This window comes from Varanus komodoensis, unplaced genomic scaffold, assembly GCF_004798865.1.
Source record: "Varanus komodoensis strain SLA01 unplaced genomic scaffold, ASM479886v1 scaffold4, whole genome shotgun sequence".
In the NCBI taxonomy this organism is placed as follows: Eukaryota; Metazoa; Chordata; class Lepidosauria; order Squamata; family Varanidae; genus Varanus; species Varanus komodoensis.
This window is the reverse complement of record NW_025335941.1, coordinates 34,716,656-34,860,834: the sequence shown is the minus strand read 5'-3', so window position 1 is coordinate 34,860,834 and position 144,179 is coordinate 34,716,656.

The following is a 144,179-nucleotide window of genomic DNA, read 5'->3' as shown; positions in this document are numbered from 1 at the left end:
CCCCTAGGTGTGAAGTTCTGCACTCCTGTACTGCATATCCTGCCAGAAATTAAACATTAATATAATGGCTATATTATATAATATAATTCAGTTCACCCTATATTCAGGCCTGAATTTTACCAATATGAAACTGAATAGCATGTATGAAACATCTGTAAATTAAAACAGTAGGCACATTTCTGGGAAAACTGATTTTCACAGTAGCCTTTTTTTAAGGTATTCAGCTTGCAAGCACTTCATTCTGAGACATTTTGAGAGATCTGCATGCATTGTAAGCTGTGACTTGAATTAAATTGTTATTGCTTCCAGGTCTGACTCCTGAACTATTTCCCAAAAGTGGTTCAGGAGTTCATGCCCCCTCCCCAAGCAGATGGCAGCTGTAACCTACAGCCAAGCTCTGCTTACTCTGGGTCACACTTCTGTCCTGCTATGGCTATTTTAAAATTGGCAGTGTGAGCATTTTATGCATGCTTGCCCAAGATATTTATAGATTTCAAGATTTTTCCTTTTTTAATGAATCAATAGTAAAGGCAAAGGGCGGCCATATGGAAGCAAAAAGAGGAGAATGGAAAAAAGACACAGTGGGTCCTCATAATCTACAGAATTGTACTAATCACTGCTTATGGAAAGAAGGAAAAGTATAGTTGTTATTGTTGGAAGACACACATATCCTGCAATCATACTTCTTTCTTCAGCAGAACATTTGACTTTTTTTTAGGGAGAAGGGAGGTTTTAAAAATCACGCACCAATCCTGAAGGGGCCACTCTAACTGGCAAACTTTCTGATCGTCTGTTGCTGTTAGACCACTGTCACACCAGCCTAATGAAGTTGTAATCCCACACCATTCTCAGCAGCAAAATGAGGAAAAATCAGGAGGGATAGGAACAGCATTGACAGTGCCAGCATGGATTGAGGAACTGTCAGTTTATGTCCCTTCTTGACTTTCTCTGTATTCTTGAGGAGAGCAGCTGTAGTTCTTGCAAGTAGATATGCCTAGTGAGTGGCAGAGAGTATTGTGTCAACCGTGCCCAACCTGGAGGAAGTGTCATCCGTCTGCTCCATACCAGGGTATAAAATCACCACCACTTGCAGATCAGGTGAGGACGGTGTCCTTTTCATTTCACTGCCATGTTTATAAAGTGATGGAAAAAAGTTCAGAGCATTCAAATGAAAACACACTAAATCAAAAACAACCTTTCAAAGCCATGATAGCCATGCCAGTCTTCAAATGTTAGCCTCCTTTGAAGCATTCCTTTGCTGGCACAGGGACATTTGCCTAGCTTTCTCTGGCTTGTGCAGACTGCACACGCTTGGGAAGAGGGAAAGCTTGGATGTGAGAAAAGGGTGTCTATCCTTCTTTGGAAAGGGATACACAACACCAGCCCTTTTTCCTCTTCAAAGACTGCAACAGCATAAACAGATACTTATTCATTGAAGTACATGCACTTCGCTGGAGCCAGAATGTGCCATTCAAAGAAGGTGGGGAAGAGCCTTGAGATTAAAGCTTCACCTGCCCCTTTCTCTTTGTCAGAGTGCATCCTCAAACAATGCTAAGAAAAACTGTTGTCTTCCCTTCTCTTTCTAGAATGTGCCTTATGTGGTTAAAATATCCTCCTGGGTTCGAAGGTGGCAGGGGCCTGGGGAGAGAGCTCAAGCGTGCACAGGTAAGAGGGAAGAGACCTTTTTAACATGGTCTCTTCTAACATGATAGAAGAAGAAGCCTATCCATGTCTGCCTTTGCTGTGGGCACAGAGCATGGTGAAACTCTAACAAAGAGAAAGCATGTTATTGAATATGAGGTGGAAACGTATCTTATATTGTCGAGTTTATATTGCACAAGAGCAATGTCTCAACAGTCCTAGGGAAGCAGTACTAAGGAAGGGTTGAGAAGCAAAATCAGTACCATTGTGTTTGAGCTGTAATCAGACACTGTTAATTAGTTGTTTTGTCTCCTTAACTATTTCCTAGCTTCTATCCTCCTTTATTACTTACTTTGGCCTGGGTAGCCACCAGCATCTATGTCCCCTCATTTCATCAGCTCATGCATAGAACAATTAATTTTTGAAAGGTTCACCAAAACACAACACTAATTCAAAGATGTTATCATCAGGGGTGATCTAAATCCCTTTTGTAAGTTATTCAGTTATCTATAATAAGGCTGTCAAGAGATTTCTTGCCTGAGATTGTTCCTGCTAAAAAGAAGTTCATCTTATGTGAAGAGGCAGGTGCTTGCTCATCACAGCCACCTGCAAACATTATCTTATCTTATCTGCTAGCCTCTAGGCCTTCCAGGTCAGAGGTGATCCTTACCAATTTCATTTGAAATGCAGCAAGTGTTTTCCCACTGGGATTGCCTTTGGAGGTTTATTTATTCATTATTTTTATACCCCATTTATTTATTTATTTATTTGAGAACTGAAGGTGGCTTACATTATTCTCCTCCTTTCAGTCTTATCCTCTCAAAAACAACCCTGTGAGATAGGTTGGACTAAGAGTCTGTGGCTGTCCCGATGTCACCGACTGAGCTCCATGGCAGAATGATCACCCAGAGCCCCCGGATCCCCAGTTCCATACTCTTAATTACTACACCATCTGCCTCTCACTAGTCCACCTCATATTGGCCAAGGGCCAATTCAGAGCCTTCTGAATTGGTCTTGCTACTGTTTAGGGCTTTAAGGTGGAAGGCTGCAACAAGAGATTGATCAAGTGATCACTCATTGTGGGAACCCCTGGATATCCCAAAATGTCTATGTGTCCTCTGTTTGGACTGAGTGGATATAAAAGAGGTGGTTTGTGTTTGCTTTCTTGTCACCCCTTAGGAAGCTAAGAGTATTGTGCAATCCCAAGCCCCCATTTCCCATGCTTCAGAATGGCACTAACCCAAATGACATCTTGCCTGACTACAATCCCACCTAGCTTCTTACACTAGCCCTGGGTTGGAGAAACACAGGCTTGGTGGCCAAATCTGGTCCTCTGGGGGTGGGGGACAATCTAGAGTGACTGTCTAGATTCCCCAGCAGTCATGCCCACTTGTCTGACCTTACCAACCATGATTCATTAATTAATTTATTATGTTTCTGTATTGCCCATTAGTCAAAAGGCTCTGGTGTTTCACCATAAGTACAGTTATAACTGTCCACACTACATAATACAATACAAAATCTTAAACCTCTATAACAAAATAAAAGTAAAATGTAGCAGCAGTGAAAATATTTAAAATTCAGTATCAGATCCAAAATGACAGAAGCTGGAAGACTAAAAGATCTGGGAAAATGCTGAATTTGGCAGCACTGAAAATTACACAATTTGCACACTAGGTAAGCATCTCGGGGGGGGGGAGTATACCATACCTAGGATTCCATACCAGAAAGGCCCTCTTTTTAGATGAAGTGACCCCAACATTTGGTGGTGTCCCAGCTTTTGTGTATGTTTTTTTCCCTATTCTGCAATGTTGAAATGTCTCTTCTAAGGCTTAAGTGGCACTAAGATCTATAGGGTGCAGTTTTATGGGTTCTTCGCTTGATGCCCATAAGCTCTCGAACTCAGAGGTTTATGAACATCCTATGCAGGATGGGAGGAATGATGTAGGCCATCTTGACCTCCTGTCCACCTAGCAAAAGCATGTTGGAGCGCAGGAAAGGAAGCTGGGGAGATTTCAGGATGCAGGCTTGCTTGTTTGTTGGCCCATCCATTATTCTCCACTCTTCCTCCCCACTGAAGCTTTCCCTTTTACCCCTCTCTGAGGTTGTGTTCCTGACCTTGGAGAGGCAGCCAATATGGTTATTTCCATACCAGCTGCAATGTGGGGAACGGTCAGAGGTTCAATCCCAGCTCCAAGGTAAAAACTTTGATCTTAGAGCTGTGGATCGGAAATATCCTGTGGTTCCTGAGATGCTGTTCAGGGTCCAGAGGATTCCTTGCTTAGGCTCACACTGTTGCTGTTGCAGTTGTTTTATCCCTAACCCTATGCCTTTGGATTTGTCTCCATGGCATTTAACTCCATTCATTGTTTTGGAATGTGAACTATCATCATGGCATTATGTGCTTTTGTAAATAATAGTCCTTTTTACATTAGGCTATCACACACAGAATGGGGAATCATATTCACAACAGTCCTACATGCTCAGTACAATCTGTGAAATGCACTGTAATGCACCATGCCTTGGTATATTAGAGAACTTCAAGAAATGCACGCTAGGTTTATCATACTGCTACTTTGATATGAATGTGTCCATATTGTTGATATCTTTCAATTAAGCTGATTAAGGTTGACAAAGCTTTGAAATTTGAACTCAGCAGGTAGAGCTAAACAATGTCTATTATTTTTCATTTATTTTTTCACTTAGAGAACAGGAAGGGAAAGTAAAGAGAATAAAAATAGTCTCACATTTGTTCACAAAATAAAGGATGATGACCACCATACCTACAGCTGAATAAAGAGATAAAGGGATATTGCATGAATGGAGGGAGGTTCGATTCGCTTCTTTCCTGGGACACTGAGGATGCCTGAGTTACCATAGTTCCTGGTTTCCTTAGTAACCCTTCTCTCAGTGGCTTAAAGCAACCCCCTGAAAATAGTATTCAGGCAATGAAACATTTCTGGAACACACAACTCTGAGAGTGCTTGTTGTTGGCCCTTCTTCAAAATCTCTGTGTGCACATTTGTAAGAAAGAGAAAGGGAGGCAAGATATGTGGAGCAAAGAAAGAAGATGCAAAATGCTGCTAGGAACAAACAAACTCTAGCGTTTTGTTTCCTCAGCAGTCATGTAGAAAATGATTTTATACCCTTTTCCTGAGGAACTACCTTTGAAGTTTTTATTTTCCTACAGCATACATAATAGGTGGTTGCTCAGCATATACAAAGGTGTATGCATATATGAATGTATGTTCAGAAACCAAACTAAGCCTACATCCTTTTTTTATTTCTAGTCACTGGTAAATAGCTTATTTTTGTACACACATTTTCTCATGCTTTTGTAAGAAAAGAAGAGTAGGATGGAAAAGTATTGTGAAAGTCCACTCTATGTGTTTGACCATACTTGCATTAAACTGCTAAAAACAGGGAGTCTAGAAACACAGACAATTAAATAAATATATAATGTCTAGACACACCTCCTTTCTCCTAAGAACTGAACTGTGTCTATGGTGAAAATGAAAAGCTCCGCAATAGCCAATTTCCTCTGAAAAGTTTATAGAGACTAGCTTTGAATACCACCTAGTTGGGTTAAAAAATTAACTTGACACCAGCCTGTATGAGTGCATATTGAAGTTTTAATATCTAGAATTTCCCATCAGCCCCCTTTAAATCCCTCAAGGGTGTCTTTCAGCTAAAGTCCTATTTCTGCTGCTCCCTGTAGCATCATTTTTATTCCTAAGTAAATGAAAATGTTCTACTCCTCAAAGAAACCCCAGTGTATGAAATCACCAATTTTGCACTGCAAGTGTTTCAATGCCATAACCATTATGTTTAAAATGATCCATGAGGAAAATAAGTAAAATTCTATTTTCTTCTACAAAAGCATTTAAAAAAAATGCCTAGGGCAAAAATGTTGCATTTTAATATTTTAGAAATGGGATTTTTGTGATGCTTTAACTTTCTGCTTTTCTAAAAGTATCAAGTTGCTCATAAATAAGCAGTGTGCTGCTTTCTGGTAGACAAAAGAAAACTTAGAAAAATAGTGCAGAACTAAGAAATTAAAAGTATTTTTCTAGTCATGACTCTATTGCACTCATTTCCTGTTGTGGTTTTTCTCTAGGCATTTTGTTGCCCATTGTACAAACAGAATGTTGTACTAAATAGGTCTTTGATTGGACCCAGTGTGGCTCTTCCTAAGATATGATATCAGTGAAGAAAAAGAATATCAGATCCTATTGCACACAGAAAGATTTTAATCCAAGTGCTCTGGGCATTCATCATATTCATTCTGCTAACATAAACTGCCTACAACTGTTGTTCCAGCATCTAGTCATTTCACTTGACTTTTTAAACCTGAATTTTGTTCCATTCTGCATGAATTCACTTTTACGCTAACATACTTGCACACTAGTTAACGCAAATTAATCCTGATATGGATTAGCACTAAAGCAACTTAGCAGAAATCCTTCCGGTGTGCCTGCAAATTCCCAGAATTCTCAGGACATCATTAGCTAATCCACTGAAATATCATTTTCATTTTTACAGAAAGTGGATCCATTACAGATGTTTACAACTTCCTAACTCTGTAGACCATGTGCTACCCTCCCTGCTCTTGGGAATTGCCCTTCTTTTATCTGGTAAAGTCATGGTCTTTGGGTATCCTATTTACTGTGTCAAAATAGCAAGTGAAGAGAGCAGCACGCCAGTCCTGTCCACCCTCCCTCACCGCTTTTGTCATTGTGTGCAAACAGAACAATTTGGGGCTCTCTGCCAGTTCCAAAGCAATGATGTAGGGAAAATGACTAGGGAAACATTTTTTTGCCTTGCTCATTCTAGGACCTGGAGTGATTCTATGAAGCTGATTGCTGGTCAATTCTGGGCAGACTAAAGGAAATACTTTTTAAAACAGTAAATAGCTAATGTATGGAATTTACTACTTCAAGATATAATTATGGCCACCAGTTTAGATAGCTTCCTTATTCATGTGTTGGGATAATTGTCATATCCCAGGCTCATTCTCTTTTATGTAATCAACATATAAATAATCCTATAATTTAGGTCTTCCAGGAAATGGTCAAAGTCAGGGTAATAAAAATATTCCTAATTTTACGCTTCCTGCCTTTTACAGTTTTCTTTCTATAATCAGAACATGCCTAGGTTAACAACATGTCCCAGATTTTCATAATAGTTTTTTTGATGTACTTTTATATCCCTAGAAAGAATCCCAAATAAAGGCACAAATGGAAGTTAGTTACAGGCTGCTTTGAAAGGGTTTGAGCTAAACCACCAGCAAAATAAAATAAAATAAAATAATCTATTTATATTAGTTTGAAGCTTGTAAGGCAGACTATAGTCATGCAGATTAAAGGTTAATTGACTAAGCATTGACATACAGATACTATCAAGATGCATTTCTGAAGGAACATTTAAGCTGAAATACTTGTACTGACGGAAACTTGAAATCTATTCATATGAGGACCCCATACTTCTGGGGGGGAACATTAAATAAAATAAAGATATTTAATATGTAGCATTTCCTTGCCTTAGGCATTTTTGTCTGGGGTTAAAAAATATGCTTCTACTGGCAACATGAGTTTTGCATTTGTTTGTTTGTTTTACAGAATGAAACGTAGAAAGGTGGATTGGACAGATTCAACAAGAAGAAAGCTACAAATCTCTACTAGTCCTAATGCTGCCAGCATCAGAACCAGCATGCCTAGCTACACCAGTTGCTGGAGATCATGGATGGAAAGGAGCCATTGCATTCATGCCTGGCTTGTGGATTTATTATGACCACTGTGTGAACGAACAGAATGCTGCCCTAGATGAACCTTGATATGATCTAGCACAGCTTTTCTTATGTTTGTAAACATGGGTCTCCTACACACAGTTTGTATTCTTACCAGTTGCCTAGGACTTCAGGTACAGGAAACTCCAAACTGGATGACAACAACTGTTGGCTAGGGGGCATTTCACCATCTCTCACGCACTACTTTCCTGATCAAAAGTTAGGGGAAATATTACTTTCCCCTACGTTCATTAAAAAGTCAAGTTCATGCACATTTAACTATGCCAGGTTTGCTAAATTCCTGTCCCATTTCCACCTCAAATTACTTGTGCTTCACTGGGGGATGGGCACAGGTTAAACCGTAAATACCCTTCTTCAACATTCATGCTTGTATGCCAGAATGTCTCATGGCTCCTTTGTTACTAAGATTAAAATGTCACTAGATCCCTTTTGGGTCTTCTCCATTACATGCAGTTTGGCCCTTGAATATAAGCCATATTTTGATTTGCTTTATCTTTTGATCACATAGACAAGTGTTGGGAAAATTTGGATAAATCCTGTCTGAAAAGCATTACTTCTGTGTGCTTTTTTGCATTGTGGGATCAAATCCTGTACTCCTTCTCAAAACCAAGCTAAGTCACTGGTTAAAATGGCATTGGAATTCAGTTTACCAGGAAGTATCTTCCTTGCCCAGAGGGCTTCATGTGCCCTGGTCATTCAGAATGTCTAGAGTTTAGATAAGATTATGAGTTCATGCATAGCTTCTCAGTAGCTTGAATTTACATGTCTAAGCAGACCTGGAGATGGGTTCAAGTTACTGAACTAAAGTGTCAATACATGGCAATTAGAAATATTATAATCTTATTGTCACTGTATGATTGACTGACATTCCTTTATCTGTTTTGTATGTGATGACCTCAGAATCTTATTGTAATCTCTGCATTCTGTCATCAATTGCCCTGTACCTGTGACATGACTGGGAGTGTATAAAAACTCTGTAGTTGTGTTGAAGCTTTGCAGCAGAGTTCACCTCTGCCTGCACGGTAATGCATTATCGTGACTACGGACCTGCGGGGAACCTGGGTGATGCAATAAAGCCAAGATGGTCTGGACCTTTCCCACGAAGCCGAGTTTTATTTCTTCTTCTCAAATTGAGGTTCTGGGATTCACAAGCAACCTCATTCTATACCTATTCTAAATGTTTCAGAGTAAGCATCAGTCATTCTATATTCTGAAGGAGGCCTTTGTAGAGCACACTGGCATTTCTCTCCCATCGGCTTCTATGGAGACTTCAAGCAGGCTTTACTGATGTTTTTACCAGTGTTATGGCCGCACTTGTGCTAGAAGACTAGCCCCAGCCTTGCATCCACTCAAATGTGTGTTCTTCTTCTCTCTGCCTCTCTGTTTTATAAATGCAATAAAACATGTCTCTATGCCCCACAGCAAAGACCATTCTTGTCTGTCTTTTAAAAGACTGGCATATGTGTTGGTTTTAATAGACTGGGCATGTTAATATGACAAGTTAACATGGCAACTCAGAATAAACTCTTATATGTTACAGTCCACAGAATAGAAAAATTGTCACCAGCTTTGCACTTTGTTTCCTGTCAGCAGGTTTATACTTGTTATTCAAGGATAAGAATCTATCTCTGTCCTATAAATTTGGTGTTGATATTCCATGTATGTGGCTGAAATTCTCTCGAAACCTGTCCAAATAAGCTAGTTTTCCAGTAGTATTTTTTACTTCTGATCTCCAAAGGAGCCAATTTGCCTATTCCAAATGTCATTCCTATACTAAATGTGGGCATTCTTTTATAGAATGGAGGGTGGGGGCACTTTGGCATTATTTTTTTCATGAAGAATTCACTATTGGCAGAGAAACTCAACTGCAGTTTAATGTATATTTACATCCAATTATTTGAAGGATTAGTGTACTTTTCTCTTAGCTGAACACTTTCCTATAGTAAGGTCCCCCAAGGGTACTTATTTAACAAACAATGCCACCTTAAACTATTAGTCAGTCCAGTAATTTAAATTCCCTTAAAAAAAAAAGACAAAATACTTTGCAATTATTCCTCTCTGCTACCTGCATCATTGTTTCTTCACATTTTGAAGGTGAGACTGTCTGTGACATCCTAATGGATATCAGCTTGAAGTGTCCATCCATTCGGACTCTCCATACTATTAGTTTTTCACCCAGATCTTCAAAACAGAGCAGGCCATCCATCCCTCCTTGGCTGAGCTAATGCCAAGGGAACATTTTGGAAATAAGATTCCAGAGCTGAACACTGATCACTTAATATTTATAGCCAATCTATCTTTCAGCAGCCATAATGCTTCCATCTGCAGGTATATTAAAACTGTCGGAGAGGTCATAAGGCTATTATACAGCCTTGTCCTTCATTGAGCTGTACCTTACAAGTACTACTGTAATTGAAAAGATTCAAGATTCCCAAAGGGGTGGGATAGAAGTGGGAAATGACTTATATTCCACCACAATGTAATTTTTTAAGTCCATGGGATGAAAGGAACTGTACCAGAATTCCAAACAAGACATTCTTAAAAAACAAAATGAAATGAAACAAAGCACAATGAAGTGAAGCAAAACAAGACAAGAGAAAACAAAATAAAACAAAAGCCTGATCTTGCATTACAAAAAGTATAATTATCTGGTAACTGAATGCACTTATTTCAAAGTAATGCACAACTTGTGTCAAACTGAAAATCTGATGACAGTCAGTTTGTGTCTGAGCAAACCACAGGCAGAGTTGCCACTAAGGCTAAAGCTCTAAACATTCTGAGACCAGCACACCAGAAGGACTGTCCCATCTCACATATGCCAGTGAGATAACTCTTGCTCAGGTCAACATCTCCATCCTTGTTCTACATTCCTCACCTTCAGAAGTGAAACAGGTATATAACAGTGGAGATCAAATATGTTTGTCTTTTGTAGGTGGTACTTGTGCGTTTTCTTGCTGATGCCATTACCCTGCCATCTTGGCTCAAGCATCTCGTTTTGTTGTGGAATAAGGCAGCAGGGAAAGCTGCCAGGAATGTGCTGGATTGTTGCTGCAGGATCAGAATAATTACTTGGGAGTCTTTATACATTATACCTTTCCTGTGTAACTACAGACATGGGAAATGCCTGCTTGCCAAGCCATAGCCCAGCAAGCAAACCTATGAGGATACCTTTAAATTGACTAGTCTGGACTGGAGGAAAGACAGACCAAACCTGACACATTTCCCATTATTACACAGATCTACGAATTCTGATACCACCTGGCAATCTTGGGCATACCAGCAGTTGCTTATCCTCTACTGAAAGACTGGCTGACAAGGGTGATGACAATAAACACAGCTACTAGCCACAGAAATTCTGTTTGTTTGTGTTTTCCTGAGAGAAACAAGAAACGTGGATGAATACATAAATTCCAAAGTAACAAAGTCTCCATCGATTGCACAGCTAATAATGTTATCAATGAGATGGCTTAAAAGTCCACCCTGTCTTCAGGCATGTTCTCTCTGATCATACTATGTCATCCTTTTAACGGCACTGAGGCACCAGTTTCAACTCAGTGCTAATGAAACTTTAAGAAGTTGAAATACTCGTACATGCTATGCTGTGCAACTGTATAGAATTTTCTCCTTTTTCTGGCAGGATAAGAATGCATTATGGGGCAATGTAAGTGCATAATGTATAGAGATAATTGTTTTGTGGATCCTGAAAATTGTGCAAAGATGGTGTCAGTACCAGTTGCTAGGAATCTAGAGGTCCAGGGCATAAAGACACCATGTAATTTGCTTGATCCATGTGCAAAGCATTTTTATACATTATACCTTTCATGTGGAATAGTCACAGTATGGAAGTTGTTCTCTCTACGGTGCAATCCTATCCATTTCAGACAAAGGGGGGAAAGTCCTACAACTCCCAGAATTTTCCAGGCAGGTGTGGGAATTTTTCTGTACACATTAGGACTGTACGATTAGGAACTTTGTCATGGCTAATGGTAGAGCTAGTGGAGCGGTCTGGCAAGATCAGGCCTCCCCTTCTAAAATATGATCATTCTGCTCTGAATCAGGGCTATGCAAGTGTCAGGAGGAAATGAGTACAAGTTCTGCCATAATATGGCTGCTAAAAGCCCAACACTGTAAAAACAGCTTTAGACTTAAGAGGGATTCCTGATTCACATCAGGAATCCATGTTGCAAGTCTTGCTCCTCATGCGCACCGTAGAAAAGCTAATGTTAGCCTGTCCTGCTCAGGTGCACTCTTAGATAAGCTCTTTGTTTGCCTGCCCTAAAAGTTTTTCCATTCCTGTCATGTGTCTTAATCCATTCAACCTGTTTATTTTATTCTCCTGTGCCTCCTGCAAGCTGCCTACCTGGTCCCGCATCTTCCCCCCAAACCTGTTATAAAGTTTATTCAAGCATCTTGTATAGACTCAATCTTTGTAGTCCCTTCGGGGGCTAGCTATGTGCTGCATATATTTCTTGTATGTCTGAATAAACTGTGAATGTTCTTTTGATTGTATGTCCCAACATATGTAACCTCTCTGGTTTTTTCTTGTTGTAGGTTTACATTCTTGTTACATGAAACTTTCCAAGTTTTGGGAGCAGACTATGCAGTTAGCTGAACGTATAGCTTTGTTCTTGCAGTACTACCATTTCCACTTGATATAGAGTAGCCAAGAAGATCAGCTGCATTTTCCATGTATCCCAGAATAGTGGTTCAGGGGATCACTGAGGGCGCTGTGCTTGAAAATACCTGATCTCCCATAGAGCATGGCAAGTGAACCAGCCACAAAGAAACTTGTCCATAATGAATATCTTACCTTTTTAATGTGTCACAAGGCTCTCTGTGATTCCTTGCTCTGTTGGTCAAAGTGCAGTTGAAGTTCGGGAGCAAGCATTGTTAAGGATTGTGTGAGGTTGCCACCTTTATTTCTGCTAGAGCACCTGTATTAGATCTATATTAGAATAGGGTTTGCCTTGCATAAAAGGTAATTCAATGCCTAACTCCCATACAGGATGACTAAGAATAGATGTTCATTTGCTTTGCTTTTTTATAAAAACTAAAGTAAGTTGGAAAATAAATGGAAATATTTATATTACTATACCTGATCAGGAACCATTTAGTCAACAAAATGGTGACAAATATTTAATCCATGCAGTATTCTGCCTGAAAGGCACCTTTCCCCAATGATAAATATTGTATGGATTTCAGGACTGAGAAGCTACGAAGGTCAAAAAAGAAATTTCACATGTTATAGCATTTTCAAGGGCTGAAAGTCACACAACAATTATTGCTGTTGTGCCCTTTAGATAGAAATAGGATTGATTCATGTTTTCCTGTGAGTTGATATGGATCAAGTGGAAAGATGGTTAAATTATCATGTATTGGGGAAAAGAAAGTTTTCCCTGTTTTTTATTTTTTAAAAAAAGGTGGGATTCTATTTCTCTTTGCATATTGCAAAATTTCCATAATCAAAAAGGAAATACTTGCTGAAAGAATAGATGTATAGATATGATATACAGGAATAACTACTTTGTCCAAAACTTTATCCAACTTTATCTATTCACAATGTTCTTTACAGCTCACTGTAAAAATATTCCAATTTAACTCAAAGCTTTTTGGTTGTTCACATTTTATTTCATTACATTCTGATGGCTCAATATGGAATCCAGTTACAGTATCAACAACATTACAACATGCATAAAAGATCAGGATAAAATGCAATTCAATCTTAATAAATTCAAAATGTTCTGATTTTATGTATCTCCCATTTGAATTTCGGATTTTTCAATCTCTTCTATCCCACTGAAGCCCACCCTACTTGATCCTCCCTTATTCTCTCCCTCACACGCACATGCACACACAAATGCACACATGCATGCACACACACACACACACAAAGGATATATTTATTATTCACTTATGTATTAGAAGATACAGAAGAAATTTTATTTTTGAGAAGAAAATAGGCTTTGTCCTCTAATTGTCATGACCGACCATGTAAAAAGACAGTTCAGGATGCAAGAGCCTTGCCTTAGCAAAATGGGTGCCTATCTTTGTAGCAGAAAGTACCAGACATTTCAAGAACAGTTAATCACGCTTAGGATTTACTTGGTCAGTGGAAGCTATCAGTTAACCAGCCTAAATTCATGTCATGTTGTGATTTGTTCAAAGGCTTTATTGGAGATCAATGATACTAGAAAATCCTGTGCTACAATCCAGGGCATGTTATAAACAAAAATCATGTACGCAGTATGAGTGTTTTGTCATTAATGAATCACTGGAACTTATATATCTTTGCGTCTTTGGTATATTGCAGGTGCTGAAGTGAGTGGCATTTTCCCCAAAGAGGCACCCAGATGATATGGTGTAAACAGGGCATGAGCAGATTAAAATAGCAGTGGCAGAGATGGTAGGATTTGGATGCTGAAATGCTCCAAGCCCAAGTGAAAAATTCCAGGAGATCTATTGCTCAGATATCCCAAAGGGGTTGACATGGCATTTGTCTAATGATAGAGATTAGAATGCTGGCTAGCAGTGGCATTAGAAAGTACCCCAACCTCAAAGCAGAGGAATTTCAAGAATCACACACAGTTATCATATAGCAACTGAGGAAAGAAAGAATATTGTGAGCAATGAGTTTCCTAAGATGATGATGATGAAATTATGTCATTCTATTTGGCAATGAGATCATACTTCCACACTTCCAAGTGCTGGGATAATTGAAGCTGGATAAATCACGAAGGCCACTAGAACTGAGTAGAACAACTCATGTCTGGTAAACATGTTGACATTAAAATGAATATTCACCAGGTAACTAGTAATAATGCACATACCAGATTCCTGTATGTGACAAAGAAGTTCAAGAAACAGGAATTTTAAGATACAATCTAACTAATTAACTCTGATCATTTGGCAGATTGTTTTTATGGTAGAGATTTCCAATGTTAGATAAGTGTAAGTAGAACAAGTATGCTTAATATCATCACACTGCGATGGGACAGACAATTAAAAGCAGGTTCTCAAAGCCCATTACTTTGTGATTAGCAAGTTCATCACTAGTTTAAGAGCAATTCTAAGTGCATTTAGTGATAAATTGGGTTCTTGTACTACTCTGGACTCGCACCCAGGCCACTATGTATAAGACTGCAGTTTTGCTCATCCAGAGATGAAGACTTGCCAAAGTATTGCAAACACCTAAGCAAACAACATCTGCTTTTCATACTACATAATTTTAAAGTATAGCTTCAAATAGCCATAGAATGGGATATAAAATCAACAGAAACCCTATCATTCTAATTATTGGCATTTATGTAATTTACATATGTTAAGTAAATTATTTTATTTCTTTTAAAAAATCTTCTTACTCAAATGTGCAACAAGATAACAGTGTTACGCTAATATAGAACATTTTTGATAATCATGAATATTCGGTATAAATGGGTTTTGGAATAATGATGTTCCAAGATGCTACATCATTGTTGAAAGAACTGAATATTTTTATTTTTTATTTATTACACTTATATGTCTCCCTCGGCTCTCTGGGAAGTTTACAAACATAACAACCATATGGAAATGTGTGTTTAGTTACAAACTAGACAACAGAATGGGAAGTAAGGTTGAATGTAAGTGCTAAGTGATGCGCTTTAGGTTAGCAGGAAAACCAAGTGCACATTCTTACTGAAGCATTTCAAAATGGCTGTAACCACCCAGGAATGATCAGAAAGCTGATTGGAAATATCAGCTCAAGGGCACAGTGATGCTTGGCATTACCAAGAACCCACTGGAAGGCCTTAGGATTATTCAGAATCCCAGTGCCAGGATCCAGTGATATTATCGTCTTCATAAAATACCTGTGCAATACCCAGTGCAATGTGTGTCAGTGTTGGCTGCCACTGTGCCTCTTCCAGAGACTTATGTGATTTGAAGGTGCATAGCACGGGACTATGCCTTTGATTATTAAGCTTCAGTATTAAGCAGTCCAGATCAGCCTACTTTTCATGTGCAAACTGCAAAAATAGTATCACTATTTTCCGATCTGGATAAGAGGCAACAACACAGGAAGCTGCCTAATCCCGAGTCACTGGACTACATGCTGTCAATGCTGACTAGCTGTGGCATCCTGGGTTCCAGGCAGGAGTATTTCCAGCCCTGCCTGAAGATGCCTGGAAGGAAGTGTGGGGCCATCTCTGTGCAAAGCAGGTGCTGTACCATGGAGCAATAGCCCTCCTTCAAAATGAAAGGTTGGAAATCTGACTTGATCCAAACACTGTTTTATCTGAAACATCCTCATTTTCATAGTCTATGTCATCCTGTAGTTGTACTATGGTTGCTATTCTCTGCCTTTTTATTTTCCCTCTCCTCACTTCTAGAACTTGGCAGGGAATACTGTAAGTCATATGTTTAGCCTTTTCTAGAAAACTAGCCTTCAAGTGCGTCACCATCTTCTCAAGAGCCAGTTCTGATGGTACATCACTCCATTAGAAGACGGAACTGAATGAAAGCCGTTTCAGAATAACAGTTTCTGTTTTGTTTCAAGGGCAGAGAAGATGGTTCTTGTGAAAGAACCATCCACTGTTACTGACGGGTGATCAAGGAAGAGGGGAAGCCTACCATGACCACAAAACTAGTTGGAACTAGGAATGGAGACCAGAAACAACTCAGTGCACACTTGATGATTGGGTAGCAATTTGTACTGCAGATGGCTGATGGTTGCAGTGATTAGTAGCTAAATATTTGCACGGTATGGGATGAAAAGCTCCCTGATTCTATCATCTACCATCACCTCTTCAATCACATCTCAACTGCCACTGTATTCTGCTGAAAGATGTGACTTCTAGATAAACATTTTCATCAAGATATTTAAAAGATAAATATAGAGTATAATGTTGGGGCAAGGCAGGCCCTACTATATTTAATCATAGATAATTGCTTCAAAGCAGCTACAACAGAATCCTGGGCTTCTACTAGTAAGGATACACAAACCTAGCAACTTATAGGTTATTTTAGGGTCTTATCATTTTTGCAAATGACCTATTGTCATTTTTCCAAACATAACGGATTCTATTTCTGCATCAGTTGCTCCCACACACTTTTAAAAGGCTCTATCCATTTCTACAAATGTATGAATTTTGTATCCATTATTGGTTTACATTTTTAAAAACATATTAATTTTGTTGCAGACAATCCTTCCTAAGAGAAAGTGCTCTTGTTTATAATAGATGCATTTAGTGTGCACATTTCTGTACAGTATGCATTTTCTATCAAAGTTCTCTCTCTCTCTCTCTCTCTCTCTCTCTCTCTCTCTCTCTCTCTCTCTCTCTCTGTGTGTGTGTGTGTGTGTGTGTGTGAGAGAGAGAGAGAGAGAGAGAGAGAGAGAGAGAGAGAGAGAGAGAGAGGGCTTTGATTTTGAACTTTTGAACTCTGGCCAGTATGGGTAGAAAAGTTGGCAAAACAATCCTATGTCTATACAGTAGGAAAACACAGAAAGCCTCAGAGCTATCTGGCCCTGCCCTTGGTAGTGTGTAGCAGGTGGACAAGCTCAGAAACCCATCCAGCAAAAAATTATTGCAAAGGGAAATGCTTTTGCAGTCTTCTGGCCAGTCCCAGCTCTTGCTACCGGGCATAGGATGAATGGAAGATACTAAATTCAGAGTTAGAAGGGCAATCATTTAGGCGTGTGTTCTTAACTACATTCTGATTCATGTATGGTAGTGCATTTTGGTGGGTTCACATATAATGTAAACAGAACAAAATTCTCTCCCATATTTCCCTTGCTGCTGTGAAAAAAAAAAAATCTGAAAAAAGCATCATGACTCATTATCTCTCTAGATCTATACTTGGTTGTTTATTTTATTAAAAAATGTTTGTTCCTTGCCCTGAATTGCACTGGTATATCTTTTCACAAAGTGTTTCCAACTGCAAGACCTTTGATATTTTAGCTGCTGATAATCTCTTTTGCTCCACTTTTCTAAAGGTCCTTTTCTGGCTTGTTAAATCTTGTACATCTGAATGCCTTTTAGAAAATGAAATATTTTTCATCCTTTATTGATGACTTAACTAACAGTGGAGAAATAAGCATAATGTTCTTACAAAGGCTTCTTGAGTGCTTGGTAAAAGTACTTCTTGTCCTTATTCAAGAAAGAAGAAGAAAAAAAGACCTTGCCTATTTTTCTAAAGAAATACTTTCAGTTACTTTGGCTCAACTCTCTGCCTAATTGTTATTCTTTTCTTGTTTTCTTCATTCTTAGTCATTTTAAATTTATTATAATTTCTTATTATACAAATTTATTCTGGTTGCATTACTTCCATCAATAATACTGTTCACTTCTTTGGTGACAATATTTCCTGCTAATTTAACCCACAGCAAACATGAGCCTGCCTGTCACAATAAATTGTCAGCAAGCTCACAGTATGGTGGAACTAACCACCAGTACAGCTTCCATTTTTCTTTGGCATTCATATGGAACAGAACACAATAGACTAATAGACCTAAATTATGACTGGTCACAGCCCAAAAGTGAAGGTTCCAATTTAATAAGCACTTGAGAGTAGGTCCCACTGGAACAAACAGGACTTACGTGTCTATAGAGCTTTCAGCTGTAGTCTTATATAAGGCATAAAGAGTTACAGTTTGCTCAAACACATGCAGAAGCCAAATCAAGTGATTAGATTTCATATTTGTGCAAGGTTGAAAACAGGACAAACTAAGCTTGAAGCTGATCATGAATAATGGAATTATGAATGATCATTCTTCTGCCTTCCTTCCTTCCAAGCACATATAGTCCTTGTGTTGCAGGAAAGTTGCAGTTAAATCTTCTACTTGCATCAACAGGGTAGGAGGATTTTAAAAAAGTCATCTTTGGATGGGTGTTGGAATTAGACTGAAGCCACAGTTTCATTTCACAGTATAATATGAAGTCACATGAAATTAGATGCCACTTCAATTTTCCAAACCTAAGGTCCCCAGAAACTGTGCTCACACAAATGCCAAGCAACCTTACATGACTACCATCATTTATGGATTATTCTGCCTTGATCTACCTGACAGACAATCAAGTGTTTTTTACATTATCCTGGTGCCCATCCTCCCTCTCATCCTCTCACTGTTGGCATGCACCCCCTCAGCCACTGCATCACTCACCTGCATCTTCTTTCTTGGTCCACACACAGGACCAAGTTGCTGTGCTTTCTAGACAACTCTGTGGTAGTTGTATGTCAGGACAATGGAAAATATAATCCAAGGTTCAGGCAACATAACAAGCTATCATAGTACAGATAAACAATAGAACAAACCTCTGTTTCTTATCACAGCTTCCAAAGAGCAAATTTACCAATGAAAAAATATTGTAGCTGGATTCAGACAACATGGCAGACTAACAATGCTACCCCACTCCCTAAGGTTAGTTATGTTGTGTGAAGCCAGCCTGTCAGGCAGACCATGGTAAAACAAAACAAAACAAAACACTGCAAATAATGGTAACTATGCAAGATCATTTGTTGTCTGAACCCCGCCACTATTTATTTATTTGCTGTCTGATCATTTGCTGTCTGAACCCAGCCTCTATCTATCTATTTGTATTGCATTTACACCATGCCCATTAGCCAGGATGTCTCTTTGGCCAGCTATGCCATGCTGCAAAATAATTATCATGCTTAAAATAATTGTCACAGTTAAATTGACGAATATCAATTTTATTCATGTTGGCTTCTCAAATTATGGCACTATGGAAAATAGTAAGTAAGATGCATCAACCATCCTACAGCATTTTTCAGTATGGGGAAATGTTCTATTTTCTCTGGACAATATTTGTATTAGAAGTTTGCTTAAATCATTTTGCAGTATGAGGAATTCCCTGTTTAAAATTTCACACATCAGTCATGAAGAGAATATTTAGGAACTTCTGTGACTGTTGGGGACCTAAACTACTACAACCTGCAGCAAGAGAAGCAGGTTGTGATTACTCTAGTAATCCTCAGCTGTATAATAAGTTTACAACTCATGCAAATTATTCAAGCCCAAAAGGACAGTCTTGTAACATTATGCAGGAGACGGAATTCCAGCACCACAGCTGGAGAGTATTCGAGGGCTAACCAGCACCTCCACAGTCAGCATGATCAGCTTTAACATTACTGTTCATTTATTTCAGTGGGAGAGTAGGATCAAAGCCAGGCAGTTGTGAAGACTACAAAAGGCAATACAACCAGTTGTGGCTTTCTGTAAGGAAAAAGTGCTTCTAATCTCACATGCAGAATCACATAGGGGTGAAATGCAGCAGGATCAGGCAGTCCATACAGCCTTCTATTTTAAAACTAAACAAAATCTTGGACATGGGAAATAAAAGCCACACATGCTTTATATTAGCAAGAGCCATTTGTACAAGTGAAAAAGTGTGCATATATACAGAAAAGCATGGTAACTTCAATTTGGGCAATATTCCAAATTTATAGGCTGACATAGAGAGGGATCTTCAAGTGGTAGCAGGCAGCTGGGGGACACTGACAAAAACAAATTCTATTCAAAATAAAATTGCCAACATCATACTGCTCTTATACAAATCTATGGCGTGGATCCCTGTTGACTGCTGTCCAGCACAGCTTTGAATGCTGTACCTAAAATGGAGTGTTATCAAGCTGAAAAATCACAGGAAACAATGAGCAAACTGTTCAAAGGACTGCACCAACAATGAAGAAAGGTTGATTTTTCCTTCTTTATTTCTTAAAGCTGACAGATATGATCTAACAATTACCTTGCATAGATAATAGCTTAACTTGCAGAAATAACTGCTATGCAGTGTCTCCAGTTGCCAACCCAGATATCAGTTTACCTTGCCTGGAAGACTAACATGGGTGATAGTATTGGCAATTCCAAGAGAATCAAAGAGGGTTACACATTCCTATTCCCAGTAATGAAGGCATTTTCCTGGAAAAAGGTGTGTGTGTGTTTGTGTGTGTGCACTGTGTTGCTTATTCTAGTTTTTGTTTAAGGATCTTTGAATCAAGAAGAACTGAAATCGATAGAGGGCTGTTTATTGAGACAGAAAGATGGGTGATTACTCCTGACATTTGAGATTTATTGTATCTGCTTGTGGAAGGACAAGTGTGTGGAGCCTGTCCGGGCCAGGGGCTAGTTAGTCTCATTTCTTGAAAGACCTACACTTAACTCTGCAGACTGGTACTTCACAGCTTCTGCAAAGCATGTGGCCTGAACGTAATTGTTAAAAAATATTTATTCAATTGTTTGTTTTTGGTGAAGCTACTACATTCTGCTTTGAAACTCCAGCAGCCAAACTACCCATGAAAAATTTTGTTAAATAATTTAGATGGTTGTGTTAGCCTGGGAAGGGCTCATTGTCGCTCTCTTTCTATTATATTTTTATCAGTCATAGGCATAATGTTGTCTTTTAATAAATCTTTTGTGAACTGATTTTTTGTTAACTTTCCAGATAAGTGAATAAAAGTCTGTTATTTTGTCTGTAAATAGCGAGGCTGGCTGTTCTCGCTACACAATAAGTGTGCAGTATCTGGTGTGCAAACATATGCTAATATATAACTCTGGGACACATTCATTCCAACCATAAATGGACAGAAAATGTAAAGCTGTAACTTTGGCTGAATTTACTTTGCTATATTCTGTAATTCTGTCTCTGAAATTGACTTGCTGAACAACTTTTGGAAATGGTTGTGGCAGTCCCACTCTGATGGTGTAGTGTTGGAGTCCACGGCTGGAATGTGGGAAGCCAGAGACAAGACAAGATGTATTAAAGCAGGTCAACAGAACTTCTGGAAAGACAAAGTCCAAACACAGGTATTAATGGAAAGGCCAAGGCATGGTAATGAAGTCAGGAACCAGAAAAATGCATGAGGGCAGGACAAATACATGGTCAGGAACAAGCCAAGGACTGAAAACCAGGAGGACAGACTGAGGTGCAGGTACTTTAGACAGGATAACATGGTGGGAGTCAAAGTACATCAGGATGCATGGCATGGCAAGATACACGAGACAGCAGGAATCAGATGCGGTCAGCATCAAGCAAAGAGCTAAACCACAGCTCAGAGGAAGTCCTTTGTTTCTGGGAGAACATGGAAGGCAGGCAACACAGCAAGATGCAAGGGACATGGCAAGATGCAGGATACGCAGCAGCAACCAGGAGTAGGAGCAGGAAATTTCAGGCAGGATGAAGGCACAACAACAAACAAGAGGCCCTGTACTGGCAACAAGGCAAGGCAGGAAGCACAGCACTGCAGCAAACAGGAAGATCCACACTGCTGGTGCCAGTTCTGGGAAAAAGTTCTTGCTCTTATATATGTAGCTCTTCTTCCAGGACTCAGCTGATACTCATCAATAAACTGAGAGCTCCAGCAATGCCTGGAACAAATCCTGCAAATATAGTGGTGGTTGTTCTGGTTCTGGCCACCAAAACAGTCCAGATCCTGATATGCAGAGGAGGCTATGGTGATGGACGGGCTAAGGTGCTTTGTCAGTAAGAAAGATGATAATGGAATGTGTTAAATCTAAGGTACTTCTGGTCACAACCTACCAGCAGAGCAGCTGAGAACAAGGTGCAAAGTGAGGTATGGGGCAGGCATACCTATACTGGTTTCAGCATCCTATGAACAAGGTGGCAAACTACAGCAGGAAAGGACCCTCCACTGACTCAAGTTCCCTTTACTTGGGCTCCAGGAAGAAAAGCAGAGTAAAATAAGGATGGCTTATCCCTCTTCCTGCCTTCTTTTTTCTTCTCTTTGTTTCCTACCTGCCCTTCTAAGGTAGAGATAACTTGAATCCCATGAGATTATTTCCAGAACTAAGGGTCACATCAGACCTGACCATTCATCAGCAGTATGACTCATCTGCCAAGCACCATTCTGTGAAATGCCCTGGACTGTTCTACACAATCCCTTACGCTATAGCTCACATATGGTATGAACCCTCTGAAAAGGTCTGCGTCATTAATTTATTTTTGTTCCTGGTTGCCTGATTTTTGATTAGACTACTAAGGAAAAAATGCTTCTCTATATTGTCCTCCCAACACTTTGCTAATAGCATTGCTGGAAATTTTGCTAACTGTAAATACTATTGCATTATTATAAGTTTAATCAATGTCTGGTGAAAGCATATGTCTCTCCGGACTAGAGCTGAAAGTGTATTATTTGACACAGAGTCAGTATCTTGATTTATATATCTATACAACATAAACTTTATTATTATTTATCTATACAACATAAACTGACATTTTGAAAATTTCTTTTGAGCAATGCTTTTTTAGAATTAGCCATTGGTATTTTGGTTTTTCATCAGTTTGAATGTCACCTGCCTTTCAGATAATGCTTTAAGGAAGGTCATACATTTTCAAACAGATTTATAGATTGTACAAATAACAACAGAATTTCTGGGGTCATAAATGCCATCTTACCACACTGGTAATATTTCACCCATGTAGTTGATTCTCAGTTTTCCTCGGTAATCTACAACATAGTTCAGGAAGATGTCCTTTAGGATATTAACAACACTTGAAATGAATGACTTACAGTGCAATCCTATCCATACTGAGGACTGCAGTAGAGCTTATTTTGGGGCCAGTGTGTATAGGATTGCAGATGTATATAGGAATCCAATGCAAAAGGGAAAGGTCTTGCAATTCCCAGAGCTCCTTAGTCAGCAATACTGGCTGGAGAATGTTGGGAATCATAGCACTTACTTTCATTCTAAAAATGTAAATAATTGTGCCATAATACATACTATACTTTGTTTCTTTTCATTGCTGACTAATGACTATGGACTATATTTCCTGAATACGTGGAGGATCTCAGATAGAAGAAAAACACTGCCAGATGTGTGCGTGTGTGTGTGTGTGTTGGAACATGTATTGCATTCTGTTGTTAGTCTCCCTCTTGCAGGTGTTCTTTGTGTACAAATTCATATTCACAGAGTTAACCTGGTTAATATATTGTATTCTTTTCTTTCTTTTTTAAAAGATGCTTTTGCTATAGTGGCTTGTAGTTATATCCCTCGGCAATAAAATGTCTGCGGGAATCTGTGGTTGCTATGTAAATATGCAGTTGCACTAAATAAATTTAATCTTTGGGGACAAGTAATTTCAGTTGGCAACATAATGCTTTGCTTGCTGGAATCTGAAGGCCTGGCTCCAATCTTACACATTATTACACTGCAGCTTCTCTGCTCCTGTAGAATTTCTCGTATTTCTTTCATTAGTATATATATAATCTCAGAGGTTCCTCATATTACAGCATCTGGCTGATACTTACGGGAAGGTGAACACTGGCCAGAAATCAAGATAGAAAAGAAGGAGAGGGCTAAATAAAAGTGGTGGATAAAATCCCAAGAGAGAGGAAAACGAACAAGGCAGAAGAAAGTACAAGGATTTGCAAAGATTCTATTGAATACTGAAATCTAGTGCTAAGAATGTAGTTCTTTGGAAAAAATGTGAAAAAATTAATAAGACTTTATGTTTACATGGATGTTTTAATCTCAATTCAGGAAGAGGTTCTTTAGCTTACAGGGAAAAATACCATCTTTTTTTTTTTAATCGAAAGCTGACTGATTCTTACCTTACTAAACTCTATAGAGCAATAGTAAATAACTTCAAAGCATATACTACAGACAGACTTACATTGCTTCCAACAATATCTCTTTTCTCTGGAATTGACATAATTTGCACAACCAGGCATAATAGATAATCTAGCTGACACATTGCCATATGATTGTGCTTTTCTGTTTTCCCATTTCTTTAAAGTGCTACTAAAACCATGACAAGTGATGAGAACTTTGCTGCCTGAAAACCACAATCTAAAACATGCTTTCTATAACCAGACTGGATTTGATTCTAAATTTCCATTACAAGACTGTTCATGGGCACATGCAACACAAAGACTTCACATGTCCTGATGCCTCTTGCACAGGCTCAGCAAGCACACTTTCCAGAAAGTCAGACTCACAGGTGCAGGAAAGCAAGCTGGAATCTGGGGAGCTGAGCTTAGGGAATCCAATGGATTGCCACTCCCAAAATGGATTCCTCATGCATTCCGACTCAGAAGTGCTAAAGGCTTCTAATTGGGGATGTGTGTGAATTCAATTTCAGGTAGTGTAGATCCCTTCTTCAAATATCAATACCATGAGTACTGTCTCCCATGGAGGAAAAGATCCATTCCTCGAATGTCAGAGCCTATAAAGTGCTAATCACTTTGTGTTTTAGTTGAAACAGACTGCCAGTGAATATAACGAGGACAGTCTTTTTCAATAAAGTCTGTCTCAAAACACTTACTGATTGTGGCAAATCTGTTGGAAACATTGGATCAAGAGGGTATCGATCTCCTTCCTTAAGATCTGTTAACACTGCTGAAGTACTATTGAATGCTAGGGTGTAAAGTTTCTGGAGGAATATAGACATGGCACTACTACTTACAGGTATGGTATAGTGAAGGAGAAGGAGACACCTTCCCATCTTTTCTTTTATATGGACAAACAAGCTTTGGCAGCAATTAACAACAGATGCCCGGAAAATGTCATCTGAAATAATTTCCCTGTCTGCCTCAACTCAATATTATTATATCAGGCATAAAAAGTTATTCAAATAATGATATAGCAATGTAAAATGCTTAGAAATCTAGTACTTGGAAAAAGATTAGTAGGGATTAAGCAATTTTTTAGAATTCACTGTGCTTTTATGCCACCCTGCTGAAAACACTAAAGATTCTGTGTTTGTTAAAGCCTGAAAGTGCATAATTAAAAGTAAGTGATGATGCTTTATGAGGGGTAGTAAAATACTTAAGAAGGATTGTAATTTAGTACAGTTAAATACAGGAGATTGCACGCATGCAGGTAACCCTTTTAAAGGTGTTAAGTCAATTGTTCAAGTTAAATCCATATTAATTAGATCTGGGAGTATGCTAAAATGAAGATGGTAGGATTACATTTTCTTTTCATTTTCTGAGCATGCATACTTGCATACTTAAATGTAATTTTTAAAAAGGCAGGCATCCAAAGTAACAAGGAATTAAAAACTCTGGAAATGATTGACTGCCTTTACTACAAATGAACAATAAAATGTCCAATATTTTAGAACTAGCACAGTTGTTTTCCTCCCATTCCTGCCTCACCTGAAAATTTTGCTTGGGATGTAGCTGTGAACTCAAAAAAATGCATACTTCAAGATTTGATAGGGAAACATTTGCTCATTTCACGTTGGTTATTAACCAGGCACCCATAACTAAACAGGAATCTGCCGTGGCCACTCCATAGCATTTTTGATGTTATTAACTAGTATTCATCACTTTTTTTTATGACCAGCCTGTGGTTATGTGTGTAGTGGGCTAAAGAAGAATGGGCGTAATATTCCGAGCTCTCATCTCTCTCGAGCTATAGTTTCCTCTTGTAGAAGATATAGTTCATCATGAGTGCAAATCATCACCGATGATGAACTATATCTTCATACAGTTGCATCACTGGCTTCAGTATAATGACCCATGTATATAAGACAACAGAGAGTATCCAGTGCTACCTAGCTTTTAGTGGGGCCTGAGTCTCCCAAGAGCAATAATCTTTTTAGGGTTCAGAAAACCATGAAAATACTAATGGACAAAAACTAGAGCTTTAATTAAGCATGAATAAATTAACAGAGCAGAAGTTGACTTGAGAATGCTGGAAGTTCACACCTTTGCATCACTACAGTGGTTAGGAACACCAACAAAATATGGCAATGGATGTTAACTTGCATGACGGCCTTAAGCACATAGCTCCTTTCTGGATCAGCCTGCACCTAGAGGGTGAGTCTCAGGAATTCATATAGAATATTGCTGTCTGTGTTACATGCTGTCAAGTTGAAAAGCTATACATTCCATGAATTTTGACCAAGGAAAAGGATGTGTGGGGGAGCGTTGGAGACTTTTCGGTAGTTGACCTTATGTATTATCAAGTCATCTTTAACTTATGGCAACAGCTATCCTCCAAAATTCCCTGCTCTTGACAGCAATGCTCAACTCTTATAAAGTCAAGGCTATGGCTTCATTTATAGAATTAATCCATCTCATAATTCATCTTCCTTTTCTTCTTCTGCCTTTGACTTTCCCTAGCATGACTATCTTCTCCAGGAAGACTTGCTTTCTCATGATGTGGCCAAAATATAATAGGTTCAGTTTAATCATGTTTGTTTGTTTCCACAGAAGGTTATGGATTGATTTCATTTAGGAGCTGCCAGTCCAGGTTATTCACAGAAGTATTCTTCCAGATCTGTGCATTATAATATTATGCTCATAGAAATAATCACTTCTAATTCTGAAGTTATTCTCAATGACATTGGTTGAAAGCCACCATAATAGTCTCATATGAAGTGGCCAGTCTTGAGACCACACCAAAGGATTAGCTGAAAATAAATGCTAGCCTCCCAGCCTGAGGAGTCTCAAACAGATAACCAGCACTGGGAAAGGAAATAAAGGAAGGGAGGATGGAAGGACAGAAGACAGTCCATCAGTCAGTCAGTCAGACAGTTAGTCAGTTGGACAGTCAGACAGTCAGACGGACTCATAGCTGAAAGACTCACACTCAACGTACTCAAGCCGAAGTATAGACATTTGAAGGAGCAATTGTGAACTACTAATTCCTCAAAATAACTGTTGTCTGCAGTTCCGCAGCAGTGTCCATTCCATAAGTGGCACTTGCTGCTTGCAGTTTGGTGATATAGCACTTCTAGGGTAAACTCAGAAATCAGAGGGCAGTCTCATTTCTGGAATGGGAAAGGTTTTCAGAGACCTGCTGGCCTGCTCGATTCCAGAAAGCAGCTTTCTGTGCTTGTTTTGGCTTACCCGCCAGAAATGGTAAATCATCATGCTGCAAGCAGTGGGCTCCGCTTGCTGAAGGAAATCAGCAGGGTGGCCATTTGTGAGCACAAGGATAATGCTCAAGATTCTACAATGATTTATAATTTGCACAGAATGCTATATTATTTATTAATACAGGATGCTGCCTTATACCTTGTCAGATGATTCTTTTATCCTGACCCTGTTAACTAGAGATGTCCATTGGACCTGGATTCATGACACAAAACATGTGCTTTACCCCTGACCTATAGAATTTTGTGCCTTTTATGTAAGTCAGTCATGATTGTTTTTACTTAGAAATAAGGTCCACTGATTTTTCAAAGAGATAGACTTCCAAATAGGCACTCACAGGGTTGCAACTTCAGCCAGTTCACCTGTAGAACTTTTTAAAAATGTGGTATTATTTTTTCAGTTATATAAAGCACACTTTACAATAGAATGGTAGAAATTACATAAAATTCTAATATTAGCAGAAATATACTATTCACAGCTTATTCCAATATATTTCAAACCTTGTTTCAACATCTGCAAGACACAATGACTATATATGTGTAACATCTGCATCTATTTTACCACGTTTCTAATAACCATAGCAACTGATTCGATCAATTAAATTTATATTTTGTGAATGAAATACTATCTATATATTATCTTGCATTATGCTTCCTTTACAGTGAAAACAGTGCAAATGTATGTGTGATTTGAAATACCCTTCCTCTTTCATAGTTCATTCAGCATTCTAGTTTTTAAATGTTCTAATGTGGGAATTTCCAATAAAACTACACATTGCATAATCTTCTAACAAAGCAGATAATATATGAAACTATGTGAGAAAACTCTGAATTACTCTCTCCTGCCTCCCACAACCCTACAATCCAAAAATATTAGTTTTCAAATTCAGAATTATAATGCTAACACTAAACAAGACTGAACATGATTTGTGTAAAATCACTACAAATTACACTAGACCTAGGAATGGTGTGAATCAGAACTGAGTTAGCTATTGGCTTCCCCACTTCCTGAATGTTTCGAAGAAGTTTCTTACTCAAGGGAGTAGTGGGACAGGGAAGGAACTTTAAAAAATATCTATATCATTTATTGATGAATTATATTTCTATATCACTCAATAGCTGAAACTTGCTGGATAGTTAGTTCCCAATAATTTAAAAACATGAAATACAGGATAAAATGCACTATAAAAATGTAAATTCTTAAAACAACAGTATAAAAAATAAGTAAAAACTGAAGCATAATCTAGCAGCACTACATATTATATTGCAAAGGATTTAAAGCAGCAGAGACAGAAAGACTTAAATTTCTGGGAAAATAATGTCTTCATCAGGTGCCAGAAATATCTGCTGCCAGGAAAGCCTCATTAGGAAATTCACTCCACAACCAGGGTATCAACAGCAGAAGAGGCCCTCTTCTCAGTAGCCTTCCATCTACAGAATTTCCTTGGTAGGGTTTCCTACAAAAGTACAACTGGGTCCAAGCCCAACTTGAGACCTTACCAGAGGTTTATCTGAAATAGTCTCAAACACATAATTGGCACTGGAAAAAGAAGCATAGCTGACTGCATATGACACAGTCAAGCAGAGGTCTAGACAGCAGAAGGAGCAAATATCATCACAAGCTCCTCAGAATTACAATTGTCTATCACATTTCCACTGTGGTATGCCCACTGCTTCCATTCCTTGCAGTCTGGAGACATAGCATTTCAGGGGTAACCCTGAAATCAGAGGGCACACCCATTTCTATGAGAGAAGAGAATGCACTGACAATGACTCCATCTAGAAAGCCGTCTTGCTGGTGGAGCAGTGAGATCTGTAGGAAGAAAAGTAACCTGATCCACTCATGCAAGAAGGAGCGGAAGAAAGCTTTTCCACAGTGTGTGTTTCTTTTTCCCATGGGAAGGAAACAAACATTTCTTGTTCATTAGATACCAAAATTTGTTCCCTGTTTCAAGTATACATCAGTATTGGACAGATCTGGGGCCTGCGTAGGAGCAATCTGTCCCAAAATGTCTAGAGAATGCCCCGGAATGCCCCGGAAACAGCTCTTTTTTGGACTCTCAGCACTGGAGTTAAGATTTTGAAGAAACATAATCCTTCTGCAGTCTCAAAGAGAAGGTCTTTTCTCTCCATCTTTGAAAAGGGGGATCCCAAATGCCTTCTTGACCTCTGGATGCCCTCCCATAGATCACAGAATGTCAGAAATGCAGATTTTGTGTGAAAATACATATAAAAGCAGGTATTTAAATTCATATTTAATGTGATTTTTGTTGTAGTTATTTAGCAGATGTACAGTAAAATGAGACAGAAACATATGGATACATGCATGAGGAAGCACATGGAGTGTATATATGATTCACTCATACTCAGTTGTGCTTCTTACTAGTGATGAAAGATATATGTAAAAATGGGAAAAATAACCTCATTAAAATATTGGTTTGAGGATTGAATTATAGGGATATGCCTTATCACAAGAAGTAAAATGATCAACAAGAGAATTTTTTTCCCAAGTGTAGTTTAATGATAAAGCTGATGTGGAAAGTCTTTTGTAGCATCAGGGAACATGGTCTTATGGGGTATTTCTGTCACCTTGGAGTGAAATATTCATTAGTGAGTTCTCTTGCAAGGAAATGTCATAGGCAGCCTACATTCTGTGTGTGTTTAGCCTTGAGCAGTAAGGATGGGATAATGCATGGTAATTAAGACTTTCTTTGTCATCAATTATATTTTTATAGGTTTTCAAAAGTCTCCCTCTCTCTCTCTCTCTCTCTCTCTCTCTCTCTCTCTCTCTGTGTGTGTGTGTGTGTGTGTGTGTGTGTGTGTCCTTTACCACTCAGCTCAATTGTCAATAACTAAATATTGTGTTTTCATTTCAGTCTTTACAAAAAGCATTGAACAGAATGAAGAAAGACTGGATAACTCCAATTTTTTTTTTTTTTTACTTGTCAAAGCCAATGCCTTTTCCCTTTCTGGTGAATTTGAAAATACCAAGAAGCAGTTTTGTGGATGATTCATCATAGGTTATATTTACTTTTCCCTAAGGGAAGGAAGCAAATTTGATTGATGCAATTATTGGGTCAATGTACAAACAAGGCTATAATGATCTTGCAAAGAAAAGGTGGATATGCATGATAGAATGCAACAAATGCCTTCGAAAAATGTTTCCTTTAAAATTCACACTGGACACAGGTATACATTTTAATTGTGTTATAATGGCTTCATTCTGCCAAAAGATCTAGGTTCCTATGTTTATAGCAGCATTCTCAACAACGAGTGCAATCCTATGCATAAACGTAAGTCCTGCAGTTGCCAGCATGTTGCAGTCATGGCTGGCTGGAGCACACTGTGAGTGGTAGGAACTTTTTCTGTCTAAACATACATAAGACTGCACCTTTAAAAGTTCCATCATTTCTGTAATACATAAGAAGGCATTGCAAATACTCTGAGAAGAGAGAGAACAAAACAAACACAACCCTTCAAATTTCTGTGGTGAAGATGATGAGAAGGTTGTTTTCCAGACCAAGGACTACAGACATCTTTCGAACTTCAGCTACTTTAGGTGCAGCAAATTGATTATCCTCTCAAGTATAACTAAGTCTCTAGGCAGCCTCTTCCCTTGTCTGAAATCCCTACTACAGTGCTGAGCCTAGCCTAAGAGTTCTATATAATCCTTTAAAAATAAATAAGTTATATTACCAACAGATGCCTGAACCAGGGCTTTGGGGAATTGCTTTTGGGTGCAGGGGAATGAGGATGTTACTCTTACTGGCTTCACCTTGTAGAAAGACAGGAGTAAGAAGTACCACATTCTCCCACTTCTCCTACTCCATGATTTGTTGTGAGTAGGCAGGATCCATTAATTCCTTTCCTTTAAATTAAATCTCTCAATCGTTGCTGCTGTATAACCATGTACAACTAATTGATCTAAAAATGCAAAAAGAAATGAACCTTCAAGAGCCATGTGCCTGCATGCCTCAACCTTTCAACTCCTCCTATTTGCCTACAATTACCATTGTTTTAGCACAATGAAAACTGTTCTATATTGATTAGCATGTGCCTTGACTGTGACACATGCACTTTGCATATATGTTATGACTCTGTGGCTTCATAAATGTAGAGAACTCTCATGTTGATCCAGATAGATTATAATTCATTTGGGAAGGATTTCTCTCTTTTGCCCCACTGCAATGTTGTGTTTGAGAATCTCACGTCTCCTGGAGGTTTGCATACGTTTTGGAATTTAAGAGATTTTGAAGATTTTGGATTATACTGGGAAAGTGCATTATCTAGGTTTTATACACTTCTTTTAAAAGTGACTAAAATTACTTTACAAAACAAATGCAAATAAATTGCCTGTAAAACAATTTTCACCTCCATTCTTTTTTGTTATATCTAAATATAAGAAAAAAAACCCCTTAACTCAACAATATATCTGTACTGCTTAAGGACTTTAAACCTGAATAAGATGTATAGAATAAATAGACACCCTTATTGGAGAAGTGCTGGTATATCAATGCTAACTTTAAGCACATTTATAAGCATGTTGTTGCATTCTTCACCAGTTCCAGCTTCCACTACAGCCATAAGGGCTGCACTTGCATAAAGCTCGTATGGATTTTATTCAAAATGGCCAGTGAAGTAAACTGTTTCCTAAAGCTGTATTTACAGATCAACACTAGCAGTCAGAACACCTGGGGAGGAAAACATGCTTTTATTGCTGCTCTCAGCTATTTCTACTTTGTGTGGCCGCTTTCCTCTAGAGAGGGATGAGTGAGAGATCTGAAAGACATATATCCTAATGAAAACTCCCCACATCCTCTGAACTCTATTTAGCCAGGCTGCTATGGGTCTTCAGGGTGTAGTAAGACCAGTATACTGTGTTTTTATTACGCTTTGCCGATCTATATCTATCTCTATTAGGAGTTTTTTTTGGGGGGGTGGGGAAGGGTGCATGATTTAATTTTGCTTAGCACTCTTCAAGCATTAAAGAGAAAGCGGGAGGTCTTGAAAGTATGTACTGAGCTGGGCCATGGATAGTGACCCTGTGTTCTTCCTTTTGAGGAGCATGGCCCCTCACCACCTCAGTTCAGACCTTGTCATATGGGACTGGAAAGGTCTGGAGAGAAATTATACTCATTTTACTTGAATATGGGTAGAACTCTCAAACACATTCACAGACCTTGCCTTATCAGGTTTCCCTGTAATCATACACTTATTTTATATTTAAGGAAACACTTTTGTACTTGACCTTCTTATTAATGTTTTATAAAAGAAAATATCCATGTAAATGGGGTGGCTTTAGATAAGTTAATATATAGTGAGCCACTGCAATTTGCTGCAAAAAACCACAATGTATCAATGTACAAAATAAAAACATACTTCAAAGAGTTCATCGAATCAGTCATGTAATAGTAGGTTGAAAAGGGCCATGAAGGCCATTGGGTCCAACACCCTGCTGTTGCACATCTCCAATTAATACCATCTCACTCAGATGGCTGTCCAGTTTCTTTAGAACTAGAACTGTTTTACAGAAATGTTGACATTAGCTTTGGATACTGTTCTGTGCTAGCCTACATGTGACTCTCACTTCACTAGTGAACATTGGTATGATTTGCACCAGTGATGTTGAATGGTAATAGTGATGATAGCCCTACTCTAAGTATGCATTCATTTATTATATTCATAGCAAGAGTTACATGAAGCAATAGGTAAGAATGTTAAAAGTCCAATTAGAATGCAAAATGTCACATGTACTCACAATGATTGTTTATTTTTGAGACCAGCCTTCATTAGTAATTCCAGGAAGGTTCATAACTACTTGAATATAAAGGAGTTGCAAGGCAGTATCAATGCTGCAGCTGGCAGAAAAGGAAAGGAACAATTATTTGCCCAACCAATTATATCCCAATAGCGCAGATTGTCTGATTGTTAAAAAATATCAGATTGAAGAACAAATAGGAAAAAAAAGTATATAATATTCAATTGAATGAGCAGGCCTTTTGTTTCCTGAGGTGAAAACTGAAAAAACAAAATGTATTCCATGCACGTGATAGATAATTTGCACAGTATATTTTGCTTTATGATGTGCCCACTAATTATTTCAATACATTGGGCAGGTTCCTACAACACAACAAGCAATGTTGCTGCTGCTGCTGCTGCTAACTTTTTTTTTTTTTGGTCTTCATGTTGTCTGAACCCTGTTGTGGTATTCCAGCATGACACATTGGTTTTGAGAAAACAAACAAACAAACAAACCAACAAAAACAGCACTCTGCTCTTCAGTTTCTCAGTACTACAGTTTCTTGTTGTGTTGCCCAAACCAGAGAACAAAACATACAGTCCCAAGTCTAGAACCAAAAAGCTACTTGGCCAGAATAGCCTGTGACTGATAGGAGGAGAGGATTTCTTAAAGGCAGGATACAACATGAACACAGGGTCGTAGCACAGTTTCTTCTTCATGAGGGCTTTTCTTTCTTTCTTTCTTTCTTTCTTTCTTTCTTTCTTTCTTTCTTTCTTGTGCTGCCACTGCAAGGGGCAACAACTTCAACTTCGTTGGCTGGCTAGCCATCATTTTGTTTCATGCTCAACCAGGTGTGAGGGTTGCAATCAGAGTTGTATCTAGCTGCAGGTAAAAGGAAGAACCAATGCTAGGTACCTAATCACTCAAGGCAGTTGAGCTTGTTCCCTCCCTCCCTCCCTCTCTCTCTCTGTGTGTGTGTGTGTGTGCGCGCGCACACATGCATGCTTTCTTTCTATTACACATTTCTCCTTTGCTCTGCAGCCTCCCAGGCCATCTGTGCTTCCTGATCTGAATAAGGCCCATGGGAGGAATTATCTAATGAAGTCCTCCTCTTGAGTTTAATTGAGGCTTGGGAAACCAGGAAACTACAGGCTGTGGGGAAATGATTCTGCAATGAAGAACATGACATTTGCTCATACTCTGCAGCCACCTCCTAAGTAACCCAAATAAGAAACTCAAACCAAACCCATGAGAATGTGTCCAGAATGTTTTCCACTGTTTAATTTCTTTTCAAAAGCAATTTCTTTGGACAAACTCTTTGGAACAATTTATCCAGTCATGATCTGACAAAGTATTCAACATATACCCATTAAGAATTCATTGAAAACACAGCCTTGCTTCTTTCAATTTGTTTCTCTGCTAGTCCCACATATATGCAATGACATAACTCTGTGTAAATTTGAATTTGAATTTATGCTACACGTGATTGTGTACAGCTTTCCTGCAGTTTTTCATACACTGATGTGGCTTTTGTGTAAGAAATTTGAAACATTGCTGATGATCAACTTCATTGTGGCTATTTCTTGTTTTATTTTACTTTCATTTTCTGTTGAATAGATAACAGACAGACACTTTCCCGCACACTCCTAAATATTATCCAGATTGACTTGCCCACATCAGGTTTGGTTTTAATGTGTGCCTGTGTTTTCATTTATGATTTCAAAGGAATGCACACTTTCATCTCCATTTATTTTACTTTAGAGACCTCAGACAGCTCCCTGACTATTGGCCTATGGCTGTAAACATTAGTGCTCCATACAAATAAAGTGTAGAACTAGAGTCATTCTTTGCTCCTCTTCTAAGCTCTGATATGTTCTAACTATTTGTTATTTCCTTTTCTATCTTTACCTCTATTAATGTAAGCACAGGGCCTTTGCTAAGCTGCTAAGGATTTGAACTTCAATGTAATGGTAAACAGGAAGAAAGGAATCATATAATAAGTCCATTTTTATATTATCATTTGGCACTCTAAAGCACATCAAGATACCAGGTTTAAATACTGTATTTCCAAAAGCATTTCTCAACACTACAGAAATTCCATTTTATCATCACTGCAACTTGGTTTTTTTAAAGTTCCAGCAAATATGACCATATTATGCCAGTGCTTTTTGACCTATACTGACTGACAGAGCATTTCTTGGCCCATTTCAAAGTGCTCCTATTAACTCACAAAGCTTTTAATGGCTGGGGGACAGGTTACCTGAAGGATCATTTCTTTTCCTACCAGCCTGGATCCGAAGATGATACTCAGAAGGCCTTCTTTGGGTGCTGTTGGGTGCAGAATGAAGTGAGACCAGTGCAGAAAGAGGTTTTTCACTGATGATTCCCTAGCTTTGCAACACCTCTTCCCAGAGAGGTTTTTCTAGTGCCTACCTCATGGTCTTTTTGGAAACAAGAGACTTTAAAATAAAATCACTGGCCTTTTGTTTTTTGATGTTTGCACTGCAGCTGCTTTTTCTCTTGTTCTCTGCTTTGGCTTTATTCCCTTTTAAACCTGTGGGTTTAACATTGTATTTTACTACACAACTGCACTGTAGGGGTTTAAATTTTGTTTTGTGAAATGCCTAATGAGTTTCAGTAGTTGGACAGTATAGAAAAATATTTTAAAAATTTGCCACAATTATTTATTTATTGTCCCTTCATTCACTCACATACACACACACACACACACACACAGAGCAATGGTTATTCACTTGGAATCCAAAGTCATACACAAAACATTTAAAATGACAAATCCAGTACCAAGCACAATTTAAAAGTGTGTGGTGGGGGAAGAAACCATCAACAAACCAATCCTTTTAAAAACATTATATGTTAATTATATATTTACATTCAAATCTCAAAAGGTACAATGAATTCGAGTAGATACATCACAGATTACACAAAAATTGCATTATGTTCACTAATACATTACATTTGTTAATTTAATTTATTAGTAGTTGAAAATGTGAATATCTTTTGAAATGATATTTGTAAAACACACAATAAATATTTTATAGGCAACAAATATTTCATTTATGGAATGAGAGGCCTGCTAAATATATACCGGTATGAGCACTACAGCATTTGAATGTTTGTGGAGAGGAGTGAAAGCTGAGCCTGTGAGGGGTACACTGCTGAGCAAGTACACTGTACTGGCATGTCCCCAACACATTGTTTAGGGAGAGATTCCCTACCATTCACCAAAATAACATAGTGAGGGAACAGGGCTTTCTTCTCAAGGAAGAAAACCTGCCCCATCTCTAGTCATCATGTTCAATTAATTTCACAACTTTTTACTTGGATGTTGTCTTACAGTGATGATGCACATGTGTTTTTCTGCCATTATTCAATTTTTTAAAGCATATTTCTACATGTCTTGGTTCATACTCCGGGGGTGCATGTATCTGGGGTTGGGAATCATTGCCATAGTGGAATAGCAGAAATACACAAAAAGACTGAACCCCATTTTCTCCAATGGAATTTAATATCTCCTTTCCCCATCCTGGAGTGGGGTGGAGTTGGGGATGGGAAATAACTGAAGGATAATGATATTGTCTAACACCCCATAAATAAATATGTGTAAAGAATCACAAACATTTAATAAATTCTGCAGGTTAAAAGCCCTTGGAATAATGTAGCTTTCAAAGTCCCTTTGTTTTAATAGGACAACTCTAAGTAGTCTGGTGCATTTTAACCCAAAAGTTGAAGACTTCTTTGTTATAGAGTGTGTGCTACATTTGAGCTCTTCTAACACACTGTTCTCTTATTTTCAGTCTTCATTAGAGCTGCAATATTCCTGAATGCTCTCTTCCACCTTTGAGGTAAATGTTTTACAGTGTACTTGTCACATGTACTAACTAAGGTGTCTGTATTAGATTTAAAACAAGCAAACACTTGCTGGTTCTTCAGAAAGCAATGTACAGCAATGTTGTAAGACAAAACTGTAACATAATCTTTTTGCTAGGCAAGGGAAACAAACATCATATACATATAAATAGAAACTGCCACATACATAAATCACAGTTAGATATAAGCGAAATATTTTTACAAACCTCTGTCATTTATAGCAGGCAAAAAGAAAATAGCATAGTTTAAATGGCTTCCGTTTAAATTTATAGTGAGATGAAAATCCAAGTTATCTACTTGTACAACCTGTTGTATGTATGAAAGCAACAGTTAATGAGTAGACTGAGACAATAAAACACATAAAATAGCATTAGAACCATAAAATGCATCCTGCCGCTGGAATGTTGGTACAATGCTACATACACAATCCACTGTTACCATTTGGGTAGTTTAAATGACTCTAAGAATCAGGGTACATTTAATATTGCTTATATTGGCTGGATGAAGACACAGGTTATTCACCAGGACAATACAAATTACATGTTCAAAACACATTATGTAAATACATATTGTGATGCTTCTTTTCCATGCAATCTACTTAGACTTGCATATAGACAATTTACACAGTACTATATCTAAATTTATTATTTGAAGTTTCAGAAAGGGAAGACATAGTGAAAAGAAGAAGAAGTAGAAGGAAGAAAAAGAGATGATGGGCTCTACTGTGTTTTTTGACCAGCAGATATACTTTTGCTACCCATGAATGTTGTAGCTTTGAAAGTATTGTTAATGTGCTTTACTGTTCTTTCTTCAGTTTTCATTATATATGTATGCAGGACTTAGACATACAATATACCTTTACCATAAAGATAAACTTGTTGGATTAATTCATCCAAGAACAAGGTTTATATATGCCCTTGTTCACACTTGGGGTCATTTTATGACCCCAGATAAAGGTAACTCAGGCAAGGCAAATGCTTCCTAGGAAAGGACTTTGGGTGACTAATGTTCCCCTGGGGGGTTGAACCAGCATATGAATGGATTTCAGGTTCCAGTCAGTACAGTGAATTAAGGACTTAAACTTTGTTATAGCAATGCTTGGTTTATAGTGACCTGTCAGCATAACAATAGCCTCCATACTTCAAATCAGCATAAAATAGTTTCCCTTTCTTGATCTTAATTCCTTTTTCTGCAAGTTTTAGCTTAGACTCTTGACTTTTCAAAGAGACCATGACAACCTCCTTTTGTGCCTTAAAATTGTGTCCTTTCAGAACCTCATGTGGTTCTTATGCAGAAATTATGTACCCCAGCTGTGCTTTGGTTTGTAGAAATAAAATTTCAAAAGCCAGAAGCCTGGCATTTGGAGACATTCTTTTAACCAAAATTAATCTGACAATATCCTAGAAGGACCAAACTGAAAGTCTACTTATTTCCCTCACAATGAAGGATGATTAAATGTGCACATGAAGATATGGAAGGGGAGAGTAACTATAATTTGAAATAGATAGGAATGCATAGGTAGATGAAAAGAAAAATGAACCCTAAAATTGAATACCCTTACACTTGAATACGCTTTTGACAATGCAGCAGGTAGGAATTTTGGTGAGTTGCCCAGGGAGAAGAAATTCATGGCAGGTGGCCAGCCACCAAGAATATCTCCTTATCTGCCCTTGCTGCTGAAACTTGATACGACTGTCAAAGAGTTCCTCTTGCACTTCTGTCTTAAGGATTTTTTGCAACTCACTTTCACATGCCCATGCTGCTTGTGTTGAAGCTCATTTTAGATACAACTGCTTGACACCTATATTGTTTATACTGAAATTGCAAAATATAAATGAAAGCCAAATATCTTGACAGACACTAATATTGGCATTTTTGCTTCACAAGGAGAAAAGAAAAATGTGTTAATTTTCCTGCATGCAAGGCCCTTTTGCATTATTCAACATGTTGCTGGCGGCAATGGTGAGGCAAGCTATACTGTTGCATTAATGTACCTTATGGATATATGAGACTGTACAATATAAAACATTATCATGATAATGTGCCAATGAGATCGCAGCTGCTCCAAAGAACACTGAAATAATGCACACTTAAACAGGATCTAACATCTAACTTTGCGATCCTATGGCCCCTGAGCGGCATCCTGGGGACCACAGAAATAAGTAATCTCCCCTTCAGTGCAAAGTTCTGCATTGCTCCCCTTCACAACATCAAAGAACACAGAGGCAGAAAGTGGGCAGGTCAGGGTGAGTGGCATTGGTGGATCAGGGTAGGCCTTCAATCTGTGGAATCCCATTTCCACATCATGCCCCCAAGAACCCTATGGTGCGATACATACAGAGATATGGAGGGTTTATACATCTCACTGTTCAGGAGATCTACAATACAAACTACAACATTTCATGCTGGTAGTACTTCTGCTTCCACTACTTTAAAGTCACATTAAAGAGGCTGTGGAGTTTGGTTTGGATGTTATTTGTTCAACTACAATGCAGGTTGAAAAAAGCAACAATGTTCTTGGTGTAGAGAGGGCACACAGAGGAAATTCTCCCACCTTCAATAAACAGAAACACAACTTTCAGTTTATAGCAAGAGGTTCTGTCCTCTCTTGCACAGTAACAGCTTGCTCCCAGTTACCAGGCACTGATACAAGCACTGTTAAACTTAAGAATATATGACTGCAATGTAGTGCATGTGTATGCAACTTATGGCTGCACAGAAAGCTGGAGCTAGCAAAGAATGGAGCAGGTTGGCTGCTGTTGGAAGCTGTTGCTGTTTTGCATGCACTGGCTACCTATGTGTTACCAAGCCAGGTTTAAGGTTTTAGTATCAGTGTGCAATGAACAGCAGGATACCTGAGGAAGCACATTCTCACTTTTCAACCTACCTGATCACTGAAAGATTTTCTCTTGGTGGTTCCCATGGATCCATTGCCCAAAATGATGTTCACCAGGAGAAGATCCTCAGTGTGGCAGGTCTATTTCTATGGAATTCTAAGCCTTGAGAGGTCAGGCGGGCACTAGCACTGTGATATTTTGGTGCCTATTAGAGACATTCTTGTTGACCAGCCATTGTTATTATTTGATTTGTTTTCAATATTTTGTTTTTATTATTTTACTTGGTTGAACTCTGTAATATTCACTGCTCTGAAATCTGCTTGCTGTGGAATGATATACAAATATTGTAAACAAACAAGCAAAATAAATACAAATAGAAATTACATAAATACAAATTCAACCTCCTTTCTCAAATATCACACACACCCCGCATTAATTGATGCACAGGCACTTATCCCATTCTTAAAGATATAAGGTGAAAAACATCTTTTATAACTCCCTCTCTCTGCCAGTCTTGAATCAAGCTGAACTGATGTTTGTAAACTATATGCATTCTCCAGGTTCTTAGATGTTCTGTCAAATTCAGGTTTCAAGAGATATCTCCCAATACAATATAATTTTAAAGTAACATTAATTTTGGAGCAGTGGCTATTTGAGAACTAGAAGGCAGAGGGAGACTAAGTGAATAATAGAATAGAATAATAGGATCAGAAGGGGCCAAGAAGGCCATTGGGTCCAACCCCCTGCTAGTTACAGCCTCCCACTCAGATAACTGTTTATTTTCTTCTTGAATGCATCTAGTGTGGAAGAGCAACAAACTCTCTTGGCAACCAGTTCCACTACCATATTGTTCTGACAGTGAGGAAATTATTTCTTGTGTTTAGCCTGCACCTGGTGTACTGCAGTTTAAGGTCATTGTTCTTTTCCTACAGTCTGGGATGAGTGACAATATGTCTTTTCCTTATTTCTTTGAATCCTTTCCAGATTATCAGCATCTTTTTAAAACCTGGATTCCCCTAAATGAACACTATATTCCAGACAAGGTCTGGTTAATGCAGAGTAGAGAGAAAAGAGTACTTGTCTTTTTGTGGAAGTGATGCCTCTATTTATCCATCCCAAAATAACATTTGACTTTTTTGTGGCTGCATCACATTGCTGGCTAATATTTAGCTTGCTGTCTGCAACAACTCCATGGTTCCTTTCATTCTAAGTACTGTTGAGCAAAATATTCCCCATCTTGTATCAATGCAGCTGATTTTTTTGTCTAGGTGGAGAACTTGGCATTTCTCCCTGTTGAATTTCATTCTGTTGTTTTCTGCCCAGTGTTCAAGCTAGTCTAGGTCCCCCTGGATCTTCTTTTTGTCTTCCAGGGTATTAGCTATTCCAGCTAGTTTAGTATCTTCTGCAAGTTTAATTATCATTCCCTGGATGTCCTCACCAAGATTACAGGTCTCAGGACTAGGCCCTGCGGCACCCCATTTGTAAGTTGTATCCAGAGAAGCTACCACTGATTATTACTCTCTGTGATTTATTTTGGATACAGCCAGTAGTAGTTCTGTCAAGTCCAAATTTTGCTAATTTATTAGGACGTTGTGGAGCACTTTGTCAAAGGCTTTGCTAAAGTCTAAGTAAATAGACTCTCTCCCGCTCCTGAGATCAGCAGCAGAAGCCCTTCTCTGGGAACCCTCTGTGAAAGACATTAGGAGACAGGGTACCTGGAGGAGGGCCTTCTCTGCAGTGGTGCCCCAACTATGGAATGCACTCCCCAGAGAGGTCCGCCTGGCATAATCACTGTATGTTTTTTGGTGCCAGGTCAAGACCTTTTTATTTAATCAATATTTTAATATGTATTAATGGTAATTGATTTTATTGTTTGTATTTTATTAATTACAGCCAGCATGGAATAGTCAATTTATCTATTTTAATCTGGTTTATGTTGTAAGCCGTCCAGAGACACAAGTAATGGATGGCATACAAATGCTATAAATAAATAAATAAATAAATAAATAAATAAATAAATAAATAAATAAATAAAGTTCACTGCATTTCCTCTGTACATTGGGTGGTAATCTGTGTTGGCTTGTATTTATCACTACATTTTCTTCAAAGTGCATACATACTGATTTTTTTTAAAATGATTTGCTCCAGTAATTTCTCAGGGATTGGTTATCTGCGCTTGCTTGCTTTATTTGTTTTTTTATTTATTTATTTTCTATACCCTCAGCAGCCAAAGCTGTATGGGCAGTTCACAACAACATTGAAAATACAATTAAATGGCTGGTAAGCTGTCATTTGTGGAGTATTCATTGGGCGAGGTGGTGACATTCAAGGGTGTAGAATACTAAGTTATGCTAAATGTTCTTAACTCTTTCTCTTGATTTCTCTTTTTATTCTTATACTTATGATGATTTGGAAAGTCTCTGAGCCCTGACAGAAGCAAGCATACACAAATGTATATATGGAAGGTAAATAAGTGCAGAAAGCAATTGATTTTTAACCTGTTGATATCATACAAAAAGAACACACAGGCAAGATTGCTGGCTATCTGAATTTTCATCTAGTGATAAAAAATATGGTATGCAGAATTTTGGAACCATGTAATAATTGCAGTCCTCTGTGTTCATCTAATTAAGAATGTTCTTTTGGCTATTTTTAACATCCTTTGCTAAAGGACATAGAAGACGTGTCCCAAAACAAAACCATTTCTGGGTTAAATTATAATGCATGTCGCTAAATACTTCTAAGAAATAAGCAAATATTATTTATTCTATATTTTTTAAATTTCTCTTTTTTACATGCCAGGACTTACTTAGATGTTACTGTCAAAATGGATCAGTTCTTTGGAAGCTGAATGTACCTTGCCAAAAATAATTAAAAAGGGATTAAACATCAATAGCCCATGAACATGGTGCTGGTAAAAATAATTTTAGATAAGAAATGGGCCAATGCTCAGATATGGTCAATTTTGGAACACCCTGCTCCATTTTAAAGAAAATCTTATTTACATTTTCCATATTTTTAAATTGAATGTGGGTGCTGGTCACTATCCAAGGTTTAATATAAAAGTCAATAATAGCAATCCCACTGAATTTTCTGGATTAACTGAATAATTAAGTTGTATTTGCAGAAAGATTCAGCTGACAATGTTATTTTTAAAGTAGACCTTGAAATCAATTAGGGAGTTATGGATGAACACTCACACAAATATATCCACAAAGAAAGAATATAAACCAGCATTCTCCAGCCTCAGAATCCCCAGGTGCTTAGTTTTTAGGATTCCCATTCAATTCCCATCCAATTGTCATGTTAGTTATGGCTAATGGATGTTGAAATATCCAAAATATCTGGCGCGCTCCAGGTGGGGGAAGACTAGCATAAACTACAGTAAAAGCAATTATTCAACAAAATAACATTGCAATTTAAATTGGTTTCCTTGCCACAAAGTCTCCATATATCAAGGTGTGTAAAGGATCAGGACACATAAAACCATTCTAGGAATTAGGTAGTTACTGTTGCATCATAAATATTGCAAATTCTTACTTTTTGATAGGAGTAAAAGAGTAACATTACCCTGTTATATTCACACAACATATATATACACTTTCTGAAAGCAAGGTTGGTTACCCTTTTCTTTATTTTTAAAGGTGCATTTACACTCAGGATGGCAGGGGGAAGGATGTGTTTTTATAATTGAATTATAATCTGTGTTTAAAAAGAAGTAGTTTGTTAGGGAAATGCTGTCAGCACTTAAAATGAATTGTATTGCTGATAACATAATAGTGGTTTTGAAATGTTCCTTTAGTCATTTCTCATACTATGTGAGTCTCTGAAGAATAATTTTTCCTGGAACCCTGAAAAATAAACTACTATGAATGGTTGCCTAATATCCCATGCAGAATCTCAACATTATATGTCTTTCCCGTTTCTGGTGATTATTTTGTTAGTATGATACAGCAAGATTCTGCACCACAGCAGCATAATCAATTTTGCATTCCTTTATTTCAGAATATTAATGTCCTCCATTGCTTTGACAATATTTTCTATATTGTCCTATACGTCGTCTGAACATAATCACTCATGAGAACACATGGGTTTGTTCAAAAGTAAAGAAGTTTGCATCTGATTCATCCCTCAGAATCCATTACAGAACCAAAACATGAATATTCCCTTGTCCCTTTCATACAAAGACATTGATTCTGGATCTTTGTATGTAAACTCTTCCTCCTGCAAGTGCTGCAATTGAGGTGTAGGGATTTTTTCTGCCTAAACATGCATAGGATTGTGCCCATAGAACCTGAGATCTCTTGCTTACTGAAACAGGAGCAGCAGTCAGAAGTGCAGAGGCTTTCACAAAGGACCATCTAGTATCATGGACTGCTTTTGTGGATTGTCTTTGCCACAAGTGATTTGTTGTGGTATGTGATATTCTGTTGTTATTAAATGACTGAGCTACAATGGAAGGTGGTGGTATCATTCAGTTCTTCAGGACTGACTACTAGAGGTGTGCAAAAATATCCACCATTCCAAAGTGTCTGGTGCTATGTGTAGCCCATCTTTAGGGGGATATTTTGAATTGGAGGAAACTCATCCAAAACTTTAATCAAAATTGATGTTGGAATGTGAAAAACTGGTGGGAGTTACCATGCAGGCCCCTGAGTTTCCCCAATGAGCCAGTGACAAGATAAAAACAGCCAAGGCTACCTGAACAGAACTGTAAGGAATTATGCCTTTTATGATTTAATAAATCATCTCTGGTATGTTACAATATAGCGGAAACCCATGCAGGAAAGAGGCAAGCATTTAAACAAGGCATGAAAGTTGCTAAGCATGATGGAAGAATGGTCCAGAGGAATCTAACTGACTGACAATATGAAAGAATTAGATGTGTGGAGTCACAAAAATGATGACTGTGTTGCAGGAGAGGTGACCTTAAGGATATACTATCAGTGGATTCCTGTCTTGATGGGATTGCTCCAGTATTCAGGAAAGGGAGAAAACACAGGTTTAGTAAATAGTTTGGAGAATGATGAGATTAGTCCTGGGAGAGCTGGAAGACACAAGTTTATCAGGACCAGCACAATCAATTCTAAGTTGAGTTAAAATATCTAACTAAGGGACACAATGAGATCATGAGGTTTCCAGAGTTTCACTGACTCATTCAAATCACAGCTCACTTATCAACTGCACCTGTGTCTGTGCAAAAGCCTTACAAGCTAGCCCTTACTAGAAGAGTGATAGAGACAGGTGCATGTTTATGGACTCTCTCCTCCTTCAGTATGTCTCCATACTGTCATGTTTCCATAGGCCCTTTGCCCTCTTAAGAATCAAGGAGTACAAATGTTTTTGATGTATGTTTTGCTGCCTCCCTATCCAACTTGTACATTTCAGCTGCTGTTTAAAAGGCTGGTGCTGTTTTATCTTCCCTGTAATAAAAGTATTCTTTGTATTCTAAGTGTGTCTTAGTATAGGAGATAAGAAAACATAGAAACACTTAGGCTGAGTGCATGTTAGACTCCATCAAAAGATCCTGTGCCTCTAAAGGGAGTGTTGGTCTGGAACATGCATCATACACAAGTACCAATTCCCACAAAGCCCAAGTGTAGTCTAGCAAAAGTGAAGCCAGGGCAGAAATTCTTTAAATCGCTTTAGGAACTCAGAGTGGAAGCAAAGAAGCAATTGTGAATGCTGGAATTACAAGTGAAGAAGGAAGCCAAGGTAGGAATAAGGAATCTCAAGGGCTGTGGCTGAAAAAAGCAACATTAAAGGAATTAAGACAAGGAGGAACAAAAGGGGATCAGCACATGCTAGTATTAATGACTAGAAGAATAACTAAACTGGGTTACCCGTAATAGCAGCAGGGTCTTAGTGATGTGGTGAACAGCTCATTGAAAATGCTGACCCAGTGCACAGCCGCTGTGAAAAAGGCAAATGCCATCTTAGACTTAATTAGGAAAGAAATTGAAAATAAAACACCCATGGTCATAGTCTCCTTTTACAAATCTTGTTTGTGACCAGCTTAGAATATTGTGCATTGTTTCTTGATCCGAAAAAGAACCATTGCTACTTGCAGAGCAAGTAGAGGAGGTTCAGAAGTTTTGTTTGTTTGTTTGTTTGACCACCTTTGCTGGAAGGCCTTTTTTTAAACTCTGCCCCCTCCCTATTCCTTTTTCCCGTGTGTTGTGTCCTCTCTGTGGTCCCCAGCTGACAAATACCCCTTCATTTTCTTCTACCTAGGAACTAACGGCACTGCCAGAAGAAGCTTTGATGAAAATACATCAGACTTTGAAGCTCTAGGAAGGAAAATCAAGAACACTGGGACACAATCTTCTCCCCAGTCCTACCAGTGCGTGGAAGAGGAACTTTTAGGGAAAGAAAAATCCTTCAAGTGAATGACTGGCTATGATGCTGGTGCTGTAAAGAGATTCCACAAGCTAAAGTTCCTGGAAAACAACTCTTGCCAAATGATGGACTGCACCTCACAAAGAACAGAAGGCATTTGTTTGGCCAGTACACTAAAACGTTAATCAGGAGGGCTTTAAACTACAACATAAAGGGGATGGAGTTGTGCAGCATGGCATACCATCACCTGACAAAGTCTTATATATCCTGACGGGGGGAAAACCTCAAGCGGAGCCCAACACCAGTCTTCCAAAAAATGTAGGAAGAAAAGCAGAGCACAATGAGAACGAACTTCAATGTCCCGACACCGATGCCCAGAGTTTGGGAAACAAACAACATGAACTTGAGCAAATAGTACACAAGGGCAATTAGGATCTTATAGGAATAGCTAAAACTTGGTGGGATGACTCACGTGACTAGAACTCTATTCTTGATAGATACAACCTGTTTAAGAAAAACAGAAAGGACAAAAAGGGAGTTGGAGTCACACTACAAGAAGAGAAAGCATCTGACTTAATTTAAAGGGAACAAAAATAAGAAAAATATAGTTGTTCATGCTTATTACCAACCATCCAGTCAAAAAGAGGGCAAGGATGTGACCTTCGAAAAGCATCTTGCCAGCATTTCCAAGAAGAACAATATAGTCATCATGGGGGACTTCAATTTCCCTAAAATATACTAGGAGACAATTTCTGCCAAACATGGCCCTCCAAAAGATTCCTGACATGCGTTGCCAAAAACTTCCTCCAGCAGAAGGTAGAGAAAAGAATGAGAGGAACAGCTATCCTTGATTTAATACAAACTAATAGGATGACTTGGTGGACAAAATAGCAGCCATGAGAATTCTGGGACAAAGTAACCATGTGATACTCAGATCCTCAGGTAGAAAGGAGTCAAAAGTTAACTGCAGCCAAACACATATACTGGACTTCCCAGAGTCATACAAGAGCTAGCAAAGGAACTCTCAGAACTACTGGCTATTATCTTTGAAAAACAGAAGTGCCAGATGACTGGAGAAGGGCTAATGTCCCTATCTTCAAGTGGGGGGCAGGGGGGAGATGAACCTGGACTACAGACCAATTAGTCTGACATCAATCCCTGGAAAAATTCTGGAGAAAATTATTTAAAAAATCAGTCTGCAAGCATCTTGAAGAAAATGCAGTAATTAATAGAAGCCAACATGGATTTATCAAAAATAAATCATGTCAGACTAATTTAATCTCATTTTTTGACTGGGTCACCTCCCAAATGGACAGAGGGAACACTGTGGACATAATCTACCTAGATTTTAGCTAAGCTTTCAACATAGTGCCACACAACATCCTGTTAAGCAAATTAGCAAAAACTGGACTAGATGGAAAATAGTACTCATCAATGGCACCTTCTCAAACTGGAGTGAGGTAACTAGTGGGGTGCAACAGGGTTCATTTCTGGGCCCAGTACTCTTCAACATATTTATTAATGATTTTGATGAGGCAGTTCAAAGTAGAATAATCAAATTTGCAGATGATACCAAACTGGATGGAATAGTGAAAACCCTAGAAGACAGAATGAAGATCCAGGGCAATCTTGATAAACTTAAGCTCTGGATTGAAATCAATGAAATGAGATTCGATAAGGACAAGTGCCAAGTCTTTCACCTAAGAAAAAGATGCATTGATAGAAGATGAAGAATATGTGGCTCAACAGAAGTGAAAAAGCAAAAGATCTCAGAGTAATTGTGGACAATAGGTTGAATATGAGCCAACATGTGATGCAGCTGCCAAGATGGCAAATGATATTTTGGGATACATTAACAGAAGTATTATTTTCAAATCACGAGAAATAGTAGTTCCCCTATACTCCTCACTAGTCAGACCCTATCTGGAATACTGTGTCCAGTTCTGAGCACCAAGATTTAAGAAAGATACAAAATAAAATTAGAAAGGGCAACAAAAGGGCAACAAAAATTATCCAGGGTTTGGAAATGCTGCCCTATGAGGAGAGACTGAGAGAACTGGGCATGTTCAGCCTTGAGAAGAGAAGACAGAGGGAAGACATGATATCCTTCTATAAGTACTTCAAAGGCCATCACAAAAAGAAAGGTCAAGATCTCTTCTTGCTAATGCCAGAGTGTAGGACATGGAATAAACAAGTCAAGTTGCGACAACCTAGGTTTAGACTAGATGTCAGGAAAAGTTCCCTGAGTGTCAGAGCAATACAACAGTGAAACCTCTCCTATGTTACAGAGCTCCAGAAAGTGGACAGCCATCTGAGTGGGGTGGAATAAATTGGTGATGTGCAACAGCATGAGTTTGAACCCGATGGCCTTCATGGCCCTTCCTAACTACTCTTCTATGAGTCTATGTATAAAAGCTTAAATGCAAGAATGAAATCATGGAATCATCATAATAGACGATTCCTATCTCGTATCAGGTGACATCAAGGACATTTGCAGCAACTAGCAACAGGTCCTCCATCCTGCATGATGGATAGGCACAGGGTACATTGGTAGAAGTGTGATATTATTATTATTATTATTTTATTATTATTATAACATTTCTATGCCGCCCCTTGCCGAAACCTCGGGGCGGCTTACAACATGATAAAATACATTGAAATACAATACTACAAAATAAATTACCATTAAATATAACAATACAAAAAATACATTGATTTACAAATACAAAATTAAAATTATCAGTATAAAATAAAAATATAGGAGGAGAAAGAGAAGGAAGAAGAAGTTGCCCAGGCCAGATCATATGTTTTAACAATTGAAATGATGTTTAAATAAAAAGGTCTTTACCTGGCGCCGAAAAACCAGTAACGACGGTGCCAGGCGGACCTCTTTGGGGAGTGAATTCCATAGGTTGGGCGCCACCGCAGAGAAAGCCCTCCTCCGGGTACTTACTCTCCTAATTTCTTTCATGGAGGGTTCCCGGAGAAGGGACTCTCCCGCAGATCTCAAAGGGCGGTCGGGCATATACGGACGTAAGCGCTCGTGCAGGTAGCCAGGACCCAAGCCGTTTAGGGCTTTGTAGGTCATAATCAACACCTTGAATTGGGCCCGGGCTTCAATGGGAAGCCAGTGAAGCTGATGGAGGACTGGAGTCATGTGAGCATAACGCCCCGTCCCCGTCAGCAACCTGGCAGCTCTATTTTGCACCAATTGAAGTGTTCGGACTGTCTTCAGGGGAAGCCCCACGTAAAGCGCGTTACAGAAGTCTAGGCGGGAAGTCACCAGCGCGTGTGTCACCGTCGCCAGGCAGTCGTATTCCAGGTAGGGGCGCAGCTGATTAATCAGCCGAAGCTGAAGGAAGGCGTTCCTCGCTACCGCTGTCACCTGAGCTTCCAAAGAAAGCTCCGGGTCGAGGAGTACACCTAATCTGCGGACCTTATCCCTAAGAGGGAGTGTTGCACCATTCAGGACCAAGTCAAATCCACCCTCTCCGAAACCCGATCCGCCAACCAACAGGACCTCCGTCTTGTCTGGGTTGAGTTTCAGTTTATTGTCCCTCATCCATTCCCTTACCTCGGCCAAGCACCGGTTCAGCACAGCCACTGCCTCACCTGGATTAGTGGAGAATGAGAGGTAAAGCTGGGTATCATCAGCGTATTGATGATTCCGCAGCCCACACCTCCTGATGACCTCTCCCAGCGGTTTCATATAGATGTTAAATAGCAGAGGGGATAGAATGGAGCCCTGTGGTACCCCATGGCATAGCTGCCATGATGTAGAGACATGGTCCCCCAGCACTACCTTCTGGAATCGACCGTCGAGATAGGAGCGGAACCACTGCAAAGCAGTGCCTCCAACCCCCAATCCCGCAAGTCTATCCAGAAGGATACCATGGTCGATGGTATCGAAAGCCGCCGAGAGGTCCAGAAGAACCAACAGGGATGTACTCCCCCTGTCCTTCTCCCTGCACAGGTCGTCGTACAGGGCGACCAAGGCAGATTCAGTACTGTACCCGGGTCTGAAGCCAGACTGAAAAGGATCCAGATAATCAGTTTCCTCCAAGAGTGCTTGGAGTTGTCCCGCCACCACTCGCTCCAGCACCTTGCCCAGAAACGGGATGTTGGCCACAGGTCTATAGTTAGTGGCCATCTCTGGATCCAGTGACGCTTTCTTCAGGACCGGTCGTATTACCGCCTCCTTTAAAGGGGCAGGCACTCGACCCTCCCTCAGAGAAGCGTTAACCACTTCCAAAATCCAGGTCCCAATCCCGTGCTTGGAGTTATTTATTAACCAAGACGGGCAAGGATCCAATAGGCAAGTGGTGGGACGTACTCTTCCAAGCACCTTGTCCACATCATTGGGCCGCAATAATTGAAATTCCTCCAGTAATTTTGGACCAGACGGTGGCATTGGCGACTCCTCAGAGACCTCTGATTCATTAGTGGAGTCCAGCTCGTGACGAATCTGAGCGATTTTCTCCCTGAAATGCCTGGCAAAGTCGTCACAGCGGGCCTTTGAGGGTGGCATCGCATCTTCCTTAGGACCCAGGCGAACCAGGCCTTGCACCACTCGAAAAAGCTCCGCTGGACGGCATTGTGAGGAGGCAATGGAAGCAGAAAAAAACTTCTTTTTCACCGCCTTCACCGCCACAGCATAGGCCCGATAGTGGGCTCTCAAGTGTGTTCGGTCAGATTCATCCCGTGATTTCCTCCACCTACGCTCTAGCCATCTCCCAATTCGCTTCATCGCCCGTAATTCAGGTGTATACCAAGGGGAAGAGCGGACTCTGCCCGGTGGGAGAGGACACTTAGGAGCGATTGTGTCCACAGCCCTGGTCATCTCTCCGTTCCACAGTTCGACCAGAGCCTCGACAGGAGCACCAGTCTTGTCAGCCGGAAATTCCCCCAGGGCCCCCAGGAATCCATCCGGATCCATCCGGCTCCGGGGGCGGGCCCATACAATCGGGTCCGCACTCTTATAGAGGGAGAGGCCGCTCTCGAGCACAAACCTCACCAGGAGGTGATCTGACCATGACAGGGGAGTTAAACATAAGTTCTTCACCCTCAGGTCATCCTCTACCTGCCCCGTCGTGAATACCAGGTCCAGAGTGTGTCCACGTTCATGGGTAGGGCCAGTGACGTGTTGAGACAGGCCCATGGCCGTCATAGAGGCCATGAAGTCCTGAGCCGCCCCGGTCAGTCCAGACTCGGCATGGAGATTGAAGTCCCCCAGGACCAACATCCTGGGGGTCCTCAACACCAGGTCCGAGACGGTCTCTGTCAGCTCAGATAGGGAGACTGCTGGGCAGAAAGGTGCACGGTACACCAATAGAATCCCCAATCTGTCTCGTTTGCCCAACACCAAGTAGAGGCACTCCAGCCCTGGTCTCAAAGGGACCGGAAGACCCGTGAGAGAGATGGAGGCTCTGTAAACCAACGTGACTCCCCCTCCCCTCCCTTCTGGGCGTGAACAGTGTTGAACCAGATACCCGGGCGGGCACAACTGGGAGAGGGCAACATCCCCTCCCTCTCCCACCCAGGTCTCCGTTATGCAAGCCAGGTCAGCCCCCTCATCCACAATCAAGTCATGGATGAGGGAAGATTTATTATTGATCGACCTGGCATTGAGCAGCAGCACTGTCAGACCCGAGGGGTGGTTGACAAGGCTACCTGGCGCCCTCTGGTTGGGGGCAGGATCAGAAGGAGGGACAGGTGTCAGCCATCTGTCCATCCTTCTTCTACGTGGACACGTTAAGCCCCTATTGTTGTAACGACCATTGCCCGTGACCACGCCAATAGCAGCCCCCGTGGGTTCCCCAGGATATATAAACGTCGACATGGCCAGGAATGACTCAAAGCACTAATTAAAGCAGGGTAAGATTATAAAGTAGGTCGGAGGAGGAGAAAAAGAACGATAAAAAGAAAAAAAAAAAGAAAAAAAGGGGATCCTTCCTCTTCCCTGAGAATCAGCAGTAGGCAAGCCTATTTCAACAAGAGTCCATGGCCAGCCCAACCCCCCTCTCGTCCCCCCGAACGGCACCCCAAACGGCGGTGACTCCTTTGGTCGCCGCCCTTCGGCCGCCGGCCCGAGGCCGCCGGCCCCGGCCGTTGCCGCGGCTTTGACTCCGCAGGGCGCCTCCGAGACCCGCTGCTTTTTCTGCTTCCACAGAGGAATGGGTCCCTGCACAACCCCACTTTTTCTGGTTCATCTTAGGTTTACCAGTCCTTCACTTATTCAGCAACTTCCACATAACCAAGCTCACTTTGTGACTGGTGACTAAACTTTCCTGTGACTCCCTCCATGTTAGAAAATGACTGCATCTTTCTCTCTACTCTCATTCGAATCCTGGGGTAATCTGTTGTTCATCACCATTCATAGGTGTTCTGAGAAAGCTTTTTCTTGATTTTAATGTGGGGAGTGCAGTGTAGTAGCCAAAAAGTGGATGTATGTTTGATGTAGATGTTTTTAGTCCTTCACTGTTGGCTACTACCTCTCTCCTCATGTCACTAGGCTAAATACCAGCTAAGCAATTAATTTTATCAATAAAATATGGCTTTGTACATCCCATAATGATTCTGCAGCTTTCATTAAATGCTGTATATACCAGTTTTCCATAGGTTGAGCTGTACCACACTGGGCTGACCTATTTACCTGCATAATAACATAAATCCAAGGTTCTGGTTAAGGTCTGTTCTACCTGAATGTTGTCAAGAATTGCTACCTTGCCATTAGCAGGAAGATGGAGTGAAATGCACAGAAACTGCACTGCCTGCGTTGCCACATGATTCTCTGACAGGTAAGTTAAGGCCAAAAGTCACTCACCATGGAAACAGTGCAGAGTTCTTTGCCGTGCCATGTGAACCCATCATTTGTGATGGCAGTAGATGGTCAGTATTTAATGGTCAGACTTGATAAAAATAGCATTTCTATAATGTATGGGGTCTTTAAGCTGCAAGTCCCACACTCATTATTTTGGGGCATCATTGTCAATTATTTCTGTGAATTTCTTGAATATAAAGTATATTGTAATTATGAGTCTGGAAGAGTAGGGTAGAATCTGTCTGATGCAGTAGCTCTTTAGATGTTGACAGGTCCTCTATAGTAAAAGAGGTTATTATAATATTTGTCCCTAATAATAGTCCTTTCATTATTAGTGTTCCTTTATGGGGCATTTATGTTGTGAGCTGCCCCGAGACTTTGTTGCGAAGGAGGTGGCATAGAAGTGTTTTAAATAAATAAATAAATAAAATTTCTACATCCTGTAGCTGCTTGTCCAATGGTGTTTGTAGGGAAAAAAAGTCTTAAATTGTTTGCGTCAGTGTTTCTAGAATGCAAGGGTCAGGCACCAGAATATTGTCATTGTGCAGAAAACATCTGAACTTAATCACATTCTTCAGGGAGGCCGCTTCTGCATCCCCCATACCACCATGTAAAGTTAAAGACAAGTTTTTTCCCTTCATTACTATTTATGGAAAACAATGCTGACCAAACTCAATATTCTTTGAAGAGGGCAAAAGTCTCCATTTCTGGGTCATCTCCAGATTAGGGTGGACCATTTTCCCTTTGGTTGCTTCTTCCTTGTTCGAAACCTTTAGATGATCTTATCTGCTGGCCCTTGCGGCACTTCCAAAAAGTCCCAGGTTGTTGTGTCTAAACTTCCTGCAATGGCTCCAGTACAGTGCCACTTTGGCTATTGTGAGAAATGTAAGTAGCCAATAGACCAAGCTACCCAGCACTGCTTGCAGTTCCACATGGAAACTTTTGAAATGCGGCAGTAGTGCAGGGCAAACATCAGCGGTGGATTATGCCAGGGTGTTAGAGTTCTGCCAGTTGTCCAAAGATGCCAGATATTCGCTCTGCTTACTGAAAACCCAATATACTACTGTGATGTTTAGTTCTGTAGAAGCCTTTTTCCTATTTCTGTTAAGGCAGGGAAACTATTCAATTAGTAATGAAAAAGAAAACGAAAATAACAGTCCAGAGTGGGAGGCCCTCCTAGAGCAGTATAACTAGCAGCAAGTCCAATTCTGCTTCATTGCTGATAAATTCACCTTGCTACCTCTCCTTGGTTATATTTATTTCTTATTCCAAATATTTCAGAAAAGTCTTGCCCCAGTCTTGTTTTCAGTAAGTGCCAAATATATATTTATTGTCAGATTAGCTATTTTATTTATTATTCGTAGGCTTATAAAATCCCACTCATTATCATTTTTATTGAAAATCTCTTAGTCCTGTCCCCCCACAACTCACTTTTCTGGAAGCATTCTGTATTTATTTGCCAATTTCTTGACATCTGACCTCATGACCCTTTATAAAAATGTGATTATGGTATGATTTATTTTCTTCTACTGAACTGGGGCTTCCAACCTAAACCAATTCGCCTTTGTTGTATGCTGGGATTTTATTTACCTGTTTGTCCACTGGCTCTATACTCAGAAGATTTTCCAGTTCTTCACGTTAAATCAAATAAACCTGAGGCAAGGTGTGTGCGTTGTGTGTATCCCACCTTCACCCTGATGGGACTGAAATTCAGTGAAAGATGTTATTGGAGTGATTCATCCAAAATTTCTCCACGGAGAAACTTCTTGGCATACTTTTAGTTTATTTTTCCAATTATTGCTACATTCACCATAATCCATGGCTGCATATGTGATAAAAGGTCACTCACCCCATCCTTTTTCTGCAACTTCTTGGTGGTGAGTTGATTGGGAAAGTAGACATTTATAAAGGAGTTATAAGATCAGTTTACCCTGGGCTAGAAATTACATGAATACAGCTGGTCCATACTTCAATTATTTTATGGCCAAGGCTACTTTGTGTCTGCTTGAAGTTGTGCCTGATTCAATTAGAAGTCAGTCTTGTTGGTGCTTTAACCATCACTATAGTGGGTTATTCATTTGTTATGTTTCATTCACAGCTTTTCCTCCAAGAAGCCCAAGACAACATATATGATTCACCCTTCTCGTCTATCCTCACAACAACCCTGTGGGGTAACGTAGGCTACAGGAGACTGATTGTTCCAATTTCATCTAAGATCTTACTGGTTATGTGTGGACTTGAAGCTAGTCTCTTTCGTGCAAATTCTAACTTTGAACAACAATGAAAATCTAGGCTACTCAGTATACTCAGTGATTACTAGAATGATATTCAGTCAGTATGATCTGACACAGTGACCATGATCAAACACTTTCAGTAATGTTAGGCAAACCTATGTGATAGATTGGGGTCAATGAAATAACTTGATTCCCAGTTTTGTATGCTTCTTGCTTTTTCCCTTGAGAAAAAGTTGTTGGTTTGCTATCAGTTAGAAAATCAATTAAATTTTCAATGATTGATAATTTCCAGTAGAGTGTATCAATTAGTCACTTATCTGAGAATGGCAGGATGCTGATAGCATTGCAAGCACAATATAATATTATGTTTAAAGTAAATTCTATCAAATATAAGGCCCTTTCGTATTAGAAAACATATCTGTTAAAGTGTTATCAAAACATTTCTGTCAATGTATATTTCTGTACATTCTTCTACCACTCTTAACACTTCATTCCACTCTTCTGCTCAGCACTGTACTGGTGTTATTTTATTCACAAGCGATTTTACAGTCTACTGATCTAAATTAGGGCCACCACAGATGGGGAAAAATGCATTACAGTGGTCCAACCATGCTTATCACGGCATGCATCAGTGTAGCAAGGTTCTGTCTGTACAGCTAGGGCCAAAGTTGGTAAATTAAGTGTAGCTGAAGGAAGGTGTTCTTGGGTACTAAGTCTATCTGAAACTTGAGTGATATTTTTGGTTCCAGGAGCATCCCCAAGCTGCAAATTCTGTCCTTTAGGGGAAGTGAAACTCCATCCAAAACAGGTTGAAGGCCCACCAACTTATCAGTCATTCCACTCAGCAGCAGTACCGATGTCTTGTCTGGGCTGAGCTGGCTAGAAGGAACAATGATCAAGTGAATCCACAGTTGGCTACAGAATCAGACTCAGAGAGTGCTCATCAGTGGTACCATCTCAAACTTGGGAGAAGTAACAAGCGGGGTGCCTCAGGGTTCAGTCCTGGGCTCAGTGCTCTTCAACATTTATATTAATGACTTAGATGACGAAGTGTGAGGAATGATTATCAGATTTGCAGATGACACAAAACTGGGTGGGATAAACAATACCATGAGAGACTCAAAAAAGATTCTGAGTCACCTTGGAGTGCTGGGCTGAAAACAACAGAATGAAATTTAGCAGGCACAAATATCGAGTTATGTACATGGGGAGGGGACAAATGCATAATTACAAGATGGAGTGGGAGTACTTGTTTCAACAATGCTGCAAGTGGGAACAATCTAGGCATTGTTGTAGATCAATAATTCCTGAATAGAAGTTGCCTATGAGTGAACAATGTGATGTGGCTGCAAAAAGGGCAAATACTATTTTAGGCTGCATTAATAGAGGTATCACTTCCACATCCCATGAAGTACTAGTTTTCCATTACTCAACTCTGGTTAGGCCTCATTTGGAGTACTGTGTCCAGTTCTGGGGCCCACAATTTGAGAAATGTGGAAAGGATTTAGAAGAGGACAACAAGGATGATCCAGGAATGGGAAGCCAAGCCTTATGAAGAACATTGGAAAGAACTGGGTTTAGCTTTGAGAAGAGAAGATTGAGCATAGATATGATAGCACTCAATCTGGATTGAGTGCCAGAAGCACTAAATTGCTGTTGTCCAAGCAATGAGGGCCACTCTTCCAAGCAAACTGTGTTGGAAGAATTTCTGAAGGAAAATCATTGAAAATTACTGGAAGCTAAGCATTCTGTTGAATTTTACTGCTATTATTGATGTGGCCATTCTGTTCCTGCGTTTATTCTGTTTGTTGTTAGTGCCTGATTCTTTTAAACATAATCTCTGCCACTTGGAGTGGTTCAGAGTGAGAGATAGAATGGGTATTCTAAAAATATGTGAGCTCAAGAGGCAGGTATAGTTCATGTTCCTTGCCCTATGAACTTTCTACCATATATGTGGGGAAATTTACTCTGAAATTGCTAAAGAAGTAGCAGAAGAAGTTGCAAGATTCCCCTGCACTTTTTCTGGGTCTGTCTTTTGTGAAATGCCTGAATCTGCCATCAGGCAACCCTGACCTGATTCTTAACCCTATACTTCCTGTGTTTATTGAAAGCACACATGTTTATTTATCTTGGTAAAATGTACAGTATTGTATCCCATTTACTGTACAGTAACACTGCAGTGCTGGGTTCATGCCACTAGATGAATGTGCAAGCTGCCAATTGCAACCATCTACTGTGATTAATAAAAATTTTATCAGTATCATCTCAACATTACAGCTGTTAACAAAACACAACAAAATATTCACAGGATGCATAGTATGTGACCTTGTATAAAAGCATTCCATTCACCGTTACATGACTTCTGTGCATGCTTGTTTCAACAAGCAATAAATACTCAATTACATTGCTTCTATTGTAAACCAAGAAACGCACTCAATAAACATTATTGCCTTACTTAAAAATACCATTTCCTTTAGAATTAAGGCAAAATGCAATATAAAATAGCAGCTTTCCCTTTATGGATAGAAATAAATGTGTCCCTCCTACCTTATCTCTGAGGCTAAGGGGCTAGAAATGGTAAATATCTTTTTAGTTGAATCTGGAAAGCAATTAGATTGTTGGAACAAACAAAATCATACCTCCTTGTATAGTTTGTTCCTGTGGAGTCTGAAAATTCCAAATACTATGGTAAATAAGTAAGTGCTCCAGTTCAAGTTCATCTCTAATTAGGAAAAAATCTTCTGTTCCTCTGGAACTTACTTTAAACATTACTTTTCATGTCTCCTCTACCACTTATTTTTTTCTTCAGAAGTCCCAAGGAGATGTTTCCTACTAATAATTTCTGAACCATATCATAGTGACCACCATTAATTTATTTTCTGTCTTATTAGGTCAAGTATACACACTGCAGGTGTGATAAAACATGCTAAGTTCCTTTTTGAAGACATGCTTGTGAAATAGCTTCCAATATTCTGGTAACATTTTTGTTTATATTTAGATATGCATATGGTATAGCATGAGATTAGGGATTAATAGAACATATTTCCTATTAAAAATTATTTTGGAATCTGCGGGTCCTATGGTTCTTATTTGGGAAAAGTGCCATTCTTCTGCTTTGATTTCCAGTTGATATTTACAGCATTGCATGCTTCTTTTTCTGCAGCTTTTTGTTGGTGTTTTGCCTAAATATACCCCTTATAGCTTCCCAAAGTGTGAGGAATGCACTATGCAAATGCAATACGATCTGATGCTTTGACGCAATGATTTCATTAGGATTTATTTTTGTACGGTGATACACTGGACTTCTTATCCACTTTCAGATGGGTCTAAGATGTCTTTGGGGCCACCATGGAATCGGCCCCAGATGATCCTAAATTGCTCCACTGGGCAGCAAATGGAAGACTGGATAGAGGTAGTGAGATATTTGTAGCAGAGGTCTCAGCAGGTAAGGGCTATTAAAAGAGTTAGTTGACTTGGGAGACATTCCAGATGTCAGGGAGGAGGGAAAGACTTGTGCATCAAGGTTTGAGTGCACAAAAGTGCATCCTTGCTGAGGAGATCAGGTTAGAGTTATTGAGCTGGACAACAACAGTAAGAATGACTGGCTGCTGGGGGAGTAGAGGGCAGTGGGGTCCCATACATTGGCTGTGTAGCATCACCTCATTACTGAAGAAAGGGGGTTCAAAAACCCTGACTCTAGAGAATCTTTGTATGCTGCCAGACACTGCTATATTAAGAGGCATTTCCCACAAACAAGCTTCTGAGACCAGCATGGTGAGTTGTGCACCAGGGAGTCCATGTGCCTTTGATCAGGACACAAGACTGCCTTGGCACTTTGTAGGGTGGCTGCTACCCTCTTGGCTTTTCCTTCTTCTTTCCCATATCCCAGTTCCTCTCTCTTATTGTGATTGTATGAGTTGTGATGACTGAGCTAAGCTCCTGGCAGTCCAGCCCAACAATGGTGGTTGGAGACCTTCTGTTCAAATGTTCTTTCTTAACTGCCCTCATTTCTCCCAAATATACCTGATTATAAGTACATACCAGGGTCCAATTGTATTTACTAGGAGTTGTCCATGTTCTGTTTCCTGCATTGTTTCATTACTCTCAGCAATCAGGTATGCCACAGAGCCATGCAAGCACTACTACAGAGAACACATTGGGAGCAATCATGTCAACCACTCAGGACATCTCTGCATTCTAGAGATGGACCAGAGATTTGCCATATCAGCTGGAAAGTCCCCCAGTGTCCCCTGGAAACCTTCCATATCCATTAGCCTCCAGGGGCTGAATATCTTAATCAATCCCCCTTAATCAGGAAAAATTGGCTGTTAGTTTATATCTCAGCGGGCTGTGATTTGAGCATGACAAGGTGACTAATTCTAGGACTCTCACCTTAGATCATTATCCCCATGATGACCTGGAAAAAAAAAATGAGCATGCCCTACTACATGTATCAGCTCAATAACATCTTGAGATAGTTCCATGCTTGTCATGGAGGGCATGACAACCTTAAATGCTCCAAATAAGGTGGCCTCAATAAGGATGTGAACAACCTCTACAACCAACAGTGTGGGAAATGATAGCATAGCAATTGAGGTTACCTTCAACAGCTCAAGTAAGGAGCCTCTGGAATATCAACAGGATTCCTAATCTGTCCTGCTGGCCCAGCAGCAGGTACAAGGTAAAGTAGTAGTTAGACAAGAAGCCTGAGGAGAAAGAGAATTTCTATAGAGCATGGAAACATCCTGTCCCTGCCACTCATGTCTTCCCTCATGCTGAACCAAGTACCCCAGTGGTCTCAACTGGGAAAGTTTCAGTCTTTCATGTTTCCTTGGTAATGCATGTCAGTTCAGCTGTACCATCTACTGTTAAGTCATGCATGAGGAACATCTTGTTCTGGGCCAATATGGCATTGAAAAGCAGCATCTTGAGGCTCAAGGGCAGGCTTGATAGGGCAGCCACTAGACCTGCACATGCAAGCATAACATGGGAATGGCACAGTTGTTAGCTGTCTTGGCCACGTTCCCATCACCTAGCTAGCCTTCCTTCCAATGCCATATCCCCTTCCAACCTTCATTACGCTAACTAGTGCCCAACAGATTCCCCTATTGATCCCATGTCTTCCCTCTAAGGCACATATCCAGGCTTTCAGAAGGGAAGAAATAATACCTCCCATCAAGAGTTCTGTGCAACTCAAAAGCTAGTTGTTAAGGGAGATGGCCCTTTGGGTTGCTCTCATCCTTGCTGCTCTCCCCAAAGAACTTGCTACAAAGGGAGATTCTTTGCCATCATCCCCTTTGAAGTAAATGCCACCTCATGTTGGAAGACTCCAAATAAGAGCCTTTTTCTGCTAGCTGGCTTTACTGGGCAATTAGTCCTATAATGGAAAGCTGTCAGGGATTCCCTGTTCTTTCTGAGCCAACTGGGTCAACTCTGTCTAGAAATTGCTTGGCCCCTCAATTCCTGGACTAGACATTGGATTCAGCACATGATCACCCAAGCATTGGGAACAAGACATGTTTATTTAAGGCTTAAAACATAGGGGTGGAGGAAGAAAAAAAATCAGATGTTAAAAAAGCTAAAACAGGGTAAAACAGGATAGGGAAGTTAGAAAGCAGCAGTTTTGCAAAGAGAAGCAATCAAGTGACCCGCCAGTCCTAGCATCTTGTTGTATCACTCGGACCTGAAAACAACAAAGCTAATCCCCTCTAATCTAGACACAGAATAGCTACCTATTATAGCATGTATATAGCATGCAGGCCATCACTGGATTGTTCAACATGTACAGCAGCTAGGAAGCAAAATAGAACCACCAAAGATGAACAATGAGTCTCTCTTTTCCCCAATATTTATTACTACCCATGACTGACCAGCTGACCCATGGGCAGAGGGGATGGCCCATCTTCCAATCCTCTGAGACTACCTTTTTATTCCAGCTGCTTAGCTTTGTCATCTCTGGCATCCTTGAGTCTGTGATACCGATAACTCCCAGGAGTGCATCACAAAGGGAGTAAATTACTCTTGGAACCTTGAGCGTCAGAATCCTGCTGAGCTGGCACCATAAGTATTATACTTAATAGTTAGAGTCTTAACTCTTTGCTTGACCTAAAGGAATCAAGATACCTGATTTATGTTACAAGCCCAGGGAAGTCTTGTTTTTCATTTTCTGCTTCTCCATTTCTAAGGATCATTTCTATAGCCGAAGTCAGCAACAGTCCAGGGCAAAACCTCAAGATGGAAGGTGAGACTCGCCTGCTGGTATGTGTTCTGGTCCATTTTCCCTAAGTATAATTTATTGTCAGAAATGAGTTCAAAAATGGTTTCTGTAGACATTTCATGCCTGACTGCCTAACTCCCATCCAAGGAGTTGTTGACTGGGCTCACTTGCGGACTGGTGTTCTGGATCATTCTGTTCTGCCCCAGCAGGATTCTGGATGTTATGGAGTTAATGATAACATAATTTTATACTATTACTAAAATATCGTACTATAATATCTCTAACACATGTCATTGTTTTTGATATGTTTTTGCTTTATGAATTGTCTGTTTCAACCCATTTTGTTTTATCCCAGCCTTTAACATTGCCCCCATATACTCAATTTCCTTATTCTTGCTTCTTTTGTCTTTCCTGAGCTTTTGGGTTTCAGGTTTTTATCTTGTCCTTTACTACCACTTCAGAGTCCTTGAGCTACTTAAAGAGCCCTTGTCCTGATTCCCTTTCTTCCTTCTTTAACTAGCCCTTGCTACTGCTGCTGAGCAACCAAGAACACCTGGAGGATTGTACCATGATGGTTCTTCATACTGAAATTCCAAATTAAATCTGAGTACAGGTTTACCAGTCAGCAATAAAACTGGCTTCATCATATGAAGTACCTGCATCTCTGCTAAAGATTCAGCAGCATCTAAGCTGCTTGAGAAATGGTGACAATAAATGATTAGAAATGTGAGAAAAGTAGTGTGAACTAGATCCAATACTTCTGGGAGCCTTGAGACACTTCCTTGCTTATAACACTGAAACTGTCATAGTCTGGAGTGGCTGCATTTTGAAGGGAGAAAATAGCACAAGAAAATCTCAGCTTATTTAGGAACTGGCGTGGAATGTGTCTGCCTTTGCTCATGCAGATATCACAGTATGGATGCTTTACTTTTGAATTGTTGAACTCAGTGCCCCCCCCAAGGGAAATATATCAATAGACATGAGTGAAAATGATCTTTTGGTTCTGTAGAATTATATACATCACACATAGTGGAGGTATATTTATGAGAAAGCGCTAAAGCATTAGCGGTGATCTGTTTCTTCTCTGGAGACTGGATTGTTTTCTGGGCACTTCTTTTGGCCAAATGATATCAGGGTCCATATACCTTCCAAAATCTGCCTCTTCCTCTAAAATCATCTACTCCTTTTTCTGAGCAAAGAGACACTCAGAGAGCTTTGAGCAGGAGGTTGTGTTTTTTGACTGTACATGTCTAGGGAATTTGCCCTAAGGGAAACATGAGCAACAGAGAAAGTGAGAGAATGACTAAATGGGCAATTTTGGGGGAATGCCAGGATTATGAGAATCCTGGTGAGAGAAACACAGAGATGAAGGTCTTCAGAAAATCCTCTGATCCTGCAACTCAGCAAGACAGACACAAACATGGAGTCCCAGTTCAGATGTTGGTGCTGTTCTACCAGCATTGGTTCAGGGAACCTGAAAAACCTATAGCCCTTTAGAGGCTGCCTAGGGGCTATGGGATTGCACTGTACAAGTTATAGTATGGATAGTTCAACTTATGGTTTCCTGCAAAAGAGATAAATCTCTACATAGAACAAAAAGTGTGTATTTCAAGGCCTGGCAGTTGCACTTCAGGCAGCCTGTAGTCCTTAGGGTACCTTCAATAAATTCTGCACCCTATTACAAGATGGTCTCCAAGATCAACCTCTACTAGTTGCATGGTATGTTGATTACAGAAAAACTACTGTAGTTTCTCTTCCTCTGTAATCAGTGCAGAAACTCCACCAAGTCAATTGCTCTTTGTAATCTCAAAATGGAAATTGCACAAAGCCAGTGTTTAAAAGATTTTGGATTATCAGTTAATTCAGATCTTAATGTGTGCTACTATAAATTCAGGTATGAGATTATTAAATTTGCTTTCAAATTTTCATGCTAGGAAGATAAGAAAAGATATGATTAGGTGCTTGTTAGTACATTCAGGTTGTACTTCAAGCTGATTTAAAGTAGAACTGCAGAATTTTGTAGAGCTACAGCAAAGGAGAATCTTTATGCAGTAATGTTTCAATCATATATGATTTGTGTATGCTTCAGGTTAGATTTTCCATCATGATTTCATATTTATTTACAAAATGGCAATCTTCAAAGTTCTCACACTGAAATTGTCCCTGTAAAAGGCTCAGGAACATTTACTAGTCCAGACACTACCTCCCTGGACTGCTCTCAGAAATCCTTCAATGTTTTCCCTGAGCAGAGATCAGCAGTTGCTGTTGAATTTTGCTGAAAGGAAAATTGTGTAGGCACCAACAATCTGTGCATCCAGGCCAGAACACTGCATAGAGAGGGTATCTGTTGTTTTTGTCAGTGCTCAGGGAATCATGGAGCAAACAGGAATGCAGTTCCATAGGCAGAGGAATATAATCTGCAGAATTCATATAAACTTGATGGATGCCTTTCACACACTTCTTTTCTAAGCAATCTGTTTTCAGTAACACAGAATCCCTGGCTGAGAATATTCTGCAGTGGTTCCGCCATGACTGGCTGGCATATGCTCCAAAGGGCTTTGACTATTAGTTCCTCACAGTTAAGCCTCCTTAAAATAAGTATACACAAACCTGTCTACTTATTGATTTGCTTTCTGATTCTTCTCATGCACTGGTTCTTGGAGTGAAATGACCGAAGAAAACAGCTTACTAGCCCTGGCTATTTTCTCCATATTATCTACAATGCTTTTATTATCCATGGTATTATTTTTCAGCTACAGTTTGTAAAAACACTTGACATTAAAATGACTTTTGAAAATGAGATTTATTCTACAACATGCCACCCTGTTCACTGTTCCTTATACAAAACACTGTTGAGCTTCACTGTTTGTGCTGTTTATTTGTAATGCAATATCCAGTCCTTAGTTTAGTGGTGGCTTTGTTTCATGAATTTCAGCATATGGAGTGACTATGAAAGTTAAGGTGGTAACTGAATTGTGCTTTCAGTGTAGTTTGGCACCCAGTATGGTCTTTTCAAACCAATATGCTCAGGTTTGATAGAGTGGAAGAGACAAATTCCACTGGGATATATAATGAGAGAATTCACATTACATGAACAAGTCTCCGTGATCCCTAAATGTCTATACTCTTTCCTTGAACTTTTCTTGTGTGTTTCTGTGAAGGGGATCTAAGACATTGCTTTTGGATATTAACCAAACCATACGGCCTTGTGGTTTTAACACTTGGAGTGTGTGTGTGTGTGTGGGGAGGGGGGGAGCATGGGCATGCATGCATGCTTAGCTATAGGTGAACATGCTCCCAGTGAGTTCATTATTTTCTCATAAAACAATACCCATTCCCTTAATTTCAGATGATAGGTATTCTTTAATCTGAGGCCTTGTTCTGTTTGGTTGAGTTTTTGAGCGCATGCACAATAACATGAAACTTGGGAACTATCATTTGAAACAATGCAATGCCATTGTGCATCTCTATGTTCAGTATATCTTCTGATTGCTTGCTTTTGTATGAATGTTCTATATAATATTTATATACTAGCTCCAGACAGTTCAGCATAGAGGAGAGGCGCATGGTGCCACCAAGTCTTCTTCACAGAGTCAGATTCACAGTGGTAAAGTAAGAATATTCTAAGTAGAGGCCTGGATGGAGGACCCAGGCTAGTGTTAAGGGTTTAAGTCCTACAGAGTCATGCACAGAATTGACATAATTTAGGTGCAAATGTTGCATATTCCAAAGATCACAATCCATTAAAATAATTTATTTATAAGACAGTGATCCAAGATCATTACAAAAGTGAAATACAGAACTAGGGATGTGCAAATCAGCAAAACTCAAGCCCACTGAAGTACTCTGAGCTTCACCTTGAAGATTGTTCTGACCTGAGAACTTATCAGATTGTGAACATTACATCTTTTTGTTTTCACATTCAAATTTGTTCATCTTTTTACATGTATTTTTCCAACTGTATTAATCTTTGAAGTGCACACATTTCCCATTGGTTATATTATATTTCTGCAGATTTTTCTAAACTACACATATTTTCATGCATGTCTTTTCAAATGTGCTAATGTTTTCATTCATATTTTTGGTGCACAAATCACACTACAAGTTCAAAATATATGGACTTGGTCCTCAGATTACATTGAGTCTAGAATGTACAAACAGAGTAAATCCTGATATAAACAGACTTAATTTCTCATACATTACACTAGTTTCAGCAAACATGCTAATTAATTGTGAAACATAGTGGTGTCACTAACTGGAATTAATTGTAACAAATGGGGTGACACTGCTTCATGTGCTTTAAAAACTAGGAGCAAAATCTGCAACCATAAGTTAATCATTTATGGTTCTTATTTTTATTGTTCATTATACAAAAGACATTGATAATTAGTAGTGTAGATATAAAAATAATTAAGACAACACTCTGAACACTTTGTACAAATAAGAAATCAGCCTAATTAAGAGCTATTTAAAGTAGTCCTGAGCTTGCATGATATCCACTCCCAGACCCCTCCTTAGCACAGTTGGAAGTAAGATATTCAAACTATCTACATCTGGTCAGTTATTGGTCCAACTAAAATGAAAAACTGACCTTAATTTAACATGTTTTAATGAAATAAGCCAATCTAAAACTGATTTGTAATCTTGACTTGCTTTAATAATTCACACTTGAACTTAGCAAGAGTTATCAGTAGGGGCATAACAAGAAACACTGGTTAGATTAAATCACTTTCTCAGGGTCAAATGGCAGGGGCACAGGGAAGTGCATGAGCTAGAGTTTGCTGCTGCTTGTTCGCATAATGCTAAACTATGATCTCTTGGTATGTCCAAATTGGATCATAAAGTAATACTAGATAATGATCAATGTTTAGGACCATGAATGAAATGGAAATATATCTCATGGAGCCATTATTCAATGTTGATAGTTACTGAACATTGCTGAATATCATTCTTTTTTTTTGAGATACATTATTGTCGCTATCTTTAATTTCTAAAGAGGCAGCTGAGTTTAAATGAAGGTCTTAACAATATTTTGCCCTCTTGTCTCCTTCTGCCTGAAGGTCAAGTTCTCTTATCAGACAATTCCTTTGGTCTTGATATTTAAGAATCCATGAAAACTTAATATAGTATTATTGACAAGAACCTTTTCATTAGTCTTACTTGCCAAGGAGTAGGCTACCCATTCATGTTATTAACCAATTCATTAATAAGGTCATTGCTAACATCTATGTCAGTGCATCATGTTTTATGAGCTGGATATTTAACATGGTTTTCATAAGAAAATGTATTGCCGGTGGCAATTTCAATGATCGAATTGGGTTATATCCTTGGTTTTCAAATAATCAGGAGTTAAGTAGGAGGGAAATGGAGAAAGAAAAGTAGGAGGATTAATGTCTATTACTACAATAAGATTTCTCTGCTTATGAATGATGTTTTCATTAATGAGAGTTGAAAGTTATTTCCTAATTTGAGTAATGAAAACTATAATGTATGTCCTTACTAAATGGCTGGGTTTTTATATTTATGTATCTTGGTGACTTTATTGACTAGCTCATGAAATTCAGTTGTCATGTTTCTTCTGCAGAAGAAATCTATTCCTTTGTGTAATGAAATAGAATACCTGTTATGATAGAAAATTCCTTATGGGTAGTCCATGTACTTTATTAAATACTTATGTCAACAGATGTTTAATCTAACCAGACAATAGGTAGTACTAGAAGCACACTGAATGTCTACATTGCCATTAAATGAGATATGCTTATACCATTAGTGTAGTGACAATGGAAATGTACATTGCGTGCTTGTGCTAAGGAAAGACAGTGAGAGAATTAAGAGTGAATACGACATGGTATAATTAACCATACATTACCTCCAAAATGACTTTCAACAGCAGCTGCTGGGCCAAAAGTGTGAAGGTCTGTTATGTTGTCCTTCTTGCAGACTTCACATAGGCATCTAGCTGGCTACTATGGGAATCAAATGCTAGATAAGATAGGCCTTTGGCCTGATACAGCATGGCCCTTCTTAGGTGCTTATAGATTCTTTCATAGCTTTTTTCTCCTGAATCTTATATAACTGCAATAAATTCAGAGTGTATTTCTGTCCACTTTCATGTGCCTGTGAGTTCAACAGTCCTGATGAGAATGCCAAATATTTGCATGGCTCTTGCCAGGAACTGAGCTCTGCATAACTCCAGCACAAGCAGTGTTGCTCTTCCATGCAGATGACTTGCAGAGTTTGTTTGTGCTGCACATGACACAGAAACAGGTTGTTAAGAGGAGGTCCATGAACTGAAGATGGATGGATTCCAGGGAGCTTTGTTGCAACATTACATAGACACAAAGTTTCCTTCCACATTTTTAACACACTGCAAAAAAAGTATAAAAATTGGCCTATAGTACAAAGGAATATGTCAAAGCATGACAAAAAAACCTGCATATGTTAAGAGCACCTGTCTCCTTCCCTCCTTGACCCCTCGCCACCCACAAAATTCAATTTCCAGGATTGTTTTTGCAAGTTCTGAATAATAGTAGGTTTGGTTCTTTATTTACCAGCTGTGAGGGTGGAGATGTAGGGACTATAATATATTCCTAAAATATATTGTTCAAAGCTGGAATTCACAGTAAAATGTTAATGATAATGGGTCCAGGGATAAGCCAAGACGTATCTTGAGAACCAGGCAGTTGTAAGTTTAGTGGGAAAGTCTAGTGGGCAAGTTGAGATGGGTGGAGGCAAACTTAATGTTGTCAGTGCAGTAACGGTATCAGATTAAGAGGATGGACCAATAGAACAATGTCAGACATTCTAAGCAATTGGCCCGTAAGCACACGATCCATTTTGAAGGCACAGTCAGCTCTTTTTGATTTGGAAGGAGGGAAAGCTATTCAGTTTAGTCTCAATTTCATATTGTTAAGCCATTTTTCCTTAGAGGCCAGTATTCTAAATTTGCTTATATCTTTTGTTACTAACATCTACAATACTCTCTTCTTGTATCACAAAGCTAATCTAGCTGGTTAGTTTTTACATAATAAAGACTAGTTAGAAAGACTTTTGTACTAATTCACTTAGAAGAAGATGTAGAAGACCAGCACAAAACAGTAGAAGGGCACCTCCAGTTCAGAGTTACAGCTCTGACCTCTGAATTTCCAAGATCTATTTGCCATAGCATCATACTATTAGGGAGCATAATGCCATAGCATTATGCCTATAGCTCCCAGATAGTATCCAAAAAATCATGAGATGTTGATTTTCTCCATGTCCACAGACAGAACTACTAGCCTGAAGGAGATGATACAGTCATGGATGATCGAATCATAGATCTTCTCTCCCTTTATTCTAGATGCCATAGAAAGCTACTCTTATACAATTGTAACTGCAGTTTTGTAAGACATATCTGAGGGGGAGAAAAGGGAGCATAATAGTAAAAAGGGAGGGAGGAAGAAGTCAGGACATGTGGAATCATATAGTCTATTCTATTATCCACTCCCTGTCTATTGAAAGGTAGCTATATTTCATTGCTGTGTGTTAGGCTTCCCCCACATCCCTGTTTTGATATCTGATATATGCAGATAAGCACAAGCAGGTTTAGAATACACCTTGTATAATACGTAGTGTGATAAAGAAACCAGATCGAATCTTGCATGGACCATTCTTCAATTTCCAGGCTTGGGAACAGAAAAATGACTTCATTATCAAGTGATTTGACTGCAACACAGTGAAACATAAGTGTAATAAAATCAAACAAACAATATTCAGCCTTTTCATTTAGCTTATTAGTTGACTGTAGCATTTTAGAAGTGGTTGCATGAACTATCTATTCTGAGCATTCACTGAAAAATATATCAATTAAGCTGTTATGCAGGAAGAATAAACCCCCTTTAAGTGGTGTAGAACATCCATTTACATTTGCTAGGCATTAGGTTATTGGTCTTTCATCAAAATAACCAAAATGTTATGACTAAGAAAATGGATAAATTTTAATAAGTACCAATTAATGCTTTTTTTTGTTCAAGAATATCTATTAAAGGCTATTAAAGGCTGCATGTTGAAAAATTTACTGACTTGGATGAATGGATCCAAAGTTTGTTTAATGTTCTTCATTGTCCACATATACTAGCTAGTATAGAAAAATACAATATCATTTAATGAGCATTGATACCAATGGTTGCACTCAAAACATGACACAAGATTTACCATCATGAAAGTCACCCTGTAAACTTTTTTAGAGGCCCTTCTGAAAGAGCCGTTCTCCAAGGAGGTAAGGAGGATAGCTAATAGAAGAGGGGCCTTCCTCTTAGTTGCACCCCAAAAAGTCTCACTGCAATATTTTTAGCACGAGGCAAAAAAAAATTATTCTCTATTCATTTTAATAATTGATTTTATTCTCATAATTTTAACATGTGTGTTCATTAATACGTGCAGTTTTAATTATTGCTGTCAGATATGTACTGTCTTGTTTTATTGTCTTGTGTTCATTGCATTTTAATTGTTATTTATTGTTATTGTATGTTTTATTTATTGTAATCTGCTTAGAGGGCCCTTGGACCAATTAGCAAAAAATAAGTCTAAAAAAATGAAATGAAATGAAATGAACTGTTATGTTTGTGATGCCAATGCTCTCCTGACCTCACTGGAATTATCCTCATGTTTGTCTAAGACTGAGAGTCTATGTGAACCTCCTTAGGAATAAGATGCATTAGACACAATGGAACATTCCCCTGAGTTAATGTTCATAGGATTGCATTTGGGAAGTATATGGCCATAATTTTGGCAATGGGCTGCTCAGTCTATATTATTGCACACATTTTACATGAGTTTAAAAAGAAACTTACATGAGGAAAAGGTGCAGCCCTGTGCCTTGTACCCTTAATGCACGTAAGTCTTCAGACCAGTGAACACCATCAGTGCTGTACTTCATGCCAAGTCTTTTGTTTAGATGGCTGTTTTGGCCATCTAGATGGAAGGGAAGAGAGGGGAGGGGAGAGAGCTGGGATACTGGTAGGAATTGGCATAAGTCCTCAAATCAGGATCCTACCTTCCTGATGTCTGGCATGTTCGTTTTCCTTCTGAAGCTCATTTGTGAACTTGTGGGAAGGAGCGACTGGTGTGGTTCTTTCTGTATCAATTGCAAGGAGCCAGGGCAGACCAGGGCAGAACTTGGCCTGGTCTGGCCTGGAATCAGCCTTCAGAGTTCCAACGCTAAGATCACAGGAGGGTGTAGTTGGGCAGAATGAACCTGTGGCCTCTCAGATCATTGAGAGGTCATAGGATTGTGCCTTAAAGATTAATACATGCCATGGTTGAAAATGTCTTTTTTGTCTGAGCTTCTCTATAAATGATAAAACAGAGACTATCCAGTAGGCAAACCTAGATGTGATGAAGAACACAGGGTTGAAGGTTAAAGAGAAGCCAATCCAAGCCAAGCCAAGCCAAGCCAAGCTGACTCTATGTGAAATCGCCTACCCTTCTCTCTCAGTATAGTTACTGATAATCTGGGGATATAGCTTATCCCCAGGGGATATAGCAAGTACATTTTAGTTACTTGGGCTTATGGCTTCTACAATGCCACAATTTGTACAAAATCTATAGTATGATATTTTAATTGAAATTTGCACCACCAATCTGACACTATTGTTAAGTAAAGTACATTGCACTGTAATTTACATTGTAACCTCCATTGCAAGAGCGCTTGTTGGTACAACAGTCTTTCTGCGGGAAGCTGTCCCACCAGCAAACAGTATTGGCATGGCACTAGAAGTGGCTTACAGCAGTACAACATGATTTACATTACTAAGAGTGTCACATTGGATGTCATCCAATGTGTTTACTTATGGTTGGCCCAATTTTAGATTTGTTCGTAATAGGTGTCTGCTACATCATCTTTCAAACTGATGACATCTGCTTTCAGTCCAGGCTGATATCTGAAGGCTTGCAAAATATTCTATGGAACCTCTGTGTGTGTGTGTGTGATATATAGTTACACATCTTCTGCCCCTGTTTTGCTCTTGCTTAGAAGAGAGGTCTGTGACACTGACCATCTCTGTCAGAAACCTGTATGGCAGAACTTTGCTGCTTGTTTGACCACCTGTGCTGTGCAGGTGTTAACTGAAATGTTTGCAGCACATTCTTTTCCAGTTTTAGACTAACATGCCAGGGCCAAAAGTACACAGAATATACTTACGGTATTTATATTCTGTATTTAAATCATCCTTGTATTCGGGCAAATTTTATTGTTCCATCTAGTGGCTGTCTCCGCACTGCCTTGTGTGGTATGCCTCATCAGGCAAATTGAGGAAGTCTTTTCTCCACACCATGATCTGCACTATCCCCATGCTACCTCATCTACATAAATGATTCACTGGGTGGATACACCTGCCATATGCAGCAATTTAAACACTTGAAGTGCATGTTATTTAAAGAAGATAATGGTTGTGACTCCAAAAGCTTGTGATGTTTTCCACAGCTACTAATACTGAACTAAAAATCTGTCTTCTGCTATTTTAGGCATCCATTTACTTCCCTTTCTAAAACTCTATGATTTCTGTCACTAAAAGGAAAAAATATAGAGAAACATAAAAATCCTAATGCAGATACTAGCCCAAATGCACAGTTCTGAGCTGGCTAAAAATAACCTTGTGCTATTATTAGACAATAAAAGATGGACCAAATTAAAAACATTGCTTCTAAAGGAAACATGAAGGATCTACAGATGAAAAGAACTCTCTACACTCCCTTTAAAAAGAGAAAGAAAAATCATTTCTTTAGAAAACTAGAATAGGGGAAATGAGAGCTCAGCTGCAGTGAATCTCAGCTGCAAGTCCTGCTTAAGGGGCTGGCAAGCAGATACTGAGTCTGCAAGCATGCATAGAAAAATTGTTCTATTTTGGGAACTGTGCTTCTTTTCCACCCCACACCCCTTTTCTGCCAGTGCTCATCTGGGATATTTATTTATCTGTGGAAGAATATTTTATTATTTATTTAAAACATTTCTATGCTGCCCCCATCGCAACAAAGCCTCGGGGCAGCTCACAATATTCATAAAAAATGCAATTAATAATTTAAAAACTGGTACCATCTCGGCTGTATTTATTAAAATCTATAAATACAATAAATTAACAGTTAAAATAACTTTTAAATAAAAAGGTCTTCACCTGGCACCAAAAAGCAAATAATGACAGCGCCAGGCAGACCTCTCTGGGGAGCGCATTCCATAGGTGGGGCGCCACCGCAGAGAAGGACCTCCTCCAGGTACTCACCCTCCTAATATCATTCACAGAGGGTTCCCGGAGAAGGGTATCAGCTGCCGATCATAGGGGGCGGGAGAGCATATATGGAACCAGACGTTCCTTTAGATAACCAGGTCCCAAGCCGTTAAGGGCTTTATAGGTCATAACCAACACCTTAAATTGGGCCCGGACTTCAATAGGGAGCCAGTGAAGCTGATGGAGAACTGGGGTTATATATAATATCCCTTTCTTAAGAACCATTTCCAAGTAGCATAGTACCTTTTTGGGTTCTTGTATCTGGTAAACTGTTTCCCCATTTTGTTCTGATCTTTGCCTTCAGGAGATGCTTTGATAAAATGTTAGTGAGAATTGAAGAGGTATGAATCCTTCCCCAGTATGACAGAGACAGATTCAGAGAGAAAGATGGGGAGGAATACATCTCATTCAGTGATAGTTCTAACATTGAGGGGTCCTAATGAAAGGGCCCTCAGTGTCCCTGCTCTTCTTTTGCTAGGCCAAACAGGGTTCATGGCAGTGGATGGTGACAGACAGGAACGAGTAACAGCAGCAGCAGTGCCATGTGGATGGCTTCTGTTTAAGTTCCCAATCAAGCTCCAGAATGATATTATGTGACGGTGAGGAAAAGTAATGGCAGCTCAAATACTTCACTGGACTGTTCATGTAATTTATTAAATGCAGCCACTTTTCAGTTTATCAAGATAAAAGAAAAATATGGTTAAAGGTAAATGGATATTTGTTTCCCCTTTTGGCTCCGCTGCATTAAAACCAATGCATGCTTTAAATTATATCAGTATTTCCTGAGACCTTTTAAGCTTCTGGGTGCATTTAGCCTTTTTGTACACATAATTAAATATTAAAATGTCATGACTTTCTGCTTATATTTGACAACTGCAATAAGCAACCCTCAGATTAATAACTTACAACAAATTTGGTAGTTCAGGGAATGTATATAAGCAGTCCAGAAGTTTCTTATGTCCTTTGAGTGCATACCATCTTCAGGCAATGATAAATAAATTAGGTTTTACTTCAGACTGAGAAGTCAACAAGGTTAAGCACAACATAAAGCACCAAGTTGCATGAGTAAAGGATAATTCCTTTTATGTAGATCAGCAAAATAATTACTGCTGCTGGAGAAATTACTTTTTAGAAAAAAAATACTTGGGTAGAAGAAAAAGAGAGAAAAATCAACCCAATCAGATGTTCTTCCAAATGGTGCCTGAATCTCAGTTAAGAGAGTACAACATCAGTCTGGTTTTTTTCCAGTTGTTATTAACCAAGGGTGGAAATTGGTGTTGCAAATAACTTGCAGATTATAGCCATGTAATAAGCATACTCTTCCTTATCCATCTAGCTCAACTTATCCTATCTTCCAACACCACTGGTTTTATGCAGTCTTTGGCTGTTCATTTGACGGCCAAATGTGGGAAGGGGTGAGACAGTGGGCCGCCAACACATTTCTCCCTCATTTCCCAACTGTCAGTGTTTCTAAATGGGTCTTCTACTCACTTTCAAGTAAACAGGCATGGTAGTCACCCTCAGACTTCCTGGCTCAATGTGGAAGGTCTAAATACTGAGGAAATAGGACTTGTAAACATTTCCTCCACACTTTTAAATAAGCAGGATGAAGGTCCTTATGTGATTTGTGCTTTCTCATCATGCTCCTCATCATTAGTTGCCATCGAGGGGAGTATGAATCAACCCATCCTAATGATAGTCTATTGCTTCCCCCCTCCTGATGTTGCCATCCCATTCAGAAGCTATGAAAATGATCATTTTGGGAAACATTTCAGTTGTGTGTATAATGAATGCATAGGGTGAAAATGAACTCATGCATCCTTGTTCCACCTTTAATTTCTGTACCAGGCTCTGACACCTACATACAGTATCTCTTATGTATTTATTAAATGTATACATCACGTCTCACTACAAAAAGCAAGTTACACACACAGTACAGAAATCTATGATTAAAATTACAGGAAGAAAAAGGAGACCTGAGATCAATGTATAAACCATAACCAGTCCAATACAAATAGTAATAAAAACTTAATTGTCCATGAGCCAAAACTTCAGACTGAAACCAGAGACAGTATTTAGGAAGAATTCCAAAAAGCAATTCCTGTAGCAAAGAGAAAGAAAAAGTCCTAGATGGCTGAAGGAGGAAAGATTCACAATTGCCAAAAAAAGCAAGTAGGAAAAGGTGACAAAAATGGGTCAGAATTCTGAATGAAACCATTCAATGAATGTAACAGAGACAAAAAGAACTATTAGAATGACGAGTTCAAAGAAATGGAAGAAAATGATAGAAGAGGAAAAATGAGACAACTCTTTGTAAAGATCCAGGAAATGAAAGGGAAATGCAAATCTAGCTTAGGAGTTTGAGATATAAAGAGTGCAGCAACCATAGAACCATTGCACTAATTTTCCATGCAAGCAAAGTGATGCTCAAGATGTTGCAAGAAAGAGTATTATCCTCTATGCCTGATGTCCAAGAAGATGCACTCTATATCAGAGTGAAAATATGTTTTGCCCACTGGAGCACCCCAAGAATTTCAAAAGATCAGTCTATGCATTACAGAATACTACAACAAAGCCTTTGATTGTGTGGATCATGAGAAACTCTTGTTGGTACTGAAAGAAATGGGAATGCCTCAGCACTTGATTGTCCTTGTGTGTTACTTGAATTGTGGACAAGTTACAGTTAGGACAAAATATGGCGAAAGAGAATGGTTGCCCTAGGTAAAGGCATCTGATCAAGGATGTATTTTTCTCCCTATCTATTCAATAGGAAGAACACGGAACATATATGGAAAGCTGGATTAGGGTCATAGCAAATGGCTTGAAATGACTCCTGATGGAAAAAAGAAAGAAAGAAAAAGTAGTAAATGGTCCTATAAGTCAGAGATGACCTGATGACAAGAAACAACAGCAACAATAATACATATTACAAACCTGAAAACAATATGTGAAATGGTCATCCATAAATGCACAATGCCTTTTCTTATGCACAGCCTAGAATGCATCTCACAAAAGCTGTACAGAAGAGTTGTGCCATAATTGATATCCAAACAGGAAAATAACTTCAACTTTGGTGCTGAAAGATGACAGTGAGGTGTCAGTCAGCCTTCCTTGGTCAGAGTGTTCCACAAACATCAGAGTATCAGGGAAAAGGCCTGTCTCATTATTGACACCTGCAAAGAAGAAAGGCCTCTGAATCTAAACTTAGGAGCCAGGTAGGTTCATATATGGAAAGTGGTCCTTCAAGGATGAAATGAACTATGTATGACTTTATATATTAAAACCATCACTTTCAATTTGCCCCTGAAATGTCTACATCTCTAGCAGCATTCTTACATGCTCTCTGCGTAGCCTATGAATAGCCTACGAAGCAGGACTAGTGGATATAATCCTACTGTCTCCTTCACACATTTAGTACATAGGTGAGTGAAAGTTTGAAAGAGTCTTCTGTCTAGCCTTCACTGAGTTCCTCTCCTTTTCTATTCTACTCGGTTTGTCTCCTATTAAACTAAAACTCATAGCTAGCAGTAGTCCTAGACTATGGATTACAAGCACTCAAAATATGTTGTTTCTGTATAGTCTTCATGGAATGGAAACTAATTCAACAGTTACTAGCCCCATAACCTTGTAGGCATGATTGGGTTTTACTCTTAATATATGGTTCTTGTAATCTCTTATGGATCTATAATCTAAAGCTTGTTGCCATAGGCAGAAGTTTCTGAATGATCAAAGGAATGAATGCATGTGGTAAAAGCTGGGCTTCTCAGACCTTCTTTCTTCTTTCCTGAAAGCCTTCCCTTATGTTTCTTAAATCTGACTTTGAAAAGTGATGAGTTACAGTACATGTAGACTAATTTGCATGCAGACTCTTGTATTTATACATTTAAATCTTAGAAACAAAAACAGGACTTGCTTGATATATATGTATATAATACTTCTGTATACACATGTTAATTCTCTGGTTCAACCATCTTCTGTTGATTGTACATCCATAACCACATGCAAATCCCTGTTTTCCAGACTGATTTTATTTAAAGCAGCACTATAATAAACAACGATGATTGCCCTTGCATGACATAATGCCCTCTGGAAGCTGTGAGTATGATAAATACAATAAATATTTGTGTGTTTCTCTGATGAATGTACAAACAACAACCTGTGTACTTTGTAGCCTGGCAATTTTTATTTGGAGTGTTAAAAGGTATAGGGATGCAAAGTGACTTGCAAAGAACACATCAACCCTTATTATACTGTCTTGTTGGCAAAATAAATGGAAATGATGGCTAAAAACCAATACAGGGGACTTTCTAATTAAGATAATATGCAACTAGTATTCATTGGGAGACATATATTCAAAGTGTGCAATGCATGTAACATGAAACATTCATGTCTAAACATATTAGTACTAGCAATTTAGATTTCACAGGCATCTGTATTATACTGAGTCAGACCAGTGGTCCAGCTTAGGGTCCAGTTTTTCCTGCTTCATCCAGAGATTCTGTAATTGAACCTGAGACTTTTTGCATGCAAAACATATATGGATACTCAGAGGCTTGAATTATTTGCCCATCTCAGCTCTTTTATGGAGTCTTTCTTTGCTAATGTTTGTTTTTAACTATTTTAAACTTTTAATATATTACTGATTGTCTGTATTTTATTGTATTTTATCTGTTTTGTGGACTGTTGTAAACTGCTCAGAAAGCTTCAGCTGTGAGACATTACAGAAATAAAAACAACAACAACTGTGTGCTCCATCCCAGTAGAAAAGCTCTCATTGGTTTCCTTCAGTGGATCTGAATTCCTCCATTACTAAGTACAACTGGAAAGCATATTTAGGATTCAAAGAAGAATGCCAAAATGCAGAACAGTTTAACAGTTTAAGATATAGGACAATTTTATTAGAGCACTCATTTTATGTGTCGTACTGATTATGGTTTTCTCATGCCTAAGACCTTTCCATCAAGCAATCAACAGCCAAAAATCTGAAACACAAGGATTTGCATGTAGTTCTATATATACATTCCACAGGAGGTAGTTGGGTGAGGAGTTCACCCAAGAAAATTACTAGATGTCATGGGGTAGGGACTGATTTTGAAGGAACTTTCCAGTCTTGTATTTGGGCATCTAGAAATGGATATGGATGTGGCAAATGTCAGAAAAAGTGTACCAGGAATGTGTACCATGACCAAATGGACAATTGCTCCATCATATATGAAGTCTAATTTATTTATTTAAAACATTTCTAGTGCTGTCATTGAATGCAAGTACTCAGTCTGAGGCTATAGACTTCCCTGGTGTTGGTTGTGGTAGCATCCTCTACCTACCTCCCAGCATTGAAAGTTAAGAACTTGCCCTAAACAAATTCATTCTTTGTTTAGAATCAATTTAGCTGTAATTTCAAATAGCTTTTAATTTCAGATCATGTACCAGTTTTTGGTACATGCACAAAATCAATCTGTTTCTTGGGAACTGTAATGCATTGTGATGTCATATATCACCACATTATGTGCCTATTCCTAATTGTCTAGTTTCATGAGATATGCCTCATGATCAACTCTAACTCCTTTGTTTATACAAAGAATGGGGTGGTATTTGTTAGCTGGCCTCAACCGTTGTCACACCCTCCATGAGTTTATAGTCATTGCCACCACCCACCTGGAAGCTTTGCACACTGCCGTGCCAGCCAGCAGCACCAGCCTGTGCATGCCATTGAGAGCTTCCACAGAAATCCCCTTTTCAGTCTCCCTCTCGCAGAGAGACTTTAGTGTCACCCACCAGCACATACTAAATTACACTAAACAAGAATGTTGGGGACAGAGTTCATTAAAGGGCTAAAGTGACATCATCACATTTGCTTAAGAAAGGAAATGAAACCCAAGCCTAGGTCTAGGTAAGAAAATGTTACTATATAATCCCAGTTTACTTGCTCCAAAGGTTTAGGAATATATTGTTGCAAGAAGAGAAGAGAAGAGAAGAGAAGAGAAGAGAAGAGAAGAGAAGAGAAGAGGAACGGAACGGAACGGAACGGAAGGATTTTCTTTAAAATATCAGGTTTCTATTATTTTTAAATGGACTTTTTAAACAGTCATTTCAGTGCTGTCTGAATACTGTGAATAGGGCTGTCATGACAGTTCTGCCTGAAAATTATTTTTCATTGAAGTCTATGATTTGACAAAAGCATTGTAATTTTTCTTAATGGCTTTGTGAGGTCCCTGAGTGAGTATTTCACCTGCAGGAATTGGGTCCTCACAAAAGTGCCTGACAGTTTAGAAGTGTTAGTGTGGAACATACAAGCTGCTAGGTTTGAGCTTGATCTAGATGAAACTGGAGTTTGAGTCTGGCAACATTCTTAGTTACTCTTCTGCCTTAAGGACATATCTGTTGTTGCCATGCCATAGATTTCTAGTGCTTATCTTCAAAGGGAATCTAAATAAAGGCTGCACAACTTCTTACTACTTGAGGAAACAATGAGTGTTCGGCCATGTCCAGAGAAATACCATTAATCAAAACAAACCCTCATTTCTCCAGCTTCTGCCTGCATCTGTGTGACTGCACCTGCATAATATTGCTACATCCACCTGGAATGGATGGGGCATCATATGCTCAAAGGATAAGGGACCTGTAAGAATTGAACTGCACTTTGATGCTTGTAGTGCTCTAGTGCTTGTCTATGGTTTATAATACAAGACGTGACAAAGACGGTAAGCTGCTGAGGATGATAGGCTCAGATGTCCCCATCCACTCACTGTCACCAACTGGAAAGCTACTTCAGCAGGAGGATATGGTCAGCACAGCCCTTCAGAAATCCAGCCAAATGCAAGTCTTAGCTCTGATGGGGTTCTCCTTTATGGAGACCCAGGAAATCGCCTATTCTGCATGACAATCTTTCAGGACAGCTTTCTTCAGGAACAGCTATCCTTTGTTTATGCAGAAGAAAAGAGGACAGGTAAAAGGTGACCTAAGAGATAACCAGTGGCACAGACAATTTCATGGGCAAGTGGAAGTTGGGAGAGAAGAAGGCAATAGTACTGGTGAAAAAAGGATAAAACCCTTTGGAAACATCCATGTCCGAGGGTGCCTAGAAGCATAGTACAAGCCTGGCAGATACTGATGGCTTACATGTTTCCTGCTGCCAGCTGTACATCACCACAACTTATTTCAACCCACCAAGGTATCTGTAGGGCGACCTCACGAGAAGGAAAGATGTGAAAATACTGAAAATCCTTGGTTCAACTATCTCCAGTAGCCATTCAGAAAGAACAAATGCATTAGAATGGGCATTTGGTGTCTTCATTTTAGGACACCCTTCATGAAAATTGTTATCCATTTCCATGACCTTGTTCTAATGCGAGACTAAAGCTATCAGGATGGGAACAGCTTCTAGGTATTGGTTGGAAGCCACACGGTTTTGCTGAGACATGCTGGGCTGAGTCTGGTGAGTGTCTGATGGGGAATCGCTTGAGAATCCTATGTAAGCCACTCTGAATCTTATCATGGGAGAAAGGAAGGCTGCAGATGTGAATTCAATAAAGGATGCAATCACTTTATCATTGAACATTAAATTGAAGTATCATCACTTGGAAATAACCCCCACCAGATAAAGGAATTACCTTCTCATAAGAATATTTGAACTGCAACTTTTAGCTATTAAGAGAGGTTATCATGTGATGTGTATATGAACCATCTTTGCTGGACTGGCAAAAAACTATACAATATGCTAGCAAGCTCTGCATGCCCAATTTTGACAAGCAATGAATATCCACAGAAACTTGTAGAGATCAGTGTATGATGAGAGATTTCCTTCAGTAGGAAAATGTACAGTCTGAGAAACCCAATGCATCTATTTTTTGAGAATCTCACCTACACTAACTAAAGAGCTCATTCCTTAATGGGAGACCAAAACATGTTAACTTTACACTTCCAGCTAAGACGGAGACATCAAAAGCTTAGGAGACTTCAAAGTGGTTGAGTTTTAAGGAGAACTCAAGAATCTAGAAGGGGAATTTATTTAAAACATTTGTATGCAGCTCAATTGTGCCCAAAAAGTAATTTCCATTGTGACCTTATATTCAATTCGGTAAATAGGCATAGGTCAGGATTGGGCATTATTTGTAAACATGCTGGGCATTCTCATTCAATTGGATACAAAATAAATTGCTTCTAGAAAATAATCAGAAACAATCCTCATGGGTGGGTTGCATGACTTTATTTAGCTCAGTTACTAAAAGATGAGTCACGTCCTGCTTTTATATCATCATTTCTTCAGAAGATTCCAACTGTCTACTTTTATTTCCTTTGTTAAAGCCATGGGGAGACAACATGAGATAATTCCTCCTATGGGCATTTTTCAGGTCAGTACCTTAGGCAACTGGGGAAGCTATCCAGTGATAGAGAGGTATGTAATAGAAAGGTGAGGAACCACATCACTTCATCACCTTACTACAATTAGGTAAGCTGTAAAATATCACCTGCATCATTTAATACAAATTTTTAAAAAACCCTAACTAACTAAAGCACATGGAATCGAGACAGGGAAATGGAAGTCTACTGGTGGAGCAACTGGGGACAGGTTTTGGTACACTGGTAGGAAATGCTATGAGTTGTTATATGAAATCAGATTGCTGTTGACTATGTTGCTGATGATTCATGCATTATCTCATTGGTATTGTTCCAAACAGAATTCTTCCCCAGAGTGAATTTCCCAGGGCATGCATCCATATGGTGAGAAATGCCTGCCTGTAGAAAATAAGTATGCATGCCAGAATGAAGGATTCTAGTGTTACTTCATGGTTAAGGTAGATCTGAACTTTCGTATTTCTCTGAGTTCATCTCTTTAGCCATTCTCATGTTTTTGTTTTTGTTTTATTGGGAAGGATGTCCACTTATGGAGCTATATTTAGGAACTGTATGTGTTTTACTGCTGACCATGAAAACTCCCATTTGATCACTACAGAGCTGGCCTATATTTTCTGCTCCCCACTTATATGTGTTCATTCATGACCTGTGGAAGTCAGGGACATTTTGGTCATTTTGAGGTGGTTAATGATGAAACTGAAATATATTGAAATTCATATACTATGATTCCATTTTTATTTTTATTTTTTTTACTTTAAAAAAGAAGCTTTTTGCCAATTTAAGCATTGACAGAGATGTGAACAAAATGGTCTAATGGGAATGAATTTCATCCTGATGTAGTCCTGTTCCCAAGGGCATCTGTCTTCTTATCTATGTTTATCTTGACTGTCCCTCTTTTTTATTTCATCATTTAGATTAAAATGATGCTATTACTTATTTTTTATTTATATCAACCATCCCAAGATCAATCCCATTTTTATTAGATTAATCTTCTGTTACTCATTCAGGTTTTCAAAGTTTGAATTCATAAGGTATAATGGAAAATGGGCCTTAATTTAACTTCTTCACAAATCAAGAAGTGACTCATTTCTCTCTATGTGGCACCTTTTAATTACTTGGGATATTTTCAGTGAAAACTATTTACTTCAAAGAATTTAATTGTTTTGGGGTGCTCTTCCTTCAGACTTTACTATAAAAGGTTTCAGCTGCACCTTCTCCTGCTGACTTTTCAGGAGTAATCAAGAAACTAAAATTAATTGAGTGACCGAATTGCAGCTTTGTCTATCATAATTAACAGTGAACCACATCCTTAAGGCCCAAGGTCTTCACAATTAATTCCAGAGATCCATGGAAATTAAATTAAAACAAAATTCAGTAACTTTGATTCTCCCATAAGAAAAACAGGACCTACTCAAATGTATGCCTATGGTAAAAGAAGCAGAATAACTTACATAAGCGGCTTTGTTATTTGCATTTATCTACTGTCATGTCCAACAAAGAGTTTTTCAGCCCTCCAGTTTCTGTGATATGTCTGAGCTGTCCTAAATAATTATTGTATTGTCTGATTGACAAAATAATGCCAGTCCACAGACATAATCATTCTGTTTCTTTGAATTGTGCTTCTCAAGTCTCATCTGCCCTGTGGAAGCAAAGGGTAATACATACATGGATTTATTGAGATTAGGAATGGTATCCCATGTTATTTGTCTTTAAGTGTAGAAAAATTATAAATACTAAGTGTGGTCAAAAGAAATGGATGGAAGAAGATCCTTTGATCTGAACCTCCAACATCCAATTTGCCATCTAAGCACAGAAGCCAAGGCAGTAGGGTATTTCCCCCTTCCAAGTCTTGTATGATTATTTTAAAAAAAGAAAGAAAAGAGAGAGAGATTAAAATCTAAGCATTTCCAGATACAAATGAAACCATTGCCTTTGGTACTCCCACTGGTTAAGGGTTTTATTTATTTTTTTCATTTATTGTGCTAAAACAGCCAGAAGATACAAAGTGTGTGTATCTTCGGTGTGTACAAAGTCATCTGTCACTGGGTGTCAGAACTGAACAATGGATACAATACATGAAGTTTGGCTCTTCCCTTAACTGGCCTTGGAAATATTTCCATAAATACAATGGGTTTTAAAAGCAGAAACTTTGGACATTCTGATAGTTATAGAAGATTCTATAGTTTGGAAGAGGAGAAGGAAGAGATGCTATTTGTTTCTGTAGCATGCTCACTTCTCTGAAATGCAGAACTCTCCCTTCCTACTTCCAATCATCTGCCTCAGGAATCAGGAATACATTCTATGCCACACAGAATAGATTAAGTATTTTCCATAAATTTGCATCAGTTCTAGTCCCACTATTAATATAATTGGACATGCATATTTCCAAGTTAATACATGGCATAATTCTGTATGATCCACCAGTTTAAAATGATGAAACACAGCAACTCGATAAAGTACAATATAACTTTTTAAAACGTTTTAAACTGCAGTACTGAAGTACAAAGCTACAGCCAAGGCTAACTTCACATTAAGCTAACATGCAGTCATATCCAGAATGATCTAATGCTGAATGAAGAAGCTTGTAAGGTGAACTTTCATTATTCTTTCCCACCTGCTGCTGCTGCTTCTCTAAGCAGGGCTTGGTCTTCTCATCCCATCACTGAGGCGATCAGATGCTTGTGGGCAGGAGAGGACAGTGAAACTTTCTTCATCTGCTGCTGCTTCCACTTTCTTCATATCCTGCTTTGAATTCTATATTCCCCACCCATCCCTCTTGCTTATTCTTTATTTTTCACCTCTTAAATTCAGATGGTAAGATTTGGACAGGAGCTGACACACTACTTTTCTTTTTATGCCACACTGGGTGTCCTTTTGGCTACCTGAATGATACATTCAGCAAATAAATACATTTGAACACACACTGATCTCTTCAACTGTGTTACCACAGGTTTTAGTCTTTACTACTTGCTTACTGTAAAGCCTAAAGTCCATTCCATTTTCTTAAGCTTGAAAGCTGAAGGGATACAATGAAATCCTAATGATTAAGGATCACCTTAGTTAGAAATTTGTGAATCAACAAACCTTGATGTCATCAAGGGTCACCACATTTCATACTGGAGCTTGTTAAATGGACCCTTGTCCATGTCATTATGATATATGTTTTTCTTTACACTGGAAGAACTGTCCATTTTTTCCAAATGTATGTATTCATTGTGCACATCTTTGAAATGCACCTATTCTTCTCCAATTCATTAAAGTGTATTTATTTAAAGTATAGTTTCAAAAGTACACATTTTCATGTACATTTTTCAAATGAATGATGTCCAGCAGAATTCACTTCATCTGCAACTCACATGGCTAGCTCAGAAACCCACAGACTTGGATGACAGGTTGTGTCCAAATTTGTGTTCAGTGCAACATGCATGTAAGTTTAGTAAATACTGATAAAAATGAATGGAAAAGGATTTCCCAGAGGTTTCTATTCTCTATAGACTTTATATTTTAGATGAATTGTTTATTATTTTGTTATTTATTTGATTACACAAAGTATTTTTCCTATATCTTCTTAAAGTGATACTGTGCTATTTCTTTGACATATATGTGGTGGAAGAATCTTCCTGCCACTGAAAGTGGATTTTCCTTCCTCATAGCCCCAGATGTCCCTGTGTGGATGAACAGGGAATATATGTTAAAATCCAACAGATATCAGCACCAAAGCTGCTGTATATTTGTTGTACATGTTTGGGAAATTGACCACACATTTTGAGACTTGGATTGTACACATGGCTGACAGATCCTAATTTGGATCCAGACGTCCAGATATTTCAGACACAGGACAAGTATGCATGTGGGAGGGGAGAGGGCTGACACATGCTGGGATTAATAGGACTATTTAAACGTACATACAATTCAATATAAGTCTTCTTTTGTTCATTCATTTACCTGGGCTTAAGCCCCATGGAACTCAGTGAGAGACTCTTCAGTAGATATGCATATGATTGCATTGTAATAAAATTTGGGGCTTATCTCTGTATAAGGAACTAGGATATTCAAGATGTGCACATATTCATGTCAAGGCCAAATATATAAAGAATCAAGACAGTACACAGACTGAAAAAAATCCTCTTAAATATGCAATAAACCACACACCAGAACAAACTCTTTCAGGGAAATGAACCCTCTCAGGAAAAGTAATATCCTGTAGCAAATTATTATAAAGGAATTAAAATAAATTAATTAATTTAAAAAGCAATTAAATGCAAATACAGTAGAACCATGCTAATTTGCACTAATGACTGGGAGACCCATTGCAAATTACTGAGTTTTGCAAATTAGCAAGTGAATAAACACAATGAAACAAAGCCCAAATGAATGCTTCATAAACTATGCTTGGTATATTTTCCTCCTTTTTCATTTATAACTGAAATATCATTGGGTCACCTTTAAAAAAATCCAGGCTAAAAGCACTGGATAATTAGGATTTGCTATGCATCCTGAAAATGGAATAAAATTCTATTGATATCACAGGGTCATAAGATGATAGAACATAAAAAGATATGAAGACCCATAACGGATAAGATGAAGGGTACATCTAGCAAAGCCTTCTGTTCACACATCAATGACTGAAGACCTGCCCATAGGAAACCGACAAGCCTCACAGCTGCTGTACTTGGGCAACTGGTGTATATAAGTACACTGTCTCTGTTATTGGAGATTACTATTGTATTGCATTTATATCCAACACTTTCTTGTGAGGAACTCAAGGATGCTTACATAGGCCTTTTCCCACTCCATTTTATCTTCACAACAACCTTAAGAAGTAGTTTAGGCTGACAGTGAGTGACTGGTCCAAAACATCCAGGGAGCTTTATGGCTGAGTAAAGATTGGAATCTGGAACTCCCAGGTCCCCAACACTCTAACCATTAAAACATGCTAGCTTTCAGATATTACATAGCCATCAGGATTAGTAGCCATTGATAGCCTTATCCTCCAGGAGTATATCAAATTCCCTTTCAAAGTTATCCAAATCAATGGTTATCAGTACATCTTGTAAAAATGAATTCCACAATTTAACTATGCACTGTGTAGAGATGTACTTCTTTTTATTTGTCCTCATCAATCAGCTTCCTGGGAGGACCTCAGGTTCTAACATTGTGAGTGTAATAAAGAAAAATGTCTCCCTATCCAATATCTCCACACCATGCCTAGTTTTGTATACCTTTTCTTTTTTCCCTCCCACTCACCATTTTTCTAAGCTAAATAATCCTAGATGTTTTAACCTTTTCAGCTAGGGGAATTACTACAGCCCCTTGTTTATTTTAGTAGTCTTCTTCTGTATTTTGCCTAACTCTTTTAAGGAACAGTGCTAAGAAATGTACACAATAGTCACCACTAGCTCCAATACCATCAGCTTCTACTTAAAATGTTTTTTCCCCTACATTATGCATCTGTTTACATGTATCATTTAGAATGAACCACATTTGCTATTTTCAAACTAATTTTCCTATTTTGGAGAAATCCTTTTGGAAGATCCCAGGGTACTTTTTATTTTAAACACCAATTTGATGTCATCTATTTGGCAAGTTCATTGCTCAGTACTAATTCCAGATCATTTATAAATAAATTGAAGAAGCATTAATCCCAATATAGATCCCTGTGGAACCCCACTCTTTACATCTCTCACCATTTATTTCTAGTGTCTCCTTTCTGAATTTTAACCAATTCCCAATCCATAAAAAAGATCTCTGCTCATAAAGTATCTGTGCATAAAGTCTTTGGTAAAAGATATGGTCAAGATACTTTTATAAATATACTGAAACTCAATCCAGACAAGACGGAGGTCCTGTTGGTTGGAGGATCGGGCTTCGGAAATGGTGGATTTGACCTGGTCCTGAATGGTGCAACACTCCCTCTTAGGGGCAAGGTCCGCAGCTTAGGAGTACTCCTCAACCCAGAGCTTTCTTTGGAAGCTCAGGTGACAGCAATGGCGAGGAGCGCCTTCCTTCAGCTTCGGCTGATTAATCAGCTGCGCCCCTACCTGGAGTACGACTGCCTGGTGACGGTGACACACGCGCTGGTGACTTCCCGCCTAGACTTCTGTAACGTGCTTTACGTGGGGCTTCCCCTGAAGACGGTCCAGTTACTTCAATTGGTTCAAACTGGAGGTGCCAGGTTGCTGAGGGGGACGGGGCGTTATGCTCACATGACTCCAGTCCTCCGTCAGCTTCACTGGCTGCCCATTGAAGCCCGGGCCCAATTCAAGGTGTTGGTTATGACCTATAAAGCCCTAAATGGCTTGGGTCCTGGCTACCTGAACGAGCGCTTACGTCCGTATATGCCCGACCGCCCCTTGAGATCTGTGGGAGAGTCCCTTCTCTGGGAACCCTCCATGAAAGAAATTAGGAGAGTAAGTACCCGGAGGAGGGCTTTCTCTGTGGTGGCACCCAACCTATGGAATTCACTCCCCAAAGAGGTCCGCCTGGCACCGTCGTTACTGGTTTTTTGGCGCCAGGTAAAGACCTTTTTATTTAAACATCATTTTAATTGTTAAAATATATGATCTGGCCTGGGCAACTTCTTCTTCCTTCTCTTTTCTCCTCCTATATTCTTTATTTACTTATTTTATACTGTTAATTTTAATTTTATATTATTGTATCTCAGTGTATTTTTTCTATTTTTGTATTTAGTGGTAATTTATTATGTTCTATTGTATTTCGATGTATCTTATTGTGTTGTAAGCCACCCCGAGGCATCGGCAAGGGGCGGCATAGAAATGTAATAATAGTAATAGTAATAGTAATAATAATAATAATAATAATAATAATAATAATAATAATAATAATTCCAAGTTCATAATGTCTGTCAGACCAATCATGTCCACATGTTTATTGGTACTTTCAAATAACTCTCAAGAGTTAGTAAGATGGGACTTACCTTTGTGGAAGCCATGTTGATCTTTCTCGACTGAGCTTGACCTTCTGTGTGCTTATTGATTTTATCTTCAATCATGCTTTCAACTAATTTAGGCAGAACAGATATTAAATTAACTGGCCTGTAATTTCCTGAATCCCTCTGGTTCCCTTAGTGAAAAATGTGACATTGATTATTCTCCATTTGTCTGGCAAAGAAACTAATCTTTTGAATATGTTACATACTTTTGTAAGATCAGCTATCCCATATTTTAGTTCTTCAAGTTTTGTTACTAGTATTTCACTCAGTTCATCAGACTGCTTTCTGGAAAGTTCAATATCTTTTCCTGAGAAAAAAGTGAAAAGCATTCATTGAACATCTCTGCGCTTTCCTTGTCCCCCTTAGTACTCCTTCAACCCTATTATCCTTCAAAGGTCCAAGTGTCTCCTTAAATTTTTCCTAGTTTCTTTTTCTGATATATTTAAAGATGTCTTTATTGTTAGCCTTGAAGTTGTTTTTTATATGCTCCGCAAAATGGTTTTCTGCATCTCTTGTCTGTTTGCATCTCTTTCGTGCAAGCTTTTCCTCCCTTTTGTTTTTCTTATTTAGGCAGCACTTCTATTTTCGGTGGGAAAGAAAAGATTAGTGTCATGTCTCCTCTGGTCTGTTCCATGACCAGTTGGTCTAGGATATAGACATTTGAGCAAGCAAGAAATTTAGTCATTTTTCCATGGCTAGAATGCCTGGTTTGAATTATCCAGTCAATGTGGGGTAATTTATAATCTCTCTTTATAAGTACACTTTCTTGTTTGAAGGCCTTCCTAATTCCATTTTCCATAGCACCCTGTTTTTTGAATTTCTCCATTCTCCAAGCAACACTTTTGCATTAAATTGGTCTCTGTCTTTGCCTGTTTAATGTACTAACCTTGTTGGAGGCCAGAAAGGTGGCTGAAAGTCTTGGATCTGCTGGCTGCATGGTCCTTCTTGCCTCATCTCAGCCCACCCAACTGTACTTCCTTCTGCTGCACTCACTTCCTGAGGATGGTGCTTCCAACTCAAGAACAGGAGCCACCAGTTTCTCTGTGGGAGATGCTTGGGAGTGACTCGCCACTCACCAGCATCCTATGGTCCCTCAGATACCACTTTCAGCCCACAGAGTTATGTTCTTGGTATATAGCCAATGGAATATACATATTTTCTTTCATCCATTATGTCTGTGCTTTTGTTTTGTGGATTATCTAGCATCTTTTGTGCCATTATCCATTTCTTGACATAGGCAGATATTCCCTTTTTAAAGGAAAAAAAAACCCACAAAAGGTATGCCATAAATTATGCAACTTTCACTGGCATGCAGCATATTGTGTATCTTTCTTAGCTCTGTAAGAAGTTTGTGCATACATATAAAAAGAGTGCTGCATGGTGGAGGCTGGAAAGAGATTTTATGTGTAGGAAATAACAGGAGGTTATTTGTTTTTAAATAGCTTATATACAAGTGTATTGTTCAGTAATATTTGTAGTTCTGTATGACTAAATTTACGTACAATTCCATATTTCTTTTTTAAACACTCCACAATTCAGTGAAATGTGCACAACTCAGAAGATGCCAGTCTTCTGCAACATCTACAGTTTGGATTCAGGGCAGTATAAAGTCATTTCACTCCATTTCAGATTCTTCATATATATCTAATAGCCAGGTAACTTCTTTTATGAAAAAGCATGCCAAATAGTGAGCAGTGGAATCCTGCTTTGCCATGAATCTCAGTGTGTGCTCTGCCAAGGCTAGGCAATATTTTGCCCTTGAACTCCAGTGCACCCTCTGGACACCTTTTTGGCACCCACATAGGCTTAAAAATAATGCATTTTCTTACTGGCAGCAGGGTTTGCTGTGAAATACATTGGAGAGGTACTGAAAACTATGGATGCACAAGAGTTGTTCAGTGAGTTAGGGCATGTACCCATGACTGCTTTGTGCTCAGTCTTTTGGGCAGATTATTTATCCTTTGTCATATCTAGCATGGTAGTCATTTTCTGGTAAGGTTAGGACAGTTTGTCATATTGCCAAATGTGCCCACAGTCCCAAATGCTTGCCTGTCCCAATCTAACCTACATCATCATTGTGGAGAATATAAAAGGGGGAAGGGAAATACATGTTTTTCACTCCTTGAAGGAAAAGTGGGATGAAATAATCTCTCTAACAGCGAATTCAGGGCCAATAGAATGGTAGTTCCAATGGATCCCCTACTGAAAATAGATGCATATGTATTCTGTTCATTTTTAACCTGCATTTTTCCAATAAGAACTTTTTGGCTCAAATTAAATCTATAGTTCCTATGTTTCTGAGCCTGAAATGCAATTTGTGGACCAAAAATTATATATGTGTCCAAGTCTACATTTGAATAAAGGTGTACTTTTGCAAAAGCCCAAGGAGATCCGTGTATGTCACAATGAGGTAGGCAAAGAACACTTCTTGTCTTTCAGAGGGATGGAGGAAAACTGGAGTAATGTGGGATGGGATGAAGTATTCTAGAAGACAAAGCTGTCTTGTTCAGCTGTAATATTTTGTTGCAGTTCCTGTTTGTATAATAAACCATTGTGAAGCTAGCATAATTCCTGTCCACTCCCACAATTAGTAGATTGCATCATTGTACCTTTCCAAAATAGCTTTTCAGATCATCAGTGAGCCCTCTTTATTCTGTATTCAAGCCAGCTGGATGACCATAGATAAGGGAAATTGTGTGTGTGTGTGTGTGTGTGCATGTTTCGTTTACCTTACAAGTCAGGTTTGTATAGAATTGCCATGCTGGTTAAATGGCAGAGAAGTTGAAATGCATTATAAACCCAGTTTAGATTTCAGTTTTCAGTTTATATTTCCTGCTGAGCCTTGATTATCTAAGTGTAAGGGATCTTGCATGTAAAAATCAGTGAGTGTTTTCTTTTCTCTCTCTTATACCTCCCCCGCCTCGTCCCTGGTAAGCAGGAGTTCAAATTATTTCTCAGCAAGAAATAGGACAAGAGGAAGAAACCCTAAGGGGCCAATAATCAGACCATTTGGCCAGGTCAGAAAGTTGTTTACCCAGTTGCAAAAGACAAAGAAATGTGGATTTCCTCCTGATATTTAGAGGGAAAACATCAGGTTACTTGCCCAGCAGCCTGTCCACTCAAAATACTGAGCCTATGTTACTGTTGTTTTAGTTTATAATGAATTTTTTTCATTGGCTGTGGCTCTATGTTAGTTTCAAGGCCAACAAAAGTCTATAATATAAAACCTCATATCTGATATGGAATATTTTTTGGCTTCTTACTACATCATATTTACCTTATTAAAGGACATATACTATGGAGAACTTGAATGTTATTCCCCCACACAATTCTCATGAGGAAGACATCTCATAAGAAAAAGACTTTTTGCTGATGAGATTTTTATTTATTTTACTTATTTAAAATCATTTTTAGCTACCTTTAAAGATAAGTGAATTTCATCATATTATGGGACTCTAGATTACATGTCCCTTTGAAGAAGATGGATTCCATTACCTCAAAGCATACTTTATATTGGACATTACTGCAAGTTAAGCATTTTGTTTAAATTGTGTTAAATTCATACTGTACAATATTTCTTACTCCATTATTGTAGTATTTTTAATGAATCACTTTCCTAAAAAGTAGGAAGTAGAGAACTAAGATTTTCCACAAAACACAGGAGGTGGGATCAATATCGTAACTTTCTCATGCATACTATCCTCATCCTTTGGCAACAATAAGCCAACACAGAAATTACTTTAAACCCATATTTAACATTTACATCTTTTTACTTCATTTTTACTCTAGAAGACTTGCAATGAGAATTGATTCAGATTGTTAAAGCCCCCTTTTCCCCTGTTAGAATCTGGTTTGGGGACCTTGAACCTGATCAATAGCAAAATCAGGGTGGGGGGAGGAGGAATACGCAGCTCCTAGATATGGATTGGAAGTAATTTTTGATTTATTCCTTGGGACCATGCCGCAGTGCTCAAACATGATACAAAATTGAGGTAGTTTATAAGGGAAAGGGATCTCTCGCTTGCTTGTTTGACCCACCTACTTAGTTGCCAGCCTATCTATACAAACAAAAGGCTTTTGAAGCATCACACTTGCCTTTGTGTAGCCAAGCCTTGTCCCTTGGAGACTAGTTTGGAGGTCAGTTCTGCTGAGCACATTCAGCTAGTTTTGGCCCCATAACCCATTGTTTCAGTTGAGCTAATTATTTTTTCTTCCAGTCAAGAAGAAAATTATTTTTTCTTCCAGTTTCCCTGCTCAACCACCCCTTTTCCATAAAATATGTACTGGGGCTCCTTCCCTAGACATGCCTACATAATGGTAGTTAAAATAGGAGATGAGGATGGTCAGTTTTTAATATATGTCTCCACTGTTGCCAGTTTTGCTCCCATGCATTAGAACACCATGTCCACTCTGCCTATATAAGGCTTCTGCCTTTGTTGTCTATATGAATATATATGTGTGTCTATATGAATATATATTGCAGCCTTTCTGAGACTTACAAGCCTGATAAAACAGGATCCCTAATCTGCTGAAGTAATGTAGAAATCCCTTTCAGAGCAACCCACTCAACACTGGGAGAAAGGGTGAAACATGTACAGACGAAATGAATTTATTTTGGTTGGAATCTGCTCTGTGGCATGTTGTGCATGCCAAGAAAAGGATTTTGGTCTGAATACATATTGGTGGAAAATAAGCAGCATGTGTTAAAAATTCAGAAATGTGGCTTACTGTTTTAATAATATCTTAAATCTGTACAATATTTAATTTGGGATGGATTGGGAAGCAGGCCAAAAAAGAGACAGAAGCATGCTTCACTTCTGACTGAAATAATTATTGACATGTATTTCATAATTTTTCAACATTATTATTCAATATATCATGGAAAGGAAACATGGGAAAAATGATATGCTGTTTCATGTTTTATTTGATGCATATCAGTACAGTAAGAGTGGTCTGATTCAGGGCAAGAGCATCAGATCATTCAGCTAGATCATTCAACAGATCATTCATCAGAGAAAATCGGGATAGCTCTGTTGACTGAAATACTTACTGCACAGACAAGAGATGAGAATATTTGTCCATAGGAGAAGGAAGGGTAATGGAAGGTGCTTTAGACAGCCTTTAATTAACTGATCTCATGGAATCTGACAAAATTTTCTTGTTAGGGTAAATGTGGTTTTGAGGAACAGTAGATTCTTTCAAAGACACCAAATAAAAGAGAGTGTCTTCATTAGGAAGACCTGAGTTTCAAGTTTGGCATATGCATTACTGGGTCACAAAAATCATTAAAAAGCTTGTAAATGGATTATCTCCCATTTTGAAAAGGGCATTCTTTTCTTGAAATGAAGGCTTCACACTTCCTGACTCATTCTGAAATAATATTCCTAAAATATCCTAAGGAAGCCTTTTCCTAATTCAGTGCCTTCCTGTTGCGTTAAACTACCTCTCATCCTTTACCAGGAGCAAGCCCACTGGAAGTTATTTATTATTTATTTATTAAAACATTTTTATGCCGCCCCATTTGCCGAAGCCTTGGGGCGGCTCACAACAATTAGTTAAATAATTATAATTAAAAATATAAACATTAAATGCAATGTATCTGGTTGATGGAAGCTGTTATTGGACTCAGTCTCCATCAGATCTTCCTAGTGACTTTGGTTTGCTTTGTTTCCCATTATACTGTGTTTCACTTCAGACCTGTGTGTGCATGTGTATTTGTAGACCACATATGCAAAGAACTGCAGCAGAATTAGTTACTGAAAAGCACTGGGTGTTTCTGTGTTGAATTGCTGTGTACCATAATAGCACTACAAGTACTGTGTAGAAATCTGTGTGAATATGACCTGCTAAATACCATGAAGCTTACATCTAAGTAAACAGTCCATGCATTGTACAGGAAACCATTCAACCTGAAGCAAGTATAATAAGCAATGATTCTCAAAATTGTGGGGAACACTGTGGATAAGCTAATGCTTTTTTATGTACAGATTTTCCTGCAACTGGCCACAATTTTAAGAAAAAAAGCCTTAGGATAAAGGGCCCCAGAGTGGCTCATGAAAATGTTAAGGTGCTAGGAGAGTCATAAAATGCTAATGATAGACCCATCATCAGGCCTCAGATCTAAAAGACATGATGCAAATGGAAAAAGAATTAGGAGGGAGGAGGAAAAACTATCTTAGTTCTTGGCTGTAGAGTTGCTATAACTCTTCATCTTGTCGGGAAGGAAGGAAAGAAGCTCCCTGCATCCACTTCTCTAGCTGATGTATAGCAATACATTCAGCTCATCTTTCTTGAGATGCCCAAGTGGATCTTGTGACCACAAGTGATAAAAATGGTCACAGCCCCAGGACAACTGTCAATCGGGGTTTCATGTTCCTTCTCACAAGGATTGGTGCAGCAAGCTCCTGGAAGCAACTCCTCTCGTGATCTCTCCCTTTCCCATTTTTGGTAGGTTCACATTCATATATTTTGATTCACTCTTTATAATCAGGCCTGCAATTTTAAGTGCACTTAATATGAGAAATTATAAAAGTGAGATTTCTTGACTCTGAATGCTAAAGACAGCAACTTAGACAGTATAGTCTATCCTTAATGAAATGTGCCTAGGATAAAATGCAAAGCAGTGAATTAGTACATTATATTAAGGACAAAAAGAAAGATGCACCTTCAAATCCAGAGCCATATATTCTCAGTAGTCAGGAGGTAGTAACATCCACACTTGCTCCCTGGCCTAGTCAACTTCTTTATGGCTTTCATCCTGCTACTGATAATGGATTCTAAAATAGCATGATAGCAAGAGCACAGAATCTGATTAAACATTCACCAGACTTAGCGGTAAAAGAGAACAGGAGTTCACATCATACCAAGTGATGTACTTCTCCCCACAGTGGAGAACTGAAGAATATTTCCTTTTCATTGTCCTTGTTCCAATGAGTGTCACTCGGCTCACAGCAGATGCTTAGCTAGTTATAGAGTGCTCAGATGTTAGCCTTTTATGTTTCATAACTTCCTCACCTTTCTCAGCAGATTTGTCCTCCTGGGGAATCTCAAAGGACTTTTACATGTTGAAGCAGGGCAGGAAGTAGTGATACGGCATGATTCACCCCCTCATTATATTTATACAACTAAATTGTGACCATTTTTCTGCTTGACAGAGACAAACATTAAATACTGGCAAAACTGGATTCATACACACAGCAACAACTCTAAGCCAAAGCCAAGCCCAAATCCTAGGAATAATATTTACTTCTTACCTAGTAAACAAGTAACCTAGAACTTATCAGCTTTCCCTGTGAGCCTCCAGGAACACAGAAAAGGAAAAGAAATAGATCTCAGCTTGGATTCAAATTTAGAAACACTCATGGTGCACCCACTGAAATCAAAGGGACATTAGTTATGACGAACTTAACTCCCACTGGTTTCACTCCATCCACTTGACATATGACCAAATGGGATTCAATTCCCCTTCTTGTCCCTTTCCCTTTGGTTGGTATTTGGCAACTGGTCCTCCTTTTTGTTGGGTAAATTGCATGACATCCTAATAGCACACAGCTGGGGATTGGATGAACCTTTCAGAAATAAAGGGTTCACTATTGTGATAACAGCTCTGATTCGTCTTGATCTGACACATGTTGATTATAGTCCATTGGGTTGTGGTGAACAAACACAGTTACCACCACACACAATCACAATAATATTAATCTTGATCCTCATCCCATCCTCAGCCCCATTCATTCCTCAACGTAGTTTTAACATAACAAACAATTTGTGGGATGTTCTAATGTTAGTGGGAAAGCTTTGGGGCATCTCTTTCTAGGCAACAGCATTTACATTGAAATCTTTGCCTAATATTCTCTCAACAAAATGGATCTAATAAAGGATTTGTTTTCAGCATGACCCTCTAATGCAATGTCGAACATATAACTTTTGAAATTGCTGCATTATGTTCCAACCAATGGGTGCAATGAAAAAAATCCACAAAGTACACAGAAGGAAAAAAGTATTGAAGAGCTGAGCTGGCACTTCTGGGCTGCTTAGACCTCACAAAACATCTCATATATTTGCTTGGAAAACAACACCCCAAACAGTTAGCCAGTTTTTCTCCACAACTGATAAAATGTTTATCCAAGCAAAACAAAGCCATGCCTGTGGAGTAAACCTACTCCACAATTGAATTTTCTCTATTTTTAGGGAAAAATTGATAAAAGATGGAAAAAGGCCACACATTGGCTTTATGGCCATGGGCAATCCAAATAATGTGGACTTTTTCCTTTGCATAATTAGTATTTCTGGAAAGCAACCTGTACACAACCTTGGTCACTTTAACAAGAAAAGGAAAGAGAGAGAGAGAACTTGCTCTATGTTGTGAAATTTTTGATGCTCCTAATAAAGCAGCTTTCCTCACCATGTGTTGGTCTTCAACTCCTACCAGCCCCAGCCAACATGACCAAACCTCAGGTATAGTTCGGAGTGGTACTCCAAAAATTCTGCAGGATACAAAATAGGGTAAGGTTCTAATAAATAAAGAAATTACCCAACTGTGGATTTTAGATCTTCTCTGAAAGGAAAGCCATTCTCCCTGCCTGTAAGATTGTAATTTCATGAAAGAGATGCTTGATGGTCCTTCCTTGGCCATAGCATTCACCACCAGCTGCTGCAATGGAGGGGAGGACTTAGCAGAAACCTGCTAAAAATGCAAAGAATGTTCCAATCTTGCAATTCTGCAACAGTTGGGGAATTTCCACAATGCAAATAGTCACTTCACAGGACCACTTCATGGGAGCAAAAGGGTTAACTTTATTGCCATATCTGGTTTACTCCTTAGTTTTGGGTTACGTTTTAGTTCCCAGGGGGAAATATATATAGAATTTTGGGTTACAGATATAGGTAACCCGGAATTTATCCGACCATAGAAATGTTTCTAGAAATTTGGTCAAGATGCAAAACCCAACTTACCCGATCATATTATTAACAGACACACATATACACATACACATTCAGTCCAAATGCCCACATGCATTTGCTAGCAATTGCATTAATGTGCACACACCCACACCAGGCAACAGCAATTTCTTGTTGCTTCTTGTTGAGTGTATGCTCAAAGACAATTTAGCTCTTTCCCAAATATGTGAATGGTCCAGTGCAGCCTAAATGCTAGTGATGGGCAAATTTGTCTCAAGGGTTTCAGGTATTTATTCAGAAAGTAATGAATTTGTCCACCTGAGCTCAGATGAGAGCTCTATATTGATAAGAACTCTAGTTATCTGTAAATGAGATTTTGTATGTAGATAAAATCAAGGTTCTTCTTGGTTTCCTGGAATATGTGGATTAGAATTGCACCATTTAGCATGCTAACATGGATCACCATGTTATGTGTTCTCTTACTGATAGATTGTTTCTGTGTGGCTTACCTGTTCCATAATATCATGTGAGGTCAGTTCGCCAATGGTGGGAGACCACTGCAAGTTTGGTTTGAGGGATGTGGAATCTATGTACAACTTTACTGTGAGTGCTCTGAAGTTCACAATCAATTCTAAACTTAATAATGAATATAGCAATCCAGACTTTTTCCAGAAGAACATGTTATGAATGGATTAGTTTTGACCAATGAGTACAAAGTTCAGCAACATCACTAACTTACTAGGGAAAATTCCATGAACTTTTCATGGTATATGGCATATATCTATCTGCACTGGATCATTTGATGCTTAGACAAAAATAACATCTCTTTCACATACACACAATAATACACACACACACACACACACACACACACACACACTGTTTCTCTACATGTGAATTAAAAATGTAAGGAAGAAAAATAAATAACATCCAGAACAGCTCAGATGTGGAATTATTTAACACTATCTTGCATGTCAATGAACTATAGGTTTTTCTCTGGAAAAGTAAGTGTTTGAAGTTTCGTGGTGAATGCTATTTCCCGGAAGCATTTTTCAGACAGTTTCTCCTTAATGAAATTGCATTTCATTTCCATTTTGGTACAATCTAGGATGTATTACTAAATCAGAAAATGAGAAGAATAGTTTCATGGGGGGTTGCTTTTCTAAAGAAAATGAGAAAAATCAATCTTTTGGCAATTATCACTGATTTCTTATGCCAGAAATTCTAATAATAGAATATAAAATAATATGTTCTAAAAAATAAAACACTCAAGATCTGTTAGGGGTCCCCCCCTTCTTTCCCCCACAAGAGATGAGTCAGCTCTGGAAACCAAAAGCTTATTTTCCTCATTGATCCACATTATCTCTCAACCAGCAATGGGTCACTTGTGGTTTCTGTTCTGCCGGACAAGGCATCTGTTATCCCAAAGGGATACAGGGCAGTAACCCTGGGCTATTACAAGATCCAAATGGCTGGAAGACTAGAATACTGATTAAATATTAACCACATCAGACACATTATTTCCACTATGCTTTGAAATGAGGCTTTAATTAGAATGGGGTAGAGGAGAGAGAGAGAGAGAAATGAATGAGGTTTCATGCTTGTTGTCTGAAGTAAATATTTTGACCCAGATGCCAGCGTCACAGACTTAAAAAGTCCCTGGAGATGTTCAAGCTGCCACTCTTAGATCAAAGACAGGTGCTATGTACCCTGTGCGCTTTCAATCAGGCAGGGATTGAAAGGCTAAATCAAAGAACTGCTGGTCTTGCTTAAATATTATGAGCTCTGATTTTGCAACATGTGGCCTCTGCCATTTCTAAGTTGCCTTATGTTGTTCTGATAGACCCACTCACTCACTTTATAAAAATGTTATAAAGAAGGTTGGATAAACATAATTTCTCAAAATAAAAATATTGCGAGCATATGCTATTTGAAAGGTTCTTTTCTGCCCAGTGCATGATTCTTTGTAATTCTTCCTAGCAATATTTCCATCATTATGCTAGGTGGACCATGTGTAGAGATAAATTTGTGTGTATATGGCAAGGACAACTGCATGAGTACACATTTTTAGGAAACCTGGTGCTGAGGCCATACTACTGGCTGTCAGCGGTGTACAGTAGATTTGACTACCTTATATAGGAAAAGGAAATCTGTGGTTCTCAAAACATTGCGGAACTCTCATTCCCATCCTCCTAAGCCACCAGGCAAATTTGCATGGAAGCTCCTTTTTCTGCTAAGGTGAATATTGTTCATAAATGTCAAATGATATTTCTTGTATTGAATATTGCATTATTTAAGTTATTCTATGCATGTTTAGGAAAAAGAAAGTTACTGGAACACCCAGCATTCCCCCATCCAGCACAGTGTTCCTGGTATTACATATTAAGAATGTTTAGACTTAAAAGAGTTCTCCATTTAGGCAACATTGGGAATTGTAAGACAGCCTGGACAATGTTAGGAGTTGTAAGACATTTTTTCCTGTCTAAACATGTATAGGATTGGACAGGTAAATTCTCCTAGTCACATGGCTGAATTTATTGGGTAAAGGTCTAGAAAGGTCTGCCCTTTGCCCATTCCTTTCCAAGATTCATTGGGAGCAATTTGACACTTCTTCCGCCTGCCTCTGACACAATGACAAACTGCTAGACTGATACACCACAGTAATTCTTATATTTCCAAACCTGAATATAATTCAGACTTTGCTGTGTCTTTTCATATCAGATTTTTAATTATTCATGAGTAAAACATGGAAGCAAGATCTAATGAAACCTAAAGAAAGATTTAATTCTGTTCATTTCCTTTTCTAGGCTCAATGACGGAACAGATTCTTTTTTTCTTTTTAATGTATGCAAGGCAGAAAGTTGGGGCAGCTTATTTATGACTAACCCAGTGCAGCCATTTGTTTAGTTAATCGATGGCTAATCACATTTAGTTTGATTGGAGGAATATGGCAAGCCTTGCTATGCAGTTGCAGAATGCATTTTTATTTTGTTCAGTGCGGTATGGAGGTTTCAAAGGGCTGCAATGCAATGTGGGTAAGAGACTAGCCATTCAAAAGAAATGCCCACACAGTTGTTTTGTAGGGCAGCAATGTAAGCATGCTTAGGAGAGTAGCATAACTTGCAGGGCTTTTAACAGAACTTTTCATAGTATTTTATCATCCCAAATACTTGTCTTTCCTTTCTTTCCCTAAAAAGAAGATAAAAGCAAAGGCTTTTATGGCACACATCTATCGATATAAAAGTCAATTTCCATCATTTTGTCACACTCCACTATGTCTAGGAGAAGAATATGCAGATATAAACCCTCCTGGTTCTCAAGGCCAAACTACACACAATACTATGTAGGCCACAGCTTTCTTAAACCTGAGGGTTGTCGTATTTTTTTAACTTTCATGGGAACATGGGTTCCAATGCAATTGCAGTATGTCTCGGGCCAAACTCCTCGTCTTTCTTCCTAAGTTTTCTTCTCCCATTGAAAATATAACCATTTATCCTCTTACGCAGGACTTAGCCTTGGAACTCTTTTTTTTTTTTTTTTCATTTTATCTTCTTTATTCAGGACACTGCCCTTTGAAACATTGCAAAAATAAGACCCTTTCCCTCTGTCACTTTAGCAAAATTGCTGGTTCACATCCTGGTTATCTCTTGCATAGTGTGATCATCTCCTCTCTGGTCTTCCTTTCTCACTTTGATCTCCTTCCATCTATTCAACACTCTGTTGCCAAAAAGCAAAGCAAAGCAAAACACAAAATGCATCTTTCTTGTCTATTCAAATGTATGTCAGATTTGCACATCTTTCTTCCTGCTTAGTCGAGCCTTCCCTCCCCATTCTCTGTTGTGCCCCTATGTTATATTTTAGACTGTAAAACCTCCTCAGGATAAGAAGCTATCCTCCTGAACTCTGCAAAGTATTGTGAATAGCATGAAACACATACCAAAGCAAAGCAAAGCAAAGCAAAGCAAAGCAAAGCAAAGCAAAGCAAAACGGCATGAATGACATTGAACAGAACTAAGTAATGTCTGGGTCCGAAGAAGTTCTGTTTCAAAACCAGCTGGAATGAATGTGTCTAGATACTGATCTCACTGAGCCTTGGTTTTAGGCCCACAGGGATTATCATCACGTTACAGCTTGGCAGATACCTCAGCTTCCTGTATTTTACAGATATATATCTATTTTGTGGAACAGGGGAATAGATTGTGGTGCCATTTAATTAGAGGTTTAAGGTGGTGGTTTCACCTGGTTTCATCATCAAGGAGGATGATCAACCTTGCAAATTCAGTAACATGGTCACTGGGCTGAATTGTGTTTTGTTCTACTCTTCTGTCAATAATGTCCTGTACAAATGATATCACCATTTAGTGTTTTATACTTATCATAGGGGAATTTACTGATAGATGTCTCATTACTATTTTCATTTTGACCTCATAATACTTAACTATTATTTCTGTAGTGCCTTCATCTTTGCCCTATAATATCAAGGTAAAATTCACAAGCATAGCCCGCAGTGTTTCTCATTGTAAAACTGAAAGATTGTTAAAAGTAACATAGCGGTGATACCATGTCTGATGCTAACAACTTGAGCTATTACATTATTATTGTACTCCACAGTTCATTGCCTCCAAAATGCAATGGTGGACTAAAGAGCACATTTTGGATTTGCAATGTGTTTGGGATTTTCCTAAATAAGTAGTGGGTTTCCACGTAGACATTACAATGTACACTATCTGGCATTCCAAGTCAAAAATATGCTATTTATTTATTTATTTATTTATTTATTGTCTGAAAGAATTTTTAAAGTGAAAAAGGAATGTATAGGATTGGAGAAAAATAATCATAAAACAAAATGCATCTTTAAAGTAGACAATATGGTGCTGACATCTTGTGTAGCAGTAACTAAAGATTAATCACATAATAAGCACTACCTATTAAATGCATGTGATACTCTGCATAGTGTATCAAACACAGTAGCACAGTTAATCTTAGCTACAGTGGGGATTGCATATCCAGACAATAACATGAAATGCCATACTTTATAGTACTGCACAACAGAAAGAGTTTTGCCCTCCCCCGCTGCACATACCTGGAACAACAGAATAAGTGGTGCATTCACTGCGAAAGAAACCACCATTTGGGAAGGACTTTACTCAGCTCCATAATTTTGTGATGCACTGTAAACAATGAACTAATGTTTAATATTAAGGGCGAAGACTGATAATTGCTGTGCATGATTAGTAAAGTAATTTCAGTTTAATGAGGTCATACATAAAAGGACAATTGGAACAACTTATTTCCTTCTGTATCCAGGCAATTTCGTCCATACTTATACTAGTTGGCGCTAGAAGAAAATGCTACCAAAATTTCATGTGCACAGTTCAGTGCAAAATATAAATATTCTTCATTTCAATAAAGAACAATGATACAGATATGGTGCTATATTGCATAATATCTGCACACATTACTCTGAGAGCGCTTGATTTCCGAGGGACAATGGAGCAAGAGGTAGACAAACTGGTGTCATTCAGATGTGTTAGATGACAACTTCCATCATCCACCACTGGCAAAGCTACTGATCAGCAATGATGGAAACTGTAGTTTATAATGCATGAAGGACACATGTTTGCCCTAACTTGCCTAAAAAGATCAATGTGCAAGAAATTTATCTTTTCCATGCTGCCAATACCTCATGACTCCTTCATCTCCATGCCACTTTGGGAGTATGGAGAGATGCAGATGCCCCCAGAGTGGATGTATCATTCATCCATGTGCACATTCGTCCTTGCCTGAAAGTACAGAAAGGTCCATGAATCACTTGCACATGCTCTTTCCATGCTTTTCCATCATTTTCAAAATTACCCCTTGATAATGAAGGCAATGAGTGTTGGTGTTAATCACACAGTATCAAGCCAGTCTCTGTGTTGACTTTTCCAAAGAGTGCTTTGAAATGACCCAAATAATTTTTATTAATGACCCCAGCATTACTTTTCATTTAAAAAGAGACAAGCCATTTAATAAAACATGTATTTAGTTGTGTTCATTAGTGCTAATAGAGAGTTCATTAAACCTTAATCACATCCATTCAGGTAGTCTAATAAAGAACTTAGCCATTAAAGAGCACACTTTGCATATGCAGGAAGATATTTGCCCATAGTAGGCATAGCTGCGAAATATGCTGCTCAGGAGAAATTTCAGCATGAGGATGCCAGGAAAGGAAGAATACTGGAAGGTCTAATCATATTAGCAGTTAAGGGATACTGTTAAGCTAGATGGTATAGGAAGGAGGCTGTCCACAAGAACTTCACATTCTGTGAGGCCAGCAAGATTACAACTCCAATAATGTAATTCTATACCTGTCTGTAGAGATCCTGGCTTTAGGGTAGGGACCTCTGCCCTACCTATCCCAATTAAGAAATATGGGAAATCACCCTAACCACTAGACAATTTCTCCTTTCATTTCTGTTGCCACCATTAAAATATACCCCTATTTTAAAGTATGTCTTTTACCCCAAGGTAGCTATTCAGCATGAGGAAAGAAGGTCAGTGGTGTCAGGAAATTAAACCAAGTTAAATAGCATTTTATTCCAAAGAAATAAAACTCAGGAAGCTTAGCTTTTATAAAAGCAAATGTCAATACTGCTTTTAAATAGGGTTTTTGTATGGTCCCTTTTACCACCAAACAGGTATTAATAGTTTCAGTTCCTACCCCTAATCGATATTAAGTCTATACCCCCATCAACACTAACCCTATCAAAAGTTTACTAAGGGAGGTTTGGCCAGGGCCAGAGGCAAACTATTTCATAACAAATTTATATTTCTCTGAGAGTATTAAACAGCAATTTTATGTTGTTTTAAAGTGTTAACCTCCTTTGACTATGAATATCAATTATTACTGTAATCCTGTAACTTCTCATAATAGTAGCACTAAGTAGAGAAGGCTGATGGTCAGTTAACTTAGAGTTATATCCAAATGCTTACTCAATACCCTTTCTTAATATCTCTGTAACTCTGTGTGCTGATAAAATTGTAACTGGATCTTGAGCCTAAAGACACTTTTCCAACTTACCATGATTCCTGGAATCACTATCTAGAAAAGCTTAAAAGTTAAACGGTGTCCTGCTTCAACTACTTGGTATGCGTTTTTCAGTGGAGACAGTGGCTTGTTTTCTATGAATTAGAAATGTGTAGGTAAATGAGGATATTTGTGTTCTTGGTGTCTGTTTACAGGGAAGGCTTTGGTTCAGGAGGACTTGAGAGCTTGAATATTCCAATCAAGTAATCAAAGCAAAGCAGATAGGAGTAAATGGACATGAGATTGGGGGTAGAATTACAGTCTAGGTTGTCCTTGGGAGGTACAGAAGAGGCACCAAGTCAGAAATTATAAAGAAACTCATTTTGAATTAGTACTGTGTCTTTATTTGTAGTTTTAAAAAAGCAACTAAAAACACCAAATGGATTCCCCCTTCTCTTGGAAAGCCTAAGAAACCAGATACAACCAGGGGATACAAAGCACCTTTGATCAGAGCTGTGCTTGTCTGAGTTCTGTGATCCATTTCTCATTACTTGGACAAAAGTGGCTGTGCCTTTGTAAGACTGAATGAATAGACAGCTATCTTTGATTGTTTCTACTGCATTTTCCTACCCCACCCCAGCTGCTGTCTTTGGAAAATAAACCTTTAAACTATTTTAAGTCTTCATGTGTTTCTTATCTTATCAGTTGATCACACAGGTGAAGCCTGATCACTTGAGATTTCTGGTTTGGTAAAAGTGAGCATCACTTTGCTCCAAATTACCCACAGACTGAATAAGAAGGGTTTGAAGGGCAGTTTTCTTTCTGGCTTCTGCCTGAAATCTTAAGGAGTGTTCAATAGGCTTCTGAAGTTTTCAATTTGGTTCAGCTTCTGTGTTATCTTCAGCTTTAACTCAAGCTTCAGTTTATTCCACTGCAAGCTTCTCTTGGAGTCCTCCTCTTCTTACTTTCAGACTTCTTCAGCATCCACTTCATCTACTCTCAGCTCAGCCCCCTACTTGTACCTGTGTGTAATTATCTTCAGGCTACCCAGACTCTCATGAAGATGACTCGTGATGACTCTTCCTTAGGGGGCTCCGGATGAACTCTGCTGACAGAATCATCAGACTCCTCCATCAGATTCTCCTGAGATTCCTATCCATAGTTCCTTATATTCATTCTAGTCTGAACTCTCCAGCCAGTCAGCACATGTTGGCTTTCAGGTGGCCAAGATTCTGTCACACCAACTTTATTTAAACTCAGGATCAATAAGCAATAAGATAAGTCATTCTCAAAACAGGTGCAACAAATTCCAAACCTACCTTACTATATATAAGAACAAAACTCAGGCTTCTTTTCCATCTATGTGTGGAAACAGTAACTACCAATTTGCCAGCACATCATATTTACAGTGTAACTCCCATCAAGGTCAAACCCTAATTGAAAAGCATCCCTTAACACATTCACATACTCAGTTATTGGATAAACAATAACAGTTTATATTTTACTTCAGTTTTACCTCAATTTCATTACACTTCAGCTGAATGCAATAGAGCTGATCTTGTATCCTACACTAATACAAGAGAAGTTAGTGCTCCTCAACAACTTGAAATAAGCACCAATATGGGCTATGGAATGAGGCATAACATTCACAATGTTTTTCAAAAGAACATTTCCATTCATTTACAGGGAAAGACTCAGCAGAGAAGACAAAATGTTAGGGCAAGTTAAAGGCAGAAGAAGAAGACCAAATATGAAATGGATTGATTCCATAATGCAAGCCACAACCTTGAGTTTATTAGAGCTGAGCAGGGCTGACAAAGACGAGACATTTGGAAGGCATTCAAACATAGGTTTGACATAAGTCAGAGATTACTTGATGGCACTTAACAACAACAACCAGGTCATTTCAGGGATCAGTAGTTCTTGACATACTAACAGTCTATTCTGCTAGTGGAACAAAAACAGCAAAGTTACAAGCATCTTTTTTAGGATATAGTCTCCTTACTTCTAGGTATATGGATTTAGGATTGCAGTTCAATGTTATTTATGGCAGAAGTTACAGTCCCAAGAATATTTATGAAAAAGTTCCATGAGATTTCATGGAGCTAACTCTCAACTAAACATGCTTAAGATTGGACAAATCTAAGGGCCTTTTTGAATTGCTTGTCACTAGAAGCCTATTCAGACTAGAAAATGGCATGTTATTATACACATATGTACTAAGGTTTACTGAAAACTTCAATTTGATGTTGCTCTGTGTGTTTAAACAAGGGAATGAAAACAATCTACCTAAAGCAAAATTGCCATGCATTTTTTCCAAATGGTGCTTCTAAGCCAACAACTGCAGAAACAGAATGGAATAATCCTCCACACACTTTTTTTAATAACCTCCTGCAGGCAAGCCATACTGGAAAATTCTGTGACTCTGCTGGATGTAATCTGATATAAAGTCAATATCCAGAGAACAGATGGCTGAAGCCACCACCATTTCTGCAGTGTTCATTTGGGAAGGATAGAAGCTTGGAGAGTGGCAGCAGGGAACATCCAACAATTAAAAAAAAGTGTATAGATACAATAGCTTCAGCTACCCTCCTCATCTCCCTTTGATAGTCACTGGGGAATCTGGAATTTGGAGAAAGGAAGAGACATACTTAAAAGAAAAAATAAAGAATGGTGTCGAAGATGATGCTTGCTCCAAAATCACATTCTGTTCTAGAAAGGTTGTTGTGCATAACTGCTTGCGATTACCAAGAATCACATGCAGAACATTCATCCCCCTATAACAATGCTACATAGAGTGGTGGCATTTGGTAGATAGATGGATATGGACAATTTTGCCATTAATGAGATGACAATTTGTCCTTTTCCCTAGAATGAAACATTTTCACAGAAAACAAGAAAGATCACCTCTTCCATCCTTGTAGATAAACAGTATAGAGGAGAGCTCATTTAGTCCAGAGCCTCACTCTGTTTCTTTTGTACAAATGAAAAACCCATGAAATACTACAGTAAGATCTATGCAATACCAAAAAGCATTTAGTAAATGACTTTCTGGGCCTATTAATACAATAGAGCTATCAGTGCCTCTGCTAAGATAGCTATATTCATCATATCCTCTCTAAATGCTGATGTGGAGGTAAGCGAATTGAGTATTTACTTTCTCAGCCTACTCTATTCAGAACTGAATTACAAGCACACAAAATGGCTTTAAATCATTTCTATTTACTATCTTGATAGTTAATACCAGTACATATTCATCTCGCTTGTCTTATGACCCTCATGTTTTGTCTGCCTTTGTTTACTGAAGCCTAATGTCTCGCATTACATCACTGCATCCTTTAAATTCAACATGAAAAAGTTGGCATATGAAAATGAACTTGTGCTATATTTGTGGAGAAAAGGAAAACTCTTAACTATCTGCAGGCGGCAGCTTTGATGCATGTATTGCTTCTGCATCTTCCTTATGTCACCATGGCCATGGAACCAGGCCAAAAGTAGGGTTTAATGCAATTGCAGGATTTATTCCTGCTAATGCTGCCATCTGCTATGGTGAGAAAGCCGCTTGGCACTAGTAAACAACACCATCTACTTAATCTGTACACATAAAATACATAGCATGTGCGTGAAATGCATGCCCATGCATGGATGCATGCAGTATACAATATTTCTGCGGAACAGGCAAACGGAAGCTGGAACAGTAGGCACAGTTGTGTGCATTTTATAATGCATATTCATGGGACACGGCAAGATCGACTGCTGTGCATCTTCAGGCAGTACAGATGAGATTCAGAAGAACCCGGTTTCCTGGTGAGTGGGGACAATGTGTACTCAGGATGCTGTTGCGTAACGTCTTGCTGTCTCTGATTTTGATTGCAAGGTTCCTGCAAATATAAATAATATAAGAGTCAGAGGAGATTTGTTTTTTCCTTCTGTCTGCCGCCACAGCCACAAACATGCACACCCTCCCATCTTTCTAGATATATTTTTCTAAGGGCACAATCCTATGCAAATTTAGACAGCAAAAAGTCCAACAAGTTGAACATATCCCAGGTACCCAAGATGGAAGTTGTTGGACTATTTTCTGTCTAAACATACAGAAGCTTGCACCTTTAAGGCTGGTCCATCATAGTGAAATCATGTTTATTCGTTATCCTATTCTATTCTATTTCTTCATCAAGCCACAAAACAGGATTAAAAAAAACACAACCTCCTGCATAATTTGCATTTGAATTCTTTGTGAAATATGCTTTTTGGACTCATTTTATTAACTTGGGCCACCTTTTATTATAAATCAGATCTGTGAGGAGGAAAACTAGTCTGGGCTACTAATTGTACTCAATTCACTGATAAACTCCTAGGATGAATCATCTGATCCCTGAGGAGTGATCCTTCTATCACTTCCCCCAAGAGCCATGAAACTCTGAGTGGGTGAAGTCAATCAGTATAAAGGATGATCCATCTCTACCACTGGGCCTCAAAGCCCTGAGCAGAAAGCCTCTGGTATCACCAGTAACCCAAAAAACCCTCTGGAGTTTTCAGAGCACAGCCTGGTCCAATGTTATTGGATGAATTTCAGTCAGTGCAGCTTGAAGTGTTGACAAAGTGCTTGGAAAGGGTCATGCAATTCCCTCTATTCTAGATCTTTGCTCCTTTTGGTTAATAAGAGGGAACAGTTGGTTGGGCCCGGGAGGTGGTTAATCCCTTCTTGAGAAAGGATGTGGTCCCATGCAGCCTGAGAGAGGCATTGGTGAGGCCACTTCTTAAGAAGCCTTCTCTAGACCTAGAGGATCCTAACAATTTCAGTTCAGTGACAAATGTTCTCTTCCTGGGCAAGATTCTTGAGTGCACAGTGACAAACCAAGTCCAGGCACTCTTGGATGAAACTGATTATCCAGATCCATTTCATGGGCTTGGTTCTGGCACAGAAGCAGCTTTGGTCACCCTGCATGATGAGATGTTGGGAGAGAAACAGGGGAGAGAGAAACCCTGTTGATACTCCAGGATCTTGCCATGGCTTTTGAGACCACAGAACCTTATGTATGTATGTATGCATGTACTGCCCAATAGCCAAAAGACTCTCTTGGTATGGTATCCTTCTGAGTTGGGAATGGGTACTGCATTACTGTGGTTCCACTCCTATTTAGATGGAACCAGGGTTCGGAGGGTGGTACTTAGGGAAATACTGCTTGGCCCTGTGGATTCTCCAGTATAGGGGTTGGTTTTATCCCCTGTGCTATTTAACATCCACAGGGAAGCACTAAGTTGGGTCAGCCAGAGGTCTGGAGTGCACTGTTATCAATCTGCAATGGCATGCAGCTCTATCTCTCCTCTGCAACATCATCAGGTAAGGCTATGAATGTGCCAAGCTGCTGTCTGGCTGTGATAATGGACTGGATGAGGGCCAATGAACAACCAGACAAGACAGAATTGCTGTTGGTAGGTAGCCTGTTCTGGAGGGTATTGCTCTCCCCGTAATGGAGTAGGTTTGTGGGTTAGGGGGTGCTCCTTGATCCATCTATGTCACTTGAGGCTCAGTGGCAGGGAATGCTCTTTACCAGCTTTGATTGGTTGTCCAGCTATGCCCCCATCTAGATAGGAATAACCTAATATACTCCTGGTAATGGTACTGGTAATCTCCAGATGTGATTACTGCAATTGTGTTGTAAGCCGCCCCGAGGCTTCGGTGAATGGGGCGGCATAAAAATGTCTTAATAAATAATAAAATAAATAAATAATAAAATTCAGTCTGTGTGAGACTGCCCTTGAACACAGTTCAGAAGTTGCAGCTTGTGTAAAATGCAGCAGCCAAATTGATAACTGGAACCAGAACTTCTGAACATATAAAACTAATCCTGACCCACATGCACTGGCTATCTATATGCCTCTGAACACTATTCAAGGTTCCTGTTTTAAAAATATAAAACCCTACATGGCTCAGAACCTCAGTACCTGATGGACCACCTCTCTCAACCATAATCCCAATCCAGCGCCTGCAATCTGCACTGGGAGACTTTCTCCAACTGCCACCTTCAAGAGAGGCCCAGAAAGAGTAAACAAGCAGAAGGGCCTTTTTGGTGCCTCCCCACCAGGTATGAAACTGTCTTCCCACTGAAGCGTGCCTTGGCCCAACATTAGCATACCTTTGGCATCAGGTTAAAACCTGATTCTATTCCGAGGCATTTTATTGTGCATGATGGGTTATGCCTGCTGTTTTAATTAGGTCTGGGTTTTAATGGAAAAGTTTTAAATTGTCAATGGTTTTATATTTGTGTACATTGAATTTTTTTACACACTGCAATTTTATACTGAGTTTTCCTGTGTCTGTATTTTTATTGTATTTTCTGAATTTTATACTGTATTTTTGTATTTTTAATTTAATGTTTATATTCTTGATTTATATTATAATTATTTTAGCTTATTGTTGTAAGCCGCCCCGAGGCTTTGGCGAATGGGGTGGCATAAAAATGTTTTAATAAATAAATAAATAAATAAATAAAATTGATTAATTGTTGTGAATCACCCAGAGTGTTTTGCTGTTGAGCAACATAGAAATGAAATAAATAAAATAATAATAATAATTCCTGTTGTCAGAATCTGAAACCTTGACACAGGTTTCCCTGGAGATATGATGATGAAGAGGAGTATGATTTATCCTTCAATTTCCTGCAGGACTAGGATTGGATCTGAAGGTGCTTTCAAGGATTGGAGCCTGCACACAGCTGGGAATACAGCTGAAAGGCACTATAAAGATTTTCTTGCACTGTTTGGTTTTGTCACAGCAAAGTGGTTACATGGGGGTTAGAGTTCTAGTCTCACCTTGACTCCTACCTTCTCCTGACCTTACCTCTGGTCTGACCTTCCCCTGGTGGAAGAAGGCATACTAAAAGAAGTGCAACCTCTTCCTTCTAGTCCTATTCCAGTCCAAAATTAGCCTTCCAAAGCTGTTTTCTCACACATGAAGAGAATGATACAGGAGTCCCTGAGTCCCCATGTTGGGAGTGGATGATGTTTGCTGGAAAATGTTTGGAAGGCAAAGAGTAGCATTGCCAATTTCAGCATACCCTTTTCATGATAGGAGGGGGGAATGCACATTTAATACTCACTTGTCTGAAAAGCATGATGCAGGTAGCTCATTTTCTTTCAGAGTTGCCCAATCTGGAATGCAATCCCATCCAAATTGGAGTTTTCCATTGGAACTCCCCCTGTATCTGGCCAGTATTTGTCTCTGAAAGTGCTGCATTTGCAATTGAATGCAGAATTCAATTGAATGCAGAATTTCAGAGAGTAGCTAGAAGAGAGAAGAATGCCTTCTTAAATGAACAGAGCAAAGAAATAGAAGAAAACAATAGAATAGGGAGGACCAGAGATCTCTTCAAGAAAACTGGAGATATGAAGGGACCGTTTCATGCAAAGATGGGCATGATAAAGGACCAAAATGGCAGGGACCTAACAGAGGCAGAAGAGATTAAGAAGAGGTGGCAAGATTACACAGAAGAACTATACAAGAAAGAGCTTAACATCCCTGATAACCACGATGGGGTGGTCACTGACCTTGAGCCAGACATCCTGGAATGTGAAGTCAAATGGGCCTTAGGAAGTCTGAGAAACAACAAAGCTAGTGGAGGTGACAGTATTCCAGCTGAGCTATTCAAAATCCTAAAAGAGATGCAATAAAAGTGCTTCACTCAATATGCCAGCAAAGTTGGAAAACTCAGCAGTGGCCACAGGATTGGAAAAGGTCAGTTTACATTCTGATCCCAAACTTCTTAAAGAGATGGGAGTACCAGACCATCTTATTTGTCTCTTGAGAAACCTATATGCGGTCAAGAAGCAACAGTGAGAACTGGACAAGGAACCACTGATTGGTTCAAAATTGAGAAAGGAGTTTGGCAAGGCTGTATACTGTTGCCCTGCCTATTTAACTTATATGCAGAGCACATCATGAGAAAGGCGGGGCTAGATGAATCACCAGTTGGAATTAAGATTGCTGGGAAAAATATCAACAACCTCAGATATGCAGATGATACCACTCTAATGGCAGAAAGTGAAGAGGAACTAAAGAGCCTCTTGATGCGGGTGAAGGAGGAGAGTGCAAAAGTTGGCTTAAAACTCAACATTAAGAAAACTAAGATCATGGCATCTGGTCCACACTTCCTGGCAAATGGGGAAGAAATGGAGGTAGTGACAGATTTTCTTTTCCTGGGCTCCAAGATCACTGCAGATGGGGACTGCAGCCAAGAAATTAAAAGACACTTGCTCCTGTGGAGGAAAGCTATGGTAAATCCTAGACAGCATACTAAAAAGCAGAGACATCACCCTGCCAACAAAAGTGCGTATAGTCAAAGCTATGGTTTTCCCAGTTGCAATGTATGGCTGTGAAAGCTGGACCATAAGGAAGGCTGAGCGCCAAAGGATTGAGGCCTTTGAATTGTGGTGCTGGAGGAGACTCCTGCAAGTCCCTTGGACTGCAAGGAGATCAAACCAGTCAGTCCTAGAGGAGATCAACCCTGACTGCTCTTTAGAAGGCCAGATCCTGAAGATGAAACTCAAATACTTTGGCCACCTAATGAGAAGGAAGGACTCCCTGGAGAAGAGCCTAATGCTAGGAACAATAGATGGCAAAAGAAGAAGGGAACGGCAGAGAATGAGGTGGCCAGATAGAGTCACTGAAGCAGTTGGTGTGAGCTTAAGTGGACTCCAGGGATGGTGGAGGATAGGAAGGCCTGGAGGAATGATGTCCATGGGGTCGCGACATGTCGGACATGACTTCACGACTAACAACAACAACAAGGCTAATGCAAGAATCAAAATTAAATGAGAGACACAGACTCAAACACCTGTACTTGATGTCAAATCCTAGTGTTAGCATTTCTTCTTTGCTAGGGATTGGTGAACAAGTGGTGTTTGATATCAACAGGATTCTCTGAATATCCTCTCACTGTTCATCTTATTCCTGATTTGGGATTGCGGCTCACTCTGTGTGAACAGGAACCTTGTAAAATCAGGAACTGGAAAGAGGACAAACACAAATTTCCACACATTTTTGCAATTTTCTTCCATAGGTGAAAGTGGAGCTGATTCGCTCTACTGAGAAAATTTGCATGAATCACACTGGGAATGATCAAGTGTTCAAAAACCAAATATTTCCAGCAGGACATTCTCTTGCTGTAGGCTTCTAACAGACCATGCCCTCATATTACATCAGGAAAATTTTCATATATTCACATTGTTCATATTGTTCTTTTCAAAGCAATGTGTAATTACTTGCCACCATGCAGATATTTTCTTTCTAGCAATAGACAAAGACAGTATTACTCAGGAAAACATTTGTTATGTAAGCTGGCTTTTTGGTGGTCTTTTTTAATTCGTTGGATGCTGCCCATTTCTGTTGTTGTTGTGATTCAATTGTTTTCCTGTGGATTTATACTTACGTTACATTTTCATTCAGATTTTCTTTCTCACCTTTGTTGTTACTCAGTGCTGCTTTTGAGCACCATTTCTGGTTGAACTGTGGAATATAAACTGCAAAAATATGTGAGACAGAGTGTTCTAATTATGTCCAGCTTCCTACTTCATGTAAATGCATACTAAATACTTTAGCAAGCATGTAAGTGTTTCGTTCATAAAGTGTATTTTTATGGGATGCACATATAACAGTTTTGGCTTTGAAGAAGTCCTTGATTGCTTACTGCCTAATCACATGCATGTTTGCTCAGAAATAAATCCCCTGTGTGCATGGAAATTATTACCATTACATGTGCCTTGGCTTGTGATTTTAGTCTCTTCAAAAGTAAAGGCAAAATGGATGTGAAACGTTGCATCCTAGATTCCTATCAGGTCTTTGGCTGATATCCTTGCAGAAATAATAATACTATAGATGAAGGAAAGATTCTAACGTGACTCTTTTATTAATATATACTGTCAATAAAAGTTTAAAAACTTGCCTTATCCCTGGGCAAAACATAATTCAAGTTTAATGCATCAGTTCTTTGCAAAATATTAAAATTCTTACCCTGCAATAATAATAAAATATTGTATTAAGAATGATTGACAAGAACATTTGAATATTTTGCTTTTGAAAGGACCACAACTATTGTGAAGGTGTGAATCAGATGTGTTATATTTATGCAACAACATTAATGAGGATTTTGGCTACTTCCAGCAATGTTTTGTGATGCAATTCTTCTTCTTTATTGCCTTGTTCAAATGCTATATTTGGTAGCAACCAAAAGTTGTCAGTCTGGTGGCATTATATCAGTTGAATGGGGCTTGGGAGAGCGAGGCTTTCAGGGCATCAGAGGCAGGACTGTTGGCTCTCTACTCTTTGTGTTTTATTCATTTTTATTATTATATGAATTATTTTAGGATGCCTGTAAGGATAGAAACCTCTCAAGGTAGACTATGAGTTGGAATGCAAAAATATACAAATATAAATAGAATGCAATAAATACATATTCAATGAAATAATATTGAAATATATTGCATTAATAAAAGGTACATCCTGCTGATTATAAAGGCCCAACAAAAATTGGCTTTCAGAGCCTTCCTGAACACCTGCAAAGAAGGTGCATGACTACATTCTAGTAGAAGCTGATTCTAAAGGGGCCACCACTGAAGTAGCTCTCTCTTCAATTTGTGGGGATTACGCAATACTTCATAGGGCTGGAATACTGAACAACCTCACTGGAACAGCAGATATGGAGCAATCCTGCCAATGACACACTGAAATACACAGTCAGCAGAGAATTATGCTACCAAAATTGCCCATCTTTCTGGAGGCGTATTACTGGCACTGCTAAATATTCCCAAAGGGGAATGCTGGCAAGTGGAATATACTGAAAAGAATGTACGGCTAGGTGGGCTCATACTGCCATAGGAACAAAGCCCTGGGGGACCAGGCCCTGACTTTCACCCTTCCTTCATCTCCTGTTGAATTTCTGGATGGCACAGAGAAAGGCCATGGGGCTGCTCATGGTATCATGTAGGTAGCTTGGTAGCAGAAGTGGTGGAGAAGGAAATAAAATGAGGAAGGGGAGAGTTAGCAGCTATGAGCAAAAGGAAGACAGTCAGGTAGCCTTCCTTTTCCCCTCTCCACCTGTGCCTGCACTGCCTTTTCCCTCTCATTCCAGTTCATAAGTGTTGTGAGAAAGAGGCAGAGCATTTCATTGGCATGAAGAGTTTCTTGGGACACTTGATTCAGGGCAATGCTTACTTTGTAACTGCAGAATGATCTCTGCACGAGTTTTGAATGTTGCCCTTAAAATCAGTCATGGACCTGAGCCTGGGTGCACAGGTTTGTCTTATATGTTGGTATATGTGACACAGCTTTGATCTGGAGTATATTTCAATCATATACACACTTACTGGAAAGTATGCACCTTGATGTGTGGTGGGAATAGTGCTGCTTTCTGCTTAGCCTCTGTCAGGACAGCCCTGTTGGCCAACAACTGCAAGATGTGCCAACCTGATGCCTGGCTGCAACAACAGACTGCATGAGGGCTAGGAAAATGAAACTCAGTCTGACAAGAGTGAGATGCTGTTGGTGGATAATTCTTCTGATCAGATAAAGGGTATCCAAACTGTTCTGGATGGGCTTGCAGTCCACCAGGACTTGTAGTTTGGGGGTTCTCCTTGATCTACCTTTTTATTTGAAACTCAGTGGCCTCAGAAACTTAGAATGCCTTCTACCAAGTTTGGCTGGTGACCCAGCTATGCCCTTATCTGGACAGGAATAGACTGGTCACAGTAATATATGCTCTAGTAATCTCTAAATTAGTTTACTCCTGTGCATTCTACATGCAACTGCCCTTGAAGACTGTCCCCTGCCTCTGTTCCACTCCTTCTAGTAATGATACTCTCTTGCATAGTGCCATTCATTGCAGGAGCGCTCTTTCATGGGAAAGCAGCCCAGGTGCTTGCCTGAGTGAGATTTTAACTGATACAATCCCGAGGACGGGTATCCTTGCTGCAATAACTAAAAAAGATTTGCAGATATCACTTTCTGTCAATACACTGTTAACATTATGAAATCTCTCTGACTGTACATGCAACTAGAGCAAGGGAGAGAGTTTTCCTTTATTCATATACTTCCATTTTTAAAATTGGTGTGTTTTTTAATTTAGATACTTTCCTGCCTTAAAAGTAATTTTTGATTTCCCTTCTTTCTTTGACATTGATAGGTGCAATAGATTGTTTCAATTGCAGCATTTCTGCCTTGTATATGATTATGTTTTGCCCTTCTGCCAAAAAATCACCATCTTATCTGGAACACGACCTTCATTCTTTATATGAATATTAAGGATGAGCATTCAATCCAGATTTCAATTAGACCAACCTCATCAGCCATTAACTTCCCATTTTGATACTTTAATGGTCTCACTGTCTCCTTCCTGGCTACAGATTTGCTGCATAGTTCAAAATACCTTTGTTGCTTAGAATACATTCATATGCCCTTTTCATTTCATTTACTATTCCAACTTCCACTCTATTGATTTGTCTCTTTCTCTCTCGCACACGCATATATGGCCTTATTGCCAAAGAATAAGAATTCTACAAAACATGTAAAACATATGATCAATGATTATGTAAGCTTTTGATTGTTTAACAACTCTTCAGAAGGAGCATTCCATTTTTTTTTTTTTTGCTAGAAACTGAAGACATCTATGTTGTCCCTCTCTCCCCCCCAAAACAATCAAATTACCTAGTTGTATAACTAACTTTTGTACTCAGTAAAACTGTGCATAGTTATTCATCCCCTGACTGCTCTTTCCCACAGTGGCACAGGTAAAGCCAAATGAAGGATATGTACATGCAAATACCACTTCTTCTGAGATGCTGCCAAATGGACTAGAAACTAAACAGCACAGTAGATAACTCCATGTCAAAGCAAAGTAAGGAAAACTTGAGGCATGCACTAGAACTGCAGTGCAAAATCCTGAAGTCCAGTCCCAGCAATGATATAAAGTGTGCCACATCCACATGTTTGCCTGTCCCAAATGCAAACATGATATTCGGTATGTTCATTGTCTCACCAATAACCATTTAAAGACGGTTTCATGCCAGCATAACTGAGTTTGCAGCACGTGGATTTGGTTAAGAAAAGACACACTACCTTCAGATTGCCATTATGTTGCTATGTCATTATTTCAAGAACCTGGCAATCAGCGAAGCTGAAGTCAAGGTAGCCATTTTATATCATAGGATCTTTAAAATACTTTATATAACTATTATATAACTAAAATTTTAAATGAATTAAATTTTTGGCTTATTTCATTAAAAAATGAATGAATGAATAATAAGAAAGGGGTCCATTGAAACTCTTCTTCCTTTTCCCTGGAAATTGTTTAGTTTAACAAGTGGCAGAAGAGTGTGTGTGTTCTTTCTATAATGAAACACTAATTACAGCTGTGTCCACTCCCAGTGTTTTGAAAATACTGCTTTGTCAGGATGTACTGTAATATCAGGCTTTTTTAAATGACTTTTGCACACTAGACAGCATGAGCCAATCTTTTCTTTTTGTGGCCCACCATTTTTAAAATGCAGGTTAACCTAACTACTGTCAAAGGAAAAGAGCCTTTATGGATCATGCATTTTAAAAACATCTGGCTCTTTCAAGCTTCACCCAAAATATCCATGTTCACAACCTGAGGATGAGCCTGCAAAGCCAAAATGGCATATTTGGTACAATTTTAGAATTAATCGATGACTAGTTAAGCACTGAAGTGTCTCAGATTGTTTCAGCAATCACCACAATGCAATATCTTTAGCCTTAAGCTGTATTTATAATCTTTCAGAAGTATATTAATAAGGAAGAATGGAGTTGTTTTGTTGTATCTCTGTCCCTCATGCTTCAAGTGGCAAGGAAGGCAGATGGTAAGCTATAATTAAACAGAACCAAATTGATGCCTCTGTGTGGATTCAGAGAAATATCTAACTAAAGCCAAATGCTTTCGGTTTGCTCTGCTCTTTCTGATCTTAGCCTGAGGCATATATATGAAGCCATCATCAAGTGGATGACTCTGACATGTTGTCAAAATGGACAGTCTCAGAAATGGTTGTTCATACACAAGCCGCTGTTTAAAAGGCCAGTAAACATGATACCATCTAAGAGATGCCAATATCACAAGGCAGAAGGAGACCTTTGCAGCTACTATAACATCAAAACTGAATGCTAATAATTAGATGACCTAGACATGCCTGTGTGGCAGAGGAAGCATAAAAATCTGGTGTGTTGAAAGAAACTACTGAGTTTGAATTCAAAAATTGTAATGACATCAAGTACAATCTTAACTGAAATGTCATAGAGTGGAAATGGACCTACATAAACCTCTCTGGACCAAAAGTGAGGAACTTGCCTGGAAGGTGAAACTGGAAATATCTCACTCTAAATGTGAGTTATTGTGACTCAGAAATTTCTCTGTAGAGATACTAGTTTGTATTTTTATGTTGTAAAAACGGCCAGAAGCAAAGGTCACATCTGTAAGAATGTTGTCTAGAAATTCTATAGTCATTCCAGTCAATGCTCTTGAAGCCAATTTTACTGAATCAAAGTAGAGCAATGCTAGGACTTTGCCTTTAGGTGGACTTGTTAGGTATCTGACCGTAACATAGGACTATTTAATACACAAATCATGCATTTACCCTTTCCCACAGGGGTACTGTAGAAGCAGTCCTAGAAAAAGTGTCAGAATAGTGGTTCTACAACAATGTTATGTCAGGAACTAGGTCATCAGAAACTTGGCTTGTCCTTATCAAAATCAATAGCTAGTACTGGAAACAACTGTGTTCAAATCCCCACATAGCTATGAAACTCACCTGGTTGCCTTAGACCAATCACTTTCAGGTGCCAGAATGTTGTGAGAAACAAAACAATGAAATGAAATGAAATGAAATGAAATGAAATGAAATGAAATGAAACAGTCTGTTTTTCCAGGAGGAAAGGTAGGATGAAACTGAAGCACATGAATGAAGCTGTTCTGACACCACCAGACTGAAGACTGAGATGCCTCAGATCAGAGGTCAGCCTGAAGTCACTGTGTTCTCAAACTTAATTTGTGAAACAAAACTTCACTTGCTTTAGTTGCTGATGTTAACTAATGATAGTAAAGAATGAACCAAAATCAACTTTATATAAAATGCATATTTTTAAAATGCTGTAAAATATAATATACTTCCAACATTTATGTCAAATTTCAATTTCCCCTAGAGACCTTTAAAATGCGGGATTTAGGAAGTATTCTATTCTTTGCTGTGTGCTGACTTACGGAAACCTGTGAATGAATGTCCTCCAAAACGTCCTGTTCTTGACAGCCCTGCTCAGCTCTTGAAACTGAAAGCTATGGATTCCTCCATGGAAATGATCCATCTCCTAGCTGATCTTGCTCTTCTTCTGTCTTCATCTTTATCCAGCATTATTGACTTCACCAGTAAGTCTTGCTTTCTCATGATGTGCCCAAAGGATGACAGCTTCGGTTTTATCATGCTGGCTTCCAATGCAAGTTCTTTCCTGATTTGATCTAGGACTCACTTCCTCATCTTTCTGTCAGTCCAGGGTATTCAGAAAGCTCTCCTCTAGCAGCCCATTTCAAATCATCTATTTTCTTCCTGTCAGCTTTTACATCCATAGAAATAGCAAGATTTGAAGTTATCTGTTGTTATTTTTAATTGGAGTGTGCCATAAAATCAATATTGTTCAGATAATTGCAGTGACATTCATCTCTTTTATACAGCCAGTTTGGGTGCCTTTTGTGCACATGCAGTCATAATATTTCATGCGCTGTACTATTAAGCAAAATATCCCATATTGTTGCCATATGTAGAACATAAAGTTTTCAAAACATTTTATCCTCTGAGACAGATTTTCAAGTTCAGAACAGCTGTATTTCTTGCCACAAATGCCAGAATGGATCAGCTTCCACTTAGAAGCAACTTTTCAAAGCATTTACGGCATTGCACAGTCCCTCTGTGTGTGTGAATTAGCAGTGGTCTCTGCATGAGTGGATAAGGAGTGATGTGGGGTGAAGAATGCTTCACACATTCATGTGCCTTGTGAATTTTATACTGAGTTATAGTCTCTGTATGTGCCCCACAACATCACAGGGGGGAAATGCCCAGTATTACCACAGCTAGAATACTTCTCAGTGGTGTTAGTTCAAATGTCTAACCTCGAAATCATTAAACACTGGACTTGATAGAAAATGAAGTGCTATACATGCATGCAAGCACTGACTCCAAGAGGGAAAGACGTACTTAACAGAGATAACTAGCAGACAGGTGTTTGGTACCTTCAGACAAGTCAACACTAGCGATGTTGTCAAAGTTTTGGAATTGGTGCAATTTGTAAATTAGTGCCCCTTTCAGAAATCATGAGAAACTTTCTTTCTAATGGGAGTGATGGAGTTGTGAGGAAGAAGGATGCTCTTCTGGTCTCATTAGGCAGAAGGTGTCCCACTAGAAAATTTACAACACAGGTATGGGTAGCCATTGTAGGTTACCAAGAGTTCTGTGCCCCTAGTATGTATTTGATAATTTCATGGAAGAAAAGGTAACCAGCCACCGCTAGTCATGATGGCTATGTACCGCTTTCAGTATCAAAGGCAGCAGGCCTCTGAAAAGGACTTTCTAAGGGTTGAAGAACAATGTTAGGAGATGGCCATTGCCTCCACATTCTGCTTGGGAACTTGCCATAGACATGGTGTTACCACTGTGGGGAACAGTACAGGTACTTTAGATAGATATGATTCTTTTCCTGTGTTCTGGTATATATGGCAACAAAGATATTTGTTTCCAGAAATTCTGGCTGGTGTAATTAAAGTCAGAAAATGTGCACCCTAACTCCAGGTGCACCACTTTTCAGTTTCTTCTTCTGGGAAACATAGTTTGGGAAACTGGAAAGATGAGAAGAACTGAACTGACAGTAGGGAAAGTTGGAAAGTATGTGTGTGTGACAGGTTAACTTTTGGAATAGACCAGTTCAAAATTGATTTCCAATAATTTTCTGGAAAGAAAAACCTCTTTCAGTCTGAATCAGGACTGAGGAAATCATTACCAAGATCTAGTTAACAAAACAGGCAGCTAGTGAAATGGCCTGCCTGCCTGACTATTCTAATCTGCATGATCTTGTACATTGTATATACTGGGTATGATGAGTTCATGCAATTTACCACTTGTATAACAAGATTCATTGAAGTATTGTATGAACTACATGCACCCTGTTGTGTGGGACACTATACAGTACTTGTGTGAGAGAGAGCTCAAAGCACAGAGATTTTACTAATTCCCAGGAAAGATCAGTTTAAGAGCACAGTACTACAAGACCATTAATCAGTGTGCGTAGGTTTGGTTTCTCCTTATTTCAATGAGCTTAAGTCTTCAAAAGCTTAATAATCTTCAAAAATAAAATTTTATTCTCTTGATAAATTATTTTATTCTTAATAATGACATGACAATGGTTCAGACTACAGCAAGTCAACTATACTGTGTAATAAGTCAAAATTTGCAGACTGTTCAAGTAAGCTACCTAAAATATTTTGTTGATAGGCTGCCTTCATTTTCATTTCAAGGATTTATGTCAGGATAATCCTACATGAAAAATGTAAACCAATGAACCTCTTTAAGTGTACCTTAAATATACTACTGGTGATTTAATTGGTTGTTGCTGTTTGCTTTCCTCAAAATGAAACTTTGTGTATGCATTGAACATTGATTTGAGTCAGTCCATAAGGGTAAAATTCTGTCAGATAATAGAAAAAGTGAGCATTTTTAATTTCTCTGCCAGAGAGACAGCAAGTTTTCAAACTTCTAAACTCCATCACATTCTTGGGAAATTCATAATGTAACTTTTCCCCAGTAGTTGCATATTATGGCAGTGTTATCATGTAATATGGAAGCTGAACCTGAGAAATTTTGACAGATACCAGTCATTTATTGTCCACCACCTAAAGTCAAGGATAACTATGGAGAAAAAGATATTGCATTGAATACAACCTTCATATTTTACAATCCCCTTCCCCCATGCTTAAATCTTACAGGAACACCAAAGTAATTTCCACTAGTAAAACTCCAAGGTAAGTAGTTGGATACTGATTCTCTCTTGCTGAACTGTTTTGACAAGGATGGGCTAGTGGCCTATTTCTAATTCTGTCAAGATCAGTCAAATGCTGGAATAGGTAACAGAGAAACTTAGATTTGTTCCAGCTTCAGAGAAAGCTCATGATTTAAAAATATTTGTATAGTTTGAAATGGTACCAAGTTAAATTTTCAGTGTAAGACATCAATTTTGGCAGTCACAATGATGTTGCTTTTGACTGTGTGTTTAATTACATCCTAATGGGGAGATTGCTTCTTTTTCCAAAAACACATGCAAAATGTTGTAGTTCGTAGTAGGAATGGCGAGACCAGATGGGTTTTAGCTGGAAGACTGGAAGCAGAGCAAGGGAGTGGGAATGAACTGGCATTTGTCTTGTGTCAGTAGAAATAATGCCATCTGGTGTCCAGTTAGGGAACCATTGAAATTGGGGTAATTACAAAGAAAATGAAGAAGCAGGGCCCTTCTTGGAAAACTGAATAGCAGTGTGGGGCTGAAAATGGCTTTAGCTTCCTGCATTATGCATGCATATAAATTATGTCACAAAAGCCTCGAGTTAGTCATTTCAGAGCAGCTCGGAAACTTTGATGTACTCAGATGAGATGGCAAAGCAGAAAACACCCCAGCTCAATCAGCTGACAACATCCCACAGAGAGAAACTTCATATACATATTAGAAGGAAAATGAATTCTCTTTGAGGCATTATGGAGCATATGGAAGGTACAGTCAGAGATTTGGCAAAATATTTCTGATATTTCTAGGAAGATCTGAGAGCATGCAAGAGTAACTATGTTATTTTGCTTGTGGAGAGCTATACCTATCACACTTGTTCTATCTCTTTTTTAATGAACTAGGAAAAACTCCATTTGTTGCTGAGTGCTGATCCATGGAAAAGAACACAGATGAAACAGAAAGGAACATAGTAAATGTAAGTGCCTACCTGAACAGCTATCCACAGATGCCTATTATGGCATACTTGATTTTATGTATTTTATTTGTATGCTTCCCACCTGGGGCAGGGAGAATTACAATCATAGCATAAGAACATGAGCATCAGCTAACAAACAACAATCTAACAATGAAAGTATTGAAATAATGCAATATTAAAGTATTGAAATAATGCAATGAAAATCCCTACAACTATTAAACAGGAAGGAGATAGCTGTGAAATTAACAATCAAACCATAAAGAGGTGTCCTTCCAAAGGAATTGCAGATGGCAGCACCCATAGTTGAGTCTCTAAAGATGGACAGGTAAGAATGCCGTGCTTTTCATTGCAGTGGAAAAACATTAGAAGGCATTCAGTGTCACTCTTTGTGACATAGAGATGAATATATCCAGTACTGAAGAAGTGGAATACATTTTCCTGCAGTCATTTGTGTGATTCTTTGAGTTTCTGAGGTGTTTGCAATTGGTATTGTGTTTTCCTTCGCAGAATCCATGCAAGGTAGTTCTTGATTGTATGTTTAACCTGCCCAATAGCAAATGTTTTTCTGGGCAATTAGAAAAAGCTAAAATAATGAAACATCATGTATATTAGCAGATATGAAACAAAAATAAAAATAATAAAATTCATTATATATCCCCATATGAGAAATAGGAAGCTGAAAGTGATGTGCTGAAGAAAACAGTATAATGACCCAGTATAGTAGCTTTGGGAATGTAAGCTGAATATCCCAAAGCGAGGCAACAAAATTTGCCAGTTTCAAGAGAAGGAATCATAGAGACATAGAATAGTAGAGTTGGAAGGGGCCATGAAGGCCATCGAGTCCAACACCCTGCTGTTGCAGGACACCAAGTTACACCATCCCACTCAGATGGCTCTCCAGATTCTTTTTGAATGTCTCCAGAGAGGGAGAGCCCACCACTTCTCTAGGCAGCTCAGTAATTCTAATAATTCTATCCCTGAATTATCGGGATGGATACAGAAGGCTGCTGGAGGAGAAGCAGATAGAGGCAAATTAGGCAGAGGTCTACACAGCTTGGGTGATTCTTCAGTCCCCACAACTCCTGTTAGTAATGGCTGCCAATCTGGATGGATTTAAAAAGAGATTGGACAGATGAGGCTATCAGTGGCTATTTACCAGAAGTAGCATGCCTGCATATACCAGCTGCTGAGGAGCTTGGAGAGGAGAAGGTCTTGCACTCACCATGCTTGAGGAACCTGGTGGACAGCTGGTTTGCCACTGTGTGTATGAAGTGCTGGACTAGATGGACCTTTAGTCTGATTGAGCACAGCTTTTCTTAAGTTTTTTTTTTTTGCTCTTATCCCTTTAACTCAGGAATATTGAACCTATTTCAGCCTGAAAGAGCTACTGGGGTACGTCTGTAGAAACTATTGAGGACCACCTTCCAGTGATTTGGGATCAAGCACCACCGTTTTCTTGTCTTGTTTGCCATAGTTACATTTGCCTTGTATATCCAAAGAGAAAACCAGTTCTGCTTGGGTTCCTGGGTTCTTCCAAACTCCACGTAGAAGCTTGATTCACCTCAATCCCATTTTCATTTGTGAATAGTTTGTCTTTTTATACAAATGGACAAAGTGCACATTTCAAAATATGAAAGTGTGTATTTTGGAGGATATTTTCAAACACGTGCACTTCTTTCATTGGCAAAAACATGGAAAGACATTCAATTTATTGTGAAAAAGCCCACACTTCTATGAATATCATTGGAAACTCAGAAATGTGCAAGATTTTACCCTAAATGGAGTCTTGTTCACATTCAGGGTTGTGAACAGGGAAAATTCTAATGAACTGAAAACTGAAACAAAATTTTCATACATTCCTAAGGATGCGTTCCAACAAGACTAGTGACTCCTGTGTTGTTGGGCGTCCTTAGCTGTTGCAGGGTCTTTTATTTTATTTGGGGCTTTATAAGTGCTATGCATGGTGCAACATGGTGATGAACATATTTGGAGAATATAGTTCATTTACCACCCCAGTGCACTCCCTGTCCTGAGTTTCCTGCACAAATGCAGTACAACTTGCTAACTATGTGCAACTACCCTAGTGCCTAATAGGGACTGTGCCCTATGCACAAGCTCTCAGTTCTGCATCCAAAGTTGTACATGGTTTCACAAGGAGCATTGAACTGGGAAGCAGTTAGCAAAACATCCTGAGCTGAATGCACAATCTTGGAATGGAAGTGCATATTTCAGGAGAGAAGACGGATTGGCAAGGCTCTTCATCTAACTTCATTTTTAATTAAAATCAGGGTGACTCCGGGGGTTCTAATAACCACTTAGGTCTCCCCATCATTAGCTATCCAAAGTACCTTGTTGGTATGCTGTTATCATTCCATGTGTGTGTCTGTGTGTGTATGTGTGGAAGGAATACTGCCTATGCCAGGGGACAGCAACCTTTAACACCCAAAGAGCCATTTGGACCCATTTCCCACAGAAAAGAAAACACCGGGAACCACAAAACTCTTTTGACCTCTATAATGAAAATAACACTGCATATATCATTATTTACCTTTATGCTATGTGTATATATATATAAAAAAACCCTATTTATGCATTTATGAAACAGATTGAGGGCTGTGCTGTGCTGGCGCGGGTCGCAGATCGGGGGCTGTGCTATGCCAGTGTGGGTCGCAGATCAGGGGCTGTGACGTGTATTTTGAGTGATGGAGCTGCAGCAGAGGAATTCAAGAGCTATGTGTGGCTCCAGAGCCATGGTTTGCCGACCCCTGGCCTATGCCCACAGGATTTTAATTAAGTAAACAAACAAACAAACAAACAAACGGCAATCATCCAGTCCTTCCACTGAAGTTTGCCAAGAACAGCCTGCATTGGGAACTGATTTCTCTCCACCATCCATGGCCCCTACCTTCAAAGCAGATCAGCACAAAAGGCTTCTAACTAAAGTCTTTATTATGTTAAAACAGGCTAGCTAGACTGTATGATACACAAGCAGAGTACTACAGAAATAATATCAAGAACACCAGTGAAGTTAGAATGCTAGGTATTAGGAAGATGCTGCTTAAAAGTAAGAAGTCAATTTCAAACCAATTCCCTCTTCTCCCAAAAGAACTTCGCTCAACCTTCAGGGTGGTCAATGGCACTTATGGGCCAGTTCATGGAAACATCCGATGCTACTTAATTGATCTGCTTTTTGATTTGATACATTATCTCTGGACTAATTAAGCCTCCCCCATCCACCTCCACCTGTTTAACAGAGCTCACCAGTCCACACCAGCTTCTGCAGGCCACAGCAAATGTACACTTGATGTAAGAAGGAACATCTGTCCTCTTCTTTCTACAATAAAACATAGCAGGCTATCATATTCCAGGCCATTGTTGATCTAGATTCTAACTGGCAACAGAATTTCAGACAAATCACCTGTTACCAGACCCTTTCAACTAAACATAGGGTTGGCCATGGATATTTCAAAAAGCCTCGTAGAACAACACTGTGATCATTTTTATGTAATATGATCATTTTTCCTCTGGGAACAACAGCTCTTTGAATGATGCTTTGGATGAGAAGGTACAGGGAATGCTTAGCAGATTTTTACATGACACAAACCATGGTGTGAATGACAGATATAAAATGATCTTGGTAAGTTGAAGTGCTGTGGTGAAAAGAATTTTAAAAGGGGCAAATGCAAAATTCTACACCAGAGGAAGAAGAAATCCAAAGGCATAGTTACAAGGTAGAGAAGACTAAGTTCAAAAATACTATAAGCAAGAAGGCTCTTGCAATTGTAGTTCACAAGCTGAATATGAGTCGATAATGTGATGTGGCTGCAATGTAAAGACCTACTTGGGCTGCAGTAACAGACGTGTCACTTACAAATCATGTGAAATACTAGTTTCACTCTAATAGCGTTAGGATAAAACCTAGAAGAATCCATCCTTCTAGCATTCTCAGACTTCATCTCATGCTCAGCCTGGTATTGTCAACTAAGCCATGAGGAAAGTCCACAAATGCTCATGGAATGAAAATCATGCATCCAGAAACCTCCCTCCACATAAAGTGTAGCAGGTGGCATAGAACTGGGATGAATCCCATATGATTCCTAGCAGCATGCCTCTTTCCACACAATGTGTAGTCAATGTTTGGTCTGATGCAGATAACACAGAAGAGGAACAGTGCTTGTGTAGTACATTGACTCAGTTCCTGACAAGTGCCCCATGAATGCTAGGCATGCTTGCCAGGAATACATATTCAGGGCTCTTGCAAAGTGGAGTTGGCGGTGGGGCTAGCCCAAGCATATTCCTCATATGTCCCTTCCTCTACCAAGCACTGGTTAGACCTCCTCTTGAGTTATGTGTCCAGTTCTGGACAGCACAGTTTAAGATGCAGACATAATGGAGGAGGTTCAGAGGAGAGCAACAAAGATGATCAGGAGCCTGGAAACAAAGGCTTATGTGGAAAATTGAAAGAACTGGGTATGTTTAGGCTTGAGAAAGGAAGACAGAAGGGGGGTATGATAGCACTGTACAGGTACTTGGAAGGCTGTCACACAGAGGAGGACTAGGATCTCTCCTCAATCATTCCAAAGTACAGGACATGGGATAATAGGCTCAAGTTGCAGGAAGCCAGGTTCCAGCTGAACAGCAGAAAAAACTTCCTGACTGTTAGAGCAGTCGGGCAATGGAACTGATGCCCTTGGGAGGGTGTGGGCTCTCCCACATTGGGGGCATTTAGGATGCAGCTGGACAGCAACCTGTCAGGGATGCTTTGACCTGGAGTCCTCCACTGAACAGGTCAGTGCAGTGGACCTAGTGGCCTTATTGGACCTTTCCAATTCTGCTATACTATAAGCAGAGTATCAAGGACATTCTGTGCCAAGGAACATATGGGGATATGGTTGAGAGCCAAGGTAGGGGTGGCAGCAATGTGTTCAGGGAACACTCCCACATTAAAAAGTTTACTTTTACCAGAATGTCCTGACATATTCTAGTCTCAGTACTCAGTTAAAGAAAATGCAACTACTAGGTTATTTATATCAAAGTTTGCAATTGTTCCATGTCCTCATGCTTCCCTCTGTGTCTCTCTCACATGCATGGATCTCTTATGTATCCTCTTCTTCTGTATCTCATGATCCCAACTGTTTATATGATTCTGCTTTCATTCATATGTATGGTAATGCATACAATGACATGGAGTTATTTTATGAGTTCCTAGAAATGATTAATTGAACAGTGAAGTAAATAATTTGTAATACATGAATGCTATGGCAATTTTAGTATATTTCTTGTTGTCAACTTTCTATGAACAGATAATTTATTCTTCTTTCAGCAGCGCCTGGCCATGACATGAAATCATTTCTTGTCACTCTAGATTTTGGAGCATGCTAGGAAAGAAGATGAAAGAATGTTATATTTAAGTCCCAGAAGAGTCTGCTGACCCTATTCAGAGGGCAGAAGGACAACAGGACTTTTGGATGACTGCTGCCAATTTAAGCTGATCAGAGGATAGCCAAGAGGAGACATCTCATTACTCATGTGTGACCTCCAATGACAAAGGGGGAGATGGTTCCCTGCTTCTGGTTCTTTATCATCAGAAAGTCCCTGAAATTCAAAGAGAGCCAATGGGTGTACTGGTTAGAGTTTGAGACTGGGGAACTAGGGTTACCTGGGTTCAAATCCCTACTAGGCCATGAAGCTCACTCAATGATTTAGAACCAGTTACCAACTTAAGTCTAACCTACCGCACAGTGTTGATCTGAAGATACATAGGAGAGAAGAAGGGTTAGGTACATCAGTATGGGCTTCCTGGAGGAAAATATGACATATGAATGGAATAAATAAAGGAATGAAAGAAGACGTTGCGGGTTTAAAACCCAAATATTTAAACTGCAATGAGGACCACCCCCACCCCCACCCCCACACACACACCCTAATAATATCTTTAATGTCTACTTTGTTCTTAGATGGGATCAATCTGAATCTGGGTAATATCTCTGACTGTAGGCAGTGACTTCCATGGTTGCATGTGTTTCCATGTTAAAAGTGTAAATTATTTTCTCTACATAACAGAATTAAGTTGCTTTGGAAATCAACTATAGGTTAGTATTCTCAATGATGTCCAGCCAACTTGGGCTTTTTTTAGTGGTAAGCCAGGATATAAATTTACTAAACAAATAGACAATCAATTTCCATGTGCTAGCAGTATATTTACTTGGTTATTTGTGTATCTGCATGAGGGAACAGCAAACATATAAACCTCCACCAAAAATCTGAAGTGGAACAACCCAGACATAGATGAGACAAAAACAGCCAATTTATGGATCTGGAAAAGAGAAATGATACATTTAACCAGAACCAGCTATAAATGCTTTGGAAAAGGGGTAAGTGGATGTGTCAGTTTTTCTTCCAGCATTCAAAACCGAACTGAACGAACCCAACCCTACCCTGAAAACTCTATCCATCCTAAATATGAAGACATTTGCAAATATTTCTAAATTACTCTCAATTACCAACTGAAATGAAATTTTTACTCTTCTGCAGTTGCCAAATACCATGGATACAGCCATTCCCAGCATGGAAACAACCATGCACCTACCTGCAATCAATGTAGTATTAGTGTAGTAGAATACACAGACTTTTAAGAGCTGAACACTCAAAGCCCTCTGCTTGGATGTATGCGTTAATTTTCATCTCTCCCGCATTCACATTTTGTAGAATTCAAATTCTTTCCTTCCTGAGTATGAGGAAATGTTTATTGAAAATGAACTGAAACAAAATTCTTGTCCATTCCTGTTTGTGGACGTTCAAGGGCACTGCTGCAGAAATTCCAAGTTTCTATCATTGCTCCTGTTCAGAAACTATGGTGCACATGTGAGCAAAAGAGAGAAAAGAATACATGTAAAATTAAGAACTCTCTGTTGAATGATGCTGCTTGTTGTCACACCTCTCCCAATCCACCCCCACCCAGCCCTGTATGAATGAATGAGCCTTACTTCATTAGGCTGTAGGCACAGAACCAGTGACAAGCTGCTGCAATGACATTTTGCCAAGCATGTGCTCTTTGCCAAGCTCTTAAACAACCAGATGACTGCTATTTTGATGGGCTCAGTGTCAGCACCTGGTATTCCTGAACTCTCAGGGACCATACCTAGTCCACAGACTGGGAACATCTTTCAGCCTGAAAGGTGAATTGCATGTTAAAGGTAATCTTGGAGTCTGCATTCCAGCTGTGGATGGAGCAAAAAGGATGGAGTGAAAAGTATTTTCCTTCCCAAAATACCAGCTTATTTTAACTGAAAGTTCTTACTGCCAGTAACAAAGCTTTAGGAGAAGCACTTCACTTTGTGTAAATGGGGAAAATGTGCAAAGGTGGCAAACCATCCAAAGATCAGTGGTTGGGGGAAAGGATGCTACTAGGAAAAGGGGTCATGGATATCTGATTAACCCCAGCAAGGTAGATTGGCACTCAAGAAGCTCTGCATATGGCTTACAAGCCTGAAAGCTTCTCACTTTAATGTCTGCCCTCTTCCTTCACTAAACTTTTTCTGGGACTATGTTTGGTACCAGTTGGATTAGTCTTACTTCCATCTTAGTTTCCCACCATACTCCAACTCATACGACATTAAGGAGATTGTGGGAATTTATAACAGCAGCTGTACCCTGCCAACTGCTGCTCAGAGTTCAGAGCACTATATCTGTCAGTCTGTCTAACTCTCTCTCTCTCTCTCTCAAATTCATTCTCTCTTTCCTGGAAGAAAACACAGAACTCTGCAAACTTAGGTAAATTTGTACCTGCCAAAAGTAAGAGATACAGCTACTCCCAACATAAAGGATTTAAACCTAGACCTTTAAAAATAAAGCATCCAAAGCCATGAGCCTGCATGGATAAATCTAACCTCTTCAGTTTCTCCCACATTCAAATTGAATCCAATTATTTTTCTTTTTAGAAAGCATTTTTCGTTTTGAGGAAAAATGTATAGGAGAAGGTTTAATCCCTCCACCCCCCACCCCTTTTGCATGCAGGTCCTGGTCTGAACTGGATTTTGCACTGATATAAAGAAAACTATCCGGCTCAGTCACACTCTATACAATTAATGTAATGTATGGCCCCAAGTCCCACTGAGCATATATAGCATTGCAGGTTATCCTTGAGTTACAGTGGCACCAGTAATTTCATGAGCTGCTATAATTAAGGCAGACTCAAATTGTTTGAGACCTAGATTTCTTACTGTTGCTATGTTTATTAAAGATGTACAAGAAACCTACAGAAGAAACACAATACAAAGTAAATTAAGTATGCTTAAATCTAGCAAAATCAATGGAATTTAATTAAGCATGTAGTTAGACACTTAAGTTTCATTGATTTTAATGGGATCTAAGGACCAAAGAACAGATAACATATTGTAGTCATTGCAGTGAGAACCCTTTCAGTTGCTTCCCTATAGATGCCTGCCTCATTTTCCCTCTCCCAGGGGGAGGAAATCAAAGAATAGCAGAGTTGGAAGGGGCCAAGAAGACCATTGGATTCAACATCCTGGTGTTGCAGGACACCAATTTATACCATCCCACTCAGATAATAGCCCACACTAAGACAGGAAGTGGTGTTCCATGATTCTACAGATCAATTATCCCAAATTTTGTGCCCTCCAGATGCGCTGGACTGCAAGTCTCCTTATTCCAAACCGGTTTGGCCACTGGAGAGGGCTGTTATACACCTAATAGGGATAAAGCTATAGCCTTTGATTCTGCCAATTTACTGGCTCTTGTTTTCAGGGTCTGAGAAAGAAACCTGCAAGGACAATGGCCCTGCATTAGGAACAAGGCACCTAGGAACATGGAAATCCGCAGTGCTCTGGGAGTGGCGGGAATGGTGGCAGTGGTAGCATTTTTAATTTTAAAGACTGAGAAATGATTTTTTCTCCCTAAGTGCAACTGAACTGAAATCTGTCCTAGTTTGAAGACAGTAATCAATCTGTTCAATCAAAACAATTAGTTATGGCTGGAAATTATAGGATGGTTTGATATGTATGGGAAGGCAAATTTTTATTATACAAAGAAGTGATAATTTTCATTAGGACTATTGCTTGGATGTTTTAATTATCTGGTTTGATGCCAAATTTTGGATGGAGGGGGAGCTGTTTCCCTGTCAATGTTTTCAGTTCAATTATCAGTTCACTTCAATTTACTTCTTCCAAAATAAATCATTATATTGGCTGAGGTATTTATATGTATTTTATCTTTTGGTTTTAGGGCCATTGCTTTGTGGGTTTGTTTTATTATGAATCATACTATTTCCTAGAATTGGAAAACAATAGATTCAGAAGGAACTAATCAGGACCTTCTCCCTACAATGCACCCAGCTTCAAAGAAAACAATTCATTGCTCAGGACTTTCATACTTTCTAGCTATGTTTGCTGCACATTCTAGCCATGCTGGGAGTTGTGGAACTCTTTTTATGCCTAACCTGCAGAGTGTTGCTTAACTTGGTACAGCAATTCATATTTTTGATTCACATTTTATTGCAATGTATGCATTAATTTCTGCATTTATGAATGCTTCACTTTACCAAAATGCTTGCTGCACACACTTTACTCAGATCCACATTCTCTGCATGCATTGTAATCATACGTACTTCTTTAGCACTTTTCTCAAAATAAATAAGAACATAGGCAAAAATTAGGATTTGGGAGCACAACTTTCGTTTCGGCTTGTTGAAAGGCTTGGATGGTGAGCTCAGATAAATCTGTAAAAAAATGATGGACCCTAAGCCTCCAATTAAGTCAGATCTAAATAGCAAGTGTGTATGTGCAAGTGAGGTGTGTGTGTTAAGGTGCAGTTTTAGGTATGCTTAGACAAAAAAGGTCCCATGATACCAACTAAAATTGAAGGTCTTTTTTCCATCTAAATTGACATAGGATTGTGCTAAGTGACCCAAACAACATGCTATTGTGCGACGGTAACTTTCTGTATCTTGCAAAGTATATATCCTCGTTTATACTTTACCAGTATCTCTCATTTGACAAAACTTTTGTTTTTGTAAAGTTTGGGTTAATGAGAGTTGTTTTCAGACAATGAAAACTCATGATACCTATACCATGAATTCTTTAAAGCTAAAAAGTTGATTTATGTATATACACACACACAAACATGCATATTTATATGCTTATAGTTACTTATACTAGTCACAGTGCTAAAATTTTTGCTGAATTGAACCATTTGTTAATTTACTGTAACCAAATTGATTGGCTTTAGTACTTCTTTGACAACTGATCAGTAGTTGTGCTGAATATCTTTTAATTGTGTATGTTTTCAAAGCTTTTAATAGGTGAAAGTTCAGTATTAAATTTACTTGTGCCTTGCAGCCAAGGAATTAGTAGTTTGTTCTAATTAGAGGCATTGATAATCTTTCAGTAGGAGAATCAAATTCCATTCTAAAGAAGATTTTGGTTCACCTTGGGTGGAATCAAAGAGCAAAAGGGGTATGAAAAGCAAAAGTGATTTGTGTATTGGTTTGAAAATGAAGAATTAGTTGCAGTCAAATATTGGTCAAGCTAATTTTTATTCAATGTTTCCCTGACCATCACTTAAATGGGCTGGTTAGCATTTACTTGTGTATGTAATTTGGAACTCAATTTTGTATCTCTATAGAGAAAAGAGTGCTATAACTTTTCACATTTCTCAGGCGCCATATCTTGCTATGGAACTTGGAGAGTTATTGGACTTTTTCCTGGTTAAATGTGGAATTGAATACTTTTACTCTAAATATGCATAGGATTACACTCTAAATTTGTGAATGACTTCAAACAGATGATTCTGACTTTCTAATCTTGGGTTATCTGCAATCACATCTGTATGTTTAATGTTCACAAATACAGGAAATTCAGTCTACCATTAAGTATTTTTGTTCAATTTTTGGAGGACTCTTTGGGCAGAGACAAATGGTTATTTTCCAATCATCAGAGGAACATATTCAAGCAATGTGGTGGAGAATAATATAGGAATTTTACCCTGGCAACTGCAAGCTTTTCATTTATTCTCAACACCCGGTTCTTGCTTTGCGAACATCTGGAAGGAAGATAGGAAAGCATTTTCAAAGGAAACAATCAACTCTGCATCCGAAATAACAGAGCTTTTACATCCAAAACAGCTTGTTTCTCCGCAGCTAAAGTAAAATGCAATTTTAGAATTCTTACATTCTAATATTAACACATCTTATTAGACTTTGATGACAGTTAACATAAATATTAATATTTCATCAAAATTTGGCATCAGACCAAAGTGAATATCTGTTCAGTCCCTCTTTTGAGTATCAACTGGTGTTTCTTGTTGAAGATATGTACCATTAACCCAGATTGTTGGTGTGTGTCATCAGCTTTACTATATGCATGGAAAAACAAACATTTCCTTTTAAATTCAAGGGATTTACAAGAAGCAAACCCAGGGACAGCTCAAGAATTGAAGAAGCTTACACTGCATGTAATGATTATCCATTATCTTGTGGAACAATACAAGACACATTCAGAAAGAAATTAAAGGACATATTGGAAAGCCAATTATTACAGGAGGTAATTATTACAGGAGTTTGAGTTCATTCCCGGTGAAACATTCTTTCTTCTCATTTCCTTTCTGAATCTTTCATGCTCTGGTACTAGTGTATAACACATTCCAATCCCTTCTATGTGTATTGTGGGAATGTCTATGACTGACATGGAGACAGAAGCCATTGTTTGGTAAACTGTGATATAGCACATGTTGATATGCCATGTTCTAATCCCACATTTACTGTAATGCCCTTAGTGTAAATGATTCTCTTACAGAAAACATATAAATATTTTCCCAGCACTATGATGTCATTACACCTATAAATATACTCAAGGAAGAAGAATACATCCCATTAAAGTGAGAGTTTATTGCTATCTGGGGAACACCTTCCAGCCAAAGGCTACACAATTCATAATTCTTTTCTTGGGTGGTGGGCAGGTAGAGATAATAAATGGGAGATCCATGGTGCCCACCAAGTATCACAAAAAGAAGTCAATGCTCAAATCCATATGCCATGTTTTGTCTAGGATTGGTTTGTGAAGTGCTGGCAGACTTAATTGCTATGCCCCAGGGATCTGCAGTTGGCAGATACAAGTGATATTAACAAGACAAATATGTCTCACTATATTTACCAGGTGATTACTGCTATTTCAAAGGCAGTAAATTCTTATATTTGTTTGTCTGTGATACTGCTCCAGCAACAGAAGGCAAGCTTGATGCTGGGGAGGGAACTGGCTTGGTAAGTGCTGTGAAGGCATTCAAGCAGCATCACTACCATTAACTGCCTTTCAATGGTAGCATTTAAAACCACAAGCATTTCACACTGTGTATACAAAGTGATTTATAAGGCCACATATACTCTACAATAGCATCTGTAGCTTCCAAATGTCTAAGCTGTGTCTTGGTTTTATATTCTGTTTCTTTTAATTACTGCAATATGTTGGGTTGCATCAAAGGCTTAGAGCATCACTTGATCATTTTTTACATTAGTATTTCTAAAGTTCAATGATTTTCCTGTACATATTAATGAAATGCAGACAAGTGACAGTGCTTTTATCCATTTTCTACCATTTCATGGATATCATGGTTCTTCACTAAGAAGAATGCAGAGTTTATAAAATATTAGGTTTTCTCTTAGAATGGGAATTCAGATGCACTTAAAATTTATGTTTAATTTAGGTGAATTTTTGCATGAGATTCATAATGCAAATTAAATATAAGATGCTACATTAGGAAAAAGAGATGGAATATATTTAGAATCTGTGATTCTTTACAGATCCATGTAGATCAAATAAATCCATGAAGAATTGACAAAGGATCAGCTTATCATAGATAGTGAGGTTGTGATATGGTGTGAGGATGAATTGGAATAACTATATGCCTTCATTATTAGTGGTATGCAGATCCAGGCTTACGGTGTAAATGGGTTAATTTTGCAGGCACCTTAACCTGACATTTGGATTGTACCATACATGGTCCCTTAAGGACTGGCCTGTGATGATGACTTCATTATTGTATGCCACAGACTAGAAGCCTGGAAACTGTCTCCACTCATTATATGGTCAGTATGCAGACTGCAAGCCAACTTTGGTCCTGCATTGGCCTTGGTACTTTCACATGGACAACTGGTACCAATTGCTGGATCACCCTGCACAGCTAAACTGAGAATCAGGAAACATCCTGAGAGATCTATGTGCAAATGTCCCATCGAAAGCAGACTGACACAAACAATCCAGGAGCAAATATCAGGTGTTTTTTTTTTTTTTTCCTTCTTTGATTCTCAGCCTTTCACTGAATCCAGTATGCAAAACAATATGCAAACATTTCAACATTTGTTGAAAAAACATCTAGCGATGCCAACTCTAGAGCCAGCCTAACTCTCTGGGATATTTAAACAAGGAGCCCAGTGGTGGATGAAAGAGAGGAATTGCGTCTGTTTTGTATGTTACCATATACAGAGCGCTCAGACAGTGGGATTGTATGTGTTTGAAAACACTTCACTTATTGGCAGGAGGATAATGGTTGCCTTGAACACATAAAATGATGTATGACATTTCGGGCAATGTGGGCAGTTGATTAATGCTTGATCCTAAGTACCTCTTAGATGTTTTGTTTAATCAAAGACACTGATGAGTCTGTAACTGGGGCCGCTGATTGCACGCACTGCTTTTGCTCGGCTGCAGACTGTAAGTTTGAGGGAGGGTACATTTCATTTCCCCAGTTGTTCATATCTGATAGGTTAGATTAGATTAACGATGATCCCATCAGTTGTTGGGCACTGTGCAAGTCATATCCTTGGAATGAGAAACAATCGAGAGGTATGTTCACTGACATTTTAATATCAAACAAAGTAATATTCTGGCAGCGATGTAATCTTCCAGCCCCATCATACACTATAGTATCATATAACAATGAACTAAATATTAAACCTAGTTCAGTAACCACATTCCCAATTTTCTCTCTTCCATCCCACAACACTGGCGTTCAACCAGTCCAGGCACATGTCATTGTCACTGAAGCTTTATCAGTTCATAACCTGATGGAGAGTATTTGTGCTTATCTGAGCATTACAGGGGCATCACAAACCAGCACATTTTGTTAGACTGAATGTCTTCGTTCAGGATGTCTGCTCTGGCATTTCACTATGGTTAGGCAGCTCTCTGGTGCCTTGGCAGCAAATCATATGTACTTCATCCCTGCTCTCTATTTTGCTCATTCTGCTGCTTTTCTCCCCAGCCTCACCAGAAATAACCCTTGCACCACATGGACTGTAGCTTAAGAGTGATGATATAAGCTAGAGCCTTTTTTAATTTCCAGCAGCTACTGATCCATTTAACTGTGTATATTTTCATCTCCTGTGCTGCCAAATGACCACAAATTCTGTTAGTGATCCATGTTCCTGTATACACCTTAGCCAGCTAAGCTAAAAGAAAGTTTTGTGAGAACCAGATATATATTCTAGAACCGGGAAGTGTAAAATGCATTCTCCTGACTGCAGTATCCTATGGTCTAACCTAACAGAGGAAGAAGCAATAATATTCTGAAGGATAAGGAACAGAGAAAGCAACTTTGTCATAGCTCAGGAACTGGTGCATGGCAGATTTCCTTGGTCTTTTCAAGGGCTCAGGCACAGGTCTGTTATATTACCTGCCACACAATCCCTTTAACTGGAGAAGATTACTGGGCCTGAAACTGGGAACTCATGCATGCAAAGCATGTGATCCACCAAGCTATGTCTCTGTTCCCTGAGCAATATTTAGCTCTATTTTATTATTTCAGGTGGCCCTGCACCACCAAGGATCTACTAATAATGACATGGTGATTTTTTCCTTTTGTACATGATTGCCTTACTAAGAAAAAATATGAATAATCTTATGATAACCTTGTCTTCAATGATTGTTTATCCCATCTGGTATCATCACATAATGATATATTTTCAGTATGGATATGGCCATGAAAGTGTTCTACAGTGGGCTCAGAATGTAACTTAATACTCCATTGCAAACATGGAATATTGTAATAAGAATTGTCAGCAATATGCAAATAAACAAAAACAAAAAAGGAAAAAAAAAAGACTTCTAACATAGGTCCTTCCAATATTAATACATTTTAAAGTAGATAAAAAGAAAACTGTAACATGTTTCTTTCTTCAAAAATGGAAAGAAAAATGTAGTGATTCAGTCTTAATATGATAGGGCCAGAATGGAAGCCTTTTTCGAATGGCATTTCCCATCTGTGTCTTTATTCATGGTGTGGATAAGCATAGTTCATATGGAATGCACTTCCACAAGATACAGTAATGTCGCCTTTTAAATGGGCATTTAATTTGGACAGCTTTTAAATGGAATTAGGCAAATTGATGGAAGAGAAGGATATCAGTCCTGATTAGTCCTGCTAGCTATATGCTGTCTCCAGCTCAGAGGCAGCATGCCTATGGATATCAGTTGCTGTGGAACATGGGCAGAAGCATGGTGCTGCGCTCATGTTCATGTGTGCAATGCAACAGCATGCTGTGTTTCCCACAAGCAGCTTGCTGGCCACTGTGTGAACAGAATGCGGGACTAGGTAGATCCTTAGGGTGATCCAGCATGGTGCTTTTGATTTCTTGTATTCTTGTTGTGGTATGTGTGCTTTACTCCTGTTGCCACATGTATCTTTTTAATTATCTGTTTTAAGGCCCTCCTTATAATGGACAGGCATCCAATGAGCAGGACCATGTTTATACACCATGGTGGTCTTCCTTCTTTCTTCCAAAGCATCTGATACATTAATTGGCTCCAGGAGAAATTGGTTCCAGAAGAGGGGCTGGATGCCTAGTGCACCACAGGGATTATCTAATGCTTCAAGGATAAGGGAACAGCACCATTAGCTTTTATTCTTCATTGGGCCATGTGCATATTTGTTGATAACTAAATCAGAGAATTTGCACATCAGCTGACAGTTCATAAATGACGAAAACACTGGCTGCTCCTATATGCAGTAACATGGTTTGTTCTAAAATGAAATTATCCTCCTTTTACATTTGGAGACTGGAGTAGGGAGTGTTTACAGACATTTAATTTAAGCTTTTATTGACTGTCTGAACCAGTGTAGGGACTCAAGAAACTTTATATTCTATGAGTTAATTTTAAAAATGGATAATGGTAGTTACTTTTGCACATGGTGCAGACTCTGGAATTTGCTGCCAAGGGAACAAATTTAGCTTTTTCTCTGTTGTCCTTCTACTAGCAGGCAAAGACATTTTTATTCAGGTAGGCTTTTGGGATACAAGATGGTCTGATGCTGAAGGCATTTTAATTGGCTGGTGCTGCTTATTTGTTACTTCTGTCATTGTTCTTTTATGTGTTGTTTTCTTTTAATGTATTTTTTTAAACATAGTTTATATTGTTAGCATTATTGAACTCCCTCCAGGAAGAAAGGCAGGATATAAACTCAATCTAACAATGAATCAATTAAGTTAGCAATTATGGTCTCTGAACACCTCTAGCTCTGAAAAACTTTCTTCTTCATATAACAGTAGCTGTAACTATGATAATGATGGTAGTACTGTTTGGTTGTACATCATATTCATACTACAACCTCCCCAGAAGTGGAAGCTGGAGACATATATAATAATCTATTGCTATATATAGAATGGAGATCACATATGGATTCTTAGAAGCAAGAATAAAGTTGGACCTTGCTAGCTGAAAGAAAACATCACCCTTCAGGAATCAAACAGCTGCTCCCTCCCTGCCTTCCCCATCACCATTTATTAATGAACTTCTGCTACAGGTGGCCCATTTCTAATCTATAACTTTGCAGCTGAGTAGTTTACTCCTATCCTGTATGGTAGAATGGTTTCATGCAGCAGACAAGTACCCTCTAGAAAGAATATAAAGGGGCACAGATTTCATCATCATCTTCATTATCATGAGAGCATAAGGACATGCCATTTTTTGTAACAAGATAACATGATCAGAACTAAATGATCATGAACCACACTGGGGATGGTGCAATATTTATGTGCAACTTAAAGCAACTGAAACAGAGCTAAGATGTAGTCTGATATACACTTATCTGGGCAAAACTCCATTTGGCTAGGGTAAGCAGTTCCTTTCAGTTTTGTTTTCAAAAGAATGTACTCAAATTCTCCATATTTTGGAGAGCAAGAAATAAACTGCCAACAATAATGGCACGAGTGTGAGAGAAACTGAAACTGACAGTTTCAGCCATTCAGGTCCAGCATTTTGAGAGTTTGGATTAGAATCCTTGTGAATTTGTTCATGTTAATTCTTAATTAGAATCCAGAGATGGCCACCAATTATAGACTGGTGGCCAACATCCCATTCTTGGGCAAGGTGTTAGAGTGGGTGGTGGAGGGACAACTCCAAGCACTTTTGGATGAAATTGATTATCTGGACCCATTTCAGTCCGGCTTCAGACCCAGGTATGGTACTGAATCTGCCTTGGTCACCCTGTATGATGACCTGTGCAGGGAGAGAGACAGGGGGAGTGCATCCCTGTTGGTTCTTCTGTACCTTTCAGCGGCTTTCGATACCATCGACCATGGTATCCTTCTGGATAGGCTAGTGGAATTGGGAATTGGAGGCACTGCTTTGCGGTGGTTCCGCTCCTAACTCAATGGCTGATTCCAGAAGGTGGTGCTGGGGAACTATGGCTCTGCGCCATGGCAGTTATGCCATGGAGTTCCGCAGGGGTCCATTTTGTCCCCCTTGCTATTCAACATCCACATGAAACCGCTGGGAGAAGTCAGTAGGAGGTGTGGGCTGTGGAATCATCAGTACGCTGATGATACCCAGTTCTACCTCTCATTTTCTACCAATCCAGGTAAGGCAGTGGCTGTACTGAACCGGTGCCTGGCCAAGATAATGGGCTGGATGAGGGCCAATAAACTGAAGCTCAATCCAGACAAGACGGAGGTCCTGTTGGTAGGTGGTTCGGGCTTCGGGGTGGGAGACCTTGACCTTGTCCTGAATGGGGTTGCACTCCCTCTTAGGGACAAGGTTCACAGCTTGGGAGTGCTCCTCGACCCTGAGCTGTCATTAGAAGCTCAGGTGACAGTTGTGGCGAGGAGCGCTTTCCTTCAGCTTCGGCTGATCCATCAGCTGCGTCCCTACCTGGAGAACAATTGCCTGGTGACAGTGACACATGCACTGGTAACTTCCCGATTAGACTTCTGTAACATGCTCTATGTGGGGCTATGTTGAGATGCGGCTCAACGTATAAACAACCCACACGTTCACGAGCAACTAAAGTCTTTTATTGCTACTTATCTACAAGATTTACAACTCTACAGATAAGGTCTACTGTTGAGGTCTTTGGAATGCAGGTGTTAATCCTTTAGTGATGTCTCTCCCCAAGCCCACTTGGGTCTAGCTATCTTGGCCCCGCCTTTCCTCTCTGAGGCTTAACAAGGCTTGCCTTTGTTCTCATCTTCTCAAAATACGCTGATTGGATGCGAGAGAAAAGTCTATCCCACCCTCTGTGTCTCCTGTGTTGTGCTCAGGAAGCTCAGCGTCAGGAGGGGGTGGAGCAGTCTGCTCAGACTCTCCCTGAGCAGAATTCATAGTGTCTTTTCCCTCGGAGCTCTCTTGCTTTGATGCAGGCTCGGGTGTTTGCTCAATGGGCGGAGGGTCAGGATGAGGTACAGCTATCTGCTCAGCCATCCCCAAGCTAGGTTGTGGGGTTGACATTTGGGTACAGTGTCCCAAGCACAAGACCTCCTTGTGAGGTGCTGCCTCTGTCGGGGCTTCAGGCACGACAGGCTACCCTTGAAGATGGTCCGGATATTTCAATTGGTGCAAAACAGAGCTGCCAGGTTGCTGACGAGGACTGGGCGTTGTTCTCATATAACCCCAGTTCTCTGTCAGCTTCACTAGATCCCCATTGAAGTCCGGGCCCAATTCAAGGTGTTGGTTATCACCTATAAAGCCCTCAACGGCTTGGGACCTGGTTATCTAAAGGAATGCTTGAGCCCATATATGTCCTCCCGCCCCTTGAGATCGGCAGCAGAGGCTCTCTTCTGGGAACCCTCCATGAAAGATATTAGGAGGCAAAGTACCTGGAGGAGGTCCTTCTCTGTGGTGGCGCTCCACCTATGGAATGCGCTCCCCAGAGAGGTCTGCCTGGCACTGTCGTTCTTTGTTTTTCGGCGCCAGGCCAAGACCTTTTCATTTAAAAGTTATTTTAATTGTTAATTTATAAACCATATTTATTGGGTTTTTATGTATGTGCTGAGATGTTTCTGGTTTTTAAGTCTAATTATATAACTATTTATTTATGTTTATTTATTAATGTTGTAAGCTGCCCCGAGGCTCTTTGCGTACGGGGCGGCATAGAAATGGTTTAAATAAACAAACAAATAAATAAATAGAGATATGTGTTTTTGTTTTGTTTTTCTGAGAAACTCCTTATCTTTGATACACCTGTATGCTACATAGCTGCTATAGTCCTCTCCATGCTAAGAAAAGCTGTACCTACTGAATCTGGCAAAGGCCAATGCGGATTTGGTTTTTGATAAGATTTACTACAATTCACAATTTCCTTAACTTTGTAAAGAGAAAGAACTTTAGATAGTAAACATTCAAGTCCAGTAAAGAATAAGATGCTCACATTTACCTATGCCTATATTAAACTCAGCAAGACTTAAACCTGAGTAGGACTGCTCCAGATTGACCTGCATGGAATTTTTAGAATGCATTCAGCATATAGATCCTGCTGTTTAACTTCCATATCTGGAATCAGATCTATATAAAAAATTGTGTGTGTGTGTGTGTGTTAAATGTTCAGCAACATCATTTCAAGTGAAATTGACCAATTAACTTTTTGGTGATTTGTATTGTCTGCCAAAATGAAACGATATGCATGTTATTTTATATTGCCCTTTATGTTAATTTGCCCCTTTTTGGAGTTTAGAACCATGCTGTGGTAGAAATCTGCATTGTTTAATCACGATGCCTTCATGCAATCCAGTTTTCTACTCCAATACTGTAAAGATATCTAACTTGAACATTCTCTATGCTGTATTAATAGTAGCTTCGTTTTTGAATTTAAGTTGTTGTGATGCTATTAATGGTGTTTTCTTGGCATGAATGATAAAATATGGAATGTATCACCCTACTCTTTTTTCTTTTTCATGCACACCTTTTGCAGTGACCATATGGGTTTTGCACATAGGTTCATTAAAACTCCAGGGAGCATCTCTGTATTTACAAAAACAAGAGCTGACAAAGGATGGTGCACTGAGGTTAACTAATGTTTAATTACTCTGAGACTGGGCTATGCATCAGATGAACTCAATTCAAGTCAAATGCATGGTGTAAGATTCATGCTCTGTGTTTTCTTTTTAGTTCTCTGAAACCCTTTCCTTTGTTAAATTATATATGAATACCATGACACAAATTTAAGCTAATGCTCCATAACCTTCTCATAAATCTTTCCTATAAACCCCTAAGTAATAATAAAGTAAGCACAGAAAATAATTCAGAAGTCTGACTTGCAACTGCTGGCTGTGAAGGAGCATACAGTTTCCAAAGGGTCCATTGAATGCATACCTGTATCAATAGATTAATCAAGCAAAGTTATAGTGAATTAATTGACAGGTAGGGTTTAGTAAAGGGGGCTTACTTGTCCATTTTTGAGGCTATTTAGTTCCGTTATCTTACTGTAACATGGAACACATTATTTTCTTAAGAGTTTGTGAGCTATTTATTCATTGCATCTTCAGGCCACAAAATTTAGGATTAGAATTAAACAATAATTGAGGAATATATGACCAAAAATGGTTAGATGTGGGGTAGGGTAAGAATATTGCTGTACTCAGTTTTTCCCCACATTTTCCTGATTTGTGCATTCAAGGCCCAAATGTGCACCGAACAATCAGGTAAAAGTCCATACATTTGTGATCTTGAAAGGTCTTCCACTTAGAGGTGCATTGCAACTACATTTCAGTTAGGTTCTTACTATAATGTACCTCTTTCATACCTCCCAAACCTGAGCATGTATATGATATACAGTGATATACATACATCCTAGTACTGTGCACAATGAAAAGAAAACGTATTTGATACAGGCTCCCCAGAGAAATTTGTCTGGTGCCAACTTATATTGTTATTTATTTTATATTGTTATTTTTATATTGTTATTTTTGTATTTTACTTCTTGTTGTGAGCTGCCCCAAGGCTTCGGCAAATGGGGTGGCATAGAAATGTTTTAATAAACAAACAAACAAACAAACAAACTTTGCTTTCATTTTTGCATGAGGCAAACACATATCACTTCTCCACTCATT